At 48.3% G+C, this 116563-nt stretch overlaps 2 protein-coding genes across 7 annotated transcripts; both read left to right on the top strand.

Moving 5' to 3' along the window:
• The first annotated feature begins 14536 nt into the window (after positions 1 to 14536).
• On the top strand, positions 14537 to 75501 carry LOC115637014 (alpha-2-macroglobulin-like). 3 transcript variants are annotated; one of them, XM_030537837.1, is made up of 36 exons: positions 14537 to 14634; positions 20139 to 20322; positions 21364 to 21520; positions 21816 to 21868; positions 26432 to 26452; positions 27593 to 27761; positions 30013 to 30097; positions 31400 to 31523; positions 32921 to 33035; positions 33216 to 33325; positions 33790 to 33951; positions 34301 to 34528; positions 34911 to 34974; positions 35948 to 36090; positions 36803 to 36952; positions 37431 to 37601; positions 38488 to 38599; positions 42129 to 42264; positions 42917 to 43145; positions 45043 to 45169; positions 45787 to 45908; positions 48425 to 48476; positions 49080 to 49163; positions 49647 to 49823; positions 51754 to 51838; positions 53069 to 53225; positions 53570 to 53644; positions 55490 to 55655; positions 59189 to 59412; positions 60415 to 60633; positions 60936 to 61063; positions 69243 to 69333; positions 72545 to 72613; positions 73043 to 73145; positions 74069 to 74110; positions 75387 to 75501. In XM_030537837.1, the coding sequence occupies exons 1-36, from the start codon at positions 14546 to 14548 to the stop codon at positions 75410 to 75412; spliced, it is 4449 nt and encodes a 1482-aa protein (XP_030393697.1). In that variant the 5' UTR covers positions 14537 to 14545; the 3' UTR covers positions 75413 to 75501. The 3 variants fall into 3 exon arrangements, with proteins under 3 accessions (XP_030393697.1, XP_030393678.1, XP_030393687.1); XM_030537818.1 differs by having other exon boundaries at positions 14540 to 14634; positions 75390 to 75501; XM_030537827.1 differs by lacking the exon at positions 14537 to 14634 and adding an exon at positions 15701 to 15831.
• Positions 75502 to 89187: 13686 nt separating this feature from the next.
• PHC1 (polyhomeotic homolog 1) lies at positions 89188 to 109256 on the top strand. 4 transcript variants are annotated; one of them, XM_030537849.1, is made up of 15 exons: positions 89189 to 89283; positions 94348 to 94507; positions 95240 to 95350; positions 96720 to 96797; positions 97733 to 97882; positions 98931 to 99086; positions 100393 to 100891; positions 101296 to 102059; positions 103197 to 103344; positions 103586 to 103794; positions 104516 to 104630; positions 105243 to 105351; positions 106088 to 106238; positions 106829 to 107060; positions 107911 to 109256. In XM_030537849.1, exons 2-15 carry the CDS (start codon positions 94394 to 94396, stop codon positions 108063 to 108065), a joined length of 2991 nt encoding a protein of 996 aa, XP_030393709.1. In that variant the 5' UTR covers positions 89189 to 89283; positions 94348 to 94393; the 3' UTR covers positions 108066 to 109256. The 4 variants fall into 4 exon arrangements, with proteins under 4 accessions (XP_030393727.1, XP_030393709.1, XP_030393736.1 ...); XM_030537858.1 differs by lacking the exon at positions 89189 to 89283 and adding an exon at positions 89445 to 89777; XM_030537867.1 differs by lacking the exon at positions 97733 to 97882 and having other exon boundaries at positions 89188 to 89283.
• Positions 109257 to 116563: the final 7307 nt, after the last annotated feature.

Here is a 116563-nt window from a genome sequence, read left to right as displayed (position 1 = left end):
AGACTTTGAGAGTCACCTTCTGAATGAGGTGCTGAAGATAGCAGGAATTAAAAAGTCGAGGACAACGCCTTATCACTCGCCAGGTGACCCTCAGCCAGAGAGGTTCAACCGAACCCTATTAGATATGTTAGGGACTTTGCGGCCAGAGCAGAAGGCAACCTGGAGCCAACATGTTGCATTTCTGGTGCACGCTTACAACGCCACAAAGAACAATGCTACGGGAGTCACCCCATATCTCTTGATGTTTGGGCAAGAACCAAGATTACCCATAGATCTGTGCTTTGGTGTATCAGAGGATGGCGATAGCTATGAAACCCATTAGCAATATGTATCCTGACTACGAGAAAAGCTGCAAGATGCTTATCACTTAATTACGTCTGCAGCTCGGAAGAACGCAGACCGCAATAAACATCAATATGATGCTAGGGTACGTCTGCAAGAGCTCCAGCCAGGGGACAGAGTCCTGCTGCAGAATTTGGGTATTGCTGGCAAACACAAGATAGCTGACAGATGGAAGGCAATACCTTACTTGGGGATGGAAAAGCTAGGAGACCTGCCGGTCTACAAGATCAAACCTGAAGAGGGTCCAGGGCAGACCAAAACCATGCATAGAAACCTTTTGCTCCCTGTGGGGGAATTGATAGGCATCCCTTATGAGATGGGCCACAACAGAGCAACTGGGCAGAATGAAGATACTGTACCAAAGCCACTTCCAACGTGGACAGCCGGCCTCCTGCAGCTAACCTACCCCTACTCGGCACATCTGAAAGTGAGTCTGAGGAGGAAGACACAACCATGGTGTATCCTAGGATGAAGACAAGATTTCAGTCTCGATCAGCTCAATCAAAAGCTCCTCTTCCGCCCTAAACCCTATGGCAGAAGTATTTAGGCCCATTCCTGACACTCTTGAGCCACTGGTGGAAGGCAATACCTTACTTGGGGATGGAAAAGCTAGGAGACCTGCCGGTTTACAAGATCAAACCTGAAGAGGGTCCAGGGCAGACCAAAACCGTGCATAGAAACCTTTTGCTCCCTGTGGGGGAATTGATAGGCATCCCTTATGAGATGGGCCACAACAGAGCAACTGGGCAGAATGAAGGTGCTGTACCAAAGCCGCTTCCAACGTGGACAGCCGGCCTCCTGCAGCTAACCTACCCCTACTCGGCACATCTGAAAGTGAGTCTGAGGAGGAAGACACAACCATGGTGTATCCTAGGATGAAGACAAGATTTCAGTCTCAATCAGCTCAATCAAAAGCTCCTCTTCCGCCCTAAACCCTATGGCAGAAGTATTTAGGCCCATTCCTGACACTCTTGAGCCACTGGTGGAACCCCCATGTGATGACATACACAGGTTATTGGACAATGGTGACATACAGATGGAGGATGTCCTGAGCACCTTCGTCTCCCCACTGTTAGAACTAGAAATGCAGAGGCCTATGCCAGTATCCGAGGAGAACTCACAGGAAACCTCTCCATCCATCACTCAAGAGGATGTTCCCCTACCACAGCAACAGAGATTCTCAATAGGCGAGACAGGGTAATAAGACCAGTGAAACGGTTAACTTACGATGCACCTGGGGTAACTAGTGAGGAGCCAATACATTTAGCACACAAGTTTGTGAAAGCTAAAGTGGGCTATCTGAGGCCCTTTGGAGGAGATCAATGAGTTGGTATAGTAGGGAATGTGATTTGTCAGGATGACAAATTCTTGGCTGGAGGGAGGATGTAAGCAGAGTTAGGATGAGCTCTACCCTGACATCTGGTGGTGAATTATGGGAAGTGTGAAAAGAATGTCAGGAAATGTGAAATCTCAAATATTTGCATGGGCACACCCAGCAAGGCAGCCTGGGATGGTTATTTTGACAGCTGGGATCCCCAATTTCTTTGTTTTGGGGCAGGAGGAAAAGAAAAGTGCTGTCACCCTAATTATGTGAATGAGGAACTATTACACCGCTTTATGACAGAAATGACTCAACCTAAATTAAGTAGTACTTGCTAGACAAGGGACATGGGTTCCAAAACCCAGTGAATTGAATGAGGTTGGGGACTGGTGTGTTACCTGATGTTATGGGCCCCTTTTGAGGGCTTGGAACATGAATTGCACATCTTCCTCTCTCCACTGTTAAAGAGTAGAGCTAATTTTGATTCCATTAGGAGTCCATCTAGAGACTGCTGAGCTGAGTTCATGTTGGGCCAATGGTGCACTAGCACCAAGGCTCCCCTACTAAGAGCTAAAATCACTGAAAGAGCTGAGCTGAGAATCACTGAGTGCTGTGTTAACAAGTGGGGGAGCCTGAAGACCTACTGTTAAGCGGCTGGCAGAGTGGAGCAGTTTGCAGTGTGTTGGAGCAGCCCATGGAACAGTGAGCAGAGTGAAGTGGTTTGCAGGGACAGCTGGAGGAGCAGCACAGCTGGTTGTGGTGAAGGCTGCAGATAAACTCTTGAATTCTAGGGTGGCACTGACCAGAGACTTTGTGTTGTTGGACTTTGCGGTGATTGGACTTAAGACCCTAAGGAGGAAAGGACATTGCCAAACATACTTGGAGGCGGGTTTTTGTTTATGGTTTGTGTATAATCCTGTTTGTGGTGTTTCTCCAACGGGATGCCGCATTGTTTCCTTCCTTTATTAAAAGGATTTTGCTACACTCAGACTCCGTGCTTGCGAGAGGGGAAGTATTGCCTCCTAGAGGCGCCCGGGGGGGTGGTATGTAAGTGTCCCAGGTCACTGGGTGGGGGCTCGAGCCGGTTTTGCATTGCGTTATTGAAACGGAACCCCTGGATACTGGACCCGGCCCTTGTTGCTGCCAACTCAGAGGAGCAGAAGGGTTACATAAGGAAAAAATGGGAATGGTTAAAGAAAAACACATCACACCACTCTATGGGCAGGAAGGAACCACAAACAGCCGTCTCTGGAATATAAGTGAAGTTCACAGTCCGTTCCTCACACGTCCCAGGCCTCCTGCCACAGACCCTCATGCTCTAGCTGGCAGGACCCTTCTTCCCAGAGTAGGCCTCCCTGGGGCTTACAGTCGCCCACCCAGTCATGATCTCTGCAAACCCTCTTGGCTGGTGGTGTCTCCCTGTGGTGGGCCCTCTGCCCAGGGCCCGTTCACTCTCCCCAGCTGCTCACCTCACTTGGCTCCAGACTGCTCCAGCGCCAGCTCCACTCTGCCTCAGCACTGCTGCTGCTCTGCCTTCAGCCCACCTCCCTGGGTCTTAGGCGCCAACTCTGTGGGTGCTCCGGGGCTGGAGCACCCACGGGGAAAAATTGATGGGTGCTCTGCACCCACCAGCAGCTCCCTGCCCTGCCCCCCAACCCCAGCTCACCTCCGCCTCCTCACCTGAGCACGCTGGGCTCCACTTCTCCCCCTAGCTCCCAGCGCTTACACCACGGCAAGCGCTCGGAGGGAAGCAGGAACACAGCACACTCAGGGAACAGGTGGGGCCTGGGTGGGGATTTGGGGGAAGGGGTCCAATGGGGCAGGAAGGGGGTGGATTTGGGGTGGGGACTTTGGGAAAGGGGTTGGAATGGGGGCAGGGCAGGGGTGGAGTTGCAGCGGGAACATAGAGCAGGCGCGAGCTCCCACCAATGCCCGGGAAAGTTGGCGCCTATGCCCTGGGCTGCTCCTCTGGCCCCTCTGACTGCTGCTGCTGTGCTCAGGCTGCTTCTCTGATTCTCTCTGGCTCTGGCCAGTGCAGCTCTGCTCCCCAGCTCAGCTCCAGCTCCTGCTCTCCCCTTAGTTTGGCCTGCTCTGGCCCAGGCAGCTCCCACTCACACAGAAAATGGGACCCCTGGCTTCTTGACTCCTTCATTAGCCTGCCTGCCCTATTAATCAGGCTGACCTGGAGTGCTGGCTTCTCCCTATTGGTCTTGGGGACTGTCAATCTCAGGGTCTTGATTTCTCATCAGCCCTTCCCCTTTCTTTCAGTATTGGGAGCTAGCCAACCGAAAAAACCCACTAAGTTTCAATAAGGTCCAAACAGTCCCCTTACATCTACACAGAAAATGATAGAAAGGGGAGAGGATGAGTTGTGGGAAGGAGAGACTGAGCTGCATATGTAGAGCTGTAAGACGTAATACAAATGAACAGATGAGCCATTCAAAATCTGTGGGCTCTGAGTAATTTTCTGACAAATTTGAAAAAGGGCCGATTTCACTGGAAAACTATAGACGATTTTGTACATATTGAGTTTTGAAATGGATCCCTTTACAGAGAAAATGAGTCACTTTCTGAGCAGGAAATGGGCCCATCAGGTGGAGTTTTCCAAAACAAATAAATGACTTAGGAGTACAAGTGCTATTGCAAGTCAGTGGAACGTGTGCTCCTGAGGCACTTCTGAAAATCTCACTTGCAGCCAAAGTTGATTCTGGAATCAGAACTCTTGCACATCCAGGATGCATGTGGTGCTGATGCCGTAACAGCCATTACAGGGTGTTTAGTGGAAAAGTGAAATTTATGGGGTGTGAAAGTGCCTAAAACATTATGAATATTTTTGTGCTTAATTCTGCAGTTACACTTTCAGCTGTTTCGTGCAGCTGCCATGGTTTGTAGAGCAGGAGAAGAGCAGAAGAATGGGTAAATGTGAATGTTGAGTTCCTGGCGCAACCAAAATTCCCATTAAAGCCAATAAGCCAAATGTTGATCTCCCTCACTGCAATGTAAATCAAGAGCAACTCCCTTGAAGTCAATAGAGTTATAGCAGTGAAGACATGGGTGGAGATGTAGGATTGCTCCTCACAGGGCCAAACAGGCTGATACATAGGTGCTGAGTTTTATTTTTCCCTGAGGGTGCTCCATCCCCGCTCCTCCCCAGAGGCCCTGCCCCCACTCTGCTCCTTCTCCCGAGGCCCCCCCACTCTTTCTTCCCACTGTGCTTCAACCCCTCCCCTAAGTGCCTCCGCCAGCTGCCAAACAGCTCACAAGAAACCCCTTTCAAAACAGGTCTGTTGTCATTCCGTACAACTAATCATATTCTGGGGAGAAAATTGGGCTCTGCAAAAAAGGAAAAGAATCCCTATTTTCATTATTTGCATGTTTTTCATCTGTGTTTTTCCTCATTTTCCCTTACAGGACAACCCCAGCCTAAGAAAAGAAGCCAGAGACAGTTTTTTCCCCTCTGTAGTCCCTCCCACTCTAGCCTGTTTGTAAATGTTACACTTACAACCTGACTGAACGCATGTTGTGACTGTGCAATAGTTAACTTGCTAGATTCAGCCCTGGTGTGTAAGTCCTCTCCACAAATTAACTACAGATCTACAAGACCACACACTACCCTGGTTCCACACTCAGACTGAAAACAGTAGTTGGTCAAAGCATGTAAATAATAATAATAATAATAATAATAATAATAATAATAATAATAATAATAATTAATAATCTCCTCAACTTCCAAGTGCCTGGGTCCTAGTTACCAACACACTTTTGCAACTGAAGCACATTTATCACTAGTTGGCTAAGCAAAGTGGGGCCTTACACTCAACTCAATGGCACTTCCCTTTTTGTCTGTAACATAACTTTTGAACACTGCAGCTGATCAATTCCAAAACTTCTGGAACTGTTCAAGGCCATAGGCATCGACTCTGTGGGTGCCCGTGATTGGAGCACCCACGGGGAAAAATTAGACAAGCTCCCCAACCCACCTCATCTCCTCCTCTGCTTCCTTTCGTGAACGTGCCATATCCCTGCTCCTCTGCCTACCTCCCAGCGTTTGCTGCCACCAAACAGCTGTAGCAAGCTCCGGGAGGGAGGCGGGGGGAGTGGGAATATGGCATGCTCAGGGGAGGAGGTGGGGAAGAGGTGGGGCAGGGATGGGGATTTGGGGAAGGGGTTGGAATGGGAGTGGGAGAGGACAGAGAAGAGGTGGAGTTGGGGCAGGGACAGGGGCAGAGAGGGGTTGAGCCCCCACCAGTGCCATTAGAAGTCAGTGCCTATGTTCAAGGCATCAATGGGAAGACAGCTATTAATTTTGGTGATATTCAGAAAACCAGAAAATTCTGATTTTCACCACTGTATGGGAAAAAGCAGGCCAGCAGCATGCCCCTTTGGTGCTGCAGGCAGCAGAATCTTTGTGGCTCCCCCTGCTGTTGCACACCCAACCCACAGCAGAGCTAGCAGCTTAATGTGCTGCTCACAAACTGTCTGCTTACAGTGACATGTAGAGTACAGGCATTGCTAGGGTAGCTGTGATGCTTGTGTGGTGTGGTGCTCTGTTCCCTTTAGTGGAAGCTAGACCACTAGAGATAGATGAGCCTGCTACAGCCTTGGCTAAGAGAGAGCTGCCTTTCAGTTCAGCCATAGAACCTCATGCATTAAGCTCCAGGAATCGCAGGTTTGATCCCAGCCAGCGATGGCTGGAGTCTCATGGCAATACATAGCTATACACTGCAGTGAAAGGCTCAGGGAAGCAGCAGGACACTATACTACTAAAAATAGCAGTGTAGACACAAGAGGCACAGCTTGGGTGTGTAGAGATCTGTGTGGGTTATACACCTTGCGGGTTCAGGTATGTAGAGCACTCTACCCGTCCAAGCCGTGCCTCACTGTGTCTGCTGCTGTTTATACTCATGTTAGCATGGTGTGCACTGTCTGTACTCTACACGCTGCTGCAAGTGTAGCCATACCTTCAATGGGTGTGCAGCTCTGCCTATAAACGCAACAAAGTGTGCGACTTCTAGTTAGTGCTACAGGTCATCTCAAAGAGACAGTAACCCAGGCAGTAACAAAAGGGCAGAGGAGTTGCCCAAGGTTCTTGGGCTGACAGCAATACTGCTGACAGGCTGAAGTGCAAAAACCTGCTAAATGTACCTGAATCCTGACACATATTCCCCTACTCCTCTGCTATTTTGGTCCTTCCTAGGGCCGGCTCCAGGGTTTTTGCCACCCTAAGCGGCAAAAAAAAAAGAAAAAAAAAAGCCGTGATCGGTGGCAGCTCCACTGTGCCGCTTTCTTCTTCATTGGCAATTCGGCGGCAGGTCCTTTCCTCCGAGAGGGACCGAGGGACCCTCTGCCAAATTGCTGCCGAAGAGCCCAACTTGCCGCCCCTTCCCCTTGGCCGCCCCAAGCACCTGCTTGCTGAGCTGGTGCCTGGAGCTGGCCCTGGTCCTTCCCACACAGCCCTGCCAATGCCCCTCAGTCCTGCCCTGCAACCCCCTGCTAGTCTAGTGCTGGGCTCCCTACACAATTCTGCCAATGGCCCTCAGTCCTGCCCTGCAGCCCCCTGCTATTCCAGTGCTGGACTCTCCACCCAATTCTGCCAATGCCCCTCGGTCCTGCCCTGCAGCTCCTGCTAGTGCCAAAATGAGACACTGAGATGTGGGTTTTTACAAGTAAAGAACAGCTGATTTTTTGAGGTTACAGAGAGGCAGGACAAGACTCATAGGACTATAGAATCCTTCCATGAATTAAATCTACTACAGCCCACATCCAAAGAACCTTTTCCTTTCCTCTTGCCCCTGAAGTCTCTCTAAAGATCATCGCTGTCCCTCTTCCACACACTCAGGAGTTAATCCAGCTTTTCCTTCTCAATGGTGTAACTGAGCCAGAGCTCTACATGCTACAGGCATGGGGGAGAGGTTAACAGGAACCACACTGGCCCTTGCGATCTCAGTGTCTGCACGGGGAAGAGTAACAGTAGATCATAAATCTACTTCTGAGCTTCCTGTCCATTAACCTCACTGCATCACTGAAGGGGACTCTTCTCAGCATGGCAAACCCCCAGCAGTAACCAAAATTCGGGTCCAAATTCTAATAATGGCTGTAACTACTCTTATTAATACCTTGGTTTGGGCCGTAGGCTTGCACCATGGAGCCCATCCCAGTGTCGTGCAGGATGGAATGTGCTGAGAAGCACACAGTGAGGGACTGGAGTTCTGCGTGGGCCTCTCTTTCTCTCAATGTGGGCACCAGAATGAAAGGGCTGCAGAACCCCCTGGCATAATGTCTGGCCCCAGGGAAGCTGGTGCAAAGACAACCTGCATGTCCTTGCTGAGTCTCCTGGTTGTTTACTTCATGTCCCTCCTGTTAGAACAGAGTCAGGTGATATGGGCCAGGGCCCTGCAGCAAGTCAATACCTCAGCTGTAAATATGCAGCTGGCTGCTCTGTTCCTTGGCTCAAATACATTGTGCTCCCCATGGCCCCTGTTGTAACAAAGCCAAGTCATTAAGTGATGAACCAGCAAATTCTGTCCTGTCCCACTTTCAAATCCTCTGTTATCTGCTCACTGCTTTCCTGTCTTCTCCTCAACTCCCATGCCGTCAATGTGCTCAGCTGGACCAGACAGCAATTGTCTACAGCTGGAGAAAATCTCCAATGGAACATTTCTCTTGTGATGGACCTGCTAAGCAAGGGAGTGTGACTCCCATCAGCCACTTCCACACTGCACTTCCCCTTCCTCCCAGCCAGGTGCAGGAAAGGACCAGGATCTGTCTGGGAAGTGGTGGCTGCTTGACTAGCCAGGAGCCACAAGGAAGCTGGATGCAGAGGCAATCTCCAGGAACAGATGCAGAACTGCATATGGAACTGTCTGTGATTGCTGGAGGTTACAGCTAGGTGCAAGACTGTGTGTGGCTTATGGGGGAGTAGCAGTAGCTGGGCAGAGAGCCAGTGCAGAGTGGCCCCAATGAGAGACACTAAGTGAACTGGCCTGGAAAGCTGCTAGGCTTGCCAATCTTCTGATTGCACAAAACCAAACACCCTTGCCCCGCTCCTTCTCCAAGGCCCCACCTTGCTCCCTCCATCGCTTGCCCTCCCCCACTCACTCACTCGCTCATTTTCTTGACTAGAGAATGGACTGAAGAGGGCACCCCAGACACTAGGCCTGAAAAGCCCTGACTCTCAACTGGCCAGCCCCAGAGACTCAAATATTTATTACTATTGCTACTGGAAGCTGTAACTATTTAACTTTCCCCTTTCCTGCCAGCCCTAGTAAAATACCCTTTCCCTTAGCCATGTGTCTGAGTTAATGGGAGCCACCAGGGCTAGCATGCAAAGGCCTAGCTGCTGAAACATCTACATGGGTGGTCTCTGAGTTGGGGTACTATTGGCACCCTAGGAGTTTGGTGTACTCAGGGATGGGTTAAGGAATTTTGGGGCCCTGTACACCATGGAAATTAGTTCACCATGTGAACTAATATCTGTAAATATGAGATCACCTTCATTCATTATTATTATTTCCAGATCTTTCTCAGCAGAAAACACAGAAGCACCACTGGTAGTTAAAAGCGGTTGTTCCTAAGCTAACTTCAGCAGTACTGTATTTTGAGTATTAGAAAGAATACAAACAGAATTAGAATATATATAAGAATAAAAGATGTATACAGCCTCACTGAGCACAAGCATTACAGTGTGTAAAGCTGCACATTTCATGAACCAGAAGAAAACACATATGATTAATATATTTTAAAATGTCTTGTTTGTTTGGGTTTTTTTGTTAACATTATAACCACAATATAGTTCACTTTGTTACATTTTTTCAACAAATAGCTATTTTTATAGGACTCATAGCTTCAGAACATAACATGCACCTAGTGTACTTCATTACATTGGTTTATTACAGAGGTTCTCAAACGTCATTGCACCGTGATCCCCTTCTGACAACAGCAATTATTACACGACCTCAAGAAGGGGGACTGAAGCCTGAGCCCAGCTGCCCTGGGTGGCAAGGGCACAGCCCAAGCCCCACTGTCCCAGGTGGCCTGTAATCTGAGCCCCACCACCCAGGGTTGAACCCCTTGGGCTTTGGCGTCAGTCGCAGGTGGTGGGGCTCAGGCTTTGGGTTTGGCCCTGGTCCCAGGCACCAACAATTCTGAGCTATCCCTATTGACCCCATTAAAATGGGGTCCCAACCCACAGTTTAAGAACCATTGGTTTATTGAATTCTTAGATCATTAAATCCAAACAACCCAAATCGCCTATATAAATGCCCAACAAAAACATGGCCTTAACTACAGTACTGCAGGGGCTTCTTCCAAGATCACTGGCCAGCAAAATTTTTGATTATGTTACTATAATCCAGGGTACATGTCACATTACTCTTCACGGACATTAAAGCCAGCGTGTTCTTTCTGGCCTGCCCCATTGTTGAGTGGTCTGAGGTTGTAATTCTGCTCATCCTGGAGAATGGCTATTCTGCTTCAGCATTTGTAACCAGCAATATAAGGTAAATACGAAGAGTGATGCCCACATTTGGGAAAGTGGATCCAGGTGGGGAGCTTTCAGCTGCTCTAGTAGTTAGCTGGCGAGTAACCATCTTCATTTTTTGAAAAACAACAAAACTGTTCAAACTCATCTTAGAAAGTTGCTTTGGGATCAGAATGCATATTTTGCAACTAAAGCTGCAGCTGCAAAAGAAATCTCAGTGTGTGGCATATTGTTGAAGTTGTTTAGGAAGTCAAAATCCTTAAATAAATGAATATATATGTGGCATTGAACCCCATATTCATCACAGAAATATTATAATATGGTTATGGCATAATTAAGATGCTTTTTGTACAAGATAAGTCAAGTGAGGTGTCATTGGAGAAGTTATGTTTTGCTGAATATGATTATCCTATTTGTATGCAAATATCACTTTCGCATCTGAAGTTAAAAAATACTATCGATACTTCAATTGTAGTTACACCTCGGTAACACCCACTAGACAAGTTGCTTTCAGTCTAGACAGCTGGTTGGGAAGGGCCTATTCAGGTCAATGAGCCATTATGGAAAACAAAAGGCCTGAGGAGAAGCTTATTTCTTACCTGGTGAGCCTTCCTGAGAACACTCCAGACAGTCTGTAAGTAAAGCCTGCTGTGACTCTACAAGGACATGTGACCAGGTCACATGATTCTGGACTCCATCTTGGGATGTCAGTATTTTTCCACAAACTGGTCTGGGAACCAAGTTTTGAAACAAAGGGTTTCCACCATATACTAAAGCTGTATAAAGCAGGAAGTGACATCACAATAAGCTTCCAGACAACTTTGCAGGGGCACTTTCAATCTGTCAGGGTCAATTATGAAGTTAAAAGTTTCTACTCCACATTTTTGTGGCCCATGCAGCTCTGCAGTTGTTGTGTTGGATTCATATTCCTGCTGCTTATGTTCTGGGACTCAAGGAGCACAAGTGCTTCCATTTCATCTCATGTCATCACTCAGGTGCCATAAAAAAATCACCCAATGACTTCGAAAGTTGGAGAGTGGAAGCAAGGTCGATCTCACAAAAACTGACAGCTGGGGAATTTAAAAAAATCTCCTTTGAGAGTAAATAGGAAGGGGATTATGCAGCAGGGTATTAACCCACTGTTGACAGGGCACTCTGAGTCCATGCCCCAAGGACTATTCAAGTGCTAACTCTTCATATGTTTTCACTTCCTGCTCCTTGGCCAGTACCACAGAGAAGTGAAGGCTGGGTTACCACCCACAGCCAATTGCATAACTTTTCCAACTGTTTGTACGGGAAGTGACTGGAGCTGGGCCCTTGTAGGCTGGGGATTACAGCAGAGTGACATTGTTTACACAAAAATCCTTCTGTGTGAAAAATGCAGATTGGGCAACAGAAAAACTTTAGCAAATTATTTTGGTTAAAAAAAAACCTTTAATCAAATTCCAAAAAAAACCCCAGAACATTTGTTCTGACATTTTCAGATAATATGTTTTGATTTTTTTGGTTCAAAATTGCTTTTCCTTTCAATAGTTTCTTTTAATTTTATTTAAAAAATAATCAAATATGTTAAAAAAGACTCAAAATCAAAATGAATTGTTTTCTTTCAGACTGAATTCAATGTTTCAATTGACCCAAAATATTTTTTTTCAACCTTTTGATTCACTAAATGTTTAGAAAACTTTTGGTTTTGGTTCAATCCAAATCAATTTTTTAAAAAAAATTCACAGTTATCAGCAAATCAAAAAATCACTTATTTTCCAAGGTATATTGGGGATCTAAATAGGATCCATCCTTCCCCTTACTAAGGCTTCCCTCATATTTCACAGCAACATTTGGTGGCTAAGTCAATGGCAAGGTTTTGATGTGCTTTGTAAATTGTTTTGATGCAATCAAGGCCTTTTTGTCGGAAAAGAGGACAAAACTATCCTGAACTGGATGATGACAAATGTATGTGTAAGCGCATGTTTCTAACTGATATCACCACTCACCTAAACGAACTCAACTTCTGTCTCCAGGGTGCAGGGTGCAGGGCAAATGGTTCTGGATCTTTATGAAGCCTGGAAGGCATTTGTTGTAAAAGTAGCAATTTTTTCTCAGGATATTTGAACTTAGACTTTCTGCTACTTCCAGCACATAAAAGAGCTATCAACACATTGCATTGTCAGGTCAATGAGACTGGAATGTACATGCAAGAACTGGAATCAGAATTTTCTGACAGATTTCAAGATTTTCAGCAATTTGGCCCAATGCTTTCTTTTCTAATTAAACCTGAAAAGTTCAGTGAAAGCCACTTGGATTTGTCTGTATTTCAGTGAATGGGTGTTAAAGATTTCAAATTGCAGCTCATTCAGTTAAAAAACAGAATTGTGGGCATCAAAGTTTGGAGATCTATAAAGTGCACTTGAAGCTACCGAGAGAGATCATGGGGCCACTCTTCTGACCTGCTGGACGTCCTTGCCAGTGAAATTTAACTGTTTGAAGAAAATTGCATTTGCAGTGCTTCAGTATTTGGATCCACAAACCTGTGTGAACAGGTATTTTCACACATGAAATCTGTCCTCTGTCCCTCTCGGAGCTGGTCAACAACTGATCACTTAGAAGCCTGTTTGTAGCTTAAAGTATCCAAATACGTGCCAGACATTGGAAAACTCAGCAAGAAAAAGCAAGGGCAAGGATCACACTAAACTGATAAGATCTGCATTTTAATTTAATTTTAAATGAAGCTTCTTAAATGTTTAAAAAACCTTATTTACTTTACATACAACAAGCTCAGGGGTCCCCAAAACTTCTGTAATATCTGAATAAATAAAGTAAATGGGAGGAGGTGGGGTCCCTGCAAACATGATGTCCCAGCAGGAGCGGCGCCAGGGTTTTTGGCGCCCTAGGCAGGGGTCCTTCCACGCTCCCTGTCGTTGGCAGCAATTCTGTGGCGGGGGGGGTCCTTCCGCACTCCCGGTCCTCGGGGCACTTCGGCAGCGGGTCCCGGAGCAAGTGAAGGACCCGCCGCAGAATTGCCGCCAACGATCTAGAGCACGGAAGGACCCACCACCGCCGAATTACAGCTGAGGGCAGCAAAATGCCGCCCTCCCAAATCCTGGCGCCCTAGGCAACCGCCTAGGTCGCCTAAATGGAAGCACCAGCCCTGTGTCCCAGGGCCCCAATTTCTCTCAACAGACCTGCCTGCACATGTGCCAGGGGCTATTATTGGAGGTAACTGGCTAAGATGCTGGTGGAATGTGCTATATGGTATTGCCAACATTTGAGATTTGTTTGTGAGTGACGAGACTTCAGAGGATGCTGGAGCTCGCCTCACACTAACACAGGGCACCCACCTGGGGCCAGAGTTCCGGAGACTCTCCCCTCCCGTCGCCATTCTCACAGGAGGGGAGTGGGAAGAGGGAAGCAAATAGACAAACCATTTCAGATGGCTCCTCTGCTCCTCCACAGTCCCCTCTCCTCCCTTCCACATCTGGTCTGGGAAGGGGCAGGGGGGAGAGGAGAAGAGTCCTGGTACTGCCCCTCCAGCCTGGGAGAGGGGGGCCGGGGCCCCACAGCAAGACCTTCCCCTCAGACGTTGGAGAAAGAGGGGTGAAGAGCCTCAATAACGACCAACATGAGGCTGGAGGGGGCTGAGTAGGGAACTGATGGAACTGGGGACTGATGGGGCTGGGAAACAGGATTAATGCCTGGGCATGGGACAGGCAGATGTGGGGGTAAGAGATCCTGCAGCAAGGCCCCAGATCCCCTTAACCCAAACCTCTGGTAGAGTGGGTCAGACTGATGGTCTCACACACACACTCTGGGGAGGGGTCCGGGGAGTTCAAATGACCAAAACCAAAATGTCTTTTTTATGTAAAATTTTAAGATTTTGTGGGAGCTAATCTGATGATGTTGAGGGTCTGACTCACGCTTTTTGATCTCTTGTGGTTGGCAGTACTGGGGATGGAGACAGGAAAAGTTTCTCTGGAAACACTGGGCAGGATTTGGGAGTTCATTCCAATGCCCACAGAATGCTGGACTGGCCCTGTAATGAGATAAAGAGCTTCTCTAACCACCGCAGAGAGCTGCTGGAGCGATACAAACAGGGGTTTGGGGTGAATGGTTCAGACACAGGAGAGTGTCTCACATGAACACCTCCAATAAATATCTTCCCTCCCAGTTTGTCAGGGTCTGGCCAGGGACAGTCTCTGTGCTATGAGTCAGAGCTGTTGGCTCTGGATCTTCCTCACGTACCTCTCCCCATTTCCCAAATGGCCCTGGTCGCCTGCCCTTGTCTCGCCCCTCCCAGGAGCTGTTTGCAGAGAAAGGTATAAAGAGGCAGACCTAGCAGACAGCCAGGGTGCAGGGAGCCAGCGGACAAGGCTGTGTGTCTGCCTCACTCACCACCCTCGCTCTGCACCATGGGGAAGAACTGGCTGCCCGGTGGCCCCAGCATCTTCCTCCTGCTCCTCTTCCTCCTCCCTGGAGACACCTCGCCCACCACTGAACCGTAAGCTGCACATGCAGGGGCTCGTGCTGCCTTCTCTTTTCTTTCCTTCATCCCCCTCACAACTCTGCGAATGCCCCTCAGTCCGACCTAGCCATCCCCTGCTGTTCCAGTCCTGGGCTCCCCACACAGCTCTGCCAGTGCCCCTCAGTCCTGCCCTGCAACCCCCTGTTATTCCAGTTTCCTTGCCTGTGAGTGAGAGCTCAGAAAAGTGTTTCTCTTTTCTCCTCTTCTTTAAAACCAGTTTGCTTCCCTTGGCAATCACAGACAGTGCTTGTTCCCAAAGGGAGTCTGTGACCTAGATTCCTGGCTGTCAGCACAGACCCTGGCAGTGCCACACTCTGCTGGAATATCCACCTGGGGCACCGCAGACTAGCAATTTGGCTGCAACCTTGCCTATACTGATGGCCCTGAAGAGGGCACATGGCCAAACTCAGCCAGGAGTGGGGCAGACTCAGGTTATCCCTTTGGCAGAGTCGACTGGCAGAGAGTTCCTGTGGATGGAGCCCAGCATAGATTAGAGCGTTTTCCCTCCAGTGGGCACTCCCCGTCCTGGGTGCTGCACTTCTCCTCAATGGTGTACATGAGCAGGTGCAATTTACAATGCCCTGATTCAGCGGGCAATGGATCTAGGTTTGATAACTTTCTATTCGCACAAAACCGAATACCCTTGCCTTGCCTCCTGCTCCTCCTCCAAGGCCCCGCCCATGTCCCATCCCCCACTCACTCCACCCCCCCTTCCTCTCTCGTTCACTCTTCCCACCCTCACTCACTCGCTCATTTTTACCAGGCTGACTCGGGGCTGGGGTGCAGGAGACGGTGTTGCAGAGATGAAATTAAGCCGGTCCAGTCCGGTCCGGCATACTGGCACGAGCCAGTACACTGTGTCGGACTGGACCATCTTCTCTGGCAGCAATTTAAAGCGCCCGGGGCTCCAGCTGCTGTGGGGAGTCCCGGGCCCTTTAAATCCCTGCCCAAGCCCTTTCCTGCTGGGGTAGTGGCAGCAGAGCTCCTATAGTGATTTAAAGGGCCTGGAATTCCCCTGTGGCCGGAGCCCAGGGCCCTTTAAACTACCCTGAATCCTGGGGCTCCCAGGATCCTCTGCAGCTGGTAGCTCCAGAGCCCCAGGGCCTCTGAATCTTGAAAGGTCCTGCCTCTTCTGGTTGAGGCCACGCCCTGTCTTAGGACTCTGGAGTACTGGTAAGTCCCTTAAATTACTTTCCCCACTGATGGCTCCAGCTGGGGGTGCAGGCTCTGGGGTGGGGCCAGAAATGAGGAATTCAGGGTGCATGAAGGGACTCCAGGCCTGGGTATGCGGTTGAGGTGCGGGGGGTGAGGGCTTTGGCTGGGGGTGAGGGCTCTGATGTGGGGTGAGGAATGAGAGATTTGAGGTGCAGGAAGGGGCTCCAGGCTGGGGCTGAGGAGTTCAGAGTGGGGTTCAGGAGGGGGCTCTGGGCTGGGGTTGAGGAATGGGAGGGTAAAGCTCTGGGTGGGGCTGGGCATGAGGGGTTTGGGGTGCAGGAAGGTGCTCCGGGCTGGGATTGAGGGGCTCAGAAGGCAGGAGGAGGTTTGAGGCTGGGGCTGGGGCAGGGGGTTGGCGTCTGGGTGGGGGTCAGGGGTGCAGGCCCCAGGCAGCGCTTATCTCAAGTAGCTCCTGGAAGCAGCAGCATGTCCTCTCTCCGGCTCCTACGCAGAGGCACGGCCAGATGGCTCTGACTGCTGCCCCATCTGCAGGCATCACCCCTGCAGTTCCCATTGGCCACAGTTCCTTGCCAATGGGAGCTCCAGGGGTGGTACTTTGGGCAAGGGCAGCGTGCGGAGCCCTGTGGCTGCCCCTACGCGTAGTAGGAGCAGGAGTGGGGCATGCTGGCTCCTTCCTGGCAGCTGTGTGGGGTGGAGGTTAGCAGGGAGCCTGCCAGCCCTGCTGTGTGGAACCGACAACCAGACCATCAACGGCCCAGTCAGCAGTGCTGACCGGAGCCACCAGGATGCCTTTTTGACTGGGTATTCCGGTCAAAAACTGGACACCTGGTCACTCTAGATGGATCTAATTCCATAACTCCAATGTCAGATCTCTTAATCCAATTAACTCCATATTGTTTTGAATTGCCATCCTGCCAGAAATTCTGACATTTCAGAAATTGGTTTCATTGCAAATTGGAACACAGTCCAAATTTTTTATGGAATGGAAATCCCAGAAAAATTTTAGTCAGAAAATCTAAACACTACCTTTTGATAATGTCAAAACATTGTGCTATAATAGAAAATGTTGCATATTATAATACATAAATATTCTATAACATTCATATCATAATATAAAAGTCAAAATAAAACATTTTTACATTATTTAAATGAGAAAGTCAAAACAATTCATTTAGACATTTTCCCACTCAAAATGTTGTCAAAATTGACACGCTCCTGCAAAAAGTCTCCATTGTGATGAAACAGAAAATGGTTCCATCCGAATTCTCTCCATTTAAAGGGCTCAGGGTTTGTACAGGGGGGTGCTGGCAGCCAATATTAGACCCCTCACATTATGCTTTTGCCCCAACCAACTTCTGCAGCCTCTGCCATCACCTCCAGGCTGCTTGCTCTGATACACTCTGAGCATATAGTTTCATCTGGTCAGACTTGTCTGCATCCTGCACCTTTAAATGGAGAGAAGACCCCTCTGTTCTGCAGAAGCAACTGCCATTTTGTGTTCAGTTGCATCTTACAGGAGAGGCCCTGCTCTTCTGTCTCCATCTGTCTTACCAAGACCTGCCTTTTGTTCTGTCTCATTCTCTCGGTCTAAACTAAAGTTTGTTCTCGCTGAAAGGGCCGAGGAAGAACAGAACGTGAGGCACTCTCACCAAGGCTGTTCTGCTCTGTGAGGCATTTATGCACATTTTAATGAAATAATTTGCATATTTGTGAATACTTTGCATATGAGCATAAATTTAAATTCGTGGTTGACAAACCCTGCCCCAAGCAGAGGGCAGGAGAGCTGGCCAAGGAGCTCAACAACACATGGCAGCTATGGAAGGTCTGTGCTTAAAGGTCTCTGGGGACAGAGCTGCTGTGGCTGGAACTCCTGGGATGCATTGGGCTGCACAGATTGAGGGGGGCTCAGGGTTTGTACATGGGGGTGCTGGTACCAATATCAGACCCCTCACATTGTGCTTTTGCCCCAACCAACTTCTGCATTCTCTACCATCACCTCCAGGCTGCTTGCTCTGATCCAGCAGGGAGAGAGAAGGCACCTGGCTGCCTGCTCAGCAAATGCTACAGCTGCCTCTAGCGGCCATAATATGCAGCTGCTGGAAACTGCCTGCTGCCTTCTTGCAGCTCAGCCCTTGGTCTCTATTCGATGTAGGCTCTCATACTGTGTTAATAATCACTGTAGTACCAGCGAGTCTGCCACTAGAGTGTTAAGGAACACGACTGTCCCATGTTGTTCCTTCTGTCATCCTCACTCCAGAGAGCGAAGCATGTGTTGTGCAGCATCTGGTAGAGGGGGTGTCAAATGCTACCAGAGCAGAACGGTGCGTTTCAGGCTCCCTTTGCACTCACTCTGCACCAGGTGCCAGGCGGGGGAGAATCAGCCCTCAGCCTTTATTGGCTGAGATTGAAGGTAGGGAGAAAATCACTCAGGGCTTGATCCAAAGTCCAGTGAGGTGAAAGGAAAGAGTCCTATTGACTTCCATGGGCTTTGGCACATGCCTAACAAAGGTTGAAGTGGAATTTAATCAGAGCCATGTTAAGGCTGCTCCTACCTAACTCTGTCACTTTGAAATCTTGGCTAAGCAAGATGAACAGCCCCCCCGGCAGAAAGCTGGGTGTCCTAGGGAGCTTCACACTGCTGCATGTCCAGCCTCCCAGGAGTGATGTTCTGCCAGCGTCTCTGCTCCGAGTCAGCAGGTTGCAGCCACAGCCAGTGAGATCTTCTGTAGTAGGGTTGCCGGGCCTCCACTTTTTGGCCAGAACGCCTGCTTGAAAAGGGACTCTGGTGGCTCCGGTCAGCACTGCTGACTGGACTGTTAAAAGTCTGGTTGGCCACCCACAGCAGGGCAGGCAAGGTGCCTGCTTGGCTCTGCAAAGCTCCCAGAAAGCTTCCGGCATCTCCTTCTGGCTCCTAGGCTTAGGGGCGGCCAGGGGAGCTCCACGCACTGCTTCCATCCATCCCCGGGAACCACGGCCAATGGGAACTGTGGAGGCGGTGCCTGCACACAGGAAAAGCGCAGAGACTGCAGAGCTGCCTGGCCGCACCTCTGCCTAGGAGCTGGACATGCTGGCAGGTTCCTGGGAGCCTTCTGAGATAAGCGCCACCCGGACCCTGCATCACAAATCCCCTCCCACACCCCAACCCCCTGCCCCAGCCCTGAGCCCTCTCCTGCACCCTCAAACCCTCATCGCCAGCCCTATCCCAAAGCCTGCACCCCCAGCAGGAGCCCTCACCCCCTACTGGACCCCACTCCCCTGCCCTAGCCTGGTGAAAATGAGCAAAGGTGGGGGAGAGCAAGTGATGGAGGGGGGGGGGATGGAGTGAGCAGGGGCAGGGCCTCAGAGAAGGGGCGTGGAAGGGGCAGAACCTCAGAGAAAGAGCAGAGTAGGGGGCATGGCAAGGGTGTTAGCTTTTCTGCCAAATAGAAAGTTGGCAACCCTATTCTGTAACCCAAATCACTCTGTTGTCATTGTTGGTGAGGCGTGAGACAAGCTGAGTAAAGTCCTCATTAATATTTGAACCTGTAAGCGAGCACTTTTCATCCAAAGTTCTCCAGGCACATGAAAAGGGGGAGGGTGGGTGTAAGCAGCATCTTCAGGATCCCCATATCAGAAATGGAGAAACTGAGGCACAGAACTATGAAGCCCAGTAGCACATGGCATGTCACTGATACACCCAGGAATAGCAATGAGGTCTCTGGCCAAAGCCCTGTACACTAGGCCACGCTGCCCCTTTAGCACAATGGCCATTCCCTACATTCAGATGTCAGTGCACTCGCAGCCACCCCTACATTTGTATCTCTCCATTACTGAGGGCAGCAGGTGACACACCTAGATCCACAGGCGGCTAGAGAGGAGGTTGGATTAAAGCCCTGATCCACACTCCTGTGTAACTGCCTGCCAGACTCCATGGAGGTAGAACAAACATTTCATCTGAGCTCCCTCCCCCTGTTCAGATAATACAGCCGGGGGCCATGGGATACACAAACCTCAGTTAACAGCCTGGAACTTTTCAAGCCATCCCCACTCCCTGCTGGGAGCCTGAACATACAGCCCTTGGACAGCAATCGCTTTTAGCACAGAACCAGCTCCTTCGGTCCGGGTGGTTTCCTAGGTTCCTGGCTGACCGAGCAGACCGGCTGGTATGTTACAAAAGCAAAATGAAATTCACCATCCTGTATGTACAAATTACAGTGCAGATGGATGGTCGGGGATTTGGCTGTCGCACTAGCCCATGCCCTTTCATCAGTACCTGCTCCGTTCCCCATCCCCGCCTCTCTGACCTGTGTCCTTCTCCTTCTCAGGCAGTACATGGTGCTAGTGCCCTTTCTGATCCACACCAACGTTCCTGAAAAGGTCTGTATCCAGCTGACCCACCTGAATGAGTCTGTGACGCTGAGAGCCACGCTGGAATACGCAGGGGAGAACAGGAGCCTGATCGCAGACGTGGTGTCGGAGAAGGACGTGTTCAAGTGCATCCCGTTCACGGTGAGTCTCTGACTCCCACAGGGTTTATTACCTGAGTCTGTAAGATAGTGACAACCTGGGACCAACCCCTGCAAGGCCTGATACTATCAGAAGTCTCAAACGGAGACAGGCTTAGCTAGGAGACACTCAAGTAAAACCAGGGTCCCTGGCTGAGAGTGCTGTGGGTGACTCATTAGGAGTGACCTTAAGTGGGTACTGAGCTCAGTGACCAGCATGATGCTGGGAGAGGCTGTGCTACAGGCTGTGGTGTGACTTCCTTTGTTGTGTGGTTTTCTTTCTGACTCAGTGCTGACCTTACGGCTGAGGACTAGTCTGCCATTTCTCAGGGGGTTCCACAAGCCTCTGAGTGAGACCAAAAAGAAAACCATGGAAGGAGGAGATTAGAGAACTTCCTCTAGACCATCAACATCAATGAGCTCTCTTGTACCTCTCCTGGGGGGCTAGTTTAGGATTTCTCCCTGCAGCTCTCAAGGCTGGCTGGGGGGACAGCAGAAGAAAATGGACCCAGCACAGAAGTAATTAAATGTACTTCCCATTTTCATCCATCACTGGGATCCACAGCTGGGGGGACACGATCACAGTCCATCAATGCTTTTGAGAAAGTAGCATAACAAGGGAAGGAAAATGACACCCAGTCTGGCAAGAGGCAACACAAGGGGTGATGGACAGAAGGAAAAGCTGAGACTAAGACATTGGGGGATGTTCTTAAGATACAAGCTACTGAAGTGGAGGAGTCAGAGTCTCCTGGTAGGGAGGGAATGGCAGCGGGTGGCAGGCAGAGTCTCCTCTGGAGGAGGTGGTAGAGGCCTCATCACTGCAAAGATTCCAGCGGCATAGGGGAGACATTAGTGGGGATGGAGGAGAAGAGTCCTGCAAAACCAGGGTGAGGTCAGACTGGCAGAGCCCCAGACCCCGCAATCCCTGATTCTGGTAGGTACGTGGTGACCTTTTTGTTTTGGTTCCACGTACAACTCCAGGCTCCAATGGCTCAGTGCAGAGGGGAGAGTCTCTAAGGCAAGTGGCTCTTTTGCTGTTCTCCAGGTCCTAAAGTCCAGCAGCTCATCATCAGCGTTTCTCACGGTGCTGGTGAAGGGGCCAACGCTGGAGTTCAGGAGCCGGAAATCGGTGCTGGTCAAGAACTCAGAGAGCCTGGTCTTTGTCCAGACAGACAAACCCATCTACAAACCGGGACAAACAGGTACAGGGAATCGGGTGGGGAATTATTTGCAGAGCAGAAAATCCTCCCTGCCTCCCCAGAGACCCCACAACTTGTCACCAAGTTAGTACAGCCAGCAGTAACCCTACCTTCCCACCTCCTCCCCGCTAGTCACAAAGCTGAGGGACTGTGGTGTATGCATCCAACCCTGCCATGGGTCATTGCATCAGGGCCAGCCATGCACACAGCACCTGCCTCAATGACCGATGGTCCCTGGGTGAGTGGCTGCAGGTGTAACAGTGAAAATCTCTTCCTCTCTCAATCATGCCCTCTGCAGTTCTGTTTCGGATCGTCTCTCTGGACGAAGACTTCCGTCCTCTGAATGAGAAGGTAGGTCTGATCGCTGATCAGTTTCCATGGCTGACTTGGTGAGCACTGATGATGACCCCTTTAAAGTCCTTTGTGATTCCCCGGCAACTTATTTCTATTAACATCCGTCTAGAGCTGTAAAAGCAACTCTGTAAATCAAATGATCTCGTCTAACTCCCCACATCTTCTACATGGGGATCAGTTTCTGCCATGATTTACACTCCATTCTACTTCATTGACAGAGTGTACATAGGACACAATATGTCCCTTTATAGCACAAAAGAATTATTATACTATATTACAATATTATAAATCTGGCTAGTATATAAATGCACCACTGCCCTCTACTGGTTGGAATCTGAAATGCACAATTGTGTATCATGTTTACTACTTTGTTGCAGAGGTCAGAGTGGTCACAGAAATTGTGAATTTCAATAAAATCCATGAAATCTTGCACATGGCTGTAAAAACTCATTTGTTTAGCTCCCAAAACAAGTGGTCTGGAGATCTGGCACATGGGAATGCAGCCCCACTCTGGCTTGGCCCATCTGACCCTCCTTCTCCATCTGTAGGGGGGTGGACAGGCCAAACCTGAGTGGCACTGTGACCCCATGCACCAGGTCCCAATGCCCAAAATGGGGAGTGAGGCTCGGTGCGGCGGGACAGGAACTGCCGCTGCAAGGTGAGCACAGCACCCCAGGGTGCCCCCCTCACTGCCCTGGGCCTCCCCTTTCAGCATCCTCAATATACTCTTGTGCATGTTGATGTAGTGCAAACTACATTATTTGGTGACCTTGCCATGACTTACCGTTTCCCCCCCTACACACACCACTGCTGTGAAATTTACTAAAAACTTCTGTGCCAAAATCGTAGCCTTAGCCATAGGCCTTATGCTGCAGAGAGCTAACATAGATTCTTCTTTGGATTCCATGGTTGAGTCCTGGGCAGATGGGTCAGAGTTCTGTGCCTTCTGCTGTTGCCATGAGTTTCAAAAGGCCATGGTGTATGGTAGAGTGACAGTCATGACATAAGAGATGGTCACAAATTTGCTATAATGTGGAACCCACAATATTTTTCCAGAGTCACTGTTCAGAGACTAAATCCCTCTGAAGTGGTTTAATGGACAGCTACAAAATAGCCAATAATCCTGGCTTCCAAATGGGATCGTCTCCACCAGCAGCCCAGCCACAGAGGAGACTATGGGGTTGCCTCCTGTCTGCTTCCTGCCTCTGCCATTAGATCTGATCAATAGGCTGGCATGTGAGGAAATACCCCAAGAGGAAGCAGGATTAAAGAAATGTTTAGATGGGATGATCTTTGCTCTGAGATTCTGGGCCACATTCCTATCTCATTGTACCACTCTCGATCCGGAACATCTCCATTGACTTCATGGGCACTGGAGTTGATGTGAGATCCTAAATTGATGAGTGCATTAGTAATGCCTTAGACTGGCACCCCTTACTGGGCGCAAAATTTGTCCAGTGGGGCTAAGCTGATTCTGAGATTGTCTTGGCAGAGGTCTTGGGGAGGATGTTCATATTTCCCCTGGAGCAGGGAATGGAAATTGTCCTGTTAGGATCATGTTGCCAGAAGTAAGTTAATTGGAAAAAGTCCAGAGGAGAGCAAAAAATGAGAAGAAGTTTTAAAAACCTGATCTGTAAGAAAAGGTTGAAAGAATTGGGCCTGTTTAGTCTAGAGAAGAGAAGGCTGAGGAGGGACCTGATAATAATAATCAGACATGTAAAACATTGTTATAAAGGAGACTAATTGGTTGTTCTCCATGTCCAAGAAGTAATTGATTTAGTTGGCAACAGGGGAGATTTAGGTTATAAAGTAGGAAAACCTTTCTAATTCTAAGGATAGTTATGCACTGGAACAGGTTTCCAAGGGAGGTTGTGGAATCCCCATCATTGGAGGTTTGTAAGAACAGGCTGGACAAACAACTGTCAGGGATAGTCTAGGTTACCTTGATCCTGCCTCAGCACAGGGAATAGACTAGATGATCTCTGGAGGTCCCCTCCTGCCTTATATTTCTGTGATTCTATAATTCTGTCCTACATGATAAATTGCTCACAGTTGGTGGAGCTAAGAACCATCCTCCATCTTCTGTTACATCTTAAAAATCATAAACCTCTGTTTGTGGCACCCTTACGGGCCCTCTGCATATAGGAAACAGGACGTTAGGGCAGAGGGAATGAGCAGCAGGGCAGATGAATCTCCAAAGGCTAAAGCACTATAGTGTAACAGGAAGATTCTGATCACTTCATCTGATTACAAGGAAACGTAAAACACTACTAGAGAAGTTAGTGCTTTGAATAGAATTGCAAAGAATAACTATCGAAGAAGAAATCGTTGCTTTCAACATGCAGAGTAAGACTGGAATAACTGGCTTCTCCACTGCTTAATTTGTAATGAAAGAGGTGTTGGGACTCAAGCAATTTTTTCATAAGTGATATGGCAAGCCCAGAGGTGCTGGGGCTATTTACTGCCAAGCCCAGAAGTGCCGGGGCTCAGCCGTGGCACAGATTAAGCACTGGGCTTCTCCATTTGATAAGACTGAAAATCAGAGACTTCAGTGGTGGCTTTAGGAACATACTAAGTTCCTGATTCCCCAGTGCTGTGCACCTTGTGATATCATTAACACCAGAGCAAAGTGAGCATAAAACGTTGCCAAATGAGGCTGATTCTGTGTGCCCCACTTTGCACTGATGTGAGTGACAGTACCGGGGTGGGCTAGCAGTGAGTCAGGCCCTGAGGAGATCACTTCTGTCTTGTGGGAAGCCATGTGACTGGGCCTCAAGACCCCTGTACCTGGCTCTGTCCCACCTTTCTGCGCATCTTACACTGTGATCTAGCTGACCCCCCTCCATAACCTCACTGTGAATTTGCAGGAGCAGGGATTCCTGAGGAGACATCCCAACAACAGGCCCCACCTGATGCTGCAGAGCAGGGCACAGAGAATTGAGTTGCCACCTGAAAGCCCTGGAAACCAGCAACTTTCCAAATGGCTACACTCTCAGGGGCACATTTCCAAAGTGCTTCAGTGACTTAGAAACCCAAGTCCCATTTTCAGAAGTGACTTGGGCACCTTGGGCCATATTGCCTAAGGGATTTAGATGCCTAAAGCTGCAGGTAGGTGCCCAGTGGGATTTTAAAAAGCACATAGGCAGGGTTAGGAGACTAACTCCCATTGGCTGCAGTGGGGAACTAGATACCTCAGCACTTGGAAACTCCACTCGGTGCCTGTTTGCATTGTTGGGCACCTAAACACCTTTACAAATCTGCCCCCAAGTGTCAGTGGCTCTTTGGCTCCTAAACCACAGAACTGCAAAATATAGGTGCCTGACTCCAATTGAAATCAGTGGGAGTTAGATACCCAAGTCCCTTTGTGGATGTGACCTAAAGTACCTAAATCACTTCGGAAAAAGGCTCCTGTGATAAATGAAGAGTGAGGGAGCTTCCTTTTATGGACACCCAGCCAATCAGTTAGCTACAAAATCCCTGTTAGTAGCTGTTCTCTACTTGCTTTACCTGTAAAGGGTTAGAAAAAACCATCAGTAAAAGGAAGAGAGTGGATATCTGGCCAAAAGAGCCAATGGAAAGGCTAGAACTTTTTAAAATTGGGAAAAAACTTTCCCTTTGTCTGTCTTTTGTTCTCTGGAGAGAGGAGACACAGAGCAGCAATGCTGTGAAAGCTTTAAACCAGGTCTGAAAAATCATCAAATCATATCTCGAAACTACTTATCTGAAACCCCAGATATGTAGGTAGATCAGGGAATGTCTAGGAAGATGCAATTATTATTTCTTTATGGCTTATGTTCTAAGCCTAGGTGTTTTTGTTTTGCTTGTAACCTTTAAGCTGGACCTTAAGAAAACCATTCTTGATGCTTAATTATTAATTTGCTCTTTTTTAAATCTAGCAATAGCGTATGTTCCAGATGTATTTTCTTCCTTTTGTTTTTAAATAAAATTTACTTTTTTTAAGAACAGGATTGGGTTTTTGTATCCTAAGAGGTTTGTGCATATATTATTTAATTAGCAGATTTCCTTTGTTTTCTTTTTCAGCTTTTCCCCAGCAGGGGGGTGAAAGGGCTTGAGAGTACTTCACAGGGAGGAATTCCCAAGTGTGCCTTTCTGGGTTCAAAGGGGTTTTTTGCACTTGGGCAGTGGCAGCATCTACCCATCCAAGGTCAGAGAGAAGTTATAACCTTGGTAGTTTAACACAAGCCTGGAGTGGCTAGTATTAATTTTCAGAATCCTTGTGGGCCCCCACCTTCTGCACTTGAAGTGCCAGAGTGGGGCATCAGCCTTGACAGCTCCTAAGTCACTTGGGTGGTTTTGAAATTTTTACCTTGAATCCTCTAAATGCAGAACAAAGTGTTTAATTTCACAGCTGTGTTAAACTGACCAGTTCAGGCTCTAAAACATTAGAAGACTCTGCTGGAGTTTCTCATTGAGTAACAGAGAGCAAGAGGCAGAGGGAAATGCGGAGGAGAGACGCAGAAGTCCCCTGAACAGGATAAATGAGCCTAGTGCACGTCTGACCTGTATTTCTAACTCTGCTTCTCCCCGTTTTCCCCACAGTTTCCATTGGTCTTCATCAAGGTAAGTGGCCCATTGAATTTTACTCTCACAACCGCTGGCAGAAAGCTAGGGCTGTTTCAGGGATGGGCAGACTCCTGTGCTCCACAGCAGAGGGAGGGTGTAGTGTGGTGTTCATTGTGAATGGGTAGTGTAGTCACAAGGGGGCTCAGAGCAAGGAAGTAAGGGTGAGCCTGTGTGAACAGGAAATAGAGTCCTGCATGCACCCCACTCACCCTCGGTGCTGTGTCTCTGGCATCTCAGCATTGGATCACCCAGAGATTTCAGTTCTAAGCTGCAGCACAACATTGGAACATGACCTGGAAAGGGGGAAAATGGGCCTGTGGCCTTTTCTGCTTCTTTAGGTTGTTTAAAGGAGCCTGAAAAGGGTCTTTTGTGAAAGTGAGCCCTGGTCCGCACACAGATTTCATTCCAGTTTAACAGTGTCAGTCAGAGGTCAGATTTTAGATCAAAGTAGTTATACAGGTGCAGTCGCTAGCATGGGCATGTTTATACCAGCATAGAGGTGCCTTATATTGCCACAGATCATTCCCCTTCCTATACAGGCATAAGCTATACTGGTCAAAGATATACTGGCTGTCTGAAGAAGAATAGCAGCCCAAACAACATATTTAAGACCAGATGAGCATTTCCGTAGCCCATTGCCTTCCACATACCTGCCCCAGAGGTAACTTGAGTATTTCAATCCTCAGCCAGAGCAGTTGCCAGTTCTCAAACTGCAAATATAACATTAAAGCTCCAAGGCACAGAGAAACTCATCGCATCCTGCCGTCTGTGCTTTGGTCTTTTAGCCTGGCTCTCTCTCGTCCTCCTTGCTCACTCCATGCGGATGTGGGCCTGTTGATCAGGTGGGCAGACAATGGAATAGATTCAGTGCTGGTATCTGGCTGTTTAATCACATGCTGATTGCGCAGGACTTGACTGCTTAATCCTTACAGACTACTAGGAAAGTACAGAGCTGGCCACCAGGTGCCCTAACCTCATCTATAGGAGAGGGAGATGATCGCATATATCCTGTATCTCTGCTGAACATTGGACTGCAACTGCCATGCTCTCCAGCCTCATGCTGTGTAGACACCCTGTCTGTAAATGAAAGGTTAAGAATCATCCTGTCTTATGACCTTGTGCTCTCCTCACCTCTAGGACCCGCAGAAGAACCGCGTGTACCAGTGGAGAGAGGTGGAGTTAAATGTGGGTCTCACCCAGCTCTCCTTCCCCCTCACCTCCGAGCCCATCCAAGGCACCTACAACGTGGTGGTGCAGAAGGAGTCGGGGACCAAACTTCAACACCCCTTTACTGTGGAGGAATATGGTAAGGAAGGGTCCCACTCGTTCTGGGGCTGGGGGTGTTGGAAGCAGGAGCAACCGTCTGGGATTCAACCTTTCCAGGCACAAAAATCCAGTTCAGGATTGTCTGCGGGTATAGCTCAGTGAAGAGTGGTCTGAGGAATGGGCCAGGAATACACTCGATGCTTTTAAGGGTTCAGGATCTGAGCCCCCATCCAGTGGTGTGTAGCTTTCTCCTCAGCACTTGAACTGTCAGGGTCACTGTTCACTGTAAGCCAGGGAGTATCTGGGTGTGAATACAAAGGCCTATCCCTTGGGCCTACTGGATTTGGGCTGTGATTCCAGCCTCAGTACAATGCAGCTTTATTTTTGTGTAGGGTCTTTCCTACCAGTTGTGTGCAGTATATGATACGGATGCAGAACAAACTACGTGAATGCTGCATTTCAGTGGCACAGTTTGCTCCCACTGTGCTCTGCCAATGAAATTGGCTTAACTCACCTCTCCTTTCTCCCCTTCTCCCACTCTGGTCTTCACTCCTTTGTCCTTGTGGCCCCTGGCATCCAGAACATCTTCAAAAGCAGCAAAGAATCCTGTGGCACCTTATAGACTAACAGACGTTTTGGAGCATGAGCTTTCGTGGGTGACTACCCACTTCGTCAGATGACGTGCATCTGACGAAGTGGGTATTCACCCACGAAAGCTCATGCTCCAAAACATCTGTTAGTCTATAAGGTGCCACAGGATTCTTTGCTGCTTTTACAGATCCAGACTAACACGGCTACCCCTCTGATACAGAACATCTTGAAACATTCAAAATAAATAAATAAAGACACTTTGGCTGGAGACCAAGCCTGGAAAACATCAGCCCCAAAGGACAAACGTTCAGAAGATTCATCAGGAAAGGAAAATGAGGCCATTAGGAGTGGTAGATTCTCAAATAACTATAATTATAGTGGTTGCCACTAATCACCCAAGGAGAGAGAAATTACAGCTCTGTCTAGTCTAGGGAAATGAACCACTCCAGCCCCCATCCCGACCACTTGTGAACTGACCCTCAGAAGTGCTCCAGCCACTTACAAGCATTACAAGAGCTTGATCTCAGCAAGGCTAAGAACCAGCTCATTCTGATCCGGTTAGTAACAGTGGCTCCACTAGTCCTCTTGCTGCTGTCCGACAGGGCATTCTGAAACTTCCCAGAATCCACTGCTTCCGGGGTCTGTGCTGGGAACTGCGGGATGGGTACAACAGGGTGTCACAACTGAAGGGCTTTAAAGCAGTGCTCTTGTAGGGCAAACCCGCAGAGCTCCGAACACCTGTTAGCATGGCAGTGGGGCACAGTGACCAACCTGTGTTCCAGCTGGGCCGATCTCACTGGTTCCAGTGCTCCAGTGTGACCTGAATCTTGACAGACTGTCGCCTCCTTGCTTGGGATGCCTCTTTGTGTGCCACTCTCAGCCATGCTGGCTTTTGCCTGAGCCTTATAGCTACAGCAGCTCTTCTTGAGTTTGCTCTCCACTCTCGCCCTCACCCTTCCCATCCTGCCAGTTTCTCTCTCCCATTATAACCCCCTCATTCAGTTAGTTCAGAACTTCTGAGAAAATTCACTTTGGGGGCTGAAACTTAACATTCTAGTGCCCAGCCAGAAGGCGAATGCAGTCTGTGAGCTCAGCCAGCAGGAAACAATATTTAATTTTAGTGTGTTAAGAAACAGCTTTTATCTGACTCTTTTCATGCAGGGATAAGTTTAAAATGGCTGAACTTTCGTGGCCAGATTCACTGGTGCAGTCTGTCTGCTTTGTACCACTCCAGAGATGCAAAGTAACCAGGCTTATGGCTGCTTTGCTTCACTGGAGCAGAACAGGAGCCAGAGCACACAGTGATTGTGGCCCTTTATATCTGGTGAGTGATCGTGGCGCACTGGGGAGTCGGACCCTCACTAGGTATCACTTGCGTAGCATAGTTTGGAATAGTGCCTATAAAGCAACGACAGCCTGGAGGTCGGGGTTGGGCAAGGGGAGCAAAGGAGAGAGGGACAGCGGTTATGGTGTCTTTCTCTTCAATTCCACAGTCTCTGGCCAGATCCTCAGCTGGTGTAAGCTGGCACAGCTGCACTGACAGTCATGGAGCTGTGGTGATTTATAGCAAGCTGAGGATCCGGCACCATGCGTTGGGGATGAGGGGAGGGAGGCTGTGTCTGTCACTCAATGGGGAAGTGACAGTGATGTACATGTGTTCCCACCACTCTGCTCAACTCTGGCCCGTCTCTCCCACTCAGTGCTGCCCAAGTACGAGGTGTCGGTGAAGCTGCCCAAGAAAATCACCATCCAGGATGAGGAGCTGAAAGTGGCCATCTGTGGTCTGTGAGTCGCAGGGTTTGAGTCACCGTTCTTTGTGCTCGTCCACCGTTGCCTTCCTGCTGCTGCTCCAGAAACCAGAGCTGGAGAAGGTCCCTGGGGTCACTTTCTCTCCATCCCCAGGGGCCCTGGGCAGGATTGTTCCTACTGTCTACTCTGCATCCAGCCCAAGCTTTAAATATCCCAAGAAATGGGGCTCCTCCCCCTGCCCCAGGAAACGATACCTCAGCTCTGTATAGCTCCCTCTCAGAATGTTTTTCTCCGTTATTCAACCCAAATTTCCCCTTTCTTAACATCATTCCATCCTTCCTAATCAGACCCCCAAGTGCCTTCTTAAATAATCCTAGCCCCTCTTCGTGATGCCTCCTTTAGACACTTATAGGCAGAAATTATGTCCCTTCTTAGACATCCCATAACCAGACTCTCCAGATTTAACTCTTCCTTCCGTCTGCATAAATCCCTCCCTCCAGCTCCCTGCTCATATTTCTTGCTCTTCTCTGAACTCCCTCCAATTGGTCAATGGCCTTTGGGTAAGAGGTGCCCGGAGCTGAAAACAGTGCTCCCGAGGTGTTGTGTAGCAGTGACGGGAAATGATAATCCTTCTCTATACAGCGTTAGTGCCGGGGCGGCTCTAGGTATTTTGCCTCCCCAAGCACAGCAGGCAGGCTGTCTTTGGGGGGTTGCCTGCGGGAGGTCTCCGGTCCCCTGGATTCAGCGGCCCGCCTGCGGGAAGTCCGCCAAAGCCATGGGAGCAGCAGACCCTCCGTAGGCATGCCACCGAAGGCAACCTGCCTGCCGCCCTTGCGGTGACTGGCAAAGCACCTCCCATGGCTTGCTGCCCCAGGCATACGCTTGACATGCTGGTGCCTGGAGCTGCCCCTGGTTAGTGTGACCCCACCTGGAAGACAGTGTTCAGCTCTGGGCCCCACAGCTCTGAGGAGACTGCACCTGGAATATTGTCTACAGATCTGGGCTCGTCCGTACGAGAAAGGTTTGGCCAAATGGGAGGGAGCTGGGAGAAGGGAAACTCAACTGATTAAGGAGCAGAAGAGCTGGAATATCGGCAACATTTCCTAATGGGGCAGGCCTGCTGGGTAATGGAATAATATCCCTCGGGAAATGCCTGGAACCCTGTCACTTGAGTCATTGGAAAACAGGACTAGACCAAGCTCCAGAGAATAGATATTAGGAAGCCAGCAACAGAGTCCTCAGGGGCAATGGTATAAAGGGCCCCAAAAGGCCTCTTCTGTCTGACTCTGTCTCCCTGTCTAAGCACCTTGTGTCTCTTTAACACCTCTGTGTTTACAGATACACCTATGGGACCCCTGTCCCTGGCCTGGTCAATGTCCGTGTGTGTCGGAGATTCTCCCAGTCCAGGTCACGCTGCTATGGAAAAGAGGCCGAGGCTGTGTGTGAGGAATTCACCAGACAGGTGAGTCCAAGGCCCATCCCATAGGCAGGAGGTGACGTCTTGAGGAGAGTGTTGAGATTTTGTGGTTCCCAATGAGTAAGATGCTGGGCAGAATCAAGAGACTTCGATTTGATGCGATTCAGTTAGATGTGATTCAACAAGGCTTTATTCAAAGTGCACAAAGGGAGAGTCCCAGGTACCAAAAATCAGGCAGGGTCCCTCCAGCCAGGAGGCCCTCCCCTTGCTATTTTATAGCACATGGCACTTACATAACAAGTTATATGACACAAACCTCTAACCAATCAGATCTGACCTTTCCATAAATGGATTTGTTTATCACATGCTCATAGTTCTCCATTCCACATGCTGAGCTTCCCCCCCTCCACCTTCTCTAGAATGTTCCTAGGGTGGTGAGACACAGCATGCTTCCCTATGCATAAGCACCCTGCAAACCACATTTTATCCAAAATGAACACAAGCATACCCTTCAAAGGTGATCTGTGTCTGTCAAAGGGGATTGTTAGACCTCAGCTGGGATTCTGTGTTTTGGGCTGGGCTCTGTCTCACAGGAGGGAGGTATTGGTTAGAAGGAGGTGAAGCCAGGGCTGGGGGATATAAATTATGAGGAAAAACCCCTCGGGTGAAATCCTGGCCCCATTGAAATCAATGGCAAAACTTCCATTTACATCAGTCAGATCTGGATTCACCCCCAAATGTGCATTTCGTCCCTAGCTGGGAAAAAGAAGACCTTAAGAGGTTTTTGTATCAGTGAACGGGATTGAGATGGGAAGGGGAGCAGAGCAGAGCAGAGGAGAAAGCAAGAGGGAACTGTAGGATCTGGAAGAGAGAGAAAACTTGGGAGGAAGAAGAAAGAGAGAGACAGGGCAAGGAGGTAGAGAGAATGGGGTAGAGCAATAAAGAGAGAGAGGGAGAATATGAAGGAGAAGAAAGTAAGAGAGAAAATAGAAATAGGTTAGACAGAGATTGTTGGAGGAGAAGAAAGAGAGAGAAGGAAAGAGAGAAGGAGGAAGAGAGAGAATGTGCATGGAGAAAGAGAGAGGATTCCAAGAATGGATAAAAGACACAATTGGATTTATCACACTGATGGGAAGTTGCAGATCTAGGGGATCTGATTTGAACAGTCAGGGAACCAGGTGTGTAACCTGGAGAACTGGTGATGAAATGCATCACAGAGGGCAGCATGTTGGATACGTCATTGGGGACCAGAGATGCCTTGATTGGTTTGGTGAAGAAGAAGGGAAGAGAGGGAGGTTGGGTGAAGCCAGTAAGAGGATGGGATTAAGGCCAATCAAGCAGCGGGCAAATGTCTCAGGTGCTGAGGTATCTGTTCCTGTTGCACACAGACCTGAATTGTACAGGGATTTCCATGGTAATTTCCTCTTTGGTCTCTGGCTCAGGCGGACGTTCGAGGCTGTGTCTCCAATGTGGTGAAGACTAAAATATTCCAGCTCAAGCGAAAGGGTTATAAGATGAAAATTGAAGTGCAAGGCAAGATCACAGAAGAGGGTACAGGTATGCATCATGCTGCCCTGATGGAGCTGTGGGGCTGCACTGCAATAGCAGTGGGTGTTGCAAACCAGCACTGAAGGGCACTGGCAGAGCTAGACAATGTGGGGGGCAGGATTGGAGCATGTGGAGATGCTGCAGGTCAGTGCATTAGTTCAAGCCCCTCTTTGCCATGTTTTCTTGCAGGGGTGGAGTTAACTGGGACAGGCTCCAGTGAGATCACAGACACCATGAGCAAAATCAGCTTCGAGCAGGTGGACTCTCATTACAAACCAGGGATGCCCTTCTCTGGGCAGGTAGGGAACCTCTGAGAGCCCAGGAAATTATCTGACATGCAGTGTGCTTGTCTGTGGAGAATGAGAACTTGCAAATGGAAAAGGGAAAATGTGGGAGGATCACAGGAGCCATCTCCCTCTGCCTCTACACATGCTGTGCTATCCTTGCCATTGGTGGGATTTGCCACACCTTCCTCTGACCCCCTGGTGCTGTCAGAGACAGGATAACGAGGAGAAGGTCCATTGCTGTGAGCTGGCACAGTCCTTCCCATGTTCCCAATCACACACTCTGTGAGGACGTGCCATCTCCTCAGGTGATTCAGACTCACCCAGCATGTTCATACACATCTGGCCCTTGGTCGGCTCTGTAAGAAACACCCTCTGGAGCTGTATCAGAGGAATAATGTGGGCAAAGGGCCATGAGGACTGTGGGGACTGCTCTCCCTGCCTCGTATAAGCAACAGAGATTGGATTTGTACCTTTAGGTGAAGCTGGTGGATGGGACCGATGCTCCAATGGCGAATGAAACAATCCGGATTTCCATAGGGGGAAACAAATATGAAGACAACTACACAACAAATGAAGAGGGCCGAGTCTGGTTTTCCATAGACACTGTCAACTTCACAGACACCTCCATTCAAATCAATGTTAGTGGCTAAATCCAGGGAGCTAGAGGATGGGAGGTGTCACTGACTGAGCTCCAGAAGAGATGTCCGTGGGTTTATTTATCTCTCTGCCCATCGGAAGATAAAACAAAGAGTTTGTTGGCTGGGAATTTCAGTCTCCTCTTCTCTGTCTTGCTCTCTCTCTGTGTGCCCCTTGCTCTCTGTGTCTTGCACGCACTCTGTCACTCTCTCTCTGGTTCTCCATCAATGCACTGTATACTGAAAAATCTACCAGAACGTGTTTTTAGAATTACCCACTTTTTCCTTCTGAAATGCTAGTAGACTTGTTACTTACTTTTTGATTTGATGTAAAAACGTTCTTCTTTCTCAGGCAAACCATAAATCTGAGCTGAACTGTTACGACACAGACTGGGTCACCCCTGTGTATGGTAAAGCCGCTCACACAGCAACACGCTTTTACTCCCCGAGTAAGAGCTTTCTCAAAATCGAGCCTGTGTCTCACACTTTACACTGCGGCTCCAATGAGATGATCCGGATGCACTACATCCTGAAGCCAGAGGCCGTGAGGGAGCAGAAGGAAATCGTCTTTTACTATGTGGTAAGCCCGGACCTAGTGACCTCTACCTCTGTATACATGACACAGCACTGGAGGCCAGACACCCATATATGTCCCAGGCCACCAAACTGCCCCGAGGTCAGGTTTACTTGACTTTGACAATTACATGTAAAAGCCAATGAAGGAAATGCAGAACTGGACAGCCAATGGATGGTTTCTGCAGGGAGAGAGAATTTCTGACTTGGTCGAGGTCCCAGTAAACTCCAGTCTGGGTCTGGGACTCTGTTTGGCTCTGCGGGATTTTCTGCTCCTTCCCCACAGAAAGGCATCTGTATAGGCACCCCCCACCCCCAGCATTCCCCCATGAGCATCCCCCATCTCCCACCAGGACCCCTGTAACAGGAGAGTTTCTTCTTCCTGGCAGGTGATGGCCAAGGGAGGCATCGTGAGGGCAGGCACTGAGGTGCATCCCGTGGGGGATGGAGAACGTGAGTAGAGCTGTGTGAATAACTGATTTCCTGGTTCGCTGGCTGAACCAGAAACCTCAAAAAACAATTGTTTGGGGGTGACTGAACCATTTCACTTTTGAGCTGCTTTAATCTTTTCAAAATAGAATTGAAGGGAAATTGTAAATGAGTTGTTTTGAATTGAAAAACAGAACCTTTCATTTAGGAAATGTCAAAACAAGACCTGCTTTGCTGCTGATTTTTTTTCTGACAAAAAACATCTGGTGAGTTTCACACAAATCTGTGAAATGTTTTGGTTGATCTGAGTCTACATTTTTCAACAACAAAGAATCACCTGAAAAATTTCAGCTTATTCTCATTGTGAGCTCTCCCCAACCCTTTCTCTGTATATCCTGGGAGGCTGAGTGCTGTGTCTGAAGGAGGTGCCGAGAACAGCACCCTTCTATCCTCTTCGCTTTCTCTCTTTCCTTCTTGTCTCACTAGTCATGGTCTCTCTTTCCCTTTGACACGCACACAGTTCCCCTGACCGATTTCATTTCATTAATGGCAGTCTCAAGGGATTCCCAGTTTGACTGATTCAGGCTGGCTGGGCAAACTCCACCTTGAGGAACAGGAGTGTGGAATCCCACCCCCTCTGCAGCCCTGTGCACACAACCCTCCGCACAGAGCCACTGTACAACATGCACTTCTTTCCTTGCCTTCATTATTGCATGGGCAGGGGCATCCTGCACTGACGGACGGCAGTGCTAGACTCTAGCTGATATGGATTTAGGGGACATGCTGAGATCCACCAAACCCATCTCACCTGAATATCCCACACCGGGTGTCTGCAGTAAGAGTCAAAGACCTCAACTATGCACCAAAACTCTTACTCTTGGATACCGAATTTTTCAGGGTGGCTGATATTGCAGCCATAATGAGGGAGCCTAGGGAAATGTGTGGCCCTGGAGCTGATTATCTACAGCTTAGCCCTGCCCCCCTCTCTGTTTGCCAGTTATCCAGGTATTTGAGCTGAGGCTGCCCGTGGGGCCTGATATCGCCCCCCTGGCCCGGGTACTCGTATACACTAGTTTACCCAGTGGAGAAGTTATCGCCAGTTCCAAAGATTTCAGGATTAAAAACTGCTTTGCCAATAAGGTGAGCATCCTGTTTCTATAACTCGCATTCACCCATGGACAATTGCTCACCTGTGGAACATGGAACAGCAAATTTCAGGGAAGACTCAGGAAATGTTCAGTGGCTCCATGAGCCCATGAAGCACTGACCATGGATCAGCAATTAAATATGAGAGATGAATGCGCATCAGGAGTTATTTGCATAGGCAGAATTATGGAGGGTGGAAGCAGAACTGATGTATCGGGGCACTGCTGGTCATGTTTGAAATGCATTGGCCAGGACTGTGGGGCAATGGCAGAGCTGTGTGGGGAGCCCAGCACTGGAATAGCAGAGAGCTGCAGGGCAGGACTGAGGAGCATTGGCAGAGCTGTGTGGGTAACCTAGCACTAGGATGGCAGGGGGCTGCAGGGCAGGACTGAGGAGCACTGGCAGGGTTGTGTGGGGAGCTCAGCACTGGAATAGCAGGGGGGGATGCAGGGCAGAGCTGATGCGCATTGGCAGAGCTGTTTGGGGAGCCCAGCACTGGGATGGCAGGGGGCTGCAGGGCAGGGCTGACAGGCATTGGCAGAGCTGTTTGGGGAGCCCAGCACTGGAATGGCAGGGAGCTGCAGGGCAGGACTGAGGGTCATTGGCAGAACTGAATGAGGCAGTTCCAGGACTGAGTTGTGCTGCAGGACAGTGTGTGAAGGTATCTGGAGAAGTAGCTCCTCTAACTCCTTTCCTGGGGTTGCAGGTCAACTTGAATTTCTCACCGGCCGAGGGCCTCCCCACCTCCGATACTCACCTCCGGGTTGGAGCCTCCCCAGGCTCCCTGTGCGCAGTCCGTGCTGTAGACAAGAGTGTCCTCCTCATGAAGCCTGAAGCCGAGCTCTCACCCAGCTCTGTAAGTTCCAGCCTGGCCCGGTGATCAACAGACACAAGAGCCGGTCTTGTCTGGAAAGTGCCAAGAATCACTCGTGTGAGCTAGGGCAGAGCAGTGTGTCTGTTATTGTAGGGTCCCTCATCAGCACAGGGACTGCACCCGCTGCTTGATCTATGTAGTGCCCTCATGAAAACTATTGCTGCACCCAGTGGTTTATAGTTCTGGGGCCACTTGTGAGGATGCAACCACACATACTGATTTATTACTGGAGGGCTACTGGTGAGCACTGGTCAGCACATACTCGATTATTATGGAAAAGTCAGTGCTGAGCCCTGGAGTCAGACATTCTGCTCTGTTACTGTAGGGTTTGTTATTGTAGGGTCACTGGGATTGCACGTATGGGTGTGTTAGTTTAAAGTTGTGATCACTAAGGTGGCACACGCTGGTTTATTAATATTGAGCCTGTGGTCACTGACATCGAGACGTGTCATACCCACAGGTGTATGATTTGCTCCCCGTGAAGGAGATCAGGGGTTATAATTACCGAGAGCACCATTTGGAGGAAGAAGACAATAACCCTTGTGTGAAACTCAACAACATCATTTTAAATGGATTCATCTACGGACCTGTTTCTCCTGACGGTGAAGGGGACGCCTACAATGTTCTCAAGGTGAGTGCCACATCTCCCTTTAGTGTGTGAAATCACTGTTAGTTCAGAAGATTTCCTCACTGGATGCTGTCTGAGCTGGATGCTTGTTAGCCAGAACATTCAAAGTAATAACTTAAGCAGGGCCAGAAAACCCCAGATGGGAACACCGTAGGTTTGGGAACTGAATGCCTCTTTCCCCATCATTAATTTAAACATGACAAGGAGACGTCCTAACAGCTGGGGCAAAGAAATAGAGTCCAGAAATGGGCAACTCAGCCTCTGCAGCCATTTTGTCAAAGAGATCCTGTCTCACATGCTCTCTATCCGGTCTACGTAGGTCTCTGAAGTACCAGTCTCAATTTTATCTAGACACCCACACACACACACATGCACACATGTGCGGAGTGTTGCTCTGAGCCAGCATCGAGGGTAATTACCCAGCCCCACCTGGTGAAGGTTTGGTGTCCTGCGGGATCTCAGGTTTGTTCCCAGTGGGACTCGCTCTCAAATCACCCAAACCCCAGCACACCTGACAATGACTGTTAGGCGTCTCAGCAGAGAAGCAGGGGATGGACTGGGCCAGAGAGCCTGAACTCCCTCCAAGGCAGGGCAAGCTGGCAGGTGCTGAGTGCATGGTGGAAGCTTGCACTGCTCATGCCTCTGATAAACTTGCTCTGAGGACACACTCCAGCTGCTGGTCTGGTACCTTTCACTGACATAGACCTCTCCCTTGGCTTCCCGCCAGCCACACTGGCATTGACTTCTCAGGCCTTAGTATCTGCTCTTGCAGTGACCCATCCCTGCTCTGTGATAAGTCCGTCACATCCTGATCCAGACCAGACGGCACATTTATCTCCCGACGTATGGTTTACTTTACCGCATGGCTGTCTGGGTTATCTTTTTACAGGAGATGGGTTTAAAAGTCTTCACCAGCATGAAGGTCCATAAGCCCAGACTCTGCATGGAGAAAATGTACCGTGTACCTGGACCATATGTACCTGTGGCAGCTGGTATTGGCGGTAAAAGAGCCTGCTTTGTTTTACCCCACTTATATCCCCCTGTTAGGTGCGTTTCCTGCTCCCCTCCTTTTCACCCTCTCCTCTGCACGGAAACTAGACCAACTGGACCAGACTCTGTTCTCAGCTGTGCTGGCTGAAATTCACTAACGTCAGTCCTGAAATAGGAATCTGGTCCATTTCTACCTGCTCGCTCACCTATCTGTTTGCTCCACCTGCTTGCTAACCTTTCACCAGCTAAGGAAATATGCATTGTTGTAACTACACTGATGCAGTAGCACCTTGCACCCACTAATGTAGATTTACTGCACTGGCACAAAATGGCTGCTAAATCTTGCTGATTTTGGTTGCAGCTGTCTCAGCCTGGGACAGGACAATTTCCACTTCCAGGTTTTCACCTTCCAGCGAGTGCTAGAGAAAAAACTAAACAGAAAGAGAACCAGGTTCAATGAGGAGGGAGTGTGAATCCAGGGGGAAAGTCTAGGATTGGGAATCAGGAAATGTGTACTCCATTCTCAGGTCTCCCATCAACTTGAACTTGGATGAATCATTTCACTTCTTTGTGCCTTAATATTCCTATCTGTAAAAGGGAACTAATTATACTTAGTCTTGTGAAGAACTCTGAGATTGGATGACTAAATATTAGTGTTAATTATACTCTCAGCTAGTGGAAATGAAGAGTAACCAGATCAGATTACTGACCCCGTAATCCAATGTCCCTATTCCTACTGTAGAACATCAGACTACTGGTCTATATATGGCAGTCTCCTGCCTCCTGACCATATTGGATCAGCACTGTCATCTTTTTAGTGCAGGATCTCTCTTCAGACAGTGGCCAATGGTGGCTGCTTCAGAGTAAGGTGGAAAACCTTGGTAATACCACTCACTGTGCAGTACTGTGGGGCAAATTTCTTCCTGGCCTACGGCTTCTTATCAACTTATATCCTGATATACAATGACTGATATCCCTGATCATGTGAATCCTAGCTGATGTCACTAGTGTTGCTGCTACTCTTAGTCATATACAAATACATTTTTCCCCCGTGAACCTGACTCAGCTACTGCATCTATAATATCTTGGGGTAGTGAGTTCCACAGGCTAATTCCATATTGAAGTGGATATAGGCAGGTCTCTCAGGGTTGCTTCAACACAGTCATTACTTCTGGGCTTCCCATGCACTCTGGGATTGGAGGTGGAGGAATAAATACGTCCATCCATCCATCCCACCCCTGTAAGGAGTGCAGAAGTCTTTAGAAAGCAAACAGTTTGAGATCACAGTAGAGCAATAGAGATGTTTTTTTCAATGGCTTTGAAAAAGGTTCTAAAAAGATGATGACTCTTGGAGTGGCATGCGGAAGAGAATGACCGATTGAAAGCATCAGAGGTGTAGCCGTATTAGTCTGGATCTGTAAAAGCAGCAAAGAATCCTGTGGCACCTTATAGACTAACAAACGTTTTGGAGCATGAGCTTTCGTGGGTGAATACCCACTTCCTCAGATGCATGTATGGAAATTTCCAGGGGCAGGTGTATATATGCTAGCAAGCAAGCTAGAGATAATGAGGTCAGTTCATCAGGGAGGATGAGGCCCTGTTCTAGCAGTTGAGGTGTGAAAACCAAGAGAGGAGAAACTGGTTTTGTAGTTGGTAAGGCATTCACAGTCTTTGTTCAATCCTGAGCTGATGGTGTCAAATTTGCAGATGAACTGAAGCTTAGCAGTTTCTCTTTGAAGTCTGGTCCTGAAGTTTTTTTTGCTGCAGATGGCCACCTTAAGGTCTGCTATAGTGTGGCCAGGGAGGTTGAAGTGCTCTCCTACAGGTTTTTGTATATTGCCATTACTAATGTCTGATTTGTGTCCATTTATCCTTTTCCGTAAAGACTGTCCAGTTTGGCTGACGTACATAGCAGAGGGGCATTGCTGGCATATGATGGCGTATATTACATTGGTGCATGTGCAGGTGAATGAACCAGTGATGGTGTGGCTGATCTGGTTAGGTCCTGTGATGATGTCGCTGGTGTAGATATGTGGGCAGAGTTGGCATCAAGGTTTGTTGCATGGATTGGTTCCTGAGCTAGAGTTACTATGGTGCGGTGTGCAGTTACTGGTGAGAATATGTTTCAGGTTGGCAGGTTGTCTGTGGGCAAGGACTGGCCTGCCACCCAAGGCCTGTGAAAGTGTGGGATCATTGTCCAGGATGGGTTGTAGATCCTTGATGATGCGTTGGAGGGGTTTTAGCTGGGGGCTGTATGTGATGGCCAGTGGTGTCCTGTTGGTTTCTTTCTTGGGTTTGTCTTGCAGTAGGAGGCTTCTGGGTACATGTCTGGCTCTGTTGATCTGCTTCCTTATTTCCTCATGCGGGTATTGTAGTTTTGAGAATGCTTGGTGGAGATTTTGTAGGTGTTGGTCTCTGTCTGAGGGGTTAGAGCAGATGCGGTTGTACCTCAGTGCTTGGCTGTAGACAATGGATCGTGTGATGTGTCCGGGATGGAAGCTGGAGGCATGAAGGTAGGCATAGCGGTCGGTAGGTTTTCGATATAGGGTGGTGTTAATGTGACCATCACTTATTTGCACCGTGGTGTCAAGAAAGTGGACCTCCCGTGTAGATTGGTCCAGGCTGAGGTTGATGGTGGGGTGGAAGCTGTTGAAATCGTGGTGGAATTTTTCCAGAGTCTCCTTCCCATGGGTCCAGATGATGAAGATGTCATCAATGTAGCATAGGTAGAAAAGGGGCGTGAGTGGACGAGAGCTGAGGAAGCGTTGTTCCAGGTCGGCCATAAAGATATTGGCATATTGTGGGGCCATGCGGGTGCCCATAGCAGTGCCACTGATCTGGAGATATATATTGTCATCAAATTTGAAATAGTTGAGTGTAAGTATAAAGGCACAGAGCTCAGCAGCCAGTTGTGCTGTGGCATCATCAGGGATGGTGTTCCTGACAGCTTGTATTCCATCTGTGTGTGGGCTGTTTGTGTAGAGAGCCTCTACATCCATGGTGGCTAGGATGGTGTTTTCTGGGAGGTGACCAATGCATTGTAGTTTCCTCAGGAAATCAGTGGTGTCACGGAGATAGCTGGGAGTGCTGGTGGCATAGGGTCTGAGTAGAGAGTCCATATATCCAGACAGTCCTTCAGTGAGAGTGCCAATGCCCGAGATGATGGGGCATCCAGGATTTCCGGGTTTGTGGATCTTGGGAAGTAGATAGAATAACCCTGGTCGGGGATCTAGGGGTGTGTTGATTTCTTCTGGTGTTAGTGTAGGGAGTGTCCTGAGTAGATGCTGTAGTTTCTTAGTGTATTCCTCAGTGGGATCTGAGGGAAGTGGCCTGTAGAATTTGGTATTGGATTGAAAGCAGGGACAGGTCTAAGTTTGCGTCTGAACATGGCTGAAGTTTGTGAGGAAGGGTTATTAGATCTTGGGTTTAGGATCAGGCCTATCACTAACTGGAAACAAAGTGCCATGGTTTAGAATAAGGTCTAACATATTATGTTCTCTCTCTTCTCGCCACACCCTGCACCCCTAATGTCTAAAAAAGAGCGTATGTCTGCGCCGATGTATGCACTCAGTTTGGATGCAGTCGATCATGTGCCTCACATCATCGATCATGGCCCATTGGAGACTGTCCGGAAGTATTTCCCTGAGACGTGGATTTGGGATTTAGTTCCAGTGAAGTAAGTGATAATTGTGGGATGTGAGTCGTGGTCAACTGGGTTACACAGACATTCAGAAGAAGTTGCTCAGACACCCATGAGATGTGCTTATATCCTTCTGTGATAGATGGAGTACCTTTTGTAGATAGCCTAGAGAGACACAAGTATGAGGGATGGATAGGCAGATAGAGGAAAGGCAGGAAGTAACTAGTTCTACTAATACACCACATCCACTCCTCCTTCTCACAGTAACTGGGAGACAATTAATTGTGTGGATCACAATGAACAGTCCCCTGTTAAATGTGTGTGTGTGTCAGAGGGAGATGTAATTTCTTTTTGGTCCCAGCTCTGGTGCAGAAGTTGCTATTAGCTATGCATTTCATCCTTTTCTATAGCTGTGTGTCTGAGGGATTTTCTATTGTTCACCATGGAACCCCATCCCCAGTCTTCTTACTTGGATGATTCTTCTGCAGAGCTGGATGTAGGATGGGATGGGAGGAAGTGCTCTGCGGTGAGCCTACAATAGCCAACCAGCATGCACACCCCCAGTGCTCCCAAGGGACACTGCAGTTACAAAGGGGGGGGGTTAATTCAGGATGCTGTGAGGGACACAGTTGTTTCTCCCAAAGCTAGGAAAGCTCCTCCTGTTTCCTTGTTCTTGCTTTGTCACCAGGTCTGTTGGAAGTGCTGATTTGGCCGTGACCATCCCCGACACCATCACAGAATGGAAAGCCAACGCGTTCTGCACTTCAAGTGACACTGGCTTTGGCCTGTCCCAGACCGTGTCCCTCAGAGCCTTCCAGCCCTTCTTCATGGAACTCACTCTGCCCTACTCCGTGGTGCGCGGCGAGACCTTCACACTAAAGGCCACTGTCTTCAGCTACCTGACCCGCTGCATCAAGGTAAGAGACACTCACAGCTTTGCTCAGCAGGGGCCAGGGAAGAGACCACATGGGCCAGTTGCAACATGGCTTCCCATCCAGGGGAGGCAGCTGATTGGCCCCTAGGAAAGTGTCTTATTACAGTGGAAAGAAATGGGTGATGGAAAGGAGGAATCTGGTTGGCTCCTAGGTGTATGTTACCATTGGGGTACAGAGTGGGCATTAGGAAAGAAAGAATCTGTTTGGCTGACAAAGGTTTGCGAGCTGCAGATATACCTGAGACCAACTTCCTGTGTGACTGAAGGCACCTGGCCTTCGACCTCCTGTGCCTATCTCATGACCCCATGGCAAGCAAGGTACCTGGGGTGACCAAACACTGTGCATCACCCCTTACTCTAGTGCAGTGGTTCCCAAACTTTAACAACCTGTGAACCCTTTTCACTAAAATATCAAGTCTCACGAACCCCCTCCTAAAAGTGAATATTTCCAGGGATTTCCTCCTTTACCTGAATTTAAATGATAAAAGCAGTGATCTTGGAAATATAAAATTTGTTTTTATGACATGCTTATTACACACTATTTATTATTAATTATTACAGTATTATTACATTATAAAAATGGCAACACCCTTCCAAGATCTCACTTTCATAGCTTATGTTACTTTGAATAAGGCTATTATAAGACAAGGCTCCTATGTTTCATCAAGGAATATCAGATGTAAAACAGCATGAAGGTATTTAAGAAGCCAGCTCAAATTGTTTCTCTTACAGAAGCATTCAGGTCTTGAGCAGTCCAGGCAAACAACACACATTACAACCAAGCTTAAACTTGTTTTTAAAATTATTATGAAGAACAATACTAGCTGCCTATTTAATTTTAAAAACAGCAAAAAAAATCCACCTCTCTTTCCATTTCTTATAAGGAGTCTTGAAGTTTAAATCTACTCAATGTGATAGATATGTTTGCTTTGATCTGCTTAGATCTTGGAAGTTCAGGAGCTTCGGGCTGCTGGCCCCGTGCTGCCCGAGGTCTCTAGGGACAGCTCTGTCCACCATTAGGAATTTTTTCCTGAGAACCCTCTATAACCGTTCATGAACCCCCAGGGGTTCACGAACCACAGTTTGGGAACCACTGCTCTAGTGGAAACTTCAGGCTTCCTGGAATAGACACATGTGCTTGGCCTTTGGCCTCATGCCGCACAACACCCTCAGCTGCACTACAGGCTCTGGGAAACTCGCTGGCCTGTTGCATCCATGGAAACAGCACTGACTCTTTAGCCCTACTAACCTGCAGTATATTCCTGCTCCAGCACAAGGGACTGGAGGGGACTCAGGAAGGGGGTCCCTGCAAAGTTATTGTGACTTTTCTCTCAGCTTTTATTTAAATAGGTTTAATTCTAGATAAAGTGAAGCAGGAACAAGCTTTACAGTGTTAAGGGCCCTGAAGCCCCTCTCATCTGCTTCCCCATCCCTTTCCTTCCCTTCACTGCACTCACTGATGGTCCCCAATTCTGTTCTCTTTCAGCTACTGCCAGATAGCCCCCCACTTCCCACAGCCAGCACTTCACCTCCTCCCCTAACAAGACACCAGAGGGCTCAGACTCATACCAAGGTGGTAAATTTGGGGTCACCACTTTGTCTTTATTCCCACAACTGGTTCCGAGTCTCTCAGGCCCTGCAATCACGTGTTTCTTCAGAGTCATGCACCCAACTCTCTGCCCCTCCTCAGTCTCCTGCACCTCCCCAAACCACAGTACCTCTCAGGTTTCCCCACCTCAATCCCTGCCCCACCAAATCCCTGTGGCCCCCAAACTCCATGCCCCCTCTCCTCCCCTGCATTGTCTCATCTCCATTTACCCCCAAACCTTTTGAACCCCTCTCTCTCTCTGCCTGATGGCACCTTTCTGTACAATTGACAGGTCAGCATCTCACTGGCTTCATCTGATGATTTCCGGGCTACCCCTGTGGAGAAGGAAGAAGAATCTTATTGTCTCTGTGTGAACGGATGGAAAACAGTGTCTTGGGCTGTGACCCCAAAATCTCTGGGTAAGAGACCTGGCCACTGCAGAATCTCAGGATCAGGGACCAATGGATGGCTCTAAAACCTCTGTGTGAGGGACCAAGTGTCTCCAAAATTTCTGGATCAGATACTGGATGGCTCCATCCTCTCTGGAAGGGACTGTTCTGCTGTGAAAGGAGGAAGGCTGGCCTGTGGCTGAGGCACTGGACTGGACTCAGGAGACCTGGACTCAGTGTCCAGCTCTTGGGCAAGTTAGTGTACCTGTGCCTCAGTTTCCCCATCTGGCTACTGTGATGTGGGCCATATAAATACCTGGACTGACAGACTGGTTGGGTCTGAAATTTCTGGAAAAGGAGGATGATAGCTCTAACACCATGCAGGGGTCTGGGCGGCAGAATTGAAGACCTGCCCCTGCACTCTCCTCCTCTCCATCTTGCCCAGCCCAATTTGATGTAGCCATTGGAGCCGAGGGGTTGGAACTAAGGCTGCTGCAGAGCTGTGCTAAAGTGCTAACCTATATGTGACTTGCACTCTGCCCTCTTTAGAGATGTTTCCATGTAATCAAAGCAGAACACCATGCAAATGACACTGGCACCCCTGTAGCTGCAGTGCCTGGCAAAACACTTATCCTTTTTTGTTTCAGGTAATGTGAATTTCTCAGTGAGTGCTGAAGCCCTGAAGACAGATCTGCCCTGTGGGAATGAGGTAGTGGAGATCCCGGACAAAGGGTGGAAGGACACGGTGATCAAACAGCTGTTAGTGGAGGTAGGTGGGCTGTTTAGTCCCTGTGGTATAGAGAAGCCATGATAACTTACTGCTGTGTTGTGACAACTGATATAATGCTGCAGGTCTTCTTGGTTTTATAGGGAAGCCATAATGACTTAATATGATCTCAGCAATAACATGTTCTCTAATGCTGTAAAGGGAAGCAGCGATAAGTTACTATATTAGCCAATATAAGCTGTAATACTGCATAACTTCTTACAGAAGAATACTGGTATCTTGTTACACCACATGATTGAAATAATAAGCAAAGGTGATAAGTTTGTCACAGCCATGTCTTTTGGGACAGAAACCAAAGGAGAGTCCAAGGAGAGCAACAAAAATGATAAGAGGTTTAGAAAACCTGACATATGAGGAAAGGTTGAAAGAATTGTGCATGTTTAGTCTAGTAAAGAGATGGCTGAGGGGAGAACAAGATAACAGTCTTCAAATATGTGCTATAAAGGGAATGGTGGTCAGTTGTTCTCCACGTCCAGCAAGGGTAAAACAAGAAGTAATTGGCTTAGACTGCAGCAAGAGAGATTTAGGTGTGATACCAGGAATAACTTTCTAACTGTAAGGGTAGGTAAACACTGGCCCAGGTTACCTGGGAAGGCTGCAGATTCCCCATGATTGCAGGTTTAAGAACAGTTTGGACAAACACCTGTCCAGGATACTCTAGGTGTACTTGGCTGTACCATGTTCTGAGCGGGATGGATTAGATGGTCTCTCAAGGTCCCTTCTAGCCCTACATTTCTATGATTCTGTCATGTTACAGTAAATGTGTTTTGCTTTTGCTTTAAAGTTCTCCTATGTGCCAAATGAAATTTGAATTATAACTTGGCTCCTTTTTCAACATATAGGGACCCAAAGAACTGTGAAACTTTTCACAAAAAAATTAAAAATAAATTATTTCTAAACCTCTTCAGCTGAAAAATATTCACTTTGCTTCCATCACATTAGTGGAAATGTCCAACTTCATCTTGGGCTGATCTGACAGTTCTGGAAACACAGAGATTATTTTTCTCAGAATTATGAGGGAGGTGAAAATTGGATTTAAAATAATAGGAGCCTAGTGGCAACTTTATGGGATGTAGAGGATGTACTGGTCTTGCCCTGTAATTTTAAAGAACTGACTAGTGCACCACTGCCCTTTACCTGATGGAATCAGAAATGATCATCTGTGTGTGCTAGGCTAGCAAAGAATTAGAGCTGGTTGGAAAACAGGATTTTTTCCCCAGTGAATTTTCCACCAGAAGAAAGAATCTTTAAAACATCTTTGATCACTGCATTTGGATTCCCTGTGAAATGTTCAAAATTAAACTCAACAGCAGGTTTGTCACTGAGATTAATTTTGAAAAGACATTTTGGAACAAAACAAAAAGCATTCATATTAACCTCAAATGTTGTTGTGGGGTGGGGGGGTGTCAACTTTTAGATTCTCCCCCTCCCCCCTGCCATACACACACACTTTTTAAAACTTTTTACTTTTTCCAGCTGAAGAAAGAGAGGGAAAGGTTTTTTAGAAGTGTGAGAAAGTGAGGGAAAGCCCCTTTTCATGCTTGGCTACTGGTTTCCATCTGGCAAATGTTGGAAAACAGTTCTAAAAAGGGAGGGAAACCGACTATTCTCAGCATAAAAATTTGCAGGGGAGGGGTGTGTTCCAAAACCAAAAATTGATTTGACTAAACCCTCTGTTTTCACAACGCTTAGTTCCTGAGTTTTAGTCAGAATTGTTCTGATCATTTCAATAAATAACAGGGCTTCTTCTTTAGCTCAAGCCATGGGGGTCTGGGCCTTTGGAGCAGGAGGAGCTGAGTTCTATTCCTAGTGTAGCCCTACAGGACTAATTGGCCACAGTGCGTAATGGTGAATTTCTAGGTGGTGGCCCTGCAGTCATTACAATATGTCATTTCAGGGCACTGAGCACTTTGGGCCTGACCCAGCAAAGCTTGCTTTAGTTCAGGCACATGAGTTGTCCCATTGACCTCAAACAGGCTTAAAGTTAAACACTTGGCAGGATCGACCCCTTACCTCATTTCATTAGCATCACGGCATATTATCAGCACCAGCACATGGTGTAAAGCTGGAAGTTCTCTCTGTGTAACAAGGAAAGTCCAGATTTTACAGTGTGCTACCAGCAACTAAACACCCATGGTAGAGCACTGCAATATCCTCCCTTTGGGAGTGAGGAGGCAATAACTTGTTAGTAGCCAATTTCCAACCATTATCTGCTGACTTCATCAGATTTATTATTATATGAGAATTTGCAAGTCTCCCTCTTTCCCTGATTCATGCTCTGCTCTTTTTCTTTCTTTCTTTCTTTCTTTCTTTCTTTCTTTCTTTCTTTCTTTCTTTCTTTCTTTCTTTCTTTCTTTCTTTCCCCCAGCGTTTTCCCTTCTCCTCATCTCTCCCCATCACCCCTGGCCAGATGTTTCTGCCACCAGGTGCTCAGTGTCTCTGCAGGTTCTAACCTCTCTCATTTTCCTTCCCCTTCCCTTTTCCTCCCCAACCCGAAGCCTGAAGGACTTGAGAAGGAAACGACCTACAACTTCCTGCTCTGTGCAGCTGGTAAGAGCCTCACCCCTCCTGACCTGCCTCTGCAAAGGGAAGGTTGGAAACCCCGGGTGTCCGAGGGGAAGCGCTAACTGGAAGCAGTAATATGGAAATGAGAAAGTGGGACACCTCCAGCTGGATAACGAGGAAATGTTTCCTAACACTGAAGGGCTGGAATGGCCCCCAAGGGAAGGGCTGGAAGCCTAGGTCTTAGGGAACATTCCTGGCCTGGGTCCTGTGGGGATGGGCTAGATGGGATTTAATGGGGCTTTCCCCTTCTCTCACTCTCTGATTCCATGGAGTGAAATTACAAACGAGAAGGTACCAGAGAAAGAGCTGGAGACTGCAGTTCACTTGTCTCACCAGGTGGTAACACCTTGCTCCATGTGGAGGGCTGGGTGGAGGTGAGGGGGATCCGAGCCTGAGAGGGGAGTTGCGGATGGGTGGGGGTTCACTATAAAGCTATGGAGGAATGGAGCTGCTAAAGACAGGGAGCCCCTGTGCAGTGCCAGGGGAGAGACAGCAGCAGGGATAGTGTCCTAGCTCCTGTGCTGGGGCCTGGTCACTGTTACACAGGCGGGATTTTACTACAATCCCATCTATGTCACTTTTCCCCAGGAAAGACAGCACCACAGCCAATGTCCCTGAAGCTCCCAGAGAACGTAGTGCAGGGATCAGCCAGAGCCTATTTCTCAGTGCTGGGTAAGTGAGCCCGAAGAGCTCGGCTGTGGGTGCTGTTGCCGTTCCCTCCTCCTTCCTGACATTAGTGGTCTTTTCACCCGTTCCACTCCTCACCCCGTTGTGCACCCATCACAGCCCCTCCATTTATCCCCCAGCTGCCCACTGCTGTAGTCACTAGCTAGCACTTCACCTCTTTTTCTCTCTCCTTCCCCACACCTCTGCCTCTGGGCCCATGTCTCTAGCTATTCATCCAGCCTAGTGCTCCCATCTGTCCTTCCAGCAACATGCCCTTCACTTTGCCTTTCATGGTGTCCCTTCTCTCTCAGAGAATAATTCTCTGTTTCCTCCTTTCTCTGTGTTGTGTGTGTCTCTCTTTCCCTCCTATTGCCTGTGATCTCACAAGTCTGTTATGGATGTCTCACACTAACATCCTTGCTCTGCGGTGCACTCTGCCTCAACGAGTCGGCTCTGTACAACACTGACTCCCTGTGTCTCCATCCCCAGGCGATATCCTGGGCACAGCCATGCAGAACCTGCAGCAGCTTCTCCAGATGCCCTTTGGATGTGGGGAGCAGAACATGGTCCTGTTTGCCCCCAACATCTACGTCCTGGACTATCTGAATAAGACAGGGCAGCTGAGCGAGGAGACCAAATCCAAGACCATTGGATACTTAGTCAGCGGTGAGGAGGGACGGGGCTTTTGTTTCTTCACTTGCTCCCTTCCAAGGTTGTGCTGGGAGCTTTTTGTGTCTGCCTTGCTCAGATAATGCTCCCACTGGGAAGGATGGACGGACTGAGGGGACCACCTGTCTCTTGGGGGGAGGGGAACGCATTGTACCTCCTCAGTCCTTTCATCCCATTGCTCTCCAGTGTGTGAGCCCAGTGGTAATTCACTCTTGCCCCAGCAAACCAGACTCGGCTCCCAGATGGCCTGTATAGGCCTTTCCTAGCCACTAGAGTATTGGCAGCACCATCACAACCCTTCATCATTTACCTTTGAACCAGGGCCTCTGACACCTCCTCCCTCCAACCCCGCCTCAGAGGTCAGAGGTTCCCTTTCCCAGGAGTTACTCTGAGTAGTTGCTCCATTAATGGTTGGTGTTACAATAGATCGCTTCCCAACAGGGGGTGCCATAGCATGGTAGCATGCTTAGATCTAGGGTGACATCTAGGAACACAGAGAACTCTACTCTCTGGAAGTGCACGATGGGAGAAGATGGGTCCATGTAGACATAGCCTGGGTGCTGCACTGCACTGGGTGCATTTCTGCTGATGACATGCAAGGCGGAGAAGAAGAGTTGAGTTGGCTCTGCAGGCCTGGCAGCAGTAAATGGAGCAAAACCTGAGTTTAAGCCTTGTTGTCACTAGAGGAAATTTTGTTTGTAATATATTTAGCCAACTTAGAATCATAGAATATCAGGGTTGTAAGGGACCTCAGGAGGTCATCTAGTCCCATCCCCTGCTCAAAGCAGGACCCATAGGTGCTCCCCCACCCTGCCCCCGGCCTGACCCCGATTCAGCCCCCTCCCTGCCCCATTGGACTCCTCCCCAAATCCCCTTTTGCCAAGCACACTGTGTTCCTCCTCCTCGGTGAGGAGCACCCACCAATTTTTCCCCATGAGTGCTCCAGCCCCAGAGCACGCATGGAGTCGGGGCCTATGGCAGGACCAATTCCCAACTAAATCAGCCCAGCCGGGCCTTAAAAACCTCGAAGGAAGGACTTGTAGTTTTAATACTAATACATGTTTGCTGATCAAGGTAAACTCTAGGCTAAGGTTAACTCAACCAGCTAACATTTGTGAAACTACAAGTGCCTTGTCTGTGTTAGGATTGAAACACGTGTTAGCTGGCAATGTTGGTAATGCTCCTTTATTCCTAATGTGGCCATGACCTTTGCCAGTAAAGCCAGTAGCCATAATTCTGAACACACCTGGAGCAGAGCCGCTGAGTGACAAGGGGCCCTTTCCACATCGTCACTTTTCAGAAGAGCCCCTGTTTGGGTCACACCTTTGATTATTCCTCATTCTCCATTTCAGCTCCACCCTGTTTTTAATGAACGTTAGCAATCTTTCAGAGACAGCCTTCCCATTTATTTATTTTAGGTTCTGCAAAGGGATCCTTGAACCTGGTATAGGTGGCTAGTAAATGCACATCATAACCCTGTTGCTTGTACCTTCTTTTAACGCCTAACAGAAGACCAAGGCCACTCTGCTGAGACACTGAGGCTGTTTTTAGGAATGGGAGGTCTGTCTGGCTTGTGTACTCTACATCGGACCTGCTTCTGCATCTAAGGCTTGATCTAAACCCAGCTTTGTACCAGTGTAACTATTTCAGTTAGGAGGTGATAGTTTACCAAAATAATTGAATCAGTACAACCTCTAGTGTGGATGCAGTTCTACCCCCTTTCCATCTGGGAACAAGCTGTACTGGTATTAGCACTTTTATAGTATCCTAACTACATCCACTCTGGGGGAGTCACAGCATTTTAATGCTACGGGTACAATTAAAGCAGGATGTTTGTGTGTAGACAGGGCTGAAGAGTCTCTTTTCCTGGCTGACATCTACAGGTGGACTTTACTGCAGTGAAACACAATGTCATTCTCCCTTTCAGCTTACCAGACACAGCTGAAGTACAAACACCAGGATGGCTCCTACAGCACATTTGGGCCACGTTATGGGCAATCAGGGAACATCTGGTAAGATTTCAGTGCTGCTGAATTCTTTCCCTTCTCTTGTTATAACCTGGAGCTTGCCCACTGTTAACAGGTGCTGATCATGAGGGGGCGGAAGAGAGGGAGGAGCTGTAGAGCTGATGATGTGGGATAAGGCAACTATGAGAGGTGGTAGGGAAGGGAGATCTCCTTTAGTTCGTATGCTAGAGGCCTGTGATTTTGGCTTAATAACCATTTACAGCCCCGATTCCCTGCTCAGCTCAGGTTAGAGCAGCCTGGGGGCTGTTCTAACTTCCTCCAAGTGGCCACAGTCCCCTGAGGACCATACATCAGCTAAGTGTGTCCAGAACACAGCACACTGCAGCCACTCACTCTCTGTACCAGGGGCTATGTGGAGGGTCGTGTTAAGGAGTCAGCCAAAGATTCCCCGGCTGGGTGACTTTCTGGTAGTTACAGCTCCCTTTGTGTTACCTGAGCAGGGTGCAGAGGTCAGAACAGGGCAGAGAATCCATCCCAAAGACCTGATTGTGGATACTTGTCCCTTCTGGAATTATATGTTCGATCCTCAACTAGGAAAGTTTAGCCACCACTGCTCTCAGGATAAGGAGGAGGCTGGTAAGAGGGTGGAGCCATCCCAGCCCCTCAATGCTTAGTGCATGCCTTGCAGGGTAAACAAACAGGTTCTGCAGGGAGTGGCAGTGGGCAGCTCTGCAGGGGTTGCTCTTCCCTCTGCCACTATTAACTCTATTGCCCCAGTGTGGTGCTAGGAGGCTCTGTGCTGCAGGGAGCGGGGTGGGTGGCTCAGTAAGGCATATTGTCTCTCTGAGTGCTGACCCCAGTCTGATGCTAGGGGGCGCTGTGCTGCTGTTTTTATAATAAAATGCAGAGCCAGTGTCCTGGCCATTCCTGGTCACTGAAGATTGTGCGGGCTGTTCTCCCACGGGCTCTGGACAACCACCTTCTACCTCTAAACTGTGCCCTGGCTGTTTGAAACCGATGCAGGAAGCTGGCTCACGTCCTGTCCTAAAATGGGCAGTTTTGCTGTGCCCTGTCAGACCGCTGCTGAGTCTTTCCCCCAGGCTCTGCTGCATGTCAGTAGGTGGCTGAGTGAGATAATTGTTCCTTGGCCCATGGCCACCAGCTCTCCAGCCCCTGCTGCTTCCATTCAGGCTGGTGATGCCCCAGGACCCTGTCCCCTCCAGTGAGCACAAGGCATGGGTGGGAGCTCTCACCACTGCCCGCTCTCTGTTGCAGGCTGACAGCCTTCATCCTCAAGTCCTTCGCACAGGCCCGCTCTCACATCTTCATTGAGGAGAAGCACATCCAGGACGCCCTGGCCTGGCTTGCTGGCAAGCAGAAGGACAACGGCTGCTTCCGCAGCTCCGGGACGCTCCTGAACAATGCCATAAAGGTGACGTATCCGCCCAGACAGCTTCCCATGGGCCTCCTGGGACCCATACAGGACTCCAGTGACATAGAGAAAGCCTGCAACTGTGCATGGGAACAGCACAGCCACTGCAGCACATGGGGCTGGGGCAGGGGGCTTGGAAATGGGACAGATGGGATCTGCTAAGGGAGGCAAGAGCAGGGGAGAACCATACTGTACATGGAGTGACCGTGGCTAGGGGAAAGAAGAGAGGTAGGTACATGGAAGCTACTATAGTGTGGGAAGAACAGGGATGTGGAACACCCCTGGGAGGAGGGGCCAGTGGGAGGGGTTTATGGGTTAATGTCTCTCTCTGTGGTTCCCTGCAGGGTGGGGTGGACGATGAGGTCACGCTTTCTGCCTACATCACCATCGCGCTGCTGGAGATTCCTCTGCCCATCACTGTACGTACCTGTAACCCCTCAAGCCACAAACAGAGTTGGGTACCCCCAAGTCACAGCCTCCCATCCCAAGAGAGAAGCCTTTAAAAAAGGGGGAAATCCAGTCAGAAAAGACTTTAAATGGAGGTCCAAATCTGGAATTGGAATTTCCCTGCAGCTTCCCTTCCAGTCCAGGGTGTTGGTTCTGTCTCATCTCTAATCCTTTTATATGAGCTTTATTTAAAAACTTTGCAGGTGGTGTTTGCTTGATCTTGTCTTACACGTCTACAGCTTAGAGTTTTACAGATATTTAACACTTAACCCAAATGGGTCCCAATCAAGGGCTGATTTCTGTTCTCCTTCAGTTAGGTGTGCTTCACATCCAGAAATCGCACTGGTAAAAGTTTTATCATCAGCGAGCAACTAAAAAGACTATATCAGTGCAGTGAGTTCACACTGGGCCAGTTGTGCCAGCACGTTGTGGTCACCTAGTATCAGGCCAGATTGGCAAAGGTGTGGTGCATTGTGGGTAGGCATCCCAGTGTCCTCTGTGCCACTTTCAGTGGCATTGCTTTGTGGGGAAATTTTGCTGCTTAGCTTTCGCTGTGCTTGTGGGAAATGTTCACTCAGCAGCATGTGGGAAAATGTAGCAAGTAGCAGGAACAGCTGTGGCTGTGGAGAATGTGCTGACTGTGTAAAAGCCAGTTGGACTTCTCATCATTGGGACCTTTGGTTCAAAAGTGCTACCTGACAGTCTCTGTTAAAGGGAATGTTGCACTGTGGGACTGCAGTGGAAGGACCACTTACATTGGTACTTCCAGTGAGCATGCACCTTACCACTGTGCTGATACAACTCCACTGACATGGGTCTAATGTTGCTCCAGAAAAGGGAGTCAGTATGCCCCCAAAAGTAGAGGATTTTTGTTGGCAGGCAAGTTGAGTGTGAACGTGTGCCAGGCTGTGCCCAGAAAAGATGAGTTCTGTAACTTGAGTCTAAACCAGGCTTTAGATGTGTGGTGCTACTGGCTACGGTCAGACAAAACAAGTGGATGTGGCCCAACATGGCCTGCTTGTTAACTTTGTCCTGATGAAGTGGCAGTCCCCATCCACTGTCATGAGACTAACCTGATCCTCTATATTTAATTGAGGAAAGCTGATGTCCTGATTAAGCCCTTCTCAGTTAGAAGGAGTATAAACCCCAAGGCATTTTGTTTACAAGGTTTTCCTGTCTCAAAACCAGCTGAGCTCATTCCCTCCAGTTTCCCAGAGAGAACCTCTCTCTTAGCAGACACCAAGGGCTAGGAAGGTTCAAATCAATACAGTTTGAAAAAGTTTCAAGCCACTGAAAATGGGACTGTCTGCTGGACTTTCCATTCTCAGCCATTGACGAAAACAGATGAACTGCCCTGTTGTGTATGCACCTGTGCACATTGGTATCACTTGGAATGTCATTACGGGAAATGTCTGATTCCAAACTTTGCTTCTCAAATGTTCCTAAGTGAGGACCGACCACAGGACAAATTTAAAGGGCCAGGTTCCCCAATACACCATCGCCATCCACCAAATTTGAAAGGCCAGACTCATTGGTTTGCTCTGGATGCTTAGTGCAAGCCTAGTGATACAAAGCAGCTGTAAATCAGCCACTGCACATTGCTAGAGTGGTGAAAGTCAGCAAGTGTCCTGGGGAATATGGCTCTGAAAGATCAGCTATTGTGTAGAGTTACCTGTGTGTCAGAAAGTCCAGAAAAAAAATACTTCATAAAATGGAAAAAGTGCATATTGTTTCCTGCCTGTTGAGCTCACAGACTGAATTCACCTCCATGGTGACCTCCCCTCCCCTTCTCAGCCTATGTCTCTCTCCTCACACAGCACTCTGTCGTCCGTAATGCTCTGTTCTGTCTGGAGGCTACTGCAGAGCAGGGAGGAAACCATGTGTACACCAGGGCACTACTGGCCTACGCCTTCGCCCTGGCTGGGAAGGAGGAGAAGCACAGGGCACTGCTGGACTCGCTTGACAAGGAAGCTGTGAAAGAGGGTGAGAGTTCCCGATGGGGCCTTCTCCTGCATCCCAGGCCCCTGGTCCTACCTCCCCAACTTGTAAAGTGACCGTGTATTGAGAATCATATACAGGGGCTCAGAGGGGAAACCACAGCAGAGGAGTATTACGAGGGCCAGCACCAGGTGGGAGAACATTATTTGACAAGAAAAAACCAGATTGAGAGAGAGGCAGCCCAAGCAGATTTCTGACCTCACAGCATGTTGTATCCCTGCCCTTTTAAGGACTCCTTGTTCTTTTAAACTGGGTCATTGATTGCACCCTTCAGTATACAACCTACCTATTAGGTAAAATGTCAACATTCCCTTTTCATTTGTCTCTCTTGCATTTGCCCTTTCCCTTGTCCCTGCCTTCCCTCCATTTGCCTCCTTCCTCTACTCCAAGCTTGTTAGCTTTTCCTCTGTTTGTTTCAGTCTGTTTCCCCCTTTTCTATACTGTGAAATAACTGGTCTCTCCTTTCTTTTCCTCCTGCTCTCTTCCTCCTTCCCCCAAGTCTCCAAATCTCTCTCCTCCCTCCTGCCTCCCACACCAAAAGCTCTCACATACTCCCTACTTCCCAGTCCACAGAATCACAGGCATATTGTCCTGCATATTGTCCTGCTGCCTTGCACCCCACAAATCTCTCTCCCCACACACACACTGCAGACTGCCTCAGGCACAAGCTAATGCACAAGCACATGCAGGGTTCCCCAGGATCCACTCACGCACACAGGCTCCTTCTCCCCCACCCAAAAGCCATTCTCACACACACACGCAGAGGCTGCCCCCAACTGTAGTGAACATGGGACTTGTTATGCAGGGTCCCGGCACATGCAAACTCTAAGTTCCCTTCCTATCACCTCAGACACCTGGGTTCTCTGTCCCCTGCCCACAAACACAGAGCCTCAGCCGCGCACTCATAGGCCTCATGCAGGTGAAGAAACTCACTGTGTTAGAAAATGCATTAGTTGACATACTGCTAAAGATAACTCAGCACCTTGTCACAGAATCATAGAATATCAGGGTTGGAAGGGACCTCAGGAGGTCATCTAGTCCAACCCCCTGCTACTAAGCTGGACCAATTCCCAACTAAATCATCCCAGCCAGGGCTTTGTCAAGCCTGATCTTAAAAACCTCTAAGGAAGGAGATTCCACCACCTCCCTAGGTAATCCATTACAGTGCTTCACCACCCTCCTAGTGAAAAAGTTTTTCCTAATATCCGACCTAAACCTCCCCCACTGCAATTTGAGACCATTACTCCTTGTTCTGACATCAGGTACCACTGAGAACAGTCTAGATCCATCCTCTTTGGAACCCCCTTTCAGGTAGTTGAAAGCAACTATCAAATCGCCCCTCATTCTTCTCTTCTGCAGACTAAACAATCCCAGTTCCCTCAGCCTCTCCTCATAAGTCTTGTGCTCCAGCCCCCTAATCATTTTTGTTGCCCTCTGCTGGACTCTTTCCAATTTTTCCACATCCTTCTTGTAGTGTGGGGCCCAAAACTCGACACAGTACTCCAGATGAGGCCTCACCTATGTCGATTAGAGGGGAATGATCACATCCCTCGATCTGCTGGCAGATCTAGACAGAGTTAGGTGGGGTGAAAAACGGCAGCTGGTTGTGGCCAACCAATCACATTAGCTGCCTGTGGTCACCTGAGGGCACCTCATAGCCTAAGTTTACAAACAGCAAATGAATTTGTAAGCCCAGACATCCCTGTCTATTCTAGGTGCTGAGTCATATTTACCAGCATGCTACTTAATGCATATTCTCTTCTAACACAGAGCATTTCCCCGGGGTAGATGGACCTTCAGGCCTTGTCTTCACACAAAAGTCATTCTGCTGTATCTGTACTGGTATAATTAAAGTGGTACGACTCCCACAGTGTGGACACAGTTATAGCAGTGTGAAGGTGTTCATACCAATAGAACTGTTCCCGTACAGCCCTACCTGTACAAGGCACCTTTATGCTGGTATGACCATGCCCAGCCTACAGGTACCAGTAGAAAACTCACAGCCCTAACCAAAATTGTTATAATGGCACAAAATCTGTGTGTTGGCCAGGTCTTAGAGGCGTCTTCTCTCCTTTCCACCCTCCTTGAGTGTCTCTCTCCTCCCTCCCACCCATGTGTGCAGATTATCCCCCTCCCTTTCCTGCCCTCTTCCCTAGGACCTCTCACCCAAGATTTTTCTTTCCTTCTCCTCTGGTTTCTTCTTCCCTCTCCCTCTCCCCACTCTTTTGGGTCCAAGCCGTCTCTACCCTCCTCTCCCTCTTTGCCTTAGGAGGATTCCTGTCCCCCCACCCCTCAGGACTGTCACCCATTTTGAGGAGGGAGCCTGGTGCAGGGGAAGGAAGCCTCTCAGTGGCATCTAGCTTCACGCACCCCCCACCCCCAGGCTCTGGTGGCTACAGCAGCCCAGGAGTGGGCCGGCACCGAAAGCAGCTCAGAGGGCAGCAGATGAGGCAGAGGATGGTTTGGTCCAAGGGGCATTACATGGAGAGAAGCATCAAGGGGGCACATTTTAGGACTCTGGGAGATGCCTTACAGCTCCCCAGACATAGGAGTCATCACCAGGGAGGAGAGAGTAGGGGCCTGGGTCTCCTTTCCCGAGGGCAAGTTCCTGTGGGAACAGTTTGATGGTGGCTTTTTTTTAAGGTGCTGAAATATTAATGTAAAGACAAAGGGAACTTTTTTAAAACATGAGCTGGGGCCAGAGCTGCCGGTGCCTGACTTTGCAGCGACACAGGTGTATCTGTGGGGTCCCCAACACATCTCAGTGCTGTGAGTGAGCATATCCTGAAACCCTGACCAAATGGTACCATTCCCACTGAGCAATAGCACAGCTCTGCGCATATCTTAGCTGGCTCTGCTCCGTTCCTCACTCCAAGCACTGCTCCTCGCTCTGGATACTCGTTCCATGGGAACGATGGCCCCTGGTCAGCACAGAGTGATGTCTGCTCCCTACAGCAACAGACAAACAAAGAGGAGAAGCCTGATCTTTGGACTGATAAAATGAAAAAACAGATCATTCCAGGGGGCCCCAAATTAAGGTCCTGGTGTCCCAGGAAATCCCAGGAAGAACTGGGCCTGTACTAGTAAGAGAATGACTTATGGGCTGTTCACCCTGCTGGAGTTGGGTGCGACCATCACTGCTGTAACCCTTCGGCCTTGAGCACCTGGGCCACTTAGCAACCTCACACTTTTTGCATCAAAGAGCCCAATAAAGGCTGCTACTGTCCATTCCTGGGATGTCCCTTCATAAGACAAAAGGGACGTAGACACAGAGGTGGCAGCCTGATTAGTCACTGAGTGTTCGTACCAGAAGGTTTGTATAAATCCACTAGACCATCAAGTGAGGGACTATTTAATCCTTTCATGTCTCATGTCAATATGCCAGATGAGCACCGGGGGGGGGGGTGGCTCTGTTCTCCCACTTGCAGCAGCCGCAGGTCAATAACGCCCTTAGAAATGGCATGTACTAAGCATCTATATCCTTCTCTCCTGCCCTCCACTCCCTTCTCCCACTGCAGATGGCTCCATTCACTGGCAGAGGCCTGGGAAGGAGCCGAAAGCCGAGCTCCCATTCTACCAGACCCGTGCTCCTTCTGCTGAGGTGGAGATGACGTCCTATGTGCTCCTCGCTTACCTCACCATGCAGCCGGCACCATCCCAAGAGGACCTGTCATTAGCAACTCAAATTGCAAAGTGGATCAGCAAGCAGCAGAATCCCAATGGGGGCTTCTCCTCCACCCAGGTGAGCTGTTCCCATCCCCAGCCTCAGACACCCAGGGCAGGGTGGGAGGCAGACAGGAAAAGGCAGGAGACAGACAAGCAACCTAGGGGAGGGAAAGACTGACCTGGGGAGAGGGAAGGAGTGGCAGTCCCCTGGCTGTATAGTTTAGTTTAGATCAGGGGATAGTCACAGCATGGAATATGGCTGCATCAGATAACCACAGGCCCAGAGGGACTAATGAGTTAGGAGACTGGACAAATGATGCTGCTGTGTATGGGGGACAGAAGAGTCGCCCTAAGCACTCACAAGGTAGTGCAGTGCCATCCCCAGCTCCCCCCAGCACTGACCCCATCCAGCCAGGCCAATTCAGCTCAGGAGCAGAGGCCTCCTCAGAGGCCCTCCTCACTGCTGGACATACCCAGAAAGAATGTGGTGGGTGGGCAGCAGCCTGAGTGACAACCAAACAGGAAGTGCCACTTCCCCCTTTGAGCGGGTGCAGACCATGCTGGTGCTTGAAGGCTGGGACCTCAGGGAGTGACCTCTCTAGACAGGACCAATCACTGGACCCATGCTTCACCATTACCCTGGCTGGCTTAATACCCACAGGGCTGAAACACTTTATCATACTCCAGTACTGAGCCTCCTGGCTGCCTCACTAGGGTTCTCTCTGAGCTACAGGCATCTCCCATTTCACCTGGTCCTGAACTGTCCCTTTGGGTGGGTCCTTCAGGGAAGGGTGGTGGCATCTTCCCTCAGATGCCTGTGGTGGAGTGTCAGAGATACTAAGGCCTAGGTTCCCTAAGGTACTTAGACACTTGGCTGCTTTCAGTGGGAGAAAGGTGCTTAAATACCTTTGAGGATCTGGGCCCAGGGGAAGAAAGTGAATGGCTTATGAGAATGGGGAGTGAAAATGGGAAAATCAGGGCACTGCTGTGTAGGAAAAGCTGGTGGAGTAGGGGCTCTGGGTCCATACAAATGGCTCATTCATCCCCTTGGGCACTGGGCCCATCTCTTGTCTGGCAGGACACAGTGGTGGCACTCCAGGCGCTGTCCCAATATGGAGTCTCCGCCTATGCCAAGAGCGGAGGAGCATCCACAGTGACTCTGCAATCCACAGGGAACTTCCAGTTCCAATTCCAGGTGGATCACACGAACCGTCTGCTGCTCCAGCATATGGCACTGCCAGAGGTGCCAGGGGACTACAGCATGGGGGTGACAGGAGAAGGATGTGTCTACGTGCAGGTGAGGGGTTCTGGGGAAGGTTGAGAGGGAGAGCCTGCCGCTGAGGGGAGCCCGTCTCATTCCCACTGGAGATGGGAAGATGGGGTGGATTGGGGAGGGAGGGAAGGAAAAGAGAAGAAGAGATGGGGGAGAGGAGGAGAAAATAGGAAAGAGGTGTGAGGAGGAGAGAGAGTTGACAGAGAGATTTGGGGAACGGGGAGAGAGAGAGAAGAGATAAAGGAAAGAATGAAACTGAGCAGAGGGAAGGAGATTGAGGAGATGGACAGATGGAGACACACAGAGAACCATGTATTCTCTTTCAGACCAACCTGAGGTACAATGTGCTCCCCAAGCTGGGCGAGACACCGTTCGCGATGGAGGTGCACACGGTCCCTGAGACATGTGACAGCGCCAAGGCTCAAAGGACCTTTAACATCGCCATAAACATCAGGTAACTCCCCCTCACAGGGCCGGACCTTCCGGAGCAGCCCTAGGGCAGGGGACAAGTCATTTCAGTGGTGAGAGGAGCCCCCAGAAAAGTTGATACAAATCAATATTTTTCCAAAAATTAAATCCCATGATATTTTCTTAATTACAATTGCTCTTTTCAATGTCAATCAGATTTTGTATTTCTGTGTTACTAGCTCTTTACTTTCTCCCGCTACATTGTTGAGTGATTGTTCTGGGCTTGTTTCTCTGAGGCTGAAAAAGACAAGTCAGCATTTTAGTAACACCCTGAGGGCTTCAGAGTTAAAGCACTTGAGAGTTAAAGCACTGGTGGTGGCTTTACAGTGCTGTAACTTACTCCCCGTCCACACTGGCAAGGCGCATACAGCGCTGTATCTCCCTGGCTACAGCGCTGCATGTACTCCACCTGAATGAGAGGAATAAAGAGAACAGCTCTGGTGCTGCAGCGCTGGGATGCCAGTGCAAACAGTGATTAATCTTACTATGCTGTAACTGACCTCCAGAATCTTCCCATAATGCGTTTAAGTAAAGATAACACTCTTTGTTTTGTTGTGATGCCTCTCTTTGTTTTGTTGTGAACTCGGGGCTCCTGGAGCTGCTTATCTAAAACAGAAACACAGCTTGAGCAGAGGCAGGCAGGGGGACCCTTTGGAATGTCCACAGCTAGAGTTTGCTCGAGGAGAGAAGCAGCGCAGCGGGCAGAGGCAGGGGGGTCTGTTTCGGAGCAGCTGCTTATCTAGTCTGTGAGGGAAAAAAAACAAAGAGGGCTATTTGCATTTAGTGAATGAGAGAGGGATGGGGGAAGGGGTTAGAACTTGCAAGGCAGGGAGCTGACTCAGCATCAGCTCCAAAAATCCACTCTCTCTGTCTCTCTCATGCTCCCTGTCACACTCCACCCCACCCCCTCTTTTGAAAAGCACATGGGGGGTTAGATCCGTATAACTTCATCACTTGGATTGTGATTTTTCACACCCTAGAGTGACATAGGTGTAGGTCTGTAGTGTAGACCAGACCTAACTTTAAGCTCCTATTTTTGAAAGTGAGTATCAAAAATCTCACAATGATTTAGCTAGTGTATTGAAATAATAACTTCCTAGTGCTAACACGAACCAGTTTGGATCTGAACTGACAGAGATTTTATGCCACTAAGGGAGAATTTTTTACAAAAAATACAGGTTATATATCCTAGTTTCAGGGCTCCTAAGAGGTTAAGGGGCATCCTCTTATTCCTGTTCTTTCAGTTTGCTTGCTGCTTCCATTAGTATCCTGTATATGGCATTTGTGTGTAACAAATTTCTTCAATTCTTTTCTTATTGGAGGCCGTTTAAGTTTGATTCATTTCAAGGACTGTGTTTCATTTTGAGCCCCTACTATCAATTAGGATCCCTGCTTTAAGCAATTTCTATCACTTTCCCAGGTTATACCCTACTTTATATCTTCTAACATTTCTTCTTCGTTGTGCCAGACAATTCCTATTACTGTTAGACCACAGCAATTATTTACAATGAAAACCAACAAAATCCCTTATAATCTTCTCAATTTGGAGGACATACTCCACACATTCTTGTATTGTACATAAGCATTTCACATTATGTATTAGAACAAGAGATATTTTCCACATATAGAATGTTGCAAGTTTGAATTTAATAATGATTCAAGATTGTCAAATAACAAGCTCAAATGAGATTATTTAACCAAAGATTAATACAGCTGTGTACAGAATACAGAAAGAAGGTCCATCTTGCCCAATATTCTGTTTTCCAACACTGGCTGGTACCAGATGCTTCCGAGGGAATGAACAGAACAGGGCATTTATTGAATGATCCATCCCCTTTTGTCCAGGCCCAACTTCTGGTGGTCAGATTTAGGAACATCCAAGAGCATGAGGTTGCATCACTGACCATCTTGGCTAATAGCCACTGATGGCTCTATCCTCCATGAACTTATCTAATTCTTTTTTGAACCCTGTTATATTTTGGTCTTCTCAACATCACCTGGTAACGAGTTCCACAGGTTGACTGCGCATTGTTTGAAGAAGTACTTCCTTTTGTTTGTTTTAAGTTTGCTGCCCATTCAATTCATTGGGTAACTCCTGGTTCTTTTGTTATGTGAAGGGCTAAATAACACTTCCTTATTCACTTTCTCCACACCATTTATGATTTTATAGACCTCAGTCATATCTCCCCATTAGTCATCCCTTTTCTAAGCTGAACATTTCCAATCTTTCTAATCTTTTCTCATACGGAAGCCGTTCCATACTCTTAAATCATTTTTGTGGCCTTTCTCTGTATTTTTTCTAATATATCTTCTTTGAGATTGGGCAACCAGAACTGCATGCAGTATTTAAGATGTGGCATAAAATGGATTTATACAGTGGCATTATGTTTTCTGTCTTAATATCTATCCCATTCCTAACATTCTGTTAGCTTTTCTGAAGGCTGCTACACACTAAACAGATTTTTTTTTCAGTGACTCTAAGATCTTTTTCTTGAGTGGTAACTGCTAATTTAGACTCCATCATTTTATATGTTAGTTGGGATCATGTCTTCCAATGTGCATTACTTTGCATTTATCAACACTGAATTTCCATCTGCCATTTTTTTGCCCAGTCACCCAGTTTTGTGAGATCCCTTTGTAACTCTTTGCAGTCAGCCTTGGACTTAACTATCCTGAATAATATTGTATTATCTGAAAAGCTTGCTACCTCACTGTTTACCCCTTTTTTCCAAATCATTCATGAATATATTGAACAGCACAGGATCCAGGACAAATCCCTGTGGGACACTGCTATTTACCTCTCTCCATTCTGAAAACTGATCATTTATTCCTGCCCTTTGTTTCCTGTCCTTTAACCAGTTACTGATCCATGAGAGAGCCTCATTCTTATCCCATGACACCTTAAGTTGCTTAAGAGCTTTTCGTGATGGACCTTGTCAAAGGCTTTCTGAAAGTCCAAGAACACTATATCTACTGAATCACCCTTGTCCATGTGCTTGTTGACCCCTCTCAAAGAATTCTAATGGATTGGTGAGGCATGATTTCCCTTTACAAAAGCCATGTTGACTCTTTCCCAACAAATCGTGTTCATCTATTTTTGATAAGTCTGTTCTTTACTATAGTTTACCTGATACTAAAATTAATTTTACCAGCCTATAATTGCCAGGATCGCCAATGGAGCCTTTTTTAAAAATTGGCATTACTTTAGCTATCCGCCAGTCATCTGGTACAGAGGCTGGTTTAAACAATAGGTTACATATTACAGTTAGTAGTTTTGCAATTTCCTATTTGAGTTCCTTCAGAACTCTTCAGTGAATACCATCTGGTTCTAGTGATTATTTACTGCTTAATCTACCTATTTATTCCAAAGCCTCCTCCATTAAATTCTCAGACTGAGACAGTTCCTTAGATTTGTCACCCAAGATGAATGGCTCAAGTGTAAGAATCTCCCTCACATGCTCTGCAGTCAAGACCAATGCAAATAATTCATTTAGCTTCTCCACAATGTCTTTGGGAATAAAGGGAAACAAGAAAACTTTTTATTAATACATTAGAAGCAAGAGGAAGACCAAGGACAGGGTAGGTCGACTGCTCAGTGAGGAGCAGGGCCGGCGCTTCCATTTAGGCGACCTAGGCGGTCGCCTAGGGCGCCAGGATTTGGGGGGTGGCATTTTGCCGAGAGGGCAGCAGGCTGCTCCGGTGGACTCCCAAAGACGTGCCTGCAGAAGGTCCACTGGTCCCGTGGCTCCAGTGGAGCATCCGCAGGCATGCCTGTGGCAGGTCCACCGAAGCCGCGGATCCAGCAGACCCTCCGCAGGGACGCCTGCGGCAGGTCCACCGAAGCCGCAGGACCAGCAGACACTCTGCAGGAACGCCTGTGGGAAGTCCACCGGAGCTGCAGGACTGGCGAGCGGCAGAGCGTCCTCTGCGGCTTGCCGCCGTGCTTGGAGCGGCGAAATGGCTAAAGCCAGCCCTGCGCCTAGGGCGCCAAATACCCTGGCACTGCTTCTGGTGAGGAGGGAGAAGCAGTAACAAGAAACCTGGAAATGGCAGAGATGCTTAATGACTTCTTTGTTTCGGTCTTCACTGAGAAGTCTGAAGGAATGCCTAACATAGTCAATGCTTATGGGAAGGGGGTAGGTTTAGAAGATAAAATAAAAAAAGAACAAATAAAAAATCACTTAGGAAAGTTAAATGCCTGCAAGTCACCAGGGCCTGATGAAACGCATCCTAGAATACTCAAGGAGCTAATAGAGGAGGTATCTGAGCCTCTAGCTATTATCTTTGGAAAATAATGGGAGACGGGAGAGATTCCAGAAGACTGGAAAAGGGCAAATATAGTGCCCATCTTTAAAAAGGGAAATAAAAACAACCCAGGAAACTACAGACCAGTTAGTTTAACTTCTGTGCCAGGGAAGATAATGGAGCAAGTAATTAAGGAAATCATCTGCAAACACTTGGAAGGTGGTAAGGTGATAGGGAATAGCCAGCATGGATTTGTAAAGAATAAATCATGTCAAACCAATCTGATAGCTTTCTTTGATAGGATAACGAATCTTGTGGATAAGAGAGAAGCGGTGGATGTGGTATACCTAGACTTTAGTAAGGCATTTGATACAGTCTCACATGATATTCTTATTGATAAACTAGGCAAATACAATTTAGATGGGGCTACTATAAGGTGGGTGCATAACTGGCTAGATAACCATACTCAGAGACTAGTTATTAATGGCTCCCAATCCTGCTGGAAAGGTATAACAAGTGGGGTTCCACAGGGGTCTGTTTTGGGACTGACTCTGTTCAATATCGTCATCAACAACTTAGATGTTGGCATAGAAAGTACACTTATTAAGTTTGTAAAAGCAGCAAAGAGTCCTGTGGCACCTTATAGACTAACAGATGTTTTGGAGCATGAGCTTTCGTGAGTGAAAACCCGCTTCGTCAGATGCATGTTATTAAGTTTGCAGATGATACCAAACTGGGAGGGATTGCAACTGCTTTGGAGGACAGGGTCATAATTCAAAATGATCTGGACAAATTGGAGAAATGGTCTGAGGTAAACCGGAAGAAGTTTAATAAAGATAAATGCAAAGTGCTCCACTTAGAGAGGAACAATCAGTTTCACACATACAGAATGGGAAGAGACTGTGTAGGAAGGAGTACAGCAGAAAGGGATCTAGAGGTTATAGTGGACCACAACCTAAATATGAGTCAACAGTGTGATGCTGTTGCAAAAAAAGCAAACATGATTCTGGGATGCATTAACAGGTGTGTTGTGAGCAAGACACGAGAAGTCATTCTTCCACTCTACTCTGCGCTGGTTAGGCCTCAGCTAGAGTATTGTGTCCAGTTCTGGGCATCGCATTTCAAGAAAGATGTGGAGAAATTGGAGAGGGTCCAGAGAAGAGCAACAAGAATGATTAAAGGTCTTGAGAACATTACCTATGAATGAAGGCTGAAAGAATTGGGTTTGTTTAGTTTGGAAAAGAGAAGACTGAGAGGGGACATGATAGCAGTTTTCAGGTATCTAAAACGGTGTCATCAGGAGGAGGGAGAAAACTTGTTCACCCTAGCCTCTAATGATAGGACAAGAAGCAATGGGCTTAAACTGCAGCAAGGGCGGTTTAGGTTGGACATTAGGAAAAAGTTCCTAACTGTCAGGGTTGTTAAACATTGGAATAAATTGCCTAGGGAGGTTGTGGAATCTCCATCTCTGGAGCTGTTTAAGAGTAGGTTAGATAAATGTCTATCGGGGATTGTCTAGACAGTATTTGGTCCTGCCATGAGGGCAGGGGACTGGACTTGATGACCTCTCAAGGTCCCTTCCAGTCCTAGAGTCTATGAATCTATGAATCCTTTTTTTCCTTGAATGCTCCTTTACCTTGATTGTCCAGTGGCCCCACTGATGTTTGTCAAGTTTCCTGCTTCTGATGTACTTAAAAAAATTGCTGTTAGTTTTTAGGCCTTTTGCTAGTTGCTCTTCAGATTCTTTTTTGGCCTCCTTAATTTTACTTTTACGCTTGATTTGCCATAGTTTGTTCTTTTCTGTTTTCCTCTGTCGATTTGATTTCCAGTTTTTAAAAGATGTTCTTTTATTCTCTAACAACCTCTTCCACTCTGTTGTTTAGCCACAGTGGCACTTTTTTGGTCCTCTTACTTTTTTTTATTTAGGATATACATATAATTTGAGCCTCTATTATGATGTTTTAAAAAAATTGCAGGCATTTCACTCTTGTGACTCACGGTTGCTATTCAAGTCAGGTGGTCAGTAATATATTCCTACTGCTATATTCTTATTATTCAAACATGGAATTTATATCCACAGGGATTCTATGGTACAGTTTGTTTCATTAAAGATTTTTACTATATTTGACTGTTTTCTTTCATATATATTCCCTTTTTCTGTATCTTGTGGAATGCTGAGAGTGTTCATTCCCAAACTAACTTTCCAACTCTCTTTTCTTTTATACAATATGAGATAAAGAAACTTCTTTTTGGAGGGAAAAGTACTTTCCCATGATTATTTTTGCCATATGTTCTGTTTTCCTAGTTACCTATGGAATTTCATTTATGGGCCTCCATTTACCTGACTGAGTAAAAAGGAATCTCTTATCCAGTCATTATTACTAACAGCTGTAACAACTGAAAGTTCTTAATGAGTTAAATACAGGTTCAATGGGCCATTATTCCATCCATTATAGAACCCATCTGTAACAACAAATACCTCTTATCAATCACAGAACATAATTGGATCATAAGCATCCCTTATTAATTACTCAGGCTTGTTTATGAGAACATACTTCTGTAGATAACTTTTCAGTAGTTTTGAGGAGTTCCCTTCCCTGGCTGTCTGGGCTATATTAGTGAAATCGGGGTAAAAAATAGAGTAAACAATTGCACTCATTCCATCATCTTCCCTTCACCGTTAGGTTAGTTTCAATATGTATTTGGCAATAAATATATAGATACACAAAATGAAAAGGCTTTTGGTTAGTATATAAAACTATTACGAGAGTTTAACATACAAAAATCATAAAAGGTTAATATTTACTAGCAAGAAGAATGTTCAGCTTCTAATTTGGGGTGAAAGATTATGGTTTGGATTTCTTGGGGAAACGAGTAGTTTGACCGTCAGTCTTACAGCCACACTTTTGGTTTGTTTAACTTGCAGCTTCCCCACCCATCTCTTGATCCACTCAATGTGCAGCGGGCCACTTCTCATAGGAAAGCAGGGAATGACCCTTTCTTGATAACTTGGAGTTCTTTTTAGCTAGATTAGGAGGGAGAAAGAGGTTTTGTCCATATGCAAATAATGAGAGATTCTTTTCTAGGCGATTAACAATATTCTCATTAGCCATTTTAGTTTCTCTTCTTGGGGAGAGCAACTCCTGACCTTGGCTGAAGTGTGAATCCATAGACAAAGGGTCTCACCTGATGTGAACTATTCCTAAGAGCATCCTATTTTGGGATAAATAGAGGTGGATAGCTTTTGTCATTTTTGAGAGCTGGAAGTAATCATTAGTTATTAATCATTCAAACTAGGCCTGTTCTATATGTCCCCTACAGTTCCTGCTAAACAGTTTGCAGAAATGGCACCTTCACTTCCAGGATTTTGTTTTTCTGTCTAAAAGTTCTGTCAAATTCAAATAGGATCTCCTAGCCGTAGTGGCATTTAGAAACATGAATCTTTATAACTTAGTTCATCACAAACTGCAATCTAAAGTAGCAATAACACCAATATTTACATTGGTTCTACAACCCCACAACCCTATTTTAAATCAATAATTTAAAAAGAAACAACTGATTTAAATCCTGATTTAAATTGTTCCCTCCTCCTCCTGCCACCAATGATGGGAGTAATTTAACTAAACCCCTTATTGGAAAGGATGCCGTCTTGTTTCAGGGACTTTCAACAAACTTCCACTGCTCCAAGGGCAGGACTGAGGGGCACTGGCAGAGCTCTGTGGGGAGCCCAGGACTGGGATAGCAGTGGCACTGGGCTGCGGGGCAAGAATAACAGGTAGTGGCAGAGCAGGGAGCCAGGGACCAGGGCTGGACTAGCAGGAGCCAGGCAGGGTGGAAGGTGCTGCAGGTTAGGATTGAGGTGCATCAGCTCTGTGCTGAGATGTATTAAACCTTGTTTCATTTCCCACTTGGTCTCTCAGTTACACAGGGAAACGCCCGGTCTCCAACATGGTCATCGTTGATGTTAAGATGCTTTCAGGATTCATCCCTGTGAAGTCATCAGTGAGGAAGGTAACGATCTGTTCTCTGTATGGGTTGCAGCCCCCAGGGGTATCTGCCTCATAACCCAATGGAGTTTAGTTCCCCACAACCCCAGCCTCACCCATCTAGGGCCCCTTGATTCCAACCCCACTTCAGGGATATCTGGCCCCAGTCAGTTCCAAACCCCAACCCCTCACTTTACTGGTGCAACCTGACCCCTCCTTAGTCCCTTGTCCAGCATCAGGCCACCTCCTTTGTCTCCGTCTTTCTGATCCCATCTCTTCTTTCTGACCCTCTCTTAATTCCTCACGCCTTCCTTGTCCCATCCCATTCCCCTGAGCGCCCACTCAGAGACTCCCTGATAAATTGTTACACACGAGGGGAACAGGCCTGTCTGGAGGCACCTCACAGTCTCCCCTGGAGGGGGCAGTGCTCCAGTAAGGGGAAGTTAGGCTCTGCTTGGGGGGTGCTTGAGAGAGAGAGTGATGAGCCCCCACCTCCCTCCATCCCTCTTTCTCCCACAGCTTTAACACCTCCCCACCCCCCACACACTGCAACTCCTGAGCCCACCCTGGCCCTGCATCTCCTCAGGGAGACTCAGACACTGGGAGGTGTCCCTTGAGGGGCCCTGAGGTGTGATGGCATCAGACTAATGATGCCTGTGAACAGCACAGGGAAAGCAGTGCCCAGAGCCCCAACCCTGCCCACAGCCTCAGCCCTTCCCTCAGGGGATGGGTCAGACACTGCACTGATGCTGCACTTGATTGTGGCCTAGCCCCACAGGTCTCAAATCGTGGTACTTCACATCTCAGTTCACCAGGTGGGCGGGGCCATAAATAGGTGGTGCACGAAGCCCCCATTCGAGGAACCCCCCCACTCAAGGCTCCACCCCTGCCCTGCTCCTTCTGCCTGAGGCCCCACCCCTATGCCCCCATACTCTCACCCACTGGGGCCAGAAGAGCCCTGAGCTCCCCACCACAGACCGAGGAACCCTAACTGGCCTGGCCAAACAGCCCCAATCCCTGGCTCTGGAGGAGCTCTGAGCCCTGCTGTGGCCCAGCTCCGGGGCTGCGGCTCGGCACATTAGCAGAGGTTTGGGGAGGCTTAGCCTCTCCCAGCTGCATTACGCACTGTCCCTGGGGCCGTAGTACAGATTTTGCCTCTTCCTTTAAAGCAGCAGCCAGAGGCACAGACTTTCTGGTTTCCCCGAGGGTGCTTGACCCCTGCTGTGCCCCAGGCTGTGCCTACACTTGCCATCTTCCCCTGAAGACTGCCCTTGCCCTGCCTCTTCCTGCCCTGTTCCACCCCCTTCCCCAAGCACACCCTGCCCTTGCTCTGCCTCTTCCTGCCCCTGCTTCTCTCACTCCCCCCTAGAGCCTCCTGCACACCACTGAACAGCTGACCACCGGTGGGCGGGAGACGCTGGAGGGGAGAGGGAGGTGCTGATCAGTGGGCCACCATTGGGTGCTGAACACCCACTATTTTTTTCCATGGGTTCTCCAGCCCCGGAGCACCCACTGAGTCAGTGCCTATGGCACCAGCTAAGAATCACAGAGCTATAGGCTAGAGCCCTGTGTGGGACTAGTGTAGAGCTCTGCAGTTGGATTGGGATCCCGCAGAACCAGTTGCCATAATAGCCGGAGCGGGTGGGAGCAGGATTAAAGAATAGTCCCATACTGAAGGAATGGGAGGGACCACAAAAGGTCATCAAGTTCAGCCGCCGGCAAGGAAGCAGGACCACGTAAACCTATCTCATCCCTGATAGGTGTCTTTCTAACCTATCCTTAAAAATATCCAGTGATGGGAAATCACAGCCTCCCCTGGAAGCCTGTGGCAGAGCTTAATTGCCATTACAGTTAGGTTAGATATTAGGAAACATTTTCTACTCTCCCTTGCTACAGATTAAGCCCTTTACTACTTGTCTTACTTTCAGTGGACATGGAGAGCAATTGATCACTATCCTCTTTATAACAACCCTTTAGAGTATTCAAATATATTATTAGGTCCTCCTTCTGCCTTCTTCTCTCAAGACTAGACATGCCCAGAGTTTTTACATTTCCATATAGGTCAGGACTTCTACGTTTTTTTTTATCATTTTTGTGGCTGTTCTCTGGACTCTCTCTAATTTATCCACATCTTTGCTGAAGTGTGGTGCCCAGAAGTGGACACAGTATTCCAGCTGAGGTCTCACCAACGCCAAGTAGGGTGGTATAATTTCATACTATATCTTACATATGACACTACTGTTAATGTACCCCAGAATGATATTAGCCTTTTTCACAACTGCATCACATTTCTGACTTATATTAAATTTGAGATCCTCTATAACCCACAGACCCTTTTCAGCAGAACTACACCCAGCCATTTATTCCTCATTTTGTAGTTGTGCATTTTATTTTTCCTTCCTAAGTGTAGTATTTTGTACTTGTCTTTACTGAATTTCATCTTCTTGTTTTTGGACCAATTCTCTAATTTGGCAAGATGGTTTTAAATTCTAATCCTGTCCAAAGTGCTTACAGCCCCTCCCAGCTGGTGTCATGCACAGATTTTAGAGGCATACTCTCCACTCTATTATCCAAGTGTTTAACGATCATGTTGAGTAGTACCAGACCCAGGACTGACCACTGCAGGACCCTACTAGATGCACCCTAGCAGTCTAACAGCAAACCGTGATGACTGCCCTTTGAGTACAGTCTTTCAACCACTTGTGCATCCAGCTTATAATAATTTCTTTTAGGATACGTTTCTCTGATTTCCTTATGAGAATGTCAGGTGGGACTGTTTCAGAAGCCTTATTAAAATCAAGATATATGGTGACTACTGCTTTCCTCTCCCTCCCCGCCCCCACTATCCACTAGTCCAGTAACCCTCTCAGAGAAGAAAGTGAGGTAGGTTTGGCATGATTTGTTCTTGACAAATCCATGCTGGATTTATCTTGTAATCCTGTTACACTCTAGGTCCTTACAAGCTGACTGTTAAATAATTTCTTTGGCTATCTTTCCAGGTATGAATGTTAGTCTGACTGGTCTATGAATTCCTGTGTCCACTTTGTTCCCATTTTTAAAGATAGATACTCCATTTTCCTGCCTCCAATCCCCTGGGAAATCACCCATCCTCCAGGAGATCTCAAAGATAATTGCTAACAGCTCTGGGATTGCTTCAGCATCCCATTCCTTAGGGTTCTGGGGTGGTTCGAAGGGGGCTCAGTAACATCCTGCTTCTCTCCCTTCACCGCTGGCAGCTGGAAGGACATCACCACATCCATCACACAGAACTGAGCACCAATCACGTGCTGCTGTACATGGAGCAGGTGAGCACTCACAGGGAGCCAGGATGGGCCAGGGAGAGTCACCCCCTGACATACCTTTGATAGAGGCACTGAGCGGGGATCTCTCAGGCATTGGCCGGGGAAAACAAACCCATGTATTCCTGCGCAGCTGTTGCTGCTGCTCCCCAGCATTTCTGTACAGCTCTTCCTGCTCCTCCCAACATATAGAGCTGGGACCCTGTTCTCCCCCCAGCCTATGTGTACCACAGGGAGCTGCTTGTACCTGACGGAGAGGAATTGGGGTGGCAGGGCTTCTCCCTTCTACCTCAGAGCCTGAATCCCTGCCAGACCCTGCAGCCAATGGGGGCAGATGCTGGACATGCAGAATGAGGGCTGGGGAGATGGGGAAGGAGAGAGTGAAGTGGCTCAGAGCATCCTCTTGAGTCTCATCTGTTTTCCCCTCAACCCCAGGTGAGCAATGTGACTCAGAGCTTCTCCTTTGCAGTGGAGCAGGACTTCCCCGTACAGAGCCTGAAGCCGGCGCTGGCGAAAGTCTATGATTACTATGAGACAGGTGCATGTAGGGGTAGGGCTGGGAGGACGTTAACCCCCATGGGCCTGTCACAGGGAGGGGAGAGGCCACAGTCAGAGTCACAGGGGGACCTGCTGGGCTCGGGATTGTGTTTGGCCTCGTTCTCTCGATCCACCTCCCCATCCCCATGATGCTTCCTGAGGGTGGGGACAGGCCTGGGGCTGAGCTGGGAACCTCATGCCAGCACTGCCTGCTCAACGACTGCCCATGGAGATTCAAGGGCAAACCCCATTCACTTGTCCTCCTGCTTCCAACCCGAATGGCCCTGTCACACCATCCCTGACACTGGTTTGCCCCACACAGACAGTTTCCTCCTCTCATCTCTGGACACAACAGGTCCAGCTTAGCAGTGTCACCACTCTCCCAGATGAGAATGTTGGGCACACTGGAATTATGGGCAAGGGATCATATTCCACCGGCCTCATGCTTGCACCATGAGCCCCAGACCCCTCCCACACTGTAGAGGGAAGGTGCCAACCCAGGTGGGTTAAAGCCAAAAGGGTCCTGGGTTCAGATCCTTCCCTGAGATCCCAGCTCTGGGTGTGACCTGGGGGAGGCACATTCGCTCCTCCACCTCCCCAGCTAGGACATCAGGTGACAAAACCAGAGCCCAACAGCAACCCTAGCGATCGTGTGTCAGACGAGATGCAAACGGACATAGGGCACCTGGCACAGACCCACTGGAGATGCCTGTTGTGCTGTAGCCTTGGAGTAACCTTGGCCTTCCTCCCATGGAGCCTGGCTGATTTTCCTCCAGTGCCTCTGGAGACAGGACTCCCTCCTCTCATGCCTGAGATCTCTGATGCGGTGCCAGCTCTCTGCCAAAGGGCCTGGTGAAAGAGCAAGGAGTCCTGGTTGGGTCTCACACAGCCCGGATCACATCTCCCTTCCCTTGTGTCTTCCAGATGAATTTGCCATCGCTGAGTACAGCGCCCCCTGCAGCAAAGGTAGCGTATGAAGAGCCACTTCCTCCCCTCGTCCTCCTCATAGCACCCCCATACCTACTCCCCACTGTGAGAGCTCAGCTCCAAGTGTGCATCCCCAATGCAGTCAGAGCTGGTGGCCTTTTTTCCCGTGCACAGGGGTTTGTTGCTTGCACTGATGGAGTCTTCGTTTATTTTGGGGGACAGATGCTCCTTTCAACCCTCACTTTACACATCTCCCTGCTGCAGCCTCTGCCTCCTGAGCTGTATTGAAACTGTGTCATTGCAGTGGTTTGTGAGAAGCTGTTCCAGGGTGGGGTAAAGGCTCCAGCCCAATCAGAGCCAACAAGTCCCTGCCATCTCACTGGGTCGCTTGTTTGTGTGAAGTTTTCAGAGATGGGCTGTCCGAGCTCAGATCAAATAAGAAACAGAGGCCGCTCAGCCTGTCCTATAAGTTCAGATTCCTTACACCCCCCTTTCCCCAGCAGCTGGGTCTGAACTTCCTGCTTCTGGCTAGGATCAGAGGAGCCAAAATATCTGTTACAAGGAGAGTGAATGAAAGAACCAAAGCACAGGAGAGCCAGACAGACATGAGTAGGGGAGGGTCTCCCAACAGCAGAAGTTTCCTTTTCCCAGCCCTTGTTCTGCAGGTCTGAGAGGTCCAGGGATGGATCTCAGCATCCAGGGGCTTCTCTGGGCTCCATTCCCCCTGGTGCCGATCCACAGGCAGATGCTCAGTCCCAGTGCAGGGAGCTCCCTTCCCTCCCCTGATTACTGATGGCTCTTGTGTAAATTGATTCATTCCATTTGTGTTGGGTCCCATAGGAACAAAGGGGTGGAGAGAGAATGTGCTCCTCAGATCAGCACCTTGCTCCCAAAGCAAATGTCTGAGCTGAACCTCAGAGTGTCTGTGGTACCAAGTATCTTGTGGCTCCACATCCATCCATCCCAGCTAGGATATCTCCCTGCCACATGGCCACTTTGCAGTGTCAGACACAGCAGGGATGGTTCCAGCCAGACCCTAGGCTGACACAGCTTGTGCTGGATCCTGTGTTGCAACTCCCCAGCACTCTGAGACACTCTGGGTGGAGACAGATGAGGCAAGACCCTGCCCGTGGTAGGGACAGGTCAGGGCTATGGAATCTTCTGCCTGGGGCCCTGGCAGTGCTGTGCTCCCTGCAGCAGAGCAGCCATAGCCAGCCCTGGATGTGTGTTGCTGGTTCTGTGTCCAGGCCTAGGGAAGGAGTGGTAATTCTCTTCTCTTAAACCCCTCCCATTCCCGCTCCTTTCCCCCTCACAGTAGGAGCTGAGCAGAGCAATGTGTGAGGGATAGAGTCGTGTTCCGAGCCTCCCGCGTCCCACCTGCTTAGCCCCTGCACAGGCTGAGGTGGATGGATGGAGCGACAGAGAGAAAACAGCAGCAAGAATTTGGAAACAAACATTACAAATAAATGAATTCACCAACCTGACCAATGGCTCCTGGCCTCTCTGTTTCCAACCCCCTTATCCCTGTTCAGCCCCAGATCATAGCTTCACCCAGGACTTCTCAGACCAAGGTGTGTCCCATTCAGCTAGGGCTCTGCCCTCCACAACCAGAATGGGGGAAAGGGTCTGTGGGAGAAGATCTGCTAAGCACCATTGTGTTCAATAGTCCTCACCTTTTCCAGCTAGCGACTAGTGCAGGATTGGTCCTTCTTGTGAACATGGACTGTAGATGCTCCCTGCCTGCTACAGGTTGGAAACAGAAATACTCAGTTGTGTGCTGGGGCCTGATACAGCTAACATGTAATGGGGTCTCCTTTGGATGAAGTGGTTGAGGTCTGGGGGTTTGGAACACCAGCCTGTAAGTTCCATCTGTGATAGTATCTTTCCTCAAATCTGAACCTTAGAGTCCAAAAGTTGGGGTACCAGCATGAATTCCTCTAAGCTTAATTACTTGTTTAGATCTGATAAGCTGCCACCAACCAGGAATTCCAGTGCCTGTTACACTCTGGTCCCCCCAGAACCTTCCCTGGGAACCCCCAAGACCCAGACCCCCTGGATCTTAACACAAGGAAAGTAAACTCTTTCCCTCACCTGTGCCTCTCCTAGGATTTCCCTCCCTGGGTTACCCTGGAAGATTACCCGTGATTCAAACTCCTTGAATCTTAAAACAAAGGGATTCCCCCTTCTCCCCTCCCTTCCCTGTTAAGTACAAACTCAATTCCCTTAAGCGTCAACAAGGGGAAAAAATCAAACAAGTCTTAAAAACAAAACTTTTAATAAAAAGAAAAGAGAATAAAGAAAATCACTGTAAATTCAAGATGGAATATTACAGGGTCTGTCATCTTATAGAAACTAGAAAGAAGCCTCCCCCCCGAGCATGATACAATTTAAAAATACTTCCAGCAAACTACAATTTAAAATACTTCCAGCAAACTACACATTTGCAAATACAGAAACAATCAAAAGACTATAACCGCCTTTCTTACTAAATTACTCACTATTCTGAACATATAGGAGACTGTAGCAGGGAGATTGGCAAGAAACCTGATTGCACGTCCAGTCCCTTCCAGGACCCAGAGAGAACAAAGCAAAACCCAAAAAACACAAACAAAGGCTTCCCTCCACCGAGATTTGAAAGTATCTTGTCTCCTGATTGGTCCCCTGGTCATGTGTTTGGTTCCCTGTTTGTTAACTCTTTACAGATAAAAGAGACATTAACCCTTAACTATCTGTTTATGACACCATCCCTGCTGCTCCCATGAAGTGCCAGCTGGCCACAGTGCATAGCATTGTGATAAGTGGTTTGTCCTAGAGTTAAATGACATGTTCTAGGGATTTATATAGTACTAGTTCTAAGTGCCTCAGCTAATAGGACTTCCAACCCACTTCCCTTTGGAAAACTACTCCACAGTCTGAGAGCCGCTTCACAGTTGGAAAAATGCTCCCCTTTTCTCAGTTTCAGCCCATTTACTCTTAATTTTACCTGTTCAAGTCTCCTAAATATATCCCCTCTTCTTGAGTATTTACTCTTTTTAATTGCATGTACTGAATTATTGTGCCTTCTAGCTATTCATTATTTATCCAAGCTATGCATATTTGTTTCTTTCAAAATCTCTTCATAAGTTGCTTTATTCAGCCCTTTCTCAGCATGTCTGTCCCAGGAGTGTTCTCTCTGAACAAAGAAAACCCTGCATCTGAGGGTATGTCTACACTACGGGATAATTCCGATTTTACAGAAACCGGTTTTTGGAAACAGATTGTATAAAGTCGAGTGCATGCGGCCACATTAAGCACATTAATTTGGCATTGTGCGTCGATGTACCAAGGCTAACATTGATTTCTGGAGCGTTGCACTGTGGGTAGCTATCCCATAGCTATGCCATAGTTCCCACAGTCTCCCCCGCCCATTGGAATTCTGAGTTGAGATCCCAGTGCCTGATGGGGCAAAAAACATTGTTGCTGGTGGTTCTGGGTACATCCTCCCCCTCCCTCCATTAAAGTAACGGCAGACAACCGATTCACGCCTTTTTTCCTGGGTGAACCGTGCAGACGCCATATCATGGCAAGCATGGAGCTTGCTCAGCTCAAGACAGCAGTCATGGACATTGTAAACACCTTGCACATTCTTGTGCAGTTTATGCTAAACCGAGACCTGAAAAACCAGGCGAGTAGGAGGCAGTTACGGCAGCGCAGCGATGAGAGTGATGAACATGGACACAGAATTCTCTCAAACCGCGGGCCCCGGTGCTTTGGAGATCATGCTGTTAATGGGGCAGGTTCTAGCCACGGAAAACCGATTTGGGCCCAGGAAACAAGCACAGACTGGTGGGACTGCAGAGTGTTGTAGGTGTGGGACGATTCCCAGTGGCTGCAAAACTTTCGCATGCGTAAGGGCACTTTCAAGGAACTTCGTGACTTGCTTTCCCCTGCCCTGAAGCACCAGAATACCAGGATGAGAGCAGCCCTCACAGTTCACAAGCGAGTGGCGATAGCCCTGTGGAAGCTTGCAACACAAGACAGCTACCAGTCAGTCGGGAATCAATTTGGAGTAGGCAAATCTACTGTGGGGGCTTCTGTGATGCAAGTAGCCAAAGCAATCACTGAGCTGCTGCTACCAAAGATAGTGACTCTTGGAAATGTGCAGGTCATAGTGGATGGCTTTGCTGCAATGGGATTCCCTAACTGGCGGGGGGGGGGGGCGACAGATGGAACCCATATCCCTATCTTGGCACCGGAGCACCAGAGTACCCAGTACGTAAACTGCAAGGGGTACTTTTCAATGGTGCTGCAAGCACTAGTGGATCACAAGGGACGTTTCACCATCAACGTGGGATGGCCGGGAAGGGTTCATGACGCTCGCATCTTCAGGAACACTACTCTGTTTAGATGGCTGCAGCAAGGGGTTTACTTCCCAGACCAGAAAATAACAGTTGAAGATGTTGAAGTGCCTATTGTTATCCTTAGGGACCCAGCCTACCCCTTAAGCTGTGGCTCATGAAGCCATACACAGGCAGCCTGGACAGTAGTCAGGAGCTGTTCAACTACAGGCTGAGCAAGTGCAGAATGGTGGTAGAATGTGCATTTGGATATTTAAAGGGACACTGGCGCACATTACTGACTCGCTCAGACCTCAGCCAAACCAATGTCCCCTTTGTTATTGCTGCTTGCTGTGTGCTCCATAATCTCTGTGAGAGTAAGGGAGAGACCTTTATGGCGGGGTGGGAAGCTGAAGCAAATCGCCTGGCTGCTGATTATGTGAGGCCAGACACCAGGGCGATTAGAAGAGCACTCCAGGAAGTGCTACACATCAGAGAAGCTTTGTAAAGCAGTTTCATGACTGGCCAGGCTATGGTGTGAAAGTTCTGTTTGTTTCTCCGTGATGAAAACTCACCCCCTTGATTGACTCATTCCCTGTAAGCATCCCACCCTCCCCCTTCGATCACAGCTTGCTTTCTAAGGAAATAAAGTCGCTATCTTTTAAAAATCATGTATTCTTTATTGATTATAAAAGGAGGGAGAGAACTGACAGGGTAGCCCGGGTGGGATGGGGAGGAGGGGAGAAGGGAAGGAAGGAAAAGGCCACTTCAAAAGTTGTTGAATGACAGCCTTTTGCTTGGGCTGTCCACTGGGGCAGAGTGGGCAGGTGCACAGAAGCTTCCCCCCCTTCCTGCGTTCCTACATGTCTGGGTGAGGAGGCTATGGAACATGATGAGGGGGAGGGTTGTAGCAGCACTCTGTGATCCTCCTGCCGTTCCTGAAGCTCCACCAGACGCCGGAGCATGTCGTTTTCATCATGCAGCAGCCCCAGTGTTGCATCCCGCCACCGCTGATCTTCCTGCCAGCACCTCTGATCTTCCTGCTGCCATCTCTCGTCTCGAGCGTCCCTCCTCTCTTCACGTTCGTCCCTCCTGTCCTCACGTTCACTAGCATCTTTCCTGTACTTTGATACCGCGTCCTTCCACTCAGTCAGATGAGCTCTTTCATTGCAGGTTGATTCCATGATTTCAGTGAACATTTTGTCTCATGTCCTTTCTTTCCACCGCCTTATCTGAGATAGCCTTCGGGACGGAAGAAGGAGGCTTGAAAAATTTGCAGTTGCAGGAGGGAGGGAGGGAAAAAAAGGGAGAGAAGTATTTAAAAATATACAGAACAATGCTTATACTCTTTCACGGTGAACAACACTATTCACCTTACATAGCACATGTGATTTCAGTACAAGGTCACATTTTGCATCTTAATATTGAGTGCCTGCGGCTTTGGTGTTAGAGATCACAGACGCAGGTCCGGGCAACAGAATTCAGCTTGCATGCAGCCATGGTAAGCCATTGTCTTTCGGCTTCTGCAGCCTTCATATATCCAGTGCCCTCCTTTCCCATATACCAAGCAAAGCCCGTTGAGTCCTGCAGCTTTCCTGTTAATGTGCAGCAGCAGAAACCAAACTCCCTCTCCCCCATCCAATTCTCTGGGATGATCGCTTTACCCCTCCCCCCATCGCGTGGCTGGTATCGTGGAAGATCACTGCCAGCCAAACGCAAAAAGCTCAGCGCCACTGCCTCGCCCCGGCTTGACTAACTGCAGGGAAGGATTTCTTTTCAGCCACAATCAAACAGCCCAGTAGGAACAGCCACCTCTGTCCCCTTAATTAAATTCCCGTATTTCAACCAGGTTGCCATGAACGATATCACTCTCCTGAAGATAACACAGCGAGATAAAGAACGGATGTTGCTTGAATGCCAGCAAACACTGGGACCATACGCTGCCAGGCTTTGTCATGCAATGATACCAGATTACTTGCTACTAGTATGGCGTGGTCAAGTGCAGGGTTGGTGCAACCATTAGGCAAACTAGGCGGCCGCCTAGGGCACCAAGATTTGAGGGCGCCAAAAAGCGGTGCCCAAAATGTCTGGGATGCTCACCCGGAGCTGAGGCTTTGATGAGCTACAGCTGACCGGGAAGTGATGTCATTCCTCCTCCAGTAACCGGGGGCACTGCACTTCTCCCTGCTGTTCTGGCTCTGCCCCAGGGCCCCCGCCCCTGCTCAGCCCTGCCCTCACTCCCCTGAGCTCTGCAGCAAGGCCAGGCCTGCACTCTCTGGCGAGGGGAAGTGCAGAGACCCGGCCCCAGCCGCGCCGCTGGGGAGTGCTGGGGGGTGGTTCCCCCCTACCCCCAAAGCCAGCCCTGCCCCTCCTGAGGCATGCCCCCCTCGAGAGAAACCTGGGGTGCCCCCGCATCCCCCTGAGGACCCTCCCTCTGCAGAGGCCGGGGTCACCACACACACACCCCAGCAGGGGTGAGGGTGGCGTAGGGCCCCAGAATATCTAGGGACAGCCCCGGTACCCACCACCCTGCCTGCAGCTGGCCACTGCTGCACCCCCTGCCCTGCTCGCAGCCAGCCCCATCCCCCCGTCTCTAGCAAGCCCCTGCCGCACCCCCTACCCTGCCCGCGGTAAGCCACTGATGCATCCCCTCACTGCCTGCAGCCAGCCCCGCACCCCGTCTCCAGCCAGGACCCGGCTGCACCCTCCTGCGCTGCCCGCAGCCAGCCCCACATCCCCTGTCTCCAGCCAGCCCCTGTCGCACCCCATGCCCTGCCCGAAGCCAGCCCCAAATCCCCTGTCTCCAGCCAACCCCTGCTGCACCCCTCTGCCCTGCTACCAGCCAGCCCCGCACCCCCTGTCTCCAGCCAACCCCTGCCACACCCCCTCCCCTGCCTCCAGCCAGCCCCGCACCCCCTTGTCTCCAACCGACCCCTGCTGCACTCCCCTGCCCGAAGCCAGCCAGCCCCACACCCTGTCAGGTTATTCATTTATTTTCATTAAATATGTAGACTAAATAATGAAATTAATAAATTTTCAAGCTGAACGTGTATTAATTCTAATGAACAATGCCATATTATGCAGTATTCATTTTTGAAAGTTTATAATCAATGCTCTGGTGGGAGGGGTGGGGGTGGGAAGTGCAAGGTGGAAGTTTCGACTAGGGCGCAAGGTATCCTTGCACCGACCCTGGTCAAGTGTCCTACCATGGAGGACGGAATAAGGCTGCACTGCCCAGAAACCTTCTGGAAAGGCTTTTGGAGGAACCTCCAGGAAATCTTCATGGAGATGTCCCTGAAGGATTTCCGCTCCATCCCCAGACATGTTAACAGTCTTTTCCAGTAGTTGTACTGTATGCAAATGCATCCTAAGTCCTCAGGGCAAATTAATCATTAAAAAAATCTTGCTTTGAAACCATGTTTTATATTTACAAAGGTACACTCACTGGAAGTCCCTTCCATGCTTCATGGTCTGGGATAATGCCTTGGGAGGTTTGGGAGGGTACTTCAGTCAGGTTGAGAAAAAGATCCTGGCTGCTGGGGAGAACAGAGTGCTGTGTGATCTCCACAAGCTTGTCCTCCTCCTCCTCATCTTCCCCATCTGCGGAATCCTCAGGCATAGCTGAGATTACCCCCTTTTCGGAATCAAGGCCGGCTCTAACATTTTTGCCGCCCCAAGCGAAAACAAAGAGTGCAGCCCCGCCCCTGAGCATCGCGTCGTCCAAGTCCCCGACCCCGAGTGTCATGTTGCCCCAGTACCCGCCCCCTGTGCATCGCATCACTCAAGTCCCCGCCTCCCCAAGTGGCGTGTCGAGCTGCCCAAGTCCCCACCCCCGCCGAGTGCCACACTGCCCAAGTTCCCATCCCCCAGCATGGCGCCATGCCCCTCAAGCCCTGCCTCCCCCAGCACTGCTGGGCCGAACCAAAAAAAACAAAAACAAACCCCGAGTGCTGCCCCCTCCCAAGGTGCCGCCCCAAACACGTGCTTGGTAGACTGGTGTCTGGAACCAGCCCTGCTCAGAATCCATGGTTGGGGTGGGGTAGTGTGGCAGACCCCCCTAGAATTGCATGCAGCTCAGCATAGAAGTGGCATGTCTGGGGCCCTGTCCGTTTGCTTCTTTGGTTTTCTGGTAGGCTTGTCTGAGTTCCTTAACTTTCATGTGGCACTGTAGTGAGTCCCTATTGTGGCCTCTCTCCAACGTGCCCTTGGAGATTTTTTCAAATGTATGATTCTCAGACTGTGTGGATACCAGCGCTGAGGAGCAATGCATGGTCACCTGTACTGATCAGCTCTCCACGCTGGGCAAACAGGAAATGAAATTCAAAAGTTCGAGAGGCTTTTCCTGTCTACCTGGCAAATGCATCCGAGTTCAGATTGCTGTCCAAAGTGGTCACAATGGTGCACTGTGGGAATAGCTCCCGGAAGTCAATACCGTTGAATTGCGTCCACACTAACCCTAATCCGAAATGGCAATACCGATTTCAGCGCTACTTCCCTCATCGGGGAGGAGTATAGATATAAATATTAAGAGCCCTTTATATCAATATAAAGGGCTTTGTTGTGTGGACAGGTGCAGGATTAATTCGGTTTAGCACTGCTAAATTTGAAATAAACTCATAGTGTAGACCAGGCCCGATTCTATGACTTTTCACCTTATTTCATGTGTCCTTGACTAGGTCTACACCTCTGAGCAACGTAGTTATGCTGACCTAACCCCCGGTGTAGACAGCACTATGTTGACGAGAGAGCTTCTCCTGTTGACATAGCTAATGCCTCTTGAGGAGGTGGATTAAACACATGACGGGAGAAGTTCTTTCTTCAACATAGTAGTGTCTTTACTAAAGCGCTACATTGCCACTGCTGTAGTGCTTTATCTGAAGATAAGTACATTGTCTCCTGCTGTGATTCCCCATTATTCACACATTAAAGGTCCCATCTGCATTATGCTTTTAAAAAGACCTTGTCTACAAAATGAACTGAGTTTAAATTAGAGCTGAGAGAAAATGGGATGAACATTAGAAATAAAATTTTTCACAGAATAAAAAGTTGCAAAAAAATATGGATTCAGAAATGACAAAATATTTTGTTTCAGTCTTTTCTAGTGACATGGAATGTTTCCATACTCTCAAAACAAAACATTTTGTGCTTAGTTGTTGAACTGAATCTAAATGTTTATCTTTGAAACTGTTCCCCTTTGAACTACATCTGTGTAAGGTGCATGGCGCCTCAAGAGATGCAATTTGGGTTGCATATGCCCCCATTTTCCTCACCCCAGGTTAGGCTTCCGGCAGGACTACGTATCTCATAATGCACCTGCAGTCATGTGACTCTAATGATGCATCGCATGTCTAAATTAGATGGGTCACCCTTATGCATTATAGAAGGTGTAATCTGGTCAAGGACTCTTGCTCCCATAGGGAGAATGGGGGCACATGGAGTGTGAACTACAGTTCCCATGAACCTCTATGCTACCTAGATAGATGCAGTTTAAGGCTGCATTAACTTACATACCAAACTATAATATTATTTCATATTGCTGTCTCTTGTAGTTTTGCTATTTATATTTGATGGTCTTTTCTCCATCTGGCCCTTATTGTCCAACCATGGATAAAATCTGTTCTCTTTTTAAAAGTATGACAGTTACTGCACCTCTCTTTAATATGTCCCTCACCGTGGTACAGAAGACAGCACATATGCTGGTCACTATTTGGAATAGAAACTGCACATGATGAACAGGGAGCGCTGCACCAGAAATGGAGCAGAGCACCAAAGAACAAAAATTAATCTCCACAAAAAACAGAAAACAACAAGAAAGAAAGAAAATAGGTACTCAGCTGCTAACTAACTACACACACTAGAGACACAAGCTAAACTAGCTGATGGCATCACTTGAAGAAACCGTGAGGTAAACTGCTCAGTGAGCTCTGACCCAGGCCCTGGCAAGTGAGAAGGAACCGAAGGGTTCTGGAGCAGCACTGCTCTTATATATCCTGGATGAGGGCCACAAAGTCATGCAGGGCATATATGGGTATTGCAGAGGAAAACTCTCTGCTCTACTCTGCTTGGTCCCTGCACATCTCAGTGGAATAGACAAGTGCAACACATTTTGAAGAACAAGATACAATACAAATAAGGCCCAGGTTATACTACAGGGATAGGTTGACATAAGCTGCCTTGCATTGACTTAGCTGTGGAAGTGTCTTCACTTAATTGTGGCTCCTATTGACAGAAGGGCCTCTCCATGCCAACTTAATAACACCACCTCCCCAAGCGGTGTACAGTCGCTGTCAATGGAATTAGGTCGATGTGGTACCAGTGTAGACAGCTTACATCAACTGTTACTGGCTTTCGCAAGCCGTTCCACAGTGCCCCACACTGACAAGGCAATTGGTAAAAGTGATCCTGCTGAGGACGCATGCTGGCAACACAAGGGGCCAAGCGTGCGCACACACACACACAAGTGATTAAATAACTGCAGTGGCTGTATGCTGAAGTAACTTGGGCTGTAGTGCAGACATTGCCTAATTAACCATTATTTCTGAATACAGACAGATTCTTTCAGAAAAAACAGAGCTTGTCAAGGCTGATTCCCCACTCTGGCACTCAGATGCGGAAGGTGGGGGCCAGTAAGAATTCTGAAAATTTATACTGGCCACTCCAGGCTTGTATTAAACTCCCAAGGTTACAGCTTCTCTCTGACCTTGGATGGGTAGATGCTGCCACCACCTAATTGTAAAACCCCTTTGAATTCCACACTGGGAATTCCTTCCTGTGCGGTACCCTCAAACCCTTTCATCCCCTCCTCTGGGGATGAGCTGAGAAAGAAAAAGGTAATCAGCAGTTGCCACCAGCTAATTAAACATGTGCACATACTTCCAAGGACACAAAAATCCAATCCTGTTTTTAAAAACGGTAAATTTTATTAAAACTAACAAGAAAGAAAATACATCTGGAAACTTAGGCTATTGTTAGATTTTAAAAGAGCAAATACAAGGATTAAGCATCAAGAATAGTTTATTGAGGTCCATCTTAAAGATTACTAGCAAAAAAAAAGCATTTAGGGTTAGCACAGAGGTGTCCACAAGCCATAAAGAAATAAAAAGAGATAAACCTAATCATGTCTTCCTAGACATTTCCTGATCTGCTTACACAACTGGGATTTCAAATGAGTAGTTTCTAGGTATGATACTGATGATTTTTTATACCTGGCCCAAAGCTTCTTACAGCATAACCGCAGCCCTGTCTGCCTTGCCCCAGGAACAACAACAGACCGACAAAAGAGGAGTCTCGTTTCAATTTTAAAAAGTTCTAGCCTTCCCATTGGTTCTTCTGGCCAGGTTCCCACTCACTTCCTTTTACCTACACAGTGAGACTTTTTAACCCTTACAGGTAAAGCAAGTAGAGAAAAGCTGCTAAGAGGAATTTTATAGGCTGGCTGAGTGTCCATAAAAAGGAGCTACCCCATCCCCTTTAATTTATTGCAGAACTAATGAGACATGAATATCTAATGTTAAAAAAAGTAGGTGAGGGATGCAAAACTTAAGAAAAGAAAAATGGTTTTTCAGGTCTTTTCTGTGCAGCATAAAGCAACATAACAAAGGCACAAGCCCAGCTCTTCCTTTCCTTTGCAGGTCACTTTTATATGTAAGAGCAGACAAAGCCTTGGAGAACAGGCACATCTGGTAACAATATATCACACCACTGTAGAAATGGCATTCTTAGGCTTTCTGGGGTGGTCAAAGAAGCTCCTGCAGTTGGTTTGCACACAGATCTAGTCTTGAAACAACTTCTTTGGCAACCGGCAGGAAGAACAATGAACAAGAACATGGTGTAATGTTCTACAGACATCTAGAGAGACCATTGTGGGGATGCTGTTTGTATAACAATGCCCCTTTTTCACTAAATGAAGCTTGATAGTCTTGTGGATAAAACACTAGCCTGGGACATTGCTGAGCGGCATTGTATTCAATCGTGGGTCTACTTCATACTTCCTGTGTTTCTTGCACAACTCACTTAATTTCTCGGTGTCTCAGCTCCCCAGGTGTATGGGGAGGATCATCTGAATGAACTCAGTGAATTCTCCCCAGGCCCTGACAGCTAGCTGGGAGAGGGAGAGGTTTCAGGAGCAAACTGTATTTACATGAACACACCTACTCTGCTTAGATATCCAGCAGATAGAGTGAGCGGTGTTGCTCAAAATAGTCAACTTCAGCTGGTGTTGGGTTACAAATCACTGCAGTACTCAATACAGGGGTAGTGAATGCTGTTACCAATGTTGTTGTAATTATTGTAAGAATACAGGGAAGCAAGACTGTGCTTACCGTGTCCCAAATGAGAGGGTCACCCTCAGCTGAAAGAACCTTGTTAAGCCAGGGGCTCAAATACCAGAGTCTTATGAAGGAATGGGAGGTGGAAATAGATGTTCTAGCTAGAAGGCATAGTTGTTCTTTAGAGGTTTTTGCATTAGTTTAGCCTGTTACTCTCTGCTTTGAAGAAAGGGCTATATATGATTCATTAGGAGCCTCTTTGTTATTTTAAGTGGTCAATTAGAACTGATATCAGTTGTGGTGGGGCCATGTTTCTGCCCACTTTGGAAAGAGCTGAAAATCACTAAAAGACTGAGGTGCAGAGTTCATACCAGAGAAGCAGATGGCAGCAGAAAGTGACTGATGGTCAGCAAACAAGTTGCTGGCAAGGCAGCAAGCAGAATGAAGGGCTGGTGGGGTGGCCAGCAGAGAGGAACTGCAGTAGGCAGGTCAACCAGCTAGAGAAAATGTTCAGATGGCAGATCAAGCAAGGTGCTTTCTTCCCAGGGTGGGAAGTGAACTCACACAGATGCACCTCCAAACTCTGGGTCTTCACTGACTGAGGACAACCCCTGTGAATGGGGTATGGTGAGGGAGCAGAAAGGCACAGAAAAGGAACTGTGGTCATAGAACTCAAGAATGAGGCAGAAGGCACTGCCCCACACATTTTGGGCTGAGTCTCCTGCTCACAGTTTTATGATTATGAATCCTGTGTCTGGCATTTTAACTAATTAGCATCAGGTAACTTCCTTCTTTCATTAAATGTTTCTTTTCTATACTCAGACTGTGTGCTTGTGAGTGGGGAAGTATTGCTTCTCAGAGGCATCCAGAGGTGGTGTGTAATTTCCCCAGGTTCCTAGCTGGAGGCTCGAGCCAGTTTTGTGTTATATTGTTGAAAAGGAATCCCTAGAAATTGAACTTGGCCCTGATTGCTGCCTGCTCCACCTGGCAGAAGGGTTACATGTAAAAAGGAATATTGCCTCTATATCTTAGAGGAGCACCTTGAAATGCAGAGAGTGTTTTCAGTTAGAAAGGAGTAGGTGGAAGTGTCTGGCTATCTTGCAGGATAGGGAATAGAATATGGAGCCTTTCCTACTTTGGGACCCTGTTTCCAGTCACTCCCAGATCAGGGGCTCTGACTGGCTCACAAGGAATGGAAAATGGAGCCCCTCATCACTAGGACCCTAGTTCCCACTTGACATCTATAGCTTTTCCTCTGAAAGTTATTGGATGGCCCATGTGCCATGAACTGCTGGTTCTCAGTAGGGCATTTGTGTGAGTGTGCTTCTAGAGATATATGCTTGAACTCTTGCTAACATTCCTTTATTTTCTCCATGGATGATGCAATGCAAATTTACTTTCTTTCTCTGTCACTTGCAGAGCCACAAAATCACAAATCAGTGCTTCCACCTATAAGTCAACAAACTGACCAAAAGTACCACAGAACTGCAAGATCCTCTGTCCCCCAAATCTAGTATGATGTCTTCTGTACAGGATTCTTAGGTCTGGTACCCCGCCTTCTGCCATAGTGAATCAGACCACTGGGCTGTGTAGTTGAGCATGGTTCCTCCAACAGCGGGTATACCAGATACTTTAGAAGAAAGATTGAGGCCAAGATTTTCCAAAGTGGAAACCTAAAGTGAAGCTTCTAAACCCATATTAAGTTGCCTGATTTTCAAAGGTGCTGAGTACCCAGCAGCTCACGTTGGCCTGAGCGTTAGCCAGCACCTCTGAAAATTAGGTCTTTCTGGGTACCTCTACACAGGCGACAGCAGTGGGGCTCCTAGCCTGGGTCAACAGACTCAAGTTTGCAGAGTTCACGCCAGTGCTCTAACAATAGCTGTAAAGACATCACTTGGAAGTTGTGTCTTGGGCTGGGACAAATGCAGTTTTGCCAAAAAAGTCAGGATGTCCAGGTCTGGGCTTAAAAAGGAGACTGACTGTCCTGGCCAAGATGGTACGTATCCTGGGCGTGTGTGTCTCTGACTCATTTTTGAACCCAGTGGGGTTGGCAATACTCGGGGGGAGGGGGGTGAAGCCCATTGAGACTTCAGCCCAGCAGCCAACGTTGGGAGCCGGTGGGTGGCTGGCACACCGAGCCCAGTCCACACAGGGCCACTATAACCAGCCAATCTGCCCAGTCCAGAGCAAATCTGTCTGTCTATCCCGCCACGCTCCGCCAGGGGCCAGGCCGCCCCGCCACGCGCACAGCCCTGAGCTGGCTCCCCCCCGCCCCCGGCCCAGTCCGGCCTGCCTCAGCCCGGGCTCTCGTTTCCATGGTAACGACAAGCAGCCGGGCGGGCGGAGACGGTCACGTGTCCCGGAAGCGCTCCCTTGTGGCAGGAAGTGACGGCGGGAGGCGCAGGCAGCCCCGGAGGCAAAAAATAAATAAATAAAAAATAATAAAAAAGGGGAAACCCCCCAAAGGCAGGACGCGGCGGTGGCGGGGCCGCCCGGGCCCGAGCTGCGGCAGCCGCCCGGCAGACCGGCCGCTGGGCGCCTTCCCCGGGGGGCGGCCGCGCCGGGCTCTGCCGCCGCCCCATGAGGAGCGCTGCGCCGCGCGGAGCGGGCCGCTGGGCGGGGATCAGAGGTAACAGCCCCCCGCGGTGCCTGTCGGGCCGGCCTGGGGCGTCCGCGGCTCCGTCTCTGCTCCGCGCGCCGCCCGCCCCCTCCCCTTTGTGTCTCCGGCCCCGGGGAGCCCGGGGGCCCCCGACTCCGCCGAGACCCGCGGCCCCGACAGGCTCAGGGAGAGGCGGCGATTTGCCTCCCGAGCTCCGGCCTGTCCCTCTCCCCCCGCCCCGCGGGGGCTCAGGCGTCACGCTGTTTCCACTCTCCGCCCTTGCCAGGGAAGGGCCCCGCTGCGCTGCCCGGTTGTTTCATGTCCAGCCTTGAGGTTGCGTTAAAAACAGGGGTTAACCCCCAGCCCCCTAGGACGGCCAGAAATCGCCCTCTCGCTTATTTTAAATCAGATGGTGGCAGTTTGGCCCTTGCCCCCATGCAGAGCCCCGCTGAAGTCATTGGGGCTGTGCCAGGGATTAATTGGATCCCAGATACAGTTGCAGGATCAATCCTGCAAACACACAGGTGGGTAACTTTACTCATGTGAGTGGTCCCCGCACATAAGGTTACAGACATACAGGTAAGCTCTGGAACAGGTTACCAAGGGCAGTGGTGGCATCTCTATCATTGGTGCTTTGTAAGAACAGGTTAGACAAACACCTCTCAGGAATGGTCTTGGTCAGTGGTCCCCAATCTTTTCTGTGGGGTATGCGCCAGATGACTAGCCAACGAGGACCATGGCTGCCGGACAAGCAGCCGCTGAAATGCTGCCGTAAAGTGACAACGTCAAGAGGTGTCACAGCCGAAATGCTGCTGTGAAGGAGCATCATCAAGAGGTAGTGCCGCTGAAATGCTGCCAAAATTTGGAAGGATTTCCGTGGTAGCACTTCTTGATGTTGCCAATTCTTGGCGGCGTTTCGGCGGCTGCTTCTCTGGCGGCCAGTAGGCGGGAGCACATGGATGTCCGGGACCCCTGGTCTATGTTTACTTGGTCCTGCCCCAGTGCAGCGGCTGAACTAGATAACCTCTCAAGATCCCTTCCAACCCTTCATTTCTATGATTCTGCGTGTAACTAACTGCAGGATTGGGCCCTAATTTGACTGAGGGTTAAACTTTTCTGTCAAGGCAATAAATAAACAGTACATTGGTTTCAGAGTGGTAGCTGTATTAGTCTGTGTCAGCAAAAACAATGAGGAGTCCTTGTGGCACCTTACAGACTAACAATTGTATTTATGCATAAGCTTTCGTGGGCTAAACCCCACCCACTTCATCAGATGCATGGAGCAGAAAATACAGAGGCAGGTATAAATACACAGCACATGAAAATATGGGAGTTGCCTTACCAAGTAGGGGTTCAGTGCTGACTTGGTAAGACAACTCCCATATTTTCATGTGCTGTGTATTTATATCTGCCTCTGTATTTTCCGCAAAACAGTACATTGAAATTCTCTAGTTACTTTTTTTCTCTGCCAAACTGTAGAGGTGAAAAGTAAACGAGCTCTTCAAAACAGATAACATTTTAATTAACTCAGGTATTAGTGTGGCATGTAAAGAGATTAGTATTCAAATATATATGTATGCCTTGAAGTCAGTAAGAGTTGTACATGTGATGATCTACAGGATCTGGGCTATTAATTTTTTTAACCCAACAGTTAAAATTTCCAGTAGAGATTGCTTATGGCAGCTTCTTGTCTGCCATGGGCCAAGTCTGATCTTTACCTGTTGCTGTCCATTGATTCTGATCACACTCTAATGTTTTAGCTTTGCTCTCCTATTCTTAGGTAACACCAGATTCTAGTGTAAGTTTCATTTTAAATATTTGTGTAACCTTATTTTTCTTCCCCAGTCTCTGCCTCCAGCATACTGCAATTAATTTCCCCTCACTTTAACTGCATCTTTCTCTGCACTGGGGTTGTACTGGGTTGTTCTCTGCGTGGGCATGGGAGTGCACAGGTAGAATCAGAACTATTTAATGGTTTGCTAGAGACCTCAGATGGCTGACAGTTAATGAAGATTCTCCTTTAGTTGACGTGGTCCCATGCTTTTGGAACAGTTCTATCCCTGCTCTTGCTATGATGCGCAACATAGTGACACCATGACATCCTAGATGATCACAGATTTGTGTCCAATGTATATTGTATAGCAAAACTCCTGTTGACTTCAGTGGGAGCAGGGTTGGGCCATATGGGATAAGACTTAGTATAAGCAAGTCAATGCAAGTATAAGCAAGTAAGAACTGAAGGGTTTGACCTGTAGAATTCAGAGATGCAAATGATCTATTAGACTATATTATGTGCATTTTCACATTCTGTCTATGCAGACTTATTCCCAACAATATGCAAGCAGTGAAGTAAAACTACAGGTTTTGTTGTACAGTAAACCCTCCCCTGCATGCTAACAGTTCTCTGTGCTCACATGCTCTCAGACCCACCTCACAGTGATCCTTGGCTCCTCAGTTTTGTACTCTCAACAAGATTTGATTGGTGAGGCCCTGTGTACTCTGCATAGATGTTAGTCTTCCTGACACTTTTGAAAAATGATGCTTTGCCTACATGGCCCATACCCTTAACCACAAATATCTCTTCCTTGATGCAATTAACAAGCAGAAGTTGGTCCAGTAAAAGATGTTACCTCACCCACTTTGTCTCTCTAATATCCTGGGACCAACAAGGCCACAACAACAACATTGCATACAACATTGGCTAGAGAGAGAGACTTTTATGGAGCTCCTTCATCTCTGTCTCTATCCCCTACTATCTGATTGTCATATGTGTTTCAATCACTAGAATGCTGCTCTTCAGAAAAAGCTGCACAGATCACACTATATGAACCACTGGTTTAGGTGACTAAATACATGACTGATGGATCTGGGATGGGTTGAATTAAATCAGAGTTATTTAAATCACCGTGTTTAACTGTGATTTAAATCAGCAAGCTGGAAACTTTAATTTAAATAATTGATTTTTAATTTTGTTTTGAAATTGTACTTTCTAATTATTTTCCTAAAGAAAGGTTGATTCTCATTGGTTGGTAACCATTAAAATATGTTGATTTTTTTCAGTTAAATATAGCCTTTACACTTAGTTTGCTACACTTCGTTAACCAGGAGGAGACTATATCTAGACACATTTATTTAAGCTAATTTATAGCTTAAAATACACTTATTCAGATTCTTAATTTTTACCGTTTATTATTATTAGACAATCATGAATGGTGCATGTATTTATTAGTTTATTTTTTTTACTCATAATTTGTCAAGCTCTTTTTAGATGGAAATTGAAATTCAATTAAAACACGCAAAATCAGCATTTTAAAATTGTTTTAGCTAACTAACAAAAACCATCAATGTTTATTAGCAATAGTTATCTAACTAACAAAAACCGTCAATGGAATGGATCATTTGATAAATTGCCCTGTTCTGTTCACTCACTTGAAGCATGAGGTACTGGCCACTATCAGAAAACAGGCTATTGCTCTGAATAGACCATCGATCTGATGCAGTATGGCCATTCTTATGTTCTCATGAATAAACTGAAAGGAAGAAAATATTCTCTCTGTACCTGCAGAAAAGGCTACTGCTGTCAAAATCTGGTTTACCGTTAACAAACTCTTGTTCCAGGTGTTCAACCAGTGACTTCCACCAGTTATAGTGGTTAGACTTTAAAACTTCATCAGCAAATGTGTACTACTTACAATTTAAATACATTAAAAATAATATTTAATTTATTGTAGTATGTTTAGGCCTTAACATAAATTGTCATAATTTCAGATTTAATTTTAAATAGGTTTATTTTTTTAAAGAAAATGTATTTACTTAAAATGTTTAAAAATCATCAATTTTTGTATCCTCCCTGGATGGATCTTAAGTGACTGCTGCATGTATTCTGATAGGTAATACCCTGTGAGTATACACTTTGGATGGGCAGGGGCACTAGATCACAGACTAGGAAGGTGTGGGGAGATGGTTCAGGACTGGCATAATTCCTCAGCCTTTCTGGTTTCCTTCAGACATGCAGAGCCCCCATCACAAAATCTCCTCCCATTACCCAGTCAACCCATATCTCCTGCTCCTAGAAGCCCTGTATGATCACTCAGGCACATCTTCCCCTTTTGTCAGAAACCCTTCCTGATCCCCTGGATGAGGGCTTTCCATTTCATCTGCCTCCCTGTTGATGGAAACCCTCTCCAATTTCTCCAGTTCCCTATATTAACCTGACCTATCTTTCTACTATTGGAAAATCTCTCTGCCCCTCACAAGACTGCCCTTAGAAACCTTTTCTGATCCCTCTGATATGCATTCTCCATGTGACCCATTTAACTTCCTGCTGGTAATCCCTCACCTCTCCATGTTCCTGACCTGATTCCTCTAGCTGTGCATTCTCCACACAACTTTTCACCCCCACTGGCAAGTCCCGATGTAACAGTTAAGTCAGAAACCATCAGGGGTTACAGCCCAGCCAGAAGTGCATGTCTGTGAGCAGGAGGGAAGAGCCAACCTGAGTGGGGGACCAAGTCAAGAAGTGAGGGGTTGTATTTGGGTGTTTTGCAGTGGGACAATGGAACTGGGAAGAAGAATCAGCTGGGAGGGTAAGACAAGTGACTAGGAGCACAATATTCTTTTCCTCAGTTCACGGATGTTTGAATGGAGATGAAGAGGTCAAGTAACTGAATAACTGTTTGAATAATATACAACTGGTATTTTCCTGTCTTTGTAGGAGTTCAGAGCTTGCTGTGTAACTACCTATTACAGCAGCAGCATGGCCATAAATTGTGGAAATTTGTTCATTTCACTTAAACTAATTGCGATAATAAATGACAGTTATGTTAAAATGGAACTGTGGGCCTAACCGCTGTGTGAATTGAGACTCTTTTCTCTCAGTGCTACTGGGCAGGATTGAGGAGTGTAAGCAGAGCTATGTGGGGTATCAGCACTGGAACAGCTGGGGACTGAAGGACAGGACTGAGGGGCACTAGTAGAACTGTGTGGGGAACTCAAGACTGGCATATTCAAGTTAAAAGGATATCCATGATACAATGAAATCCTAGTTTTGGTTCTTTTATTAGTGTGACTTGGTTTCCAATTCTCTTGATTTAGGTCTTGAATCAGTCTCCACTGTTTGAGATCCCTGGGACCTGTCACCATGGAGACTGAAAGCGAGCAGAACTCCAACTCCACCAATGGGAGTTCAGGCTCTGGAGGAAGCACTCGCCCTCAGATATCTCAGATGTCTCTGTATGAGCGACAGGCAGTGCAGGTGAGGAGCTAACTGTGTTCTGGGTTCAGTGGGTGAACAAGAGGGTGCAGGGAGAAGGGTCTTCTGCATCCCTCACTTTCTTTGTATGCCCATTCACCTGGGCTGGGAATGGGATCAGAGGGTTGGCGTGTTTCAGGCTTAGGCAGATAAGGGTGGCCAAGTCTGGCCAGACATTTAATCCATGTAGTCCAGTATCCTGCTTCCACTTTTACTGGAGCAGCCTTTGTTTCATTTTTAGTACAGCGTGCAGCCTCTTATTCTATTGAATCACATTACTGCACAGCTCTAATCTCGGAGAAGGCCATTGGTTCATTTAGTTCGGTGTCCCAGCTCCTTTGGTTGCACTAGAACAGCCATTGGCCTTTCATGTCTGGTATTCTGCCAGCACTGGGTCAGAGCACTGGTCAACCTAATCTAGTATGCAAACCTCCATCTTCCTGGAGTTTGTTAGATGTAGTATATGAACTGGAGTACATCTGTAGTCCACTGAATCATGTATTCCCTTTAGGCTGTACCAGCTCAGGCTACTGATCCACCTACTCTGGTATCCTGCATCCTGCTCACAGAGCAAATCCTGTGGCTGATGGCCCCAGTATATCCTGAGATCTTTGGATGATCTTTTGTCCCTTTTGACAGTTCCTTAGATCCTTCTGTGTCTCTCTGACTGCACCCATGGCCACATTGTGTGTGGTGGTGTCTGTTTTTTTCAGAGTTTTTTCTCTCTTTCTCCAGGCCCTTCAGGCACTGCAAAGACAACCCAATGCAGCCCAGTACTTCCATCAGTTCATGCTCCAGCAGCAGCTCAACAGTGCTCAGCTCCACAGTCTGGCAGCTGTCCAGCAGGTGAGTTGTCACGGGACAGAAGGAAGGAATTTGCTGATACTTAGATAGTAAACCTTTGGGAGCTGGGGCTGTCTTTTTATTCTATTTGTACAACACCTAGCATGCTGGGATCCTCCTCCATGACTACAGCATCTAGGCATTACAGTAATACAAATGTTTATAAGCGGGGCTTTGGGGAGAGATGGAATTAACTTTCAAGTAAAGAAGAGAGCTTGGATAGGTCCTCCAGGTCTCCATTGGGAACACATTGCTGGGAGTCACCTCACCAGCCCCTCATCCCCTTTAAATAATAAATAGATTATTATGGAGACAGTGGGTGCAGGTACATTCTGAAATGGACTCAGAATGGGCAGAGACTTGCTGTTTTTTTCTGAGCATATAGGTAGCCCTTCCAGTGTGACATTTCAGAGTTAGGTTTTCTGCCCTATTGTATTTTATCTGTAATTTTTGCTTGGTTTCTTTTCAAACATTGTTAATAGGAAGTGTTAGTAATCTGTCTCTGGCTAATATTAGTCCATAACAGTCCAACTTTTCTGATGACTGATACCTTTTTAAAAACCACTGTCTGTCTACACACAGGTTAGTAGTCAGATATATCTTGAGAAGATCTGGTGCAACAGAGAATACATTCTTTTTTTAATGGAGACTTATTTGTTTTGTTGTTGGCACACAATGTTCTCCATTGGCAGCTACATCTTTCTGTCAGATTGGTCCTACGTTGCAGATGATTTTGTGTGTGGTGGCTGACAGACTGTTGCACTTACTGGCAGATAAATTCTTCCTCAATTGTGGCACACCTACAGGAATCCCTGCTCCCTCCCCTCTACATAGTGGAGAGGAGTATCTAGGAAATGGATACGCACAAATCTTAGTTCTGCAACAGTTAAGGTTGCTGTCCACAAAACACATTCAACCCAAAACCACAAAGGTAAAGAAATGAGAAGTGCAGTCACCTAACAGTACATTCCCTCTTTTCCTCCATTCTCAGATACACAATTTACCAGCATCACAATTGCCATACACCACAGAACCCACACACCACAACCTGAACTCTGCCCTCCATAAAAGCCAGCCTCCCCACCTGCAACATGCTGAACTATGACACCAAACATCCACAGCTAATGCTGGTGGGGAAAATAAGGGGGTGCGGTCAGAAGAGTGGGTTGAGGAGGCAAAGTTCAGGTTGCGGTATGTGGAGCTCCAGATCTCTGGGGTTGAGGAAGGAGTTGTCATAGTACAGAAGGAAAGAATCTGCTGATACTTAGATTGTAAGTGTTGGGACTGGGAATTCTTTTTTGGCTAAATGTTAGAATTGGATTAAAAGGTTCATTCCAGTCGATCATTCTCTCCTTCTATCCCTTTCTTACAGGCTACAATTGCAGCCAGCAGGCAGGCAAGTTCCCCCAACACCAGCAACCCGCAACAGACCACCACCACTCAGGCCTCAGTAAGTAACTTCCCTCTTCCCAACATGCATCCTCTCTTCCCTTCAGAACTCAGGCAGCCAGCAGCACACAGCCACTGGGGATGCCAGGAAGCCACAGGAAACTGTCAGCAGTAAGCGGGTAGAGGGCACTCATCGTGTGGGGGTTAGAGAATCGGGAGAAGGATGCGCCCCTTGGTAGCAGAGAGATTCACAGCTGGAAAGGTTAAAAAAAAAATCTCTTGTGATTGGGAGAATGGAGATACTGTCTGTTGGGGTGAGGAAGGGATCATGCCTCGTGGGTGGAGAGAAGAAGAGGAGCGATGAGTAGCAGGCAGGTGGATGAGTGTCCTGTTGGGGAGAGGTAGAGTGCTGTTTGGGAGGAGGTCAGAAACTTGTGTGGGATTGAAGAATCAGGGTTAATTAGAGGGGGAAAGAGAGAAATGGGGTGGCCAGCCGAAGGCTGGGGGAAACTAGTCAGAGGCTGGCAGTGTCTGGAGAAAGGCCCCCATTCCTTCATTAGGCTTTAGATCCTATTAGTAGTAGTCTTTGTGTCCATCATTATGAGAGTTTGATGGTAACTGGATGATGTGCATTGTGTAAATGGGTTAGTGTCAACTCTGTGGCTGGCTTAGGATTCCAGATCCTCTTGGAACAAGGGCTCCTACCGTGAGCTGCTGAGGCTATGCTGCGATGGGGTCCAGAAACAATTGCTTGCCCCACCCAAGATAGTGCTGCTGGAAAGGGAGGGGATAATGGTGCCGAAAGTCAATCTCTGTCATCCTCTCCCTGATCTGTCTAGTTCTGGTTTTTGGAAACAGGGAAAGGCTAGACCTTAAAATGCCAGTTTCTGCTGGTGTGTGTGGGGGCTGGGGGGGGGGGGGAGGGAAGGGGCCTGGGCCTCATCTCTTTTATCCCCATCTCTCCCTGTGTGATTTGGGGCTTTTCTCTGTTTTAAGATCAATCTGGCCACTACATCGGCCGCCCAGCTAATCAGCCGCTCACAGAGTGTGAGCTCCCCCAGCGCCACCACGCTTACCCAGTCTGTGCTCCTGGGGAACACCACCTCACCGCCTCTCAATCAATCACAGGCCCAGATGTATCTCCGGGTAAGAGACATATGCACACAACATGCCCCCACCTGCCTTTCACTGAGTCCAGTTCTGTCATACGGCCACCAGAATAAATCCCTGACTCTGGACCCAGTCTCAGGCTCCGATACAGCAGGACAGGGAATGGGTTGATATATTTTAAGCTTCAGGTTGAAAGGCCCTAGTTTCTGGAACCACCACAGGTTTGATTCTGAGCAGAGTTGGCTCGGCGTTCCAAAGCAGATGTACTGAGTTCAGTATGCTCTGCTGTGTAGGGGGAGCAGGTGGGTGAGATCTTTAGGAACTAGGCTGTCTGTACTTTGCATGGATGTTGAAGATCCCATGGCACTTCTCATTAGAGTAGGGTACATATGTGAAACATAAATCCCCTCTTCTCAGCAAATTACAGGTTCAGATGTATAGATCACAAAAATACATTTCTTCCTCTCTACCGTTCTGGAACAAATATTTGACAAATTAATCTCTTCAACCACTGCCTGGCTCAGGTTCATAATTCAGAATTAATATCTGCCTCTTTCAATTCTGGATGCAGAGACAGGTCTGAAAAAATGTCCTCTAAACCAGTCTTGGGCGAGGCTATCCATCAAATATTAAACCCCCTTCTTAGGGACTCTGGGGTTCAGTTACAGATCTGAAAAATAATTCTCCCTCCTCTCAACCAGTGTTGGACTCGGGTTATAATTCCGTTCTTTTCAACCACTTCTGGTCTTGGATGTACATCTCAAATAGATACCTGCCTCAGTCAGTCCTAGACATACATGTGAAAATGAAATTCTGGTCTCTTAGCAAGTCCTGGATCGCCCTTTGGTAATCAGTCCAGCCCTGTGTGTGATGGAAGAGAGCTCCATAAGGAAGCAGTTTCTGATTTCCAGGTCCCAAGGGCTGCAGTCTGGATCACAGGGCTGGGGGAGGGTGGGTGATTTTGCAGTGTGTGACACGCCAGCCCAGTGTTGCTTTGTAATCTGTTTGCTTGTGGTTCGCTTTCTTTCTTTCTTTCTCTCTCCTCCACTCCTTCCTCCTCCACATCACCCAACCCATCCCACAGCCGCAGCTGGGGAACCTGTTGCAGGTGAACCGGACCTTGGGCCGCAATGTGCCTCTTACTTCCCAGCTCATCCTGATGCCTAACGGGGCCGTGGCCGCTGTCCAGCAGGAGGTGCCACCTGCTCAGTCTCCTGGGGTCCACACAGACACAGACCAGGTCAGTGATGCCCCCCTCCTGGGGTTCGCACTCCCAACCCTTCCCACACATGCACACTCACCCCACTCCGGATCTCTGTCTCCAGTTAAAGCTCTCCCTTTGTAGAAGGCTAACTCTGCCTGCCTTTCTGTATCCTTGGGCCCACTGTGGACAGTGGGTGCTGCAGGTTCCGTTCTCTCTTCTGGTTCCGTTCTCTCTTCTGTATGTTATTGTGCTGACTTTTCACTTCCAGAGACCAGATTCATTTCCTGCCTAATCTTCTGGGTGACCCACTAGTTGAGTCACTTCTATCTTCATGATTGATTGTTTGGTTACCTCGAGTGAAACAAATTGGTGGGTTCATAGTCCAGTTCCTAGTGAGGCAGGTGCTCCACAAGAAAGAGCCTTTGCCAGTATTAGTACTGTTTGGTCCTGTTCTCTGCCCACTGTAAAGAGGCCAAGGAGTGACTGGGCCACAGAGACTGGGCTTGCCTTTGAAAGATTTCCTTCAGGTCAAGGAGCACGAATGCTCCCCATCAGTTGTTTTGCCCCATCCCGACCATTCTTGGTATTTCCAGAGGCTTTTTTTGATCACTTGAGCTCCTGCCCCACTGCAGCTGCTTCACATCTGTCTTATCTGCTGTTTCTTTGGTTAAAGCCAACCATGATCACACTTGCAGGTAACATTGCAATTGGTGGGGGAGTGAGCACAAAAGATGGCAGCACCAAAGTGCAAAGAGAACTGGACAGCTCAGAGTGGGCTGCAGGCAATGAGAGGAGATTTGGGCCTTTCGGGTGGGGTGCCCTGTGCCCAGGGAAAGGAGATAGGCAGCCCAAAAATAAAAAGAGTTTTACTGAGCTGGAAAGGGGATCCCAAGGTGCTATAGACAAAGCTGATGTGGATCCCAACAGCTCGGAGGTTGGGAGGACACATACAGAGTCCGTCCCATGCCGCTCATGCAGTCTGTGCTGTTAGAACCTGCTATTGTGAGAGAGTGGTGCTATTTTCAAGTTCTGTTCAGAAAGTGCCATGAAATCTTTAACTTCCTCCAGAGCTGGGGCAGAAGGGAATTCAAGTTAATGTCACCTGTGAAGAGATTACCCCTCTAATAGTGCAGCACATTCAGTATTGCTCTGAAGTATGAGCCAAATCCCAGTGCAAGAGGCTAGAGCCTATGGACTGACTGACCGACTTTGCCAGTGGAGCCAGAATGGACCTTTTATGGTGTTTCCAGGCTCCCTGCCTCTCTCTGTCAAACTACAGGGAAATACATGTGCATCATTGTAATCTAAACAAATGGGTTGTTTTGTATGTGTGTGTTTCTAGGTGCAGAACTTGGCTGTGAGGAGCCAGCAGACCTCAGTTGCTAATGCCCAGCTCCAGAGCTCTGCTCAGAAAGCAGCCCTTCCAGGAAACTCCCAGACTTCGGGCCTACCACAGGCCACAAGTGCCAGCCAGACTTTGGCAGTGGCTCAGGCCTCTTCTGGCAACACAGCCCAGTCCCTGAATCTGAGCCAAGGGGCAACAGGCAGTAATGGTGTCTCTGGGGGTGTGGTGGCAGGTGCTGGGAGTCAGGCCACCACAGGGGTGGGCCAGGCAGCCTCGTCTGGCCCTGGGGGCAGCTGCCAGAGGAAAGGCACTGGGGTGGTGCAGCCATTACCAGTAGCAGCTGCCCAGGCAGTGACAGTAAGCCAGGGAAGCCAAACAGAGACAGAGAATGCAGCGGCAACAAAGAAGGCTGAAGCAGATGGTGGGCAGCAAACTGTTGGCATGAACCTGACCAGGACTGCTACGCCAGCGCCCAGCCAGACCTTGATCAGTTCAGGTAAGTGATGATCCAGCCTTTACATCTGCTTCCTCCTTTTTCCCCCTTGCAGTTGCTGTTTAGCTCCCTAACTCAGCTCTGTCACAAGGGCTGACCCCTGAAAGCCCAGCAGTGAGAGCTTCCCACACATACCTCCCCTCCAGCATGCTCCCTCCAAGGAGGTCTGTCCCTAGCAGGACTGAGGGGGGAAGTCTGTCTCAGCCTCTTTAGTCCTTGGCTTCTCTGATGAAACTACCAGAAGTGGGGCTAGTTGCGGTGGTCGCTTGTAGAGAGATGGGTTGGAACCAGTGCCCTTGAGGTGAAAGGGTCTGTATCCCACATTTCCCACTACCTTCCTCTCCTGCTGCTCCCTTGTTATTAATGCTGTGCACTCTCCTTTTCTTCTCCCCTTCTTTTGTCTCTAGCCACGTACACACAGATCCAGCCCCACTCACTGATCCAGCAGCAGCAGCAGATTCACCTGCAGAAGCAGGTGGTGATCCAGCAACAAATTGCCATTCATCACCAGCAGCAATTCCAGCACCGCCAGTCCCAGCTCCTACACACCGCCACCCACCTCCAGCTGGCTCAGCAACAGCAACAGCAAGCTTCACCTCTGACCCAGCAGCAGCAGCAAGCTCCGCCTCCCCAGCAGCAGCCTTCCCCTCCACAAAATCAGCAGCAGGCTCAGACCCTTGTAGTCCAACCCATGCTGCAGTCACAGCCTCAGCCCATACAGCTTCAGCCAGACAGCCCCTGCCAGACAGCCACCAAGTCACCTGTTCCCATTCAGTCCAAGCCACCTTCAGCCCCCATCAAACCACCGCAGCTTGGGGCTGCCAAAGTGTCAGCAGCACAGCAGCCCCCACCACACATCCCAGTGCAGGTGGTGGGGAGCCGGCAGCAGGGCTCAGCCCAAGCCCAGGCACTGGGCTTGGCTCAGATTACCCCTACAGCGTCAGCTCCCCGGGGCATGCCGGCAGTGGTCCAGCCCATCTCCCAAGCCCGTGCCACTTCCCCATCATCCCAAGCTCCTGCCACAGCTTCCCCCCAGGAAGCCCCTCCACTCACTACTGGAGTCAACTTGGCACAAGTTCAAGGCACGGCCCATGTGGTGAAGAGCACGGCCTCATCCCCAGTCATGGCTCAGGTGCCAGCAGCATTCTACATGCAGCCTGTCCAATTACCCGTAAGTGATGCCAGTGGGAAGCGGAATAGGACGGGGGTTCTTTACATTCACTTCTAGGGCACGAGTTTCAATCTGGCTCCATGCTAGTGAGATGAGATGGGGAATGAGGTATGAAGCCTTTCCACTCTAGGGCACTGATTCTAATCCAGCCAAGGAGTTAGTGACAAAAAGTCATTCTCTCTCGGATATGGTCATTTAGTGGCCTTCATGAAACGAGCTGGAGCTTACTCCTCCCCAAAATGGGCAGATAGCATTAACTGGCCTCCTTGTTGTCAGTCTTGGCAGAGAGACCAGGGGCAGAATGGGCCACACAGACTGAGCTCTCCTATTTCCACTAGATGTGGGCCTCTCCAGGTCAGAGACCCTTTGGTGTGTTATATCAGCCTCACATCAGGCCAGCTGTAGGCCTTTGAGGATCTCCTGGTGACAGGGGACTTCCCATTTTCCAGTGGCCCTCAAAGAAAGCAGTGGGGGTAGCTTTCACTATCTTCATAAGGCTGCATGGGTCCCTATCTCAGTGTTCGCAAGGACTTCATTTGGGGACCTTGCTGTGCACCCTACTGTGGCCCCGTTGATTTTCTCTGGGTTTCACCAGGGTAGCTAAAGGTGGAATTGGGCCCCATTGTTTCTAAACTCTGCTGTCAAGACAGTGAGCTTCTGTGACAGCTCCCAGATTCTGCAGCCCTCTGTTCCCATCCAAGACAGTTCCCACCACCATATCAATCCCTGGGAGCAGACTCTGGCCAGTGACCAACCTATCTGGAAACTGGCAGATGGCTGCCATTCCACCTCCTTCTCACAGGGCCCATCACCACAAACGGATTTTGTGAGTCCTGTGTCATGGTGCTGCTAAATCAGTGTGGTTGACATAGGAGGGAGAGATGTAGAGCACCAAGATGGTGATGGTGGCAATGCAGATGTCAGTGTTGTGACATTGTTCCCTAATAGGAATGCATGGCAGCCTAGGTCTGTGGTGATGGGGAGCATGAGGGGTTGACCATGGGAAGGAACCAGGCTGGAGCTGGAGGGTTGAGGAGGTGCTAGCTGTTTCCCTTCAGACCTTTGGTATGTGTTCTGCTTTTCCCTGCACTTTGCGTTCCATCTCTCCCCTTACACGTTCCTGTTCCTCCTGCATAGGGTAAGCCCCAGACCTTGGCAGTGAAGCGCAAAGCAGAATCAGAGGAGGAGAAGGAAGAGTCGCCCAGTGCCACTACACTCCTGCCTGGCAAGTCCTCTCCTGTGGCAGAGAGCCCGAAAACCATGGAGGAAAAGAGTGGCTTTGGAGGTGAGTGGGTAGAGAGAGACTCTGATTGCTCTTGGTCTGTGGCCTGATGTTATAAAGCAGAGGGACACGGTGATGGACAGGACACCAGGCTAGATGGGCCAGTGATGTGAAGTGGCATGGTGGACTGGATGGGCCAAAGGTGTGGGCTGGTATAGTATAGCTGGCAGGATGGACTAGATGGGCCAGTGGTCTGATCCGTTGTGGTGAATCCTATCTTCCTTATGTGCGTTTATTCTTCCAGAGAAATCTGAACCTGTCCCCAGCACAACTCCAAATGCCCCCACAAGTGAAACAGCTTCCGTCACCACCACATCTTCCCCTGCCCCTACCCTGGCGATGGTGTCGCGACAGACTGGAGACTCTAAACCCCCACAGGCCATCGTCAAGCCCCAGATCCTCACGCACATCATCGAGGGATTTGTCATCCAGGAAGGGGCAGAGCCATTCCCGGTAAGAACTGGGATTCCCAGGAAAAGGAGTCGGAGAAGCTGCTTTTTGTGGGGCTGGTATTCTTCCATCACTGGAGAAGTTGTTTCTTTCCCCACCTCTCTCTCCCCTGCCCCCCAGGTGTAGTGACAGAAGAGGGGAAGGGAGGGATCTGTGCTGTAATTACCAGGGAAGGCGGCAGAGGGATGAAAGGCGAGTTGATAGGTGGGAGGATGGAAGGCAAAGATGGGCTGGTCGATTTCTCCAAAGGTCTTTGACACAACAAATGGGGCAGGGAATGTCAGAGCAGTCTTCTCTTTATGCTAACTCATAATACAGGGAAAAGGGGGCACTGCTGCTGGTAAAGTGCTGTAAATTTAAACCAGATAAGGGGAAATACTGCTTCATGTGGTGTGTCACTGCCCTTTGGAACTCGCTGCTGCAGGATCATAGAATCATAGGACTGGAAGGGACCTTGAGAGGTCAGGATATTCAAGGTGAGTGGCTTAGCAAGATTAAAGATCAAGAGCATCTACAGTGATGCTGCCAGGATACAAATAATCAGTATGATTGGCTTCTTAGCAAGCACTGGGCACCAGCTGGATAGGTCAGGAAGGAATGACCACTGTGTGGTTCAAGGTCTCCCCTTCTCAGTGAGCTCTTGAAAAGGATTGGGGCTGGGATCCCTGCTGGGGGCAAGGAGGCTCACTCCCTGACTGTCAGTTCCCTTCTCCTCCCTTTGCAGGTTGGCTGCTCTCAACTGCTGAAAGAATCTGAAAAGCTGCTCCAGGGAGGGGCTCCCTCCGGGCAGAGTGAGAACCAGTCCAGCAACTCCCCAGGAGGGGATAGTGCAAGCCTGGGTGAGTCCCAGCTCCAGGGAGCCTAGCTTGTGTCAGGAAAATAACTTTTTGGCCTTCTCTTGTTTCCTCTTCCTGTACTTCACAGTTGGTGGTAGGTGCTGCTCTCTCCTTTCTCGAGGGACTTAGGAGCATGATACTCAAACTTGGGAATCTTCATTTCTTGGGTTTTGAGGGAGGGAAGGAGAGAGAGAAGAATCCTTGCACACTAACTAGAGATCCCTGCTCAGCACTAACATGGGCAGTCTGGATCCTCTCTGTTTGAAGCCTGGAGGTTCCAATGCAGTGCAGAGCCAATAGGGAGGGGTGAAGGTGATTCCTGCCTTTGTGTGGAGGATAGGGGTGTCTGTTCTTGACAAGAGGGGAGACTCTGAGGCATTAGGAGAGGAATGAACCACTCTGTTTGCTTGTCTTTGTCCAATCCTTATCCTCAATATCTTAATCAGTGGGATTTCCATCCCATCCCTCAAGGAGGCTCTTCCACAGCCTAATAGCTCAATAGACTGTCCCAAGAGAAATAGCTGAGATTGCTCAGTGACTCTGTGGTTCCTGGTGGTAATTGGGGGTGTGGGTCTGTGTGATTTTCTTTGGTTGTAACAAAGGATCTCGCTCTAGAGCTGGACAAGAAGACAAACCTGCTGAAGTGCGAGTACTGTGGGAAATATGCCCCAGCCAATCAGTTCCGGGGCTCCAAGAGGTTTTGCTCCATGACCTGTGCTAAAAGGTAACTCCAGGCTTTATCCCTCTCCTCTCTGACTGTACTTCCCCCACAGCTGGGTATGTTCCCTTCCCCAAGTTACAGTGCTCACTCCTTCTAGCCCTCCATGCAAGAACTACATTGGCCAAGTTGAGAGTTCTGTGTGCAGAGAGCCTGCTGGATTGGACCTATAACTTGAGTAATCACTGCTGAGCATCCGTTCACCATTATTCCTTTGGGGAGGTGGATCAGGGTGTTGCACCTAAAGTGCTCGACTCCCTCAGGAAGTGGGGTGAGGGAATTGTTCTTCAACCCCCAGCAATGGTCAAGTCCACAGCTAGTTAGCAAAGACCTGTTAATAGCTCTCTACTGGCTTGTGTTAGCCCTGTGGGGCCCGGAATGCCCAGATCTGGAATGTGTGTGTTTTGTGGGCAGTGAGGGGAGGGTAATGTGGGAAAATCACGCCAGGAGTTGCTGCCTCCTGATAGGACACGACTCAGCACATCTTGCTTTCTCCATCTGGAGGGAGGGGTCTGGTTGGTCCATCAGCTACTGAGTTAGTGCAAGATGCTGTGGTCTGAAAATGTTGCTTGTGCCAAAGGTCAGCACTGCTTGCTTTCAGGAGGAGGGCTGGAAGAGGGGGAACTAGCCTTGGAACCCAATGGCAAAGAGGAATTAGCCACCTTCTGTGCCCATCCAGGGGACAGAGTAGGAGATGAGCAGAACTGTTTCCTCACTGCTCGTCTGCTTCTCTTTGTCTCAGGTACAATGTGAGCTGCAGCCATCAGTTTCGGCTGCAGAGGAAGAAGATGAAGGAGTTCCAGGAAGCTAACTATGCCCGTGTGCGTCGGCGTGGACCACGCCGCAGCAGCTCTGAGATTGCACGAGCCAAGATCCAGGGCAAGCGCCATCGGGTGAGTTCACAGACCCATTTGCCCTTGTCCTGCCAGACCTCGAGCCTGGCATGATGGAGCATTACCTTACTGGAGCTGTTGTCTTTTGTACCCTGGACACACTCAGTCCCCATCACAGTACTATAGTTGTCTCTGTCTCTGCTGCTGGAAGTGCTGGCCCCTCAGGCCCTGGATGTGCTCCTTTGGTTGGGACTAAATCCAATGTCCTGGCCACTTGTGGGGCTTAAGCCAAGATCTGATGGCACTTTGGCCAAGAATGGATGTTCTGGCCTAACTTCATTCTGCCTCTCTGTCACTCCCTCCTCAGAATTTGAGTATTTCTCTCCCATGACAATGGTGTAATGTGAGGCACTACCTGTTTGAACAGTTGTTGCATTTCACCCCAAAGGTGGCTGCATTGGGATGTTCTCCCTGCTTACACAGCATGTGGAGAATGCACTGTAGGAAAGAAACTGCTACCAAGACCTGCTGGGGCTACTCATTTTGTCCAGTTTCTCAGATTTCTCCAGGCTTCTCTTGATGTTAATGAATTTCTTTTAACCGTCTTCCTTTTTCTCCTCCCCCACTTCACTGGTGCCTGATACCTGTAGGGTCAGGAAGATTCCAGTCGAGGCTCCGACAACTCTAGCTATGATGAGGCTCTGTCCCCCACGTCCCCAGGGCCCTTGTCAATGAGGGCCAGTCATGGAGAGCGAGACCTGACCAACTCCAACATGGCCCCACCTACTCCAGACCTACATGGCATCAACCCAGACTTCCTGTCCAGCAATCCTAGCCGCTGGAGTGTAGAGGAGGTGTATGAGTTCATTGCCTCCCTGCAAGGTGAGGCCAAGCTCTTTGCCCTGTCCTATCCCCTTCCCTACATGTGTGACCCAGTAGAGCAGGGCTGGCCAACCTGAGCCTTAGAAGAAGCCAGAATTTACCAATGTACATTGCCAAAGAGCCACTGTAATATGTCAGCAGCCCCCCATCAGCTCCCCGACCCCACTCCCAGAGCCTCCCACCCACCAGGTAGCCCCACTGATCAGCACCTCCCCATCCCTCCCGATCAGCTGTTTCGGGGCTTGCAAGAGGCTCTGGGGCAGGCGGGGGAAGAGCGAGGGTACAGCAGGCTCAGGGGAGGGTGAGGGAAGGGGTGGAGTGGGAGCAGGGCCTGTGGCAGTGCCAGGGGTTGAGCAGTGAGCACCCACCAGCACATTGGAAAGTTGGTGCCCGTAGCTCCAGCCCCGGAGTCGATGCCTATACAAGGAGCCACATATTAACTTCTGAAGAGCCACATGTGGCTCCGGAGCCACAGGTTGGCCATCCCTGCAATAGAGCACAAAGGGCTAACAGTGTGTCTGACAGCCAGGGATGCAGGGTGCCCAGCATGGAGCTTGGGATGTGAGGAGCTGGGTAACCCTCTTGTCATTCTCCTTGCTTCACTCTTGGGGCTTCTGATTGAAGCAGACTCTGAGGTAGGGCAGGCAGTACAGCCAAACCCTTTGTACTCCCCAGCCTGCCAGGAGAGCAGAGGCCAGGGCAGATGAGTGGGGCAGATTCTTAAAAACATGTCCCCCTCCCCATCAGGATGGCCTGGGAGACTGGAAGTAGGAGCCCATTTTGAATGGAGTGGGAGTGTGTGGGTCAGAGACCTGTCTCACTTGGCCTTCTCTCTTGGTTCCCCTGGCAGGCTGCCAAGAGATTGCAGAGGAGTTCCGCTCACAGGAGATTGATGGCCAGGCCCTGCTGCTGCTTAAGGAGGAGCACCTCATGAGCGCCATGAACATCAAGCTGGGACCTGCCCTCAAGATCTGCGCCAAGATCAACATCCTCAAGGAAACCTAATGGTCTTGGCGCCAGAGGTCTCCCTTTCCCCCAACCCCAGTGGAACCGCCTGCCTCGGGAGTGCATGGTTGGGGGAATGGGACCATTTCCTATGATCTTGCATAACAAAGAAAAGAATGAGAAGGGAAGTTTTTTAAAGGAGTGAAACTGTCACTCGGACGCCTGTCTCTTGGTCTCTTAAACGGTGCTACAAGGGGGAGGAAAACTCCTACCTGGGGCCTTGAAACTTTTTTCTTCCCTTCCTCAAATGCATCTCACTTTCTTTTAAACCTTTCTCCCCTTTCCACCCCACCCCCGAAGAACAAGAGAAGGTGAAACTCCTAGAAAGGGAAAAAGAGGACCTCCTCCCACCTCAGAGGCTCTTGGAGTAACCAGTTTTTTGGAGGGGGGTTTTGGGGGGGGAGGGGAGGGGAGCTGAGCTGGCCCCTTCCTGCCACAATGGGGCTGCTACATCCTCAGTTATTTCTTTTGAATTTTTCACCATACCAGAATGTGATGCATGGAGTGAAACCTGCCCAGTGCTGATGCTGGGAGCTGCCTTGCTTATGTCTGTTGCTGGGGGAGGAAAGCTAGTGAATTCCAGATGTTAGGAGAGGTTGACAGGTAAGAATTGGCACTTAAAGTGCCACCTCCCATTCCACTTTCTTAAAGCCTCCTAGACTAAGGTTCTGAGTTGGGTTTAATAGCCATCATGGCATGTGTACCAAACCCTGGAGGCCCAGGGCAAAAGCAATTGCTTTGCTTTACTGTTTCCTTTAGCGGTGCGGCTTGAAGGCTGTAAATGTTGTAGTGGCCGCTCACTCCAGATCCACCCCCATTGGGCCAGTAGAAGGGGGTTTTATTAGAGCACTTCCGCCAAGGAGTTTGGAGAACAGGGGGGAGCATTCATTTTAGGAGCCCTACAGCCTCAGATGTTTGTCTCTCTCCCCAAGCCTGGGACGTCACTTAATGGATCCAAAGCAGGAGTTTTCAAGAGTGCTAAGGCTCCAGCCCGTTCTATGGGACTTTTTATTTTAGTGTTCTCTTTTCAGTTTGTATTATTTTTGTATCTCTTCTCCACTCTCTGCAGAGAGTGTACGGGACAAAGTTTCAAGGGGCAGGATTGTACCCACTTGCCTCGGGTCTCTTATTTTTTGTTGTAAAACAAATATTTCTTTTCCTCATAAAAAGAATGCTTCGAAAAATGCTTAATTCTGCTTCTTAATGATCTATGTAAACAGGCCTGATCAAAACCCAAGCTTTCCTCCCCTTTTAATTAGAATTCTACACTTCCTGCCCTCCTCTACACACAAAGTTGGTAGGCAGAATGCCATACTTTGAAGCTGTCAAATAAGTTTGCAGAGGTTCCCAGCTCCACTAATGGATTGGGCAGAGTTCCTGTTAAGGAAGCTTTTGCTTAAACCTCCCCCCCCCCCCAAAGAAAACAACATGCATTAAGGAAACTCTCAGAAAATGTAAGAGGTAAGGGTGAGAGTTGGTTGCTAGAGTGAAGTAGGATGGGAGTTTCAAAAGTATCTGGCACTGGCCTAACTCTGCTCCTGGGGTGGATGCTTTTGGAAGATCCCTCCTTCGTGCTCGGCAGTGAGTAAATTCAAGAGTAGGATTTGCTCTGTGCCACGTGTCTCAGTCCCACCTTCTGTCTCTGCATAAGAGCTACTCGCATAAATAGTCCAATGAAATTCAAGTCTACTCTGTATACATGAACAGCAATGGCATGGTGCTGCGGAGGTGCATATTGAGAGTCCTCCCAGCCCCCCCTTGCATGAAGCTAATAAGGTCTGCTAGGATGGGGTTATAAAATTAATCTGATGGCTGTAGCTAAAGGGTGTTCTCGGTGATCACTAGCAGGCAATTGCACAGATTACTGGAGGGCTGTTGGCCTGGCTGAAAGTAATGAAGCTACAATGTAGTTGAGTAGAAGGGCTGAGTCTTGCTCATAGACTTTAAGGTCAGAAGGGACCATTATGATCATCTAGTCTGACCTGCACAATGCAGGCCACAGAATCTCACCCACCCACTCCTGTAACAAACCCCTAACCTATGTCTGAGTTATCGAAGTCCTGAAATCGTGGTTTGAAGACCTCAAGCTGCAGAGAATCCTCCAGCAAGTGACCCGTGCCTCATGCTGCAGAGGAAGGCAAAAAACCTCCAGGGTTTCTGCCAATCTGCCCTGGAGGAAAATTCCCTCCCAACCCCAAATATGGTGATCAGTTAAACCCTGAGCATGTGGGCAAGACTCACCAGCCAGCACCCAGAAAAGAAGTCTCTGTAGTAACTCAGATTCCACCCCATCTAACATCCCATCACAGACCGCTGGGCATACTTACCTGCTGCTGATCAAAGATCAGTTGCCAAAATTAGGCTATCCTATCATACCATCCTCTCCATAAACTTGTCAAGCTTACTCTTAAAGCCAGATATGTCTTTTGCCCCCACTACTCCCCTGGGAAGGCTGTTCCAGAATTTCATTCCTCTAATGGTTAGAAACCTTTATCTAATTTCAAGTCTAAACTTCCTAGTGTCCAGTTTATATCCATTTGTTCTTGTGTCCACATTGGTACTAAGCTTAAATAATTACTCTCCCTCCCTAATATTTATCCCTCTGATATATTTATAAAGAGCAATCATATCCCCCCTCAGCCTTCTTTTGGTTAGGCTAAACATGCCAAGCTCTTTGAGTCTCCTTTCATAAGATAGGTACAGAAAAGGGCTACTAGGATGATCCGAGGAATGGAAAACCTATTCCAGTTTGAATTCATCCTTCTTAAACATGGGAGACCAGGACTGCACACAGTATTCCAGATGAGGTCTCACCAGTGCTTTGTATAATGGTACTAACACCTCCTTATCTTTGCTGGAAATACCTCGCCTGATGCATCCTAAAACCACATTAGCTTTTTTAACAGCCATATCACATTGGTGGCTCATAGTTATCCTGTGATCAACCGATACTCTGAGGTCCTTCTCCTCCTCTGTTACTTCCAACTGATATGTCGCCAATTTATAACTAAAATTCTTATTACTCCCTAAATGCATTACCTTGCACTTTTCACTATTAAATTTCATCCTATTACTATTACTCCAGTTTACAAGGTCATCCAGATCTTCCTGTAGGATATCCCGGTCCTTCTCTGTGTTAGCAATACCTCCCAGCTTTGTGTCATCTGCAGACTTCATTAGCACATTCCCACTTTTTGTGCCAAGGTCAGTAATAAAAAGATTAAATAAGATTGGTCCCAAAACGGATCCCTGAGGAACTCCACTAGTAACCTCCTTCCAGCCTGACAATTCACCTTTCAGTACAACACGTTGTAGTCTCCCCTTTAACCAGTTCCTTATCCACCTTTGAATTTTTATACTGATCCCTATTTTTTCCCAATTTAATAATTCCCCATGTGGAACCGTATCAAATGCCTTACTGAAATCGAGGCTCTTCTATATAGTACTGATTTGTGAGACTTTGGTAGAGGGTATGTATCTGAGTTGCATTAGAAAAGGACAGAGCAGTGAGGGAAGGTGTTTAGAGGGGAGGACAGGAAATGAGGGTTGGTGCAGGAACCTTAACTTGCTTACAGTGAAGTACTGAGTTTGAATTTTATAATTAAAATTCTCACTAGTTTGGTAGGGAATTTCTGTAGGTTTTATTTACTTATTGAATACAGGCCTCAGGAAGCAGCATTACTTGTGACCCATCTTAGAACACGTGCTCCATATTTTGAATACTCTGAGGTTAAAAGCTGCTCTCAAACTTTAAGGTCAGAAGAGACCTTCATGATCATCTAGTCTGACCTGCACATTTCAGGCCACAAAATCTCACCTACCTGCTTCTGTAATAGACTCATAACCTCTTGCTGAGTTATTGAAGCCCTCAAATCATGGTTTAAAGACTCCAAGTTACAAAGAACCCACCATTTACCCTTGTTTAAACTTGCAAGTGACCAGGGCCCCATGCTGCAGAGGAAGGTGCCAATCTGACCCAGGCAAAAATTCCCCAAATATGGTGAGTGGTTAGACCCAGAGCATGTGGACAAGACCCACCAGCCAGACAGCTGAGAGAGGATTCTCCATAGTAAATCAGAGCCTTCCCCAGCTAGTGTTCCATCACTGGCTGTTGAAGATATCTGTGCTAGCAGTCACAGATTGACTACAATGGCATGTAGTCAGTCTCATCATACTATCCTCTCCATAAAATAGGCAGGCTCAGTCTTGAACCCAGTTAAGTTTTTTTTTGCCCTCACCAGGGCCAGCTCTTGTTTTTTTGATGCCCCAAGCAAAAAAATTTGTGGCTGCCCCCAGCCCTGAGTGCTCCCCATTCCCCCCCACCAGCAGCCCCTCACACACCTCCTGCTGCCCCAGCCTTGGGCTCTACCCTGCACCCTCCTTCCGCTGCAGCTCTGGGTCACTGGTAACTCGCTCCCAGGGCAGGTCATTCAGCAGGAATTTTGGATGTGCACAAAACACAGGCAGGATTGGTTCCCATGTGGTTACAGAGCTGCAGTAAAGTGGACCAATTTTCAGCTTGTGTGATTGGAGGATATCTGGATGCATATTATAAAACTGTCCTCCATAAATGAGGAAAAGTTGAGGTGCCTTTATTATTCTTTTGTTCCACCCTTTCTTTCTATGGGGAATTTGCCAATGCAATATCACTGTCTTCCTTTTAAACAAACAAACAAAAAGGCAATGACTGTTGAAAATAGCAATTCAAGTCCTAATAACCACTGGGAAGCATTTCTTGCTCAATTTTATCTTACTTTTTCTACAGCAAGTTACAGTGCATCAGTATATTTGATTTGGGAGAAGTGAAGTAACAGCTGCCCAAACTGAGCTTGAGCACTCCTGAATTTTGAGATGTTCAAATCTAGAAGGCAGGTGCTGGGTGTGTGTGTGGGGGGGAGGGGGCTGTGGCTCCGCAGGGGAGCACGGCAGCATGTATGCAGCAGCATATCTGGTGCTGCGCAGAGCCAGACATGCTGGTCTGAGTGGCATGGTAAGGGGGCTGGAGGGTTGGAGAAGGGGCTGAAGGGGGCAGTCAAGGGACAGGGAGCGGTTGGATGGGCAGAGGTTTGGGGGGGCAGTCAGGGGAAAGGAGAAGGGGGGGTTAGATGGGTCAGAGGTTCAGGGGGGCAGTTGGGACAGGCAGCAGTTGGATAGGCATGGGAGTCCTAGGGGTTTGTCAGGGGACAGGTAGGGGGCGGTTGGGGACAAGGAGCAGCGGTGCTTAGATAGGGGGTGGGGTCTTGGGGGGCAGTTAGGGGCAGGGGTCCCAGAAGGGGGTGATCAGGGGACAGGCGTTGGGGGGGGTGGGGGGTTGGATGAGGTGGGGTTTCTGTGGGGGGTAGTCGGAGGGAGTGGATGGTGGCAGGGTGGGGCTACCCTTCCTCTCCATAGAGTGTCCTGTTTTTTGAATGTTAAAATATGGTTCCCTACCATCCACAGTGCAACGCTCCATGCACAGCACGCTGCTGCATGAAGTCCCCCTCCTTCCTTTCCAGTTGATAGAACTACATTTCCCAGCATTCCCATGGCCACTTTCTCTGCTCCAGGGCTGGCTCTAGAGGCATGGAGCTAACCAAGGAACTACAGCTCCCAGAGTCCCTTGTTGGTTGTCAACTCCCATGCTGGATCCCTGTTGCCCCTGCAAATGGGCTGCTCCAAGGAGGTGCTTGCTTTGCTGGTGCCTTGAGCTGCCCCTGGCCCCTACTGTTCCCTTTGGAAGGCTGAACTTCTCCGATGGTTAGAATCTTTCACCTAATTTGAAGCCTAAACTTGTTGATGGCCAGTTTATAGCCATTTGTTTTGTGTCCATACTGGCACTGAACTTAAATAATGCTCTCTATAAATGCATCAGAGGGGCAATCCTATCTCCCCTCAACCTTCTTTTGGTTAGGCCAAACAGCCAGAGGTAGGTTTTCCATTTCTCAGATCATCCTTGTTGCCCTTCTCTGCACCTGTTCCAATTTGAATTCATCCCTCTTAAACATGGGAGACCAGAATTGCACACAGTATTCCAGATGAAGTCTCACCAGTGCCTTGTATAATGGTACAAACACTTCCACGTCTCTACTGGAAATATCTTGCCTAATGTATCCTAGGACTGTATTAGCCTTTTTCACAGCCACATCACACTGGCAGCTCATAGTCATCCTGTGATCAACAAATACACCTAGGTCTTTCTCCTCCTCTATCATTTCCAACTGATACGTCCCCAACTTATAGCAAAAATTCTTGTTAGCCCCTATATGCATGACTTTGCACTATTAAATTTAATTCCTTTTCTATTACTCCAGTTTACAAGCTCATCCAGATCTTTTGGTATAATTTTCTGGTCCTCTGTAGTGTGTCATCTGCAGATTTTATCACATCCCCATTTAGTGCCAAGATCAGTAATAAAAATAAGCATGGTCCCAAGGCTGATCCCTGAGGAACTCCCTTAGTAACTTCCCTCCAGCCTGACAGTTCACCGTTCAGTATGACCCCTTTACTGAGTTCCTTATCCACCTTTCAATTTTCATATTAATCTCCATCTTTTCCAATTTAATAATTTCCCATGTGAATGGGAATCAGATGCCTTATTGAAATCCAGGTAGATTAGATCTACTGCATTTCCTTTGTCTAAAAAAAATCAGTTATCTTCTCAAAGATCAGGTTGGTCTGGAACAAACTACCTTTTGTAAAACCATGCTGTATTTTATCCTAATTGCTGTTAACCTCCATGTCCTTAACAATTTTCTCTTTCAGAATTTGTTCAAGACCTTGCATACAATTGAGGTCAACCTAACAGGCTTGTAGTTTTCCCCAATCACTCCTCCCTCCTTTTCTTAAAAATAAAAACTATGTTAGCAATTCTCCAGTCATAGAGTATGACCCCTAAATTTACAGATTAAAAATCCTTGCTATTGGACTTGCAATTTCATGTGACAGTTCCTTTAATATTCTTGGATGAAGATTATGGGGGCCCCCTGATTTAGTCCTTTTAAGCTGTTTAAGTTTGGACTTCCACCTCAGATGTGGTAATTTCTATCCTTGTATCCTCATTCCCATTAGTCACTGTGCTACTACCCCATAGTTCTTCATTAAAAACTGAAGCAAAGTACTCGTTTAGGTGTTGGGCCATGCCTAGATTATCTTTAATCTCCACTCCATCCTCAGTTCTTAGTGGTTCTACTTCTTTCCTTGTTTTCTTTTTATTTATATGGCTATAGAACATTTTAATTCCCTTTGCAAGGTCCAACTCTGCTTGGCTTTTGGCAGTTTTCATTTTATCTCTACGCTTTCTGACCTCCAAGAGGTAGCTTTCCTTGCTGATCCATCCCTCTTGCAATCCTTGTAGGCTTTCTGCTTTCTTAATCACCTGTTTGAGATCCTTGTTCATCCACCTTGGTCTGCAACCCTTCCCTATGAAGTTTTTCCCTTTGGGATGCAGGCTTCAGACAGTTTTTGCAACATTGACTTAAATTAATTCCAGGCCTCCTCCACCATTCAGATTCTTGAGTTGTCCAGTCCAGTTCCCTAAATAATTCCCTTAATTTTTTAAAGGTAGCCCTTTTGTTAAAGGACCCTAGTTGCAGACCTATTTTTGTTTATCCTCCCATTGAGTTTAAACTGAATTAGCTCATGATAATTCAAACGAAGGTTGTCTTCTACAACCAGTTCTTCAATGAGGTCCTAACTGCTTTCCAACACCAAATGTAAAAGCCCCTCTTGTTGGTTCAGCAACTTCAGTACAGAAATGTCAGCTATCACATCCAGGAAAATCTGGGTCCTACTATTATTAGTGACACTTGTTCTCCAATCTATATCTGGGAAGTTAAAGTCTCCCATAATCACACAATTCCCAATAGTATTTATTTCATTAAAAACATTGAGGCCTCTGTCCTTATCCAAATTGGATCCTGGTGAGCTGTAGCCTACCCCAAGCACTCTCCCAGGGGAACCTCTAGTAACTAGCTTTCTTCCCCAAAGTGATTTTAGTCCAAACAGACTGTCTTATCCATTCCATCATCATTTCTAATTTCTTTGCAGTCTAATATACAATACTACTCCATCACCTTAGCCTTTATTTCAGTCTTTCCTGAAGAGCATATACCCTCAAATCCCTGCACTCCAGTCATGACTATTATTTCACTATGTTTCTGTTTTCCTGATCTGTTTTTCACTTCTGCACCAGTAGTTCTAGTTCCTCCATTTTGTTACCAAGCCTCCTTGCATTGGTATATAAACATCTTAATTGTTGCTGCTTGGCTTCACCCACATTCCTTGCCTGATTAGATCAGTCATTATACTGCCGGTATTGCTTATCTGACTAATATCTGCATTGTCCTCCTTAATGTTCATTCTCCTACCCACTGCTGTTCCTGTTAGCCATTACAGTACCCTCTCTTACATGATTTTCTTTCCTCTCAATGTTAAAATCAGGAATGGAGATTCCATGAGCATCTCCCCACAGTCTCCCGAGTTCCTAGTTTAAAGCTTTTTTTAATCAGTTGTGCCAACCT

This window comes from Gopherus evgoodei, chromosome 1 (genome assembly GCF_007399415.2).
Source record: "Gopherus evgoodei ecotype Sinaloan lineage chromosome 1, rGopEvg1_v1.p, whole genome shotgun sequence".
NCBI classification, from domain to species: domain Eukaryota; kingdom Metazoa; phylum Chordata; order Testudines; family Testudinidae; genus Gopherus; species Gopherus evgoodei.
Note: the sequence above shows the minus strand (reverse complement) of the source record. Positions and strands in the feature narration are given on the sequence as shown.

Coding starts and splice junctions, on each gene's coding strand:
- LOC115637014 (XM_030537837.1), top strand. CDS start 14,546: ATGGGGAAGAACTGGCTGCCCGGTGGCCCCAGCATCTTCCTCCTGCTC. Junction 26,453..27,592: donor TTCCATTGGTCTTCATCAAG/GTAAGTGGCCCA, acceptor CCTCACCTCTAG/GACCCGCAGAAGAACCGCGT. Junction 33,952..34,300: donor ACACCTCCATTCAAATCAAT/GTTAGTGGCTAA, acceptor CTTCTTTCTCAG/GCAAACCATAAATCTGAGCT.
- PHC1 (XM_030537849.1), top strand. CDS start 94,394: ATGGAGACTGAAAGCGAGCAGAACTCCAACTCCACCAATGGGAGTTCA. Junction 96,798..97,732: donor CCACCACCACTCAGGCCTCA/GTAAGTAACTTC, acceptor CTCTGTTTTAAG/ATCAATCTGGCCACTACATC. Junction 105,352..106,087: donor TCCATGACCTGTGCTAAAAG/GTAACTCCAGGC, acceptor TCTTTGTCTCAG/GTACAATGTGAGCTGCAGCC.